At 45.5% G+C, this 144,179-nt stretch overlaps 1 protein-coding gene across 1 annotated transcript; it reads left to right on the top strand.

Moving 5' to 3' along the window:
• Positions 1-24,213: 24,213 nt before the first annotated feature.
• Positions 24,214-141,635, top strand: LOC139259667 (cysteine-rich secretory protein LCCL domain-containing 1-like). Its single transcript, XM_070875225.1, has 14 exons — positions 24,214-24,552; positions 60,415-60,533; positions 60,633-60,765; positions 66,173-66,288; positions 70,952-71,052; positions 91,431-91,598; positions 92,939-92,999; positions 93,358-93,424; positions 101,545-101,675; positions 104,098-104,141; positions 104,234-104,306; positions 113,221-113,296; positions 135,082-135,215; positions 141,584-141,635. Exons 1-14 carry the CDS (start codon positions 24,214-24,216, stop codon positions 141,633-141,635), a joined length of 1,614 nt encoding a protein of 537 aa, XP_070731326.1.
• Positions 141,636-144,179: the final 2,544 nt, after the last annotated feature.

The following is a 144,179-nucleotide window of genomic DNA, read 5'->3' as shown; positions in this document are numbered from 1 at the left end:
AGACATCTTTAAAGGGTCAATTTTGCAAGTAAGTGCTTCCAATCTATTAAACGTACTTTAGACAAACTTTCTGCATTAAATCTGTGCCGTTCTGCTCAGTTGTTTAAGAACATAAGAACTTAAGAAATAGGAGCAGGAGTAGGCCTCACGGCCCCTCGGGCCTGCTCCGCCATTCAATACAATCATGGCTGATCCGATCATGGGCTCAGGTCCACTTCCCTGCCTGCTCCTCATAACCCCGTATTCCCTTATCGGTTAAGAAACTGTCCATCTCTGTCTTAAATTTATTCAATGTCCCAGCTTCTACAGCTCTCTGAGGCAGCAAATTCCACAGATTTACAACCCTCTGAGAGAAGAAATTCCTCCTCATCTCTGTTTTAAATGGACGACCCCTTATTCTAAGATTATGCCCCCTAGTTCTAGTCTCCCCCATCAGTGGAAACATCCTCTCTGCATCCACCTTGTACAGCCCCCTCATAATCTTATACATTTTGATAAGATCACCTCTCATTCTTCTGAATTCCAATGAGTAGAGGCCCAACCTTCTCAAGATTTACTCATAAGTCAACCTCCTCATCTGCGGAAACAAGTCAACCCCCTGGACTCAATATCAACTTCCCATGATGGACAAGAGAGAGTTAAAAGTAAAAAAATCATGAATCATAGAATGGTTAAATCATAGAATGGGTACAACACAGAAAGAGGCCATTTAACCCGTCGAGCCTGTGCCGGTTCTCTGCAAGAGCGCTTCAGTTAATCCCACTCCCCCGCCCTTTCCCTGTAGCTCTGCATTTTTTTTTCCTTCAGGTATTATACAACTCCCTTTTGAAAGCCACACTTGAGTCTGCCTCCACTACCCTTTCAGACAGTGCATTCCAGATCCTAACCACTTGCTGCGTAAAAAAGTTTTTCCTCATGTCGTCTTTGGTTCTTTTGCCAATCACCTTAAATCTGTGTCTGCTGGTTCTCAAACCTACCACCAATGGGAACAGTTCCTCTCTATCTACTCTGTCTAGACCCCTCATGAGTTTGAACACCTCTATCAAATCTCCTCTCAACCTTCTCTGCTTTCAGGAGAATAACCCCAGCTTCTCCAGTCTTTCAGTGCAACTGAAGTCCCTCATTCCTGGAATCATTCTGGTAAATCTTTTCTACACCTTCACAAAGGCCTTCACATTCTTCCTAAAGTGCGGTGCCCAGAATTGGATGCGATACTCCAGTTGAGGCCAAATCAGTGTTTTATAAAGGTTCGTCATAACTTCCTTTCTTTTGTACTCTCTGCCTCTATCCCGTATGCTTTTACAACCGCTTTCTCAACCTGCCCTGCAACCTTCAACAATTTGTGTACATATACCCCCAGGTCTCTCTGTTCATGCACCCCCTTTAGGATCGTACCCTTCAGTTTATATTTCCTCTTCTTGTTCTTCCTACCAAAATGTATCACTCCACACTTTTCTGCGTTAAATTTCATCTGCACGTGTCCGCTCATTTCACCAGACAGCCTGTCTGTCTTCTTGAAGTCTATCAGTATCCTCCTCACTGTTCACTAAATTTCCAAGTTTTGTGTCATCTGCTAATTTTGAAATTGTGCCCTGTACACCCAAGTCCAAGTCATTAATATATATCAAGTAAAAACAATGGTACCGACCCCTGGGAGATGACCGCTGTATACCTTCTTCCAGTCCGGAAAACAACCATTTCCCACTGCTCTCTGTGCCACAGAATGCTGTCCAAGGGAGGGTGGGGGGAAGAGCAAAATAGAAATGTGGTAGTGATAGGGGACTCAACAATTGGAGGAATAGATAGAATCCTCTGCAGCCAAGAACGAGAATCCCGAAGGATGTGTTGCCTACCCGGTGCCAGGGTAAGGGATATCTCTTGGCGGCTGGACAGGAACCTGGAAAGGGTTGTCGTGGTCCATGCTGGAATAAAAGACATAGGTAGGAACAGGGGGGAGGTCCTGCTAAAACAGTATCAGGAGTTAAGGCTCTAAATTAAAAAGGATAACCTCGAGGATAATAATCTCTGGATTATTGCCCGAGACACGTGCAAATTGGTATAGAAGTAAACAGATCAGGAGAACTAACACGTGACTAAAAGGTTGGTGTGGGAAAGAAGGGTTCCTTTTCATGGGACACTGGCACCAGTTCTGGGACAGGAAGGAGCTGTACCGATGAGACCAGCTCCAACTGAACTGGGTCATAGTGGAAAGGGTAAATAGAGAGATCGCAAAGGCTTTAAACTAATAAGATGGGGGGAGGGATCTACAAGAAACGTAACCAGCCTAAATATAAAAAAAAACAGGAAAAGAGAGCATAGGAAAGAATAAAGTAAGGGAGGACATTGAAAGAGTTATAGAACAGGGGCCCAAAATCACAATGGGGCGGATAATTTCAATTACGTGATGATTCTCTGCCCAAATCGATGGAGCGAAGAATTGAGCAAAATTGCCCTTTTAAAAAAAAAAAATGATCGGGCAGCGTTTAGGGCGGCTGCTGGGCGGAAGTGCGGCAAGAGCTGGGCTGAAGGCAGCCAAGTTGCGCTGAAGTGTAGCAACATCCCTCCCCTTCACTTAAAGGGGAGGGCCGCTGCGAGCTCTGCAGCCACTTTAGTGGCTCCCACTGGGCCTCTAGGGAGGGCTTCGATCAGGCCACTGACAGCTTCCTGGGGCAATTTCCATCATGGGGCGGAAAGGCATCACCACCGGGCATTAAGGGGATGGCACTTGCCCGACAAGCCGGGAACAGGGGGTGTGGCAGAAATCTGTTTCTGGCGGCTGAAACAGGTTTCTCTTAGAGGCAGTAATGGACCTTAAAGAGGGGGGCAATTTCGACCCCCAGGAGTTTAAAAAGATGGTTAAACATAAAATGAGAGGAAATCCTATTAAAATGAGTTAAACAATCTGTACAGCAATGTACACAGTATCCGTAATTAAACAGGGGAGCTGGAGGTAAACATGCGTTGCGAGGAACCAGACATAGTAGGAATTACTGAGACATGGCTACAAGAAAATCAGGGCAGGGAATGAAATTAGGGATAGTGTTAAATCCAAGGAAGAGGCATATAAATTGGCCAGAAAAAGCAGCAAACCTGAGGACTGGGAGAAATTTAGAATTCAGCAGAGGAGGACAAAGTTCTAATTAGGAGGGGGAAAATAGAGTATGAGTGGAAGCTTGCAGGGAACATAAAAACTAACTGCAAAAGCTTCTATAGATATGTGAAGAGAAAAAGATTAGTGAAATCCAACGTAGTCCTTTGCAATCAGAATCAGGTGAATTTATAATGGGGAACAAAGAAATGGCAGAGCAATTGAATACATACTTTGGATCTGTCGTCACTAAGGAAGGTGCAAATAGCCTTCCAGAAATACTAGGGATTCGAGGGTCTAGCGAAAAGGAGGAACTGAAGGAAATCCTTATTAGTCAGGAAATTGTGTTAGGGAAATTGATGGCATTAAAGGCCGATAAATCCCAGGGCCTGATAGATTGCATCCTAGAGTACTTAAGGAAGCGGCCCTAGAAATAGTGGATGCATTGGTCATCATTTTCCAACATTCTATTGACTCTGAATCAGTTCCTATGGACTGGAGGGTAGCTAATGTAACACCACTTTTTAAAAAAGGAGGGAGAGAGAAAACAGGGAATTATAGACTGGTTAGCCTGACATCGGTGGTGGGGAAAATGTTGGAATCAATTATTAAAGATGAAATAGCAGCGCATTTGGAAAGCAGTGACAGGATCGGTACAAGTCAGCATGGATTTATGAAAGGGAAATCATGCTTGACAAATCTTCTAGAATTTTTTGAGGATGTAACTAGTAGAGTGGACAAGGGAGAACCAGTGGATGTGGTGTATTTAGACTTTCAAAAGGCTTTTGACAAGATCCCACACAAAAGATTAGAGTGCAAAATTAAAGCACATGATATTGGGGGTAATGTGTTGACATGGATAGAAAACTGGTTGGCAGACAGGAAGCAGAGAGTCGGAATAAACGGGTCCTTTTCAGAATGGCAGGCAGTGACCAGTGGGGTGCCGCAGGGTTCCGTGCTGGGACCCCAGCTAGTTAAAATATACATCAATGATTTAGATGAAGGAATTGAATGTAATATCTCCAAGTTTGCTGATGACACTAAGCTGGGTGGCAGTGTGAGCTATGAGGAGGATGCTAAGAGGCTGCAGGGTGATTTGGACAGGTTAGGTGAGTGGGCAAATGCATGGCAGAAGCAGTATAATGTGGATAAATGTGAGGTTATCCACTTTGGTGGCAAAAACAGGAAAGCAGAATATTATCTGAATGGTGGCAGATTAGGAAAAGGGGAGGTGCAACGAGACCTGGGTGTCATGGCACATCAGTCATTGAAAGTTGGCATGTAGGTACAGCAGGCGGTGAAGAAGGCAAATGGCATGTTGGCCTTCATAGTGAGAGGATTTGAGTATAGGAGCAGGGAGGACTTACTGCAGTTGTACAGGGCCTTGGTGAAGCCACACCTTGAGTATTGTGTTCAGTTTTGGTCTCCTAATCTGAGGAAGGACATTCTTGCTATTGAGGGAGTGCAGCGAAGGTTCACCAGACTGATTCCCGGGATGGCAGGACTGACATATGAAGAAAGACTGGATCGACTAGGCTTATATTCACTGGATTTAGAAGAATGAGAGGGAATCTCATAGAATCATATAAAATTCTGACAGGATTGGACAGGTTAGATGCAGGAAGAATGTTCCCGATGTTGGGGAAGTCCAGAACCAGGGGTCACAGTCTAAGGATAAGGGATAAACCATTTCGGACTGAGATGAGAAGAAACTTCTTCATTCAGAGAATTGTGAACCTGTGGAATTCTCTACCACAGAAAGCTGTTGAGACTAGTTCGTTAGATCTATTCAAAAGGGAGTTAGATGTGGCCCTTACGGCTAAAAGAATCGAGGGGTATGGAGAGAAAGCAGGAATGTAGTACTGAAGTTGCATGATCATATTAATCATGATCATATTGAATGGTGGTGCAGGCTCGAAGGGCCGAATGGCCTACTCCTGCACCTAATTTCTATGTCTCTATGTTTCTATGTTTATCAGGGAGGCTTTAAGGGTGTCCTTGTAACATTGCTCTGTCCACCTTTGGCTTGTTTGCCATGAAGGAGTTCTGAGTAGAGCGCTTGCTTTGGGAGTCTCGTGTCTGGCATGTGGACAATGTGGCCTGCCCAGCGGAGCTGATCAAGTGTGGTCAGTGCATCAATGCTGGGGATGTTGGCCTAGTCGAGGATGCTAATGTTGGTGCGTCTCTCCTTCCAGGGGATTTGTAGGATCTTGCGGAGGCATCATTGGTGGTATTTCTCCAGCGAGTTGTCTACTGTACATGGTGCATGTCTCTGAGACATACAGGAGGGCGGGTATTACTGCAGCCCTGTTGACCATGAGCTTGGTGGTAGATTTGAGGGCCTGGTCTTCAAACACTTTGTTCCTCAGGCGGCCGCAGGCTGTGCTGGCGCACTGGAGGCGGTATTGAATCTCCTCATCAATGTCTGCTTTTGTTGATAAGAGGCTCCCGAGGTATGGGAAATGGTCCACGTTGTCCAGAACCGCGCCGTGGATCTTGATCATCTTTAAAAAATGGGACAAGTCTGATTGCGGCAACTACAGAAGAATCTCCCTGCTATCAGCCACTGGGAAAGTTGTCGCTAGAGTCCTCCTCAACTGTCTTCTCCCTGTGGCCAAGGAGCTCCTCTCGGAGTCACAGTGCGGATTTCGTTCACTGCGGGGCACAACGGACATGATCTTTGCAGCGCGATATCTGCAGGAAAAATGCAGGGAGCAGCGCCAGCCCTTATACATGGCCATCTTCGACCTTACAAAGGCCTTTGACACTGTCAACCGTGAGGGTCTGTGGAGCATCCTCCTCTGTTTCGGATGCCCCCAAAAGTTCGTCAACATCCTCCGCCTGCTCCACGATGACATGCAGGCCGTGATCCTTACCAATGGATCCATTACAGACCCACTTTTATATACTGCCATTATGTTATCCCTAATAAGTACAGTTGCTCCATCTCCCCTTTTACGCTCTCTATCTTTTCCAAATATGTTATACCTTGCAATGTTTCATAGAAACATAGAAACATAGAAATTAGCTGCAGGAACAGGCCATTCGGCCCTTCGAGCCTGCACCGCCATTCAATAAGATCAGTACCCCTTTCCTGCTTTCTCTCCATACCCCTTAATGCCTTTGGCCGTAAGGGCCATATCTAACTCCCTTTTGAATATATCTAATGAACTGGCCTCAACAACTTTCTGCGGTAGAGAATTCCACAGGTTAACAACTCTCTGAGTGAAGAAGTTTCTCCTCATCTCGGTCTTAAATGGCCTATCCCTTATTCTTAGATTGTGACCCCTGGTTCTGGAACTCCCCAGCAACGGGAACATTCTTCCTGCTTCTAACCTGTCCAATCCCGTCAGAATTTTATATGTTTCGATGAGATCCCCTCTCATTCTTCTAAACTCCAGTGGATCCAAGCCCAGTTGATCCAGTCTCTCCTCATATGTCAGTCCTGCCATCCCGGGAATCAATCTGGTGAACCTTTGCTGTCCTCCCTTAATAGCAAGAACGTCCTTCCTCGGATTAGGAGACCAAAACTGAACACAATATTCCAGGTGTGGCCTCACCAAGGCCCTGGTACAACTGCAGTAAGACCTCCCTGCTTCTATACTCAAATCCTCTAGCTATGAAAGCCAACATGCCAATTGCCTTCTTCACCGCGTGCTGTACCTGCATGCCAAACTTCAGTGACTGATGTACCATCACATCCAGGTCTCGTTGCACCTCCCCTTTTCCTAATCTGTCACCATTCAGATAATATTCTGTCTTCAAGTTTTTGCCATCAAAGTGGATAACCTCACATTTATCCACATTTATGCATTTGCCATGCATTTGCCCACTCACTTAACCTGTCCAAGTCACCCTGCAGCCTCTTAGCATCCTCTTCACAGCTCACACCGCCGCCCAGCTTAGTGTCATCTGCAAACTTGGAGATATTACATTCAATTCCTTCATCTAAATCATTGATGTATATTTTAACTAGCTGGGGTCCCAGCACTGAACCCTGCGGCACCCCACTGGTCACTGAATGCCATTCTGAAAAGGACCCGTTTATTCCAACTCTCTGCTTCCTGTCTGCCAACCTGTTCTCTATACACGTCAACACATTACCCCCAATATCATGTGCTTTAATTTTGCCCACTAATCTCTTGTGTGGGACCTTGTCAAAAGTCTTTTGAAAGTCCAAATATACCACATCCACTGGTTCTCCCTTGTCCACTCTCCAAGTTACATCCTCAAAAAATTCTAGGAGATTTGTCAAGCATGATTTCCCTTTCATATATCCATGTTGACTTGTACCGATCCTGTCACTGCTTTCCAAATGCGCTGCTATTTCATCTTTAATAATTGATTCCAACATTTTCCCCACCACCGATGTCAGACTAACCGGTCTATAATTCCCTGTTTTCTCTCTCCCTCCTTTTTTAAAAAGTGGTGTAACATTAGCTACCCTCCAGTCCTACGAAATGATCCAGAGTCAATATAACATTGGAAAGTGATGACCAATGCATCCACTATTTCTAGGACCAGTTCCTTAAGTACTCTGGATGCAGCCTACCAGGCCCTGGGGATTTATCAGCCTTCAATCCTATCAATTTCCCTAACACAATTTCCTGACTAATAAGGATTTCCTTCAGTTCCTCCTTTTCGCTAAACCCTCGAACCCTTAGTATTTCCGGAAGTTTATTTGTGTCTTCTTAGTGAAGACAGATCCAAAGTACATGTTCAATTGGTTTGCTATTTCTTTGTTCCCCATTATAAATTCACCTGATTCTGACTGCAAGGGACCTATGTTTGTCTTCACTAATCTTTTTCTCTTCACATATCTATAGAAGCTTTTGCAGTCAGTTTTTATGTTCCTTGCAAGCTTTCTCTCATACTCGATTTTCCCCCTCCTAATTAAAGCCTTTGTCCTCCTCTGCTGAATTCTAAATTTCTCCCAGTCCTCAGCTTTGCTGCTTTTTCTGGCCAATTTATATGCCTCTTCCTTGGATGTAACACTATCCCTAATTTCCCTTGTTAGCCACGGTTGAGCAACCTTCCCTGTTTTATTTTTACTCCAGACAGGGATGTACTTACCCTCTATGCACCATTTTTGTACACTGGAAACGGCGCTGGAAAAAAATGGCCCCATCTTAGCCGTTCTGAAGAGTCTGGAGTGCCCTGGCGCAGTGCAGATTAAACAGTGGGGGACGGAGCTACAGCACTGCACCGAAATCAGTGTCGGCAGCGTTGCGCATGCACAGTGGCATCGGGTCCGGTGTTTGCGCATGTGCAGTAGCGCCGGAACTGGCAGCAGTGTTCTGCCTGTACACAAATTAAGATGCTGCGTTCGGTCGCCCCCCCCCACCCCCCACCGATATGAAGGCCAACTAGCAGTTCTCTCTCTCCCCTCCTCCCACCCCACCGATGACGCGTTCGGTCGCTCTGCTTCGCACGCCGCCACAACCCCTCCCCACCCCCCCAGCCCTGGTCGAAGGGCTTGCCGGTATGTGCCGAGCCCAGCCAGCCCAGCCTCTCTTCCCCCTCCCTTCCTTCAGCCTCCCGATGCGTCTTTGTCGGCCGCCCCTTTCCCAGTCCAAATGGCCTCCCGTACAGGCCGGCCCGCTGCCTTCCCCGGCCGAGTTCAAGTCAAGGTAGAATTTACTACAATTCTTTATTTGTTATTCAATTGTTTACCTGAGTTCTTTATATGTAATGAGTTATTTAAACTTTTATTTGCAATGTTTGGTGCTTGTGTGCAAGTCCTTACTTACTTACCTGCGCCAATTTCTTAATTGCCTGTTCAGTTTAAGATAGGATTTGATGCAGTACTTTTATTTGTTACTTTAATTATCTACTTCACTTCTTTATTTTTTATTGAAGTGTTATTACTCCTTGTGCTTTCTTTGGTGCTTGGTGGTGCTTGAAATGTTGTTTAGGTGCAGGGTTTCTTCTATTTTTTTATTTTTTATTTATTGATTGCTTATTACTTTGGTCTTGGTGCTTTCGGGGCAGGGTTACTTCTATTTTATTTGTTAATTAATTGCTTATTACTTTTTGTGCTTTGTTTGGTGCTTGGTGGTGCTTTAAATGTAGTTACTTGCACTGATTCCTTAACTGTAAGTAAGGTCTTTCTATGCGGACAAAAGTGACACATACGCTGCCCTAAATTAGTTTAGTACAACTTTTTTCTGGACAAATTGGCATAAATGGTGTAAGTGGCTGGGAATGCCCCCTTTTGAAAAAAAACTGACCTAACCAAAAACCGAACTAACTCACTTACACTGGCGCAAATTAAATGGCCATATTTGCAACTTTTAAGATAAACCAGAAAACTCAAGTTACACCCAAATAAACGGTGCAACTCATGCAGAAATTTGGGCCCTTTGAAATTAAATTATCAAGGAACATAAAACAAAATAGTAAAATATTTTACAGGCACATCAATAAAAAAGGAAGGTTAGGATGGGAATAGGGCCATTAAGGGATAGACAGGATAATACCAAAGGTAACGATAAAGAGATGGCAGAAATATTAAATAATTATTTTGCTTCAATATTTACCAGGGCGATAGAAGAGGTGGACATTACATTGAATGATGAGATTAGTAATGAGATAAATACATTTAAAATAAAAAGAGGGGATATATTAAATAAACTAACCAAACTCAAAGAGGATGAAACCCCTGGTCTGGATGGATTGAATCCATGCATTTTAAAAGAATCTAGGGAAGAGATAGCAGAGGCCTTGCGACACATATTTAATAATTCATTAGAAGAAGGTGTCGTGTCAGAGGACTGACGATAGCTAACGTAATGCCTATATTTAAGAAGGGGGATAGAACATGTCCAGGGAAATATAGACCAGTCGGATTAACATCGGTGATAGGAAAAATAATAGAATCCCTACTAAAGGAGAAAATAGAAGAACATCTAGAAACCAAAAATATAATAACGAATAGTCGGCATGGATTTCAAAAGTGAAAGTCTTGCTTGACCAACCTCATTGAATATTTTGAAGAGGTAACAGAGGGAGTAGACAATGGTAATGCAGTAGATATAATTTATCTAGATTTTCAAAAGGCCTTCGATAAGGTACCCCATAATAAACTGATGAACAAGGTCAGTGAATCTGGAGACAGAGGACAAGTAGCAGAATGGATAGCTAGCTGGCTTCAAGACAGAAAGCAGAGAGTAGGAGTAAAAGATAGCTAGTCACAGTGGCAGAAGGTGGGTAGTGGTGTTTCACAAGGATCAGTGTTGGGACCATTTTTGTTCACAATTTATATTAACGATTTAGATTTTGGAATCAAAGGGGCCGAATTTGGTCAAGACCTCCACCCGCCCAAGTGCAGCCTAAAGTGCCGCCGATGGCCGCCGAGGTACCGGACGGTACTTTCGGCAGGGTTTTCATTGCCGACGTCCTTCGAAGGTCGGCGGGCGGCAAATCAACGACGGACGCCGCCATTCTGGGTGGCAGCAGGCGGGAGGTCTCATTCTTGGGGCAGAGGCACTTGCTGCCCAAGTGCTGTCGAGGATGGAGTCGGGCCCACGGAAGGTCGAAGAGGTAAAAAATAAAAATCATCAACAAAAAAAATCATCTGAGGACCTTCAGGGGAACCCATCCAGGTAATACCTGTAAATAAATAATTTAAAAACATTCCACTTACCTTTTTTTACAGTTTGTTGACACTCATCATTCAGGACAGAGCAGCCTCCACACAGCGGTCCACCACCGTCCTGCCGCCAACTCCAGCCGACTCCCGCCCGCACCAATCTGGCATCTCAGTGGGCAGGAGTGTACTTACGTGCATCGGCCATCTGCTGATGTCAGCGGGTGTTTCCCAGTGGCTCTCCCCTCCCGCCCGCTCCAGACCATGTCGAAAGTGGCAGTGGGCAGTTCGACCAGAGGAATGTCGGCAGCAGTGGGCAGCAGTGGGGGGTAAGTTCATCAAAATCGACCCCAAAAACACCTTTTCTAAATTTGCAAATGATACCAAATTGAGGGCGACAGTCAATACTGAAGAGGACTGCAACAAATTACAAGAGGACATTAATCAACTTGCAGAATGGGCATATCATTGGCAAATGAAGTTCAACACAGATAAATGTGAGGTATTACATTTTGATAGGAAGAATAGGGAGGTTACTTATTACTTGGAGGGTGTGAGTCTAGGTGGGGGTCGAGGAACAAAGGGATCTCGGAGTACAAATACACAACTCATTAAAAGTTGCAACACAGGTTAGCAATTCAATTAAAAAATGAAAACCAAGCACAAGGATTTATTTCTAGAGGTATAGAATTGAAAAGTAGGGAAGTTATGCTAAACCTGTATCAAACCTTGGTTAGACCACACTGCGTACAGTTCTGGTCACCATATTATTAAAAGGAGAGAGGCACTGGAGGGGGTGCAGAGAAGATTTACAAGGATGATACCATAAATGCAAGGATATACATATCAGGAAGGGTACTTGGGCCCCAGCTATTCACAATATATAGAAATGATTTGGATGAGGGAACCAAATGTAATATTTCCAAGTTTGCTGACGACACAAAACTAGGTGGGATTGTGAGTTGTGAGGAGGATGCAAAGACGCTGCAAGGTGATTTAGATAGTGAGTGAGCAAACATATGGCAGATCCAGTATAACGTCGATAAGTGTGAAGTTATCCACTTTTGTAGGAAAAACATGAGGCAAATTATTATTTAAATGGTGATGGCTTGGGAAATGTCGATGTACAGAGGGACCTGGGTGTCCTTGTACACCAGTCATTGAAAGCAAACATGCAGGTGAAGCAAGAAGTTAGTAAGGCAAATGATATGTTGGCCTTCATTGCAAGAGGATTTGAGTACAGGAGCAAGGATGTCTTACTACAGTTATGCAGGGTCTTGGTGAAATGACACCTGGAGTATTGTGTGCAGTTTTGGTCTCCTTACCTAAGAAAGGATATACTTGCCATAGAGGGAGTGCAGCGAAGGTTCACCAGACTGATTCCTGGGATGGCAGGACTGTTGTATGAGGAGAGATTGGGTCGACTAGGCCTGCATTCACTAGAGTTTAGAAGAATGAGAGGGGATCTCATTGAAACATATAAAATTCTGACTGTGTTGGATAGACTGGATGCGGGGAGGATGTGGGAAGTCAAGAACAAGGGGTCACGGTCTCAGGATACGAGGTAAGAAATTTAGGACCGAGATGAGGAGAAATGTTTTCACTCAGAGGGTGGTGAACCTGTGGAATTCTCTACCACAGAAGGCTGTGGAGGCCAAATCATTGAATATATTTAAGAGGGAGATAGATATATTTCTAGAAACAAAAGACATCAAGGGGTATGGGAAAAAAGTGGGAATATGGTGCTGAAATAGAGGATCAGCCATGATCATATTGAATGGCGGTGCAGACTCGAAGAACTGAATGTCCTACTACTGCTCCTATTTTCTATATTTTCTATGTTTTTTATGAACAGGCTGGGTCTCTTTTCTCTTGAAAAAAGAAGGCTAAAAGAGGTCTTTAAAATTCTGAAAGGTTTTGATAGATTGGATACCGAGGGAATGTTCCCATTTGTGGGGAAGAGCATAACTAGAGGCCATCAATATTATTTAAATGGAGAAAAATTACAAAATGTTGCAGTACAGAGGGACCTGGTGGTCCTGGTGCATGAAACACAAAAGGTTAGTATGCAGTTACAGCAAATGATCAGGAAGGCCAGTGGAATCTTGGCCTTTATTGCAAAGGGGATGGAGTATAAAAGTAGGGAAGGCTTTGTCACAGTTATACAGGGTATTAGTGAGGTCACACCTGGAATACTGCGTACAGTTTTGGTTTCCATATTTAAGAAAGGATATATTTGCATTGGAGCAGTTCAGAGAAGGTTCACTCGGTTGATTCCCGAGGTGAAGGGGTTGACTTATGAAGAAAGGTTGAGCAGGTTGGGCCTGTACTCATTGAAGTTCAGAAGAATGAGAGGTGATCTTATTGAGATATATAAGATAATGATGGGGCTCGATAAGATAGATGCAGAGGGATGTTTCCATTCATGGGGGAATCGAGAACTAGGGATATAGGGCCCAAGTTTCCACATGATTTGCGCCTGATTTTTAGGAGCAACTGGTGGAGAACGGACTATTTTAGAAATCGCAATTCTCCACATTTTTTTTTCCGCAGTTCTAGTCAGGTAGAACAGTTCTAGTTTAGAACAGAATTTTTTCTTCAAAAGGGGGCGTGTCCGGCCACTGACGCCTGATTTGAAAGTTTCCACAGTGAAAATGTACTCCAAACTAAAGTAGAATGGAGCCAGTGAAGATTTTTGTAGAACTGAAAAAACCTGTTCTACACATTAAAAAATCAGGCGCAGGTTACAAATTAGGCGTCCAGAACGAGGTGGGGGGGAAGGGAACTCATTAAATTCGACAATAAATCCTTATTTATACTTCTACAAATATTATACAAATAAATCCAACCTGAATAAACATTTATAAGCCAAGAAACGATTAAATAAACCATCTTCCTATGTGTGTGAAAGTGCTTCAGCCAGAGAGAATTCTGCAGCCGTTCGTGCTGCTGAGCGGGAGGGGGGGAGAGAGAGAGAGAGAGAGAGAGGGAGGGGGAGAGAGAGAGGGAGAGAGAGAGAGGGAGAGAGAGAGAGGGGGGGAGGGAGGGAGAGATAGAGAGGGGGGGAGGGAGGGAGGGAGAGAGAGAGAGAGAGGGGGAGGGAGGGAAGGAGAGAGGGGAGGGAGGGAGGGAGAGAGAGAGGGAGAGGGGAAGGGGAGGGAGGGAGAGAGAGAGGGGGGGAGAGAGAGAGGGGGAGGGAGAGAGAGAGAGGGGAGGGAGGGAGAGAGAGAAAGAGGAGAGAAAGGGGAGGGAGAGAGAGCGGGGCGGGGGGAGAGAGAGAGCGGGGGGGGAGAGAGAGAGAGCGGGGGGGGAGAGAGAGCGGGGGGGAGAGAGAGGGGGGGAGAGGGGGGAGGGAGAGGAGGAAGAGAGAGCGGGGGGTGGGGAGAGAGCGGGGGGGGCGGGGAACAGGAGTGCGGGTCGGGTCAGTCGGGGGGGGGAGCGGGTGTCGTGTCTCGGGTCGGGGCGGGGCGGGGGGGAGCGGGTGTCGGGACGGGGGGGGGAGCGGGTGTCGGGTCTCGGGTCGGGGCGGCCGGGGGGGGGGGGGAGTGTGTGTCGGGGGTCGGGGCTGGGGGGGGGAGCGGGTGTCGGGGCGGGGGGGCGGAGCGGGTGTCGGTTCGGGGCGGGGGGGGGAGCGGGTGTCGGGTCGGGTCGGCAAGGGGGGGGGGCGAGTGTCGGGTCGGATCTGGTCGGCGGGGGGTGGGGGCGGGTGTCGGGTCGGGTCAGGGGGGAGCAGGAGCTGGCCGTGGGAGGAGCCTCATTCACGCAGCCCCAGTGAGGCCATTCAGCCAGGGCTAGGGGCTGCGTGCTTCGGGCCCCTCCCACACAGTTCGGCGCCTGGAGCTACTGCACTTGCGTGCCGACTGTAGCGCGCATGTGCAGAAGTCCCGGCACTGTTTTCAGCGCCGGGACCTGGCTCCGCCCCCCCCACAGCTCGTGCTGGCTGCGCCGAGAGCCAGAGGACCTGTAAGTAGGTGGAGAATACCGAGGATTTTTTTAGGCGCCGTTTTAGGCGTGAAAAACGGGGGCCCAGCTCGGAGGGGCGCCCGTTTTTTTTCTTGTGGAAACTTGGGCCCATTGTTTTAGAATAAGGGGTCACCCATTTAAAACTGAGATGAGGAGGAATTTCTTCTCTCAGAGGGTTGTAAATCTGTGGAATTCTCTGCCCCAGAGAGCTGTGGAGGCTGGGTAATTGAATATATTTAAGGCGGAGGTAGACAGATTTTTGAGCGATAAGGGGATAAAGGGTTATGGGGAGTAGGTAGGGAAGTGGAGCAGGCTTGTGGGGCCAAATGGCCTACTCCTGCTTCTATTTCTTATGTTCGTAGGTTCTTATATAAGATAGCCACCAAGAAATCTAATAGGGAATTCAGAAGAAAATTCTTTACCCAAAGAGTGGTGAGAATGTTGAACTCGCTACCACAGGGAGTGGTTGAGGCATTTAAGGGGAGACTCGATAAGCATATGAGGGAGAAGGGAATAGAGAGTTATGCTGACAGATTTAGATGAGGAACGACGGGAGGAGGCCCAAGTGGAGCATAAATGCCGGCATGGACGGGTTGGGCCCAATGTCCTGTTTCTGTGAAGTATATCTTTTGTAATCTTATGTTTCCTTTCCCTTAGCCAATTTCGTATCCATGCTGCCATTGTCCCTTTTATTCCATAAGCTTCAAATTTGCTGCTCCATCATAAGGACAGAGTGGGGATGTTCGCTCCTGAATGCACAGTGTTCAGTGCCATTCGCAACTCCTCAGATAATGAAGCATTCCATGTCCGCATGCAGCAAGACCTGGACGATATTCAGGCTTGGGCTGATAAATGGCAAGCAACATTCATGCCATACAAGTGCCAGGTAATGACTATCTCCAACAAGCGAGAGTTGAACCACTGCCCCTTGACATTCAATAGCATTGCCATTATTGAATCCCCCACCATCAACATCCTGGAGGTCACCATTGACCAGAAACTTAACTGAACTAGCCACATTAATACTGTGGCAACATGAGTGCGTCAGAGGCTGGGTATTCTGCAGCGAATGTCTCACTTCTTGACTCCACAAAGCCTTTCCACCATCTACAAGTCACAAGTCATGAGTGTGATGGAATACTCTCCACTTGCCTGGATGAGTGCAGCTCCCACAATGCTCAAGAAGCTCGACACCATCCAGGACAAAGCAGCCCGTGTGATTGGCACCTCATCTGCCACCTTAAACATTCACTCCCTCCATCACCGGTGTACCGTGACTGCAGTGTGTACCATCTATAAGATGCACTGTAGCAAGTCGCCAAGGCTTCTTCGGCAGCACCTCCCAAACTTGGGATCCAGAAGAAATTTGACAAGGTGCCACATAAAAGATTGATGCACAAGATAAAAGTTCACGGGGTTGGGGATAATATATTAGCATGGATAGAGGATTGGCTAACTAACAGAAAACAGAGAGACTAGATAAATGGTTCATTCTCGGGTTGGCAATCAGTGACTAGTGGGGTGCCGCAGGGATCAGTGCTGGGACCCCAACTATTTACAATCTATATTAATGACTTGGATGAAGAGACCGAGTGTAACATAGCCAAGTTTGCTGACGATACAAAGATGGGAGGAAAAGCAGTATGTGAGGAGGTCACAAAAAACCTGCATAAGGACATAGACAGGCTAAGTGAGTGGGCAAAGATTTGGCAGATGAAGTATAATGTTGGAAAGTGTGAGGTCATGCACTTTGGCAGAAAAAAATCAAAGAGTGCTCCGCATGGCCCCTCTGGCAAACCTCCTACTGATTGCTGCCCCTCCTCACTGCCGCGATTGGCTGACCCCCTAACCCTCGATCTCAAGCCGTTTGCCTCGCGATCGGCTGTTCCCCCCCCCAACACCCTCCCCCCCCCCGCCCCTTCAATTCCAGAACTCTCCCTCCCTCCCAATTGCTGGGCTTTGAACCCCCACCACCAATCCCCAATCATTCCCAAATTGCCGGGGGCCGTCCCCAAAGGTACAATGTTGTGGCCTCAACTGCTGGCTTTCCCATCTGGCAGGGCCAGTCTGTCAATCTGACCAGCTACCAGGTGGGAAACAGAATCAAAAAATGATAATGAGGTCCTGCTCTTAAATTCGACCGGAGCTTCACATCCCCTGCTCCCTTTAGGTCTCCCCATAAATACCGGGCTCAATTTTCCCCAAAGCATTTTTGAAGAGTTACGTCCAATTTTTTGGGGCCCAAGTATGCCAAAAAAATTTTTTTGTTAGTTTCCCCGTTGGATCTCTTCATTTTGGCGTGGCCTAACCTGACCTTTTTGGGGTGGAGCCTTGATCTGTGCCAAAAAGATTGGGCTGCCATGGTATCCAGGGACACAATGCAAGCTGAGGCTACAAAATGAAGCATACAGTCACCTCCCAACACATTAAAAGAATTGAAAAACACATAGCACCAACTTACCTCTAACCCCACCCGAAGGCTGTCCGGTCTTCTCGGTTGCTGGTTTGGGTCTCTCTCTCTCTCTCTCTGTGAACCAGGGACCGAGATTGGGACCGGACTGTGTGTGTGAACCAGAGATCGAGAATGGGACCGGACTGTGTGTGTGAACCAGGGATCGAGAATGGGACCGGATTGTGTGTGTGAGCCGGGGACCGAGAATGGGAATGGACTGTGTGTGTGAACCGGGGACCGAGAATGGGACCGGACAGCCTTCGGGCGGGGTTAGAGGTACATTGTTGCTATGTGTTTTTCAATTCTTTCAGTGTGTCCGGGCATCTGCTGCGCCGATTTCCTTACCTGCGCCGATTTACTTAACTCTAGGGAAGGTTTTTCAGGACAGGCCACATAGGCTGGTCCAATCAGAACTGGAGTAACTCTCAGCTGGCCAAACTTCCCTAAATGGCAAGAAGTGGTGTAGATGGCTGGTTATGCCCCCTTTGGCTGAAAAAAAAAATTTACTTAAAAAATTCATAACTAACTGAGTTACGCTGGAGCAAGTTGATTGGGGAAACTGGGGATTTTTAAGAAAAAGCAGCCTGCTCCAAAAAAAAAGGCGCAAATACTGGGGAAAATTGAGCCCATAGGGCTTAACTTAGGCCACCTAATTGGATACTAACTTAAATTATTTGAATATACATTTTTATAAATCGATATAGTTCACTTTATTGATGCAAATAGCTGCACTGGAGGTAGTTAAAAAAATATAGGGGGGGCGGTGGGGGTGGAATCATGGCACAGGTCACATTAGCTTGTGTTTTGATGAGATAGAACTTCATGTATTAGTTATACTGTACAAAAAAATGCCACCACAATATTAGACACAACATAGGCCATTCTTGCCAAAAAATGTATAAAAGTGCAAAAGTATTGTTGAAATCTGAAAGGGTCTGTAGAAAATAGATTAGCTTGAAAAGGGCTTCAACAGCTAAGACAACAGGCCGTGAAACCCAACAGCACATGACCGAAGGACACGTAGGAAATATTTTTCATTGTTTGACCAGATGATAGTCCAACTGTTCAACCTACAGGGAAACAAAGAGTACATCTTGACATCAGCTTCCGCTGCTGAATCTGAGAAGTGATGTTGATATGGCTGCTGAATGTTTTGGTCAAAAACAAATATCAGAAATGCCCATATAACCTCTAGTATGCATTCCAACAATAATTTTTTATGTAACCTCCAGTATCATGCCCTGTCTTCTTATTGTTCACTGCATTTGTAATAAATTAATTAACGTGAAGCTCTCTCCTCTTCAACATTTTATTGCTTCCTCCTGCTTCAAAAACAAGTAGTAATTTTAAGGAAGTGGTCACATTTAATCATGACAATAACAGGTATGAAAGAATGAATGAAACACACCACAGCACTGACACAGTGGCTTGGAATTTGCAGTGGGTAATAACAGCTTTCGTTTGCTGTTATTATCCCTTCGGAACTAAGTGCAACTTCAGGATTTAGCGCATGTGCATCCTAACGTGGAAATCCTGAAGTTGCGGTCAGTCATTCACTGCTCCGACACTGGCTGAGCGGTGCTGTGCAACAACCACCCCCCGCAACACAACCAGCAATCAGTGTAATCAAGGAAATCAGTGAAACTGATGAAAACTTCAGCTTTCCCCCACTATTATCACTGTTAAATACCCCATTAAAAGTTAGACACTTTTGGATTAGGTGTAACTGGGGTTTTAACAGCGTATTGACTGCCAAACAAACATTATGGCCCCGACAAACTAATTTTAATTTTTTTGCGTATCAAATTTATCCATTTTAATAAAAATTAAAACATTTTAAGAAACTTTAAAAATGTTTTTACAATTTTTTAAAAGTTTGCTCATTTTTATTTCAGGTTTATCTTTTCCCCATGTGGGAGCCGCAATCTTTGGCTTTCTATAATGTTTTTAAAAAGTTAGAATAAAAGGAGCTTATTCACTTCCTAGTGCCTGGTCTATGAGTATTCAGCATTGTGATTGGCTGCTTGTTGATGTCACAGCAACTCACATTAGGGATTCCCCATTAACTTACACTGATCTCAACTGAATGTCGGAAAAGCCGAACTTCTCACCAGAGTTCGCAAGATCCTTGTGGGAAGCTTACTTCACGGTCAACGATGAATGCTTTTGCTTCGCTGCTGACCACAAATTATGGGCTAGCATCTGGAGATTTGCATAAATGACTGTTGTGGTCAACTGGAAACCTTCTCATTAGAAGGAGCATCAACCACTGTTGATGGGTGCTAACAGATCCATTACACACCAAGAGCATGCTAGAATAGATCATTCACCAGCTTCATGATGGCAGGTAGAATATTGTACGGATACATCCAGTCTGTAGAGGGACATAACAATATTGCAATCCATTATGCAATTTGACTGTCAAGACTGGGGGAGAGGTTGGATCTCCAGTAAAGCTGCTCACAAAACTGAGGTGAATATACCGAGGGAGGCGCCGCTATGTTTATGGTCTTAGCCCTCCAAACCGTGGTCTAGGGTACACGTCGACTATTCAGGCCCGTTCATGGGTAAACTGTTCCTTGTGGTTGTAGACGCATACTCCAAGTGGCTTGAATGTGAGATAATGTCAGCTAGCACATCCGCTGCCACTACTGAAAGCCTGTGGGCTATGTTTGCCACACACGGCCTACCCAATGTCCTGGTGAGCGTTTAAACCAGCGTCCAATGGTAAGGCAGAGAAAGCAGTGCAAACCATCAAGCAAGGCTTGAAGAGGGTAACTGAAGGCTCACTGCAGACTCGTCTATCCCGCGTCCTGCTTAGCTACCGCACGAGACCCCACTCACTCACTGGGATCCCACCTGCTGTACTGCTCATGAAAAGAGCACTTAAGACAAGGCTCTCATTAGTTCACCCTAATCTACATGAACAGGTAGAGAGCGGGCGGCTTCAACAAAGTGCATACCATGATAACGCAAATGTGTCACTCGAGATTGAACTCAATGATCCTGTATTTGTATTAAATTATGGACAAGGTCCCAAGTGGCTTCCCGGCCCTGTCATGGCCAAAGAGGGGAGCAGGGTGTTTCGGGTCAAACTTTCAAGTGGACTCATTCACCAGAAACACTTGGACCAAATCAAACTCAGATTCACGGACTGTCCTGAGCAATGCACCTTGGACCCTACCTTTTTTGATCCCCCAACATACACACCAGTGGCAACCAGCACCATGGTTGACCATGAAGCAGAACCCATCATCCACAGCAGCACAGCAGGGTCCAACACACCAGGCAGCCCAGCAAGGCCAGCTGCACAGCAGCCCAGCGAGGGCCCAACAAATGATTCAACAACACCAGCTTTCACACCGAGATGATCAACCACAGCAAGAAGGGCCTCAGATCTTCATTGTAAATAGGTTACACTATTGACTTTGTGGGCGGGGGGGGTGTTGTTATATATGTACACTTGTATTTACTCTGTACAGCCACCAGAGGGCTCATCCCCTGGAGTTCCAAGGGATCCCATAATCCCTTGGGAGCACAGTTATTTAAGGAGGCTTCACAGGTTGGAGAGACATTCTGGAGACCTGCAATAAAAGACTAAGGTCACACTTTACTTTGAGCTCACAGTGTTCAGTCTGACTCTTTCTCCATACACAACACCGCCCCCAATCAGTGTGAGGGGCAATTTCACCCCCATAGACTTTTACAACAATCCAACAACTTCATGGTCACTTTTACTGATACCAGCTTTTTATTTCCAGATTTAAAAAAAAAATGAATTCAATTACTCAAGCTGCCATAGGTGGAATTATAAACTTACTCTCTCTGGGTTACTAGTCTAGTAACATAACCATAACACTGCCATCTCCTTTTACGCATTAACATTAAATTTTCCCAGATTTTTTTCTCCCTAATTTAGCCTGGGTTTTTATCTGGTTTTTGTCTCTCCCAGGAGATCACATGGCTCCGGTTGGGGTGGTGTGTAGAATATTTCAGTATAAGGGTGCCGCAGTTGTGTGAGGTGGACTGGTTGGGCTGGGTGCTCTTTGCCTTTCCGTCATTTTTCATATGTTTATATGTAACCTTTAAGGCTGCTGACCAAGGGCTGTGTGGCTCTTTGTTGGCCGGCGCGGACACGATGGGCCGAGATGGCCTTCTTCTGCGCTGTGGATTTCTATGTTTCTATGTTAGCTAAGCAAGCTTTATCTTTACTTAAATAACTCCATAACTGGCAATGTTGCTGCACATTTTACCACAAATAGTTGATCAAGACATTTGCTAAGAAATACACTAAGTATGGTGAGCTCATGCTCCCACGGGTTTTACTTGTGGAGCTCTACTTTCAAGATGAGAATATTTTGCATTTTATTTCACGATGTGTTCCAGCTAAACTTGAATGATCCATTTTCAAATTATAGACCAATAAAATATTGCGAGTTCGTAACATGAAAAACTGTTTTGTTTTCAGCATACACTTAACTGATTTTTTTACCTTGATGTTTCAAATAAAAATAGATATTTAACACTTAGATAATTTGATGATTTAAATATTTCAAAACTGTATTTGCTATGGTCCTCATGTATTTGAATATTACAGTCTTGCATGCCAAAAATAATAGGTATCATCACTTCATTAATCAATGTAGCTACTCAGTAAATGACTCAGTCTCTCCGTCCATTACACATACTTGGATCATACCTGATGCTTCTTCAAGCCAAAGGGACACTGACAAGTCAAACTGAATTAACACGGTCTTACAAATACCACACACCTAATTGCCAAGGTTGATGCTGGGAGTTATCCAACATAATGCATCAGAAACATTGCTGGAAAGCATTTCAGCCACATTAATAAAAATATAAGGATCTTTTACAAAACTTGATATTGTAGAGATAAAAAGATAATTAATGCTGAAAATCTGCAAAAAAACTGAAAATATTAGAAATTCATATAACACCAACTAATATTTTATAGATTCTCATTTTAGGTGGGACTGCTGCCGGCTGCTCTGAAAATGCTGATCAGATATTGGACAGTAAAGATAAACTGATTGTAACGGAAGTGGGATCTGCTTAAGGGAAAGACTGGTGATGCTGTTCCCAAAATAATATAGTGTAGTTTCAAAATTTGAAATGCTCTTTTTCTGTATTGTCCCTCTGCTACTTTTTCTCTAGATTAGCCTTTCTCCTACCCCTCTCTCTGGATTGCCTCTCTCCTGCTTCACTCTCTGAATTATTTACTTCTGTGCTCCTTTCTCTGCATTACCCCATGTTCTCTCTCTAGATTGTTCCCTTTCTAGAACCTCTTTATGAAATCCCCCTTTATTCTGGATACTCCCTGCCTTGCTGCTTTTTTGGGGTTGCCTCTTTTTTATATTATCCGTTCTCTGAATTGTCCCTCTTTTCTACATCGATCTCTCTGGATTGCCCGTATCCTGAATTGCCACATCTCTGGATTCCCTCCTTGCTTGGCTTGATCCTCTCTTTTGCAATGCCCCTTTTTCTGCCTGCCTCCTCTCCTGTCCTTCTCTTTGGATTTCCCCTTTTTTGGATTGCCTGTTTTCTGGATTAGTCCTTTCCTGCCAAACTCTCTGGTTGACCCTTTTTTGTCCTTTTCCCAGATTTGTATTGCCTCTTTCTCTGAATTAGCCCCTTTTCCAGATAATAGCTCTCCCCTGTCCCTCTCTGGTTTGCCCCTTTTTCATTGTTAGTCTAGTTAGTTACTCTTTCTAGCATACTCCTTTATTTTGTGTTATCCTTGCTCCTGGATTCTCTTTTTTTCTTGTTCCCTTTCATGTCTCTCTCTCGTTATTGCCCCTCTATTTGCATTGCCTTTTTTTCTGGATTACTGTCTCTCTGGATTATTCTCTTATCCAATTTCCTGGATGACCCCGTTTCTTTATTGTCGCCCTCTCTGGATTGTCACATCTTTCTAGATTGTCCCCTTTCCTAAATTGCACTTTTTTCTAGATTGTCCCTTTGTCTCGATTATCCGATTTTGGGGTTGCCCATCTCTCATGGTGTGCCCTATTTTCTGAATTGCTCTTTTTTCTGGATTTTCCCTAACCTGTCCCTCCCTTCAAACTGCCCCTTCGGGCATGCCCCCTTTTCCTGAATTGCCCCTTTTTTCTGAATTGCCCTTTTTCCTGCATCGGTTCTTTTTTCTGAATTGCAGTACCCTGCTTTGGACTGCCCTACGTGGCTTGTCCCTTTTCCCGGATTGCCCGCTCTCTGGATCGGCATTGCCCCGCGCGCTCGCCCTGCCGCTCCCCGGCGCGCGCCCCTGCGATGCGGTGTGGGGCGCGGGCGGACACGTCACTGGGCTCTGGATAAAGGCGGCTGAAGCGGCCGGAGAGTCCGCTTCATCGGCGCAGCGTACCGCAGGCAGGTAGGCAGGCGAACGCTGCACCGCGCCGCGCCGCGCCGCCACACAACACACCGGCAAGTTCCCCTCTCGGAGCAAAGCTCCCAAGGCGCGCTTTGTTGTTTTCTTGCTAAAAGTTGCAGATTAACATCATAAAAGCCTTTTTGCATTAAATCGAAAGCGAGAGTTGTTGCTGGTGAGAGGAGTGAAGGTAGGTGTCGCCCGAACCGTTCGCCAGTGACCGAATGTGGTAAATTCGTTGTAAAGTTGTCGGTAATTTTGTAACGGAGATGTTTGCTCCCCCTGACCAAGCACTGGGACCGTGTGAGCTGGGCGCGGGCTGCCCCTCAGGCTGGACACTTGCACTAGATCCCCCTGAACTGTATATGCTGAACATGTCTGACATAAATGGATCCTAATTTGATTTGCCCGCTTTCTTGTTAAAACAAAACGCTATTCAAATGCCTGTAGCTCGGGCAGACGATAAATTATCTGTTCATAATATGAACAGATAATTTCATAGTCTTTGCAAGAATGGACGTCTATATTTACTGGCGTCCGAGGCTTTCTCCATGACAACGCAAGCGGCACACTTTCCTCCCAACACAAAATATTTACTTTTGTTATTTAGTAAATTAATACATCGAGTCCTTTAACCTGCAAATAGTGCACTCTTCATCATTGCAGCTTCAGAGTTGGACGGGATTTTGCGTGAAGTGCCTCGGAGTTAATCGCAGAATATCCTGAGGTCATTCATCATGAAGTGTTCAGAGTTGGTGACTGCTTTGCTATTCGTTGCACAAACAGTTGTTGCGATGATGAGCCCCAATGTTACTTCCGAATTGGATGCAATATTGGCAAGATTTATGGAAGACGATGGAGAACTCTTGACAACTGAAACAGCCACTAAAACGAGCAGTAATTTTACTGATGGTTTGGATTCAATCATGGCAAAATATATGGATCAAAATGAACAACAACGGACATCCAGAAGAGCGAAAAGATCTATCACAGATAGTGACAGACAAGTAATCTTGGATCTTCACAATAAACTGAGAGGTCAGATTTCACCAAGTGCCTCTAATATGGAATATATGGTAAGTGCCCACCTTTCTGCTTTAAAGCCTCATAAATGCTTAATTCTAAAAAAAAACACAATGTAAAACATTGTTGCTTAATGTGTCCAGAAATTAGGAGTAAGGGTTCATTATTGTTCAACTTCCATCATAAGGTATCACTGTTACATGCGTAAATAAAACACCACCCTCTGGTAAGACTGGTAATGCCAAGGAGGAAATGCACAGTTAGAGTATTATGCCACCATGTGCGTTTTTGCTTTCTTTTTAAGTAAAATTAAAGTAGCTATTACTTTCCTTTAGAAGGACCATATGACCTTTGTGGCATTTTCAACTTAGTTGCCATTTTTTCAGAGCTGAGCATTCAGAAGGAACAGTCACTGTAACACCTCATGCAGTATCTGATCTGAGCTGTCCTGGATTTCTGCAAAAAAATAGTCATGGTAGGAAATCTACTTACATTTGGAGTTAAATAATATCTACCATATTGCACTGAACACAACAAGATTTGTCCCGTTGTCTTAGATAGTACCAAAATGCTTTATATGAATCAAATCTTATTCTCAGCATCTTATTCTATCTGTTCAAAATTAAGCACTAGACTATTTTGTTCCAGGAACATTGTCACAAAAACCAATTGTTGCATTTCGGTTATGATTGCAGCGGCACTATGTGCTCTTACAATAATTTCTGACTACTTAAAAAAAACATTTTCCCTCATTAAGTGTTAGAGCAAAGTATCAAAACTCTGTTGCTTGTGTGCAGGATATTTATTACACATAGCATTACTTTAATTTTTTTAGATAGACATACAGAGTAGATTAGTAGAGGGAGTGAAACAAGCATAACAATAGGTCCACATGAAATACCTGTTTGCAGTTTAATGAGTTAAATGGGCTAACACATTTGATAAAATATCAGCCGGAGGAGTTTTATCTGAACATGTTAACACATTTGTTGCAAATATCATACAGCACACTTTCATTAGATAAGGCTTCTTCCAGTGTGTTGGAATCACTGTAGGATTTCATTGATGACTAGCATTAAAAAAGGAAACTTTTCTTTATGACATTTGGCAAATTTTAGTGTAGAATTTCCTCGACGTTGGTGGAAATCCTGAGAACACCTATTTGGCAATGTAGTAAATGTATGATGCTTTCTCTTGCAATTGCATGAAAGAAACCCAGAATTTGTAAATTCATCTGTGTCATTTCTGAGTGATACAGCAAAATTCTACCGTGCCGAAGAATGAGAGAGTGGGCAGCAGCAAGAAGGTCTTAATTTACAGTGTTTCTCTCCAGTGCTCTCATATTGACTTTTTAGTGGTGGCATAGGTGACTAGAAGAAACTAAATTGACACGTATGCATTTGAATGAATGTTTGTAAAGTCATGCTATGCTGTCAAATAGAATTTATTTTTTCAGTTTATCACACTGAACTTTACGTCCAATACTAATAGTGATAATACTATTATGCATGTATTTTTAATAAATCAAAATATTCTATGCACTTGCACACTTTTGGATTTATAAAATTGATAGTAGGGCCAGAATTTTCACAGGAAAAAATAGGTGGGTTGGAGGTGGGGCGGAGAAATGAAAGTTGTAAAAGTCTAAATACCGACCACAACCCGCTGCCAGGAGGCGGGTTGGCAATTTACATATTATAATGAGGCCTGAAGCCTCTACTTTACTGCAGGCAGCCTGGGATTTCGGGGCTCGGGATTCCTGGTAGCTGCATTGAGGCAGCCTCAGCCTCGGGGAGCAATCCTTGTGGGCCGGGAGGAGCAGGAGTGCTTCCTCCCGGCCTCCCAAGCATCCCCAACAGCAGCCTGCTTCCCCGGGTTGGGGTTTTGGATCCACCACGGATTTGGACCCTCAACCCCAGTCTTGAAACACCCCCCACTCCCTGGGAACGCGACTTAGCCCCGGGGTTGGGAATCGGAGCCCCCTGGATCGTGACTCAGCCCCGGGGTTGGGGGATCAGAGCCCCGGGGTGGGGGATAGGATCCCCTGGGATCGCGACTTAGCCCCGGAGTTGGGAGATCAGATCTCCCTGGATCATGACTTAGCCTCGGAGTTGGGAATCGGAGCCCCAGGATCGCGACTTAGCCCCGGGGTTGGGGATCAGAGTCCCCGGATCGTGACTTATCCCCGAGGTTGGGAATTGGAGCCCCCTGCATCATGACTCAGACCCGGAGTTGGGGATCGGAGCCCCGGGATTGCGACTTAGCCCCGGGGCTGGGAATCAGAGCCCTCTGGATCGTGACTCAGCCCCGGGGTTGGGGATCGGAGCCCCCTGGATCGTGACTCAGCCCCGGGGTTGGGGATGGGACCCTCTCCACTTTTCTGGGCCCAGTAGCTACCTGGTCCTGCTGGTCCGCGTTCCCTGCCCGCCTGGAAGTCAGCATGACAATCAGGCTGGCTTCTGGGCGGGAAACCCACCCTTTACATCGCACGCATGATGTGGAGTTTGCCGGGAAACCCAAACTTCCGGATTTACCACCATCTCCCGGGTCCCCCCCCCGCCCCCCCCGTCCCCCCCCCCGCGCCATATGCGAGGGAAACAGGAAAATACAGCCCTAGGTCAGGATGTGTTTATTTATTATACCATTATGGAGCCAGCTTGAATGCCTTTTCAAATTATGGATTTTTAATTATACATGTGTTTCTTACAATTTCAAATTACACATTGAACAATCGGCATATAATACTGAACCATCTTAGTATTAGTCCACATTCAATATGTAAGTGACCCAGGTTTCGGTAATTATGTGAATCCTCTTTTTTGCTTGGTGTGGAGTTTGCCAGGAAACCCAAACTTCTGGATTTCCCACCGTCTCCCACGCCCCGTCCCCCCGCCCCGCCCCCACGCCATATGCGAGGGAAACAGGAAAATACACCCACTAGAGGAGAGCAGATTTCCTGATACACAAATCAGGTAAAGCACATTCGCGTGGGAGGTAACCAGTCTTTCTGGCAGCAGTGCTTGCCACCATTCCCTTCAGTTGTGTATTTAAATATGGAGTATATTTCTACGCAGAAAACAAATGTTGAGACTTCTACAAATTTGTTGTGATTTCAGTAATCCAGCAGAGTGCAGGGACAGTCATTCCTTTTATAGGTCTGCTTATTGTCTGTTCAGCCATGTTTTGGCTTATACAATATTCCATAGAAAGATAATTTAATTAATTAAGTTGGAAACTAGATTTTAGTGAAAACAATCAATACTAAGCTACCATACCCTTCTATCTGTTTGTCACTCTCTAATAAAATTAGAGAAGTTACAGATATAACACAAAAAAATTACTTCATTGTAAGTATTGGAATATAATAATATGTGAAATGAAAATGCACCATGTAAATTAACATACAAATTGAAATGGGATGAATTATAACCCCCCAAAACGGGTGGGTTGAGGTCGGGTCAGATGTTAACATTTAAAAAATCTCAAACCCTACTCCAACCAGCCTACTTCTGGGTTTAACGGAGGCGGGACAAGGGGCGGTGACGAGTTGGCAATTTAAATATTTTAACGAGGCTGGCAGGCTTTGATTTAACCTGCTTAGCCGGCAGCTGCAGGTAAGTGAGGACACCTTTGGGGAGAAGGTAAGTGCCTTTACAACACTGTTTGTGGACCAGGAGGAGCGAGAATGCTTTCCACTAGACCCCCCAAGCTCCACCCCCCCCCCCCCCCGCATCAGACCTCCACCACACAAAGACCCCCGGGGTCAGGAGTCGGGACCTGCCAGCTCCCCGCTTGACTAGAAGCCAAGCCTGTCAATCAGGCTGACTTCCAGGCGGGGAACCTTTCGAGAAGAAAGGACACACGCTGTGGAGTTACAACTCTGCAACATGCTGTGAAACCTGCATCGGGTTTCCTAACCAAAACTCCACCCCCTCTGCCTATGCAATCCGCCCTTGTTAACATTCAGGCCAATGTGTTTGTATGAAACTCCTTTCACATTTATTTTAAAATGGGTGTAAAATGGTTCAGGGTACAATTAAAGCTGAATGGCAAAGGAAATAAAATAGATAACGCATGTTATGTAGAATATATAGAGCGTATGACCTGTGTTCAAATATATCTCCGAAGGGGTATTTGTTATACTGTACTTTTGCATCAATATGAAGCAGTTTTGGGTGTGCATCACTTTAAAAGTAACAATATAACTCAGGAGTTAGGGCCCAAATTGATTTCAGCACACACTAAAGCTGTGAGAACCCCTCCATAGGGCTGTTTTAATTGCTTGGGCTTCATGGTTTAAAAAGTATTGGGGCTGTTCTTTGGATCTGCTGGATACTTTTCTGACTTTGTGATAGATGAGGTTCCCTTGGCAGTAGTTTATATTGGAAATTCAGACATAAGCTGTGCATAATTTTCCAACCATTTAAATTGTTAGTTGGAAAATCGTGTACAATCCCAAATTTCTAATGTACACCAAACAGATGATGCTCGGAGATGATGCCATGACAGGAGCTGATAACTGCTGGACGGACCACCTCCTAATCTGATCCATCATTGATATCAACATAGCCCCAAAGCGGAGGGTGCAGCAGAAGCAGTGCTGCAAAAAAGTCAATGCCGGGGCGCTTAAAGACCCAGCTAAGAGAGCACTATACAGTCAGCGCCTCACAGCTAATCTGGAGTGCCTTGATGACCCCGAGATGCAGAATGCCCACAGCGCTTGGTCTGCCCTCCAGGCCTCCATAACCAGTGCCTGCAAAGAGACGTTCAGTCACTCAACCAGGAAACACCAGGACAAGTTTGATGAGAATGACCAGGAGATCCAAGAGTTAATAGATCACAAGCGAAGGGCATTTCTGAGCCTTAAACAACCCAACTCGGGAGCAGCAAGGCAGCATTACAGATGGCTTAAGGCTGAGGTCCAACAAAAAACCCGGGACCTAAAGAACAGATGGTGGATGGAGAAAGCACAGGAGAAACAACAGCTGGCCGACAGCCATGAAGTGCAAGGATTCTTCATCGCAGTCAAGGCCACCTACAGTCCAAACACCCAAGGCCCCACCCCACTGCTGGCCAAGAACGGGGAAACACTCATCAAGGGCACCGAGGCAGTCAGGGCCCGCTGGAAGGAGCACTTCGAAGAACTCCTCAATCGAGACTCTGCCTTTGACTTGAGTGTTCTCACCTCTATCCCGCAGCATGCTACCTGCCACCACCTCAGTAAAACCCCAGCACTGCACAAGGTAGAAAAAGCCATAAGACAGCTTTAGAACAACAAGGCTACGGGAACAGATGGAATCTCCGCTGAGGCACTGAAATATGGCGGAGAGGCACTGTTGGCGCGAATACATGACCTCATCTCTCTCATCTGGAGGGAGGAGAGCATGCCGGGAGATCTCAGAGATGCAGTGATCGTGGCCATCTTTAAAAAAGGGATGTCCGACTGTGGCAAATACAGAAGAATCTCCCTATTATCAGCCACTGGGAAAGTCGTCGCTAGAGTCCTTCTCAGCCGTCTTCACCCTATGGCTGAGGAGCTCCTCCGGAGTCGCAGTGCGGATTTCGTCCTCTACGGGGCACAATGGACGTGATTTTTGCAGCCCTTAGACATGGCCTTCTGCGACCTTACAAATGCTTTTGACACTGTCAACCCTGAGGGTCGATGGAGCTTCCTCCTCCGTTTCGGATGCCCCCAAAAGTTCGTCACCATCCTCTGCCTTCTCCACGACGACATGCAGGCCGTGATTCTTACTAACGGATCCATTACAGACCTAATCCACGTCCAATCTGGGGTCAAACAGGGCTGTGTCATCACCCCAGCCCTCTTCTCAATCTTTCTCACTGCCATGCTCCACCTCACAATCAACAAGCTCCCCGCTGGAGTGGAACTAAACTACAGAACCACTGGGAACCTATTCAACCTTCGCCGTCTTCAGGCCAGGTCCAAGACCACCCCAACCGCTGTCGTCGAGCTACGGTACACGGGCGACACCTGTGTCTGCGCACATACTGAGGCTGAACTCCAATTCATAGTCAATGTATTTACTGAGGCGTACGAAAGCATGGGTCTTGCGCTAAACATCCGTAAGACAAAGGTCCTCCACCAGCCTGTCCTCGCCGCATAGCAATCCCCCCTGCACCCTTCCCGCCTCCCCCCCCCCACCCCATCAAAATCCATGGCACGGCCCTGGACAACATGGACCATTTCCCATACCTCGGGAGCCTCTTATCAACAAGAGCAAACATTTGACGGCGAGATTCAACACTCCAGTCCGCCAGCGCAGCCTTTGGCCGCCTGAGGAAAAGAGTGTTGAAGACCAGGCCCTCAAATCCACCAAGCTCATGGTCTACGGGGCTGTAGTAATACCTTCCCTCCTGTATGGCTGAGAGACATGGACCATATACAGTAGACACCTCAAGTCGCTGGAGAAATACCACCAAAGATGTTCCACAAGATCCTACAAATCCCCTGGGAGGACAGATGCACCATCGTTAGCATCCTCGACCGGGCCAACATTGAAGCACTGACCACACTTGATCAGCTCCGCTGGGCAGGTCACATCGTTTGCATGCCAGACACGAGGCTCCCAAAGCAAGCACTCTACTCGGAAGTCCTTCACGGCAAATGAGTCAAAGGTGGGAAGAGGAAACCTTACCCTCAAAGCCTCCCTGATAAAGTGCGACATCCCCACTGACACCTGGGAGTCCCTGGCCAAAGACTGCCCTAAGTGGAGGAAGTGCATCCGGGAGGGCGCTGAGTACCTCGAGTCTCATCACCGAGAGCATGCAGAAATCAAGTGCAGGCATCGGAAAGGAGGTGCGGCAAACCAGTCCCACCCACCCTTTCTCTCAACGACTGTCTGTCCCACCTGTGACAGGGACTGTGGTTCTCATATTGGACTGTTTAGTCACCTAAGGATTAATTTTTAGAGTGGAAACGAGAGACTGCCTATGATGATGCTAGGAGCATAAAGTCAGAAAATTACCCTTTTTAGTGCTGAATCTTTTTAATGACTCAGAATTTTCTGGAGACATGTGCCATTGGAATAGCACAGCTATAGCATTGGGTTTGTTGTACACCGTAAAAATCCTGGGAAATTATTGTGTGAGTTACGCCATTATTTATACCACGCCAGAATTTAGTAGGATTTTAGAGTCGCTCCACAAATACCCTCGCGGAAACTGCAAAACTGATTATCATTGCTCTGCTCCCTAGTTAAGTCACTGCAAAGTTCCTGGAATTATGCCAGTTTTCTTGCCACAACTAATGGTGATGTATTTAAATTCATGAGTTCAAAATAATTGATTAAAATAAAATAAAATCTTTGCTTTATCTTGATGTTTTTAATTCTTAGCTATAACCATCAAAACAATATATGAGGGTGAAATTCGATGAGGCCTGAAACGGGCATGGGCACTGCAACACGAGATAGGCCCATACCCAGTTAGAAAACACAGGCAGCACGTCAATTTGATGCTGCCTGCTACTTTACATGATTGGAGCGCACAGCCTAACGACTGTCAAGCTGCTGACAGGCTGTGCACTCAGCGGGGAGCCAAGTTTTCATGACCTCAGATGTGTGGTCAAGGTCAGTGAATGCATCTTCTAAAGCCGTCTCCTACAAAGTGCACCACTAGCCTGATACACTGCATAATGCACGACCCACCCCTCCACCTCCATCACTCACCTACCAACATTATTGACCAAACATGAGGCACACCTCACATTACTCGCTTCACCTCACCCCTTGGAGGAGGTGGTGCTGGCCATTCTTGGCAGGGGCATGGCTGAGCTCTTGGCCAGCGGCGGGGCTGAAAGAATACAAGATGCCGGTATCCTCATAGGTTATCTTCCTCACATCCTACTTTCCCTCACCCCATAATCTGTTCTGATTTATAATGTGCACATGGCGTAAGCATGCACCTCTTCCCCCCCACTCCCCTCACCACAACCCTATCCTTGTGCCTTCCTCATTTCAGATACCCAAGAAATCCAGCATGCTCAGCCAATGGTTGACCAAGACAAGAGGTGGGAGAGTGAAGAAGCAAAAGAAGAAACACCATCACTCGATTTGACACTCGCAGCCACCAGCTCTTTGAGGTCATCCTGCACGCCATCTGCAGTGTCCCCCATTGAAAGTCAGCAGCCTTCCACCAGCCATGCTGGAGCCACTGGGGTAGCACTGCGTGACATCACTAGGATAGGCAAAGGCACATGCAAGACAGTCACTAAGGGATTGCACAAGGTGATTAGTTGATTTTTTGATGTAATATTGGATGCATATATGGATAAAGTTAGATTGGAAAACTTGCTTTGTGGTGGCTTTTATTTCAGCACTGTGGCCAAGAGGACACTGTGCTGGTCAGTAACAGAGGAAAAGTAAGGTGTGGTACAAATTCTGAAAGGGGAATTGGGGTTGTGTTCACTGGTACCGCAGGCAGATGATTCAATCCTGGATATCCCAGCCAGAAAGGGGCTGTCTAGATGGCCTCCTTATGCTTCCTCCTCTTCTGCTTCCTATGCTGCTGCTTCTTCCTCTTCCCTCTGCGAGCATTTTGTCCCCTTTGCTGCCTCTGTTTCATCTCCATGTGATGCTGCAGCTCAAGGAGGACTGCAACTAGAGCCCTCAGAACTGTGAGCGAGTGATGTTCTCAGAGGTCTTCCTTTAACATCCAAAGCTTTGCAAGCATTCAGCAGCACTCCCAGCACAATTTAACAATGTTTTAAATGCATTGCATCAAGCCATTATTGACAATAAAAAAAACAGCAAACGCTAAAATCTAAAGTTACGTGAAACATGTGTTGTACCTTTAAGAAGTGCTGGCAGAGTCTCTGTAGTAACACTGCATTAACGCTCTTCTGTGTGTGGTTTGGAGAGGGTGGTATCCAGAGCAACAACATCCGAAATCACAGTTGTGCATCAATTTAGACATTGCATGCCGATTGACGACACAATCTGCATATTCACATGTGAGCATCGAGCGCAGGCAATGACAGCGCTACAACTATTTTAGTTGAAGACAATTAAATCAAGTGCCCCCTGATTAAAGTGGGGGGGGGGGGGGGGGGGAGGGTGCACACTCGAAAAAAAATCTTTTCAAGTGCCCCTTGTTTTTTTGTATGTTTTTTTTGAGGGCAATAAAAACACAAATTATATAAATGCCCCCTGACTAAAAGGGCGGGGGCACTAAAACCGGCACAATAAACAAATTAAACGACAGACAAAAAACATCACATTAAAATTTGGTTGCCGGGGGTGATGATGCATTCCAGTCCCTCTGGCACTCAACAGCTCTACAACTCTTTTGGAGTAAACAAATGTACTAGGGGGAGTGTTTGCTAGTGCTGTTGGGGAGGAGTTAAACTAATATGGCAGGGGGATGGGAACCAATGCAGGGAGACAGAGGGAAACAAAAAGGAGACAAAAGCAAAAGACAGAAAGGAGATGAGGAACAGTGGAGGGCAGAGAAACCCAAGAAAAAGAACAAAAAGGGCCACTGTACAGCAAAATTCTAAAAGGACAAAGGATGTTAAATAAACAAGCCTGAAGGCTTTGTGTCTTAATGCAAGGAGTATCCGTAATAAGGTGGATGAATTAACTGTGCAAATAGATGTTAACAAATATGATGTGATTGGGATTACGGAGACGTGGCTCCAGGATGATCAGGGCTGGGAACTCAACATCCAGGGTATTCAACATTCAGGAAGGATAGAATAAAAGGAAAAGGAGGTGGGGTAGCATTGCTGGTTAAAGAGGAGATTAATGCAATAGTTAGGAAGGACATTAGCTTGGATGATGTGGAATCTATATGGGTAGAGCTGTAGAACACCAAAGGGCAAAAAACATTAGTGGGAGTTGTTACAGACCTCCAAACAGTAGTAGTGATGTTGGGGAGGGCACCAAAGAGGAAATTAGGGGTGCAGCAGTTATAATGGGTGACTTTAATATGCACATAGATTGGGCTAGCCAAACTGGAAGCAATATGGTGGAGGAGGATTTCCTGGAGTGCATAAGGGATGGTTTTCTGGACCAATATGTCGAGGAACCAACTAGGGGGGAGGCCATCTTAGACTGGGTGTTGTGTAATGAGAGAGGATTAATTAGCAATCTCTTTGTGCGAGGCCCCTTGGGGAAGAGTGACCATAATATGGTGGAATTCTGCATTAGGATGGAGAATGAAACAGTAAATTCAGAGACCATGGTCCAGAACTTAAAGAATGATAACTTTAAAGGTATGAGGCGTGAATTGGCTAGGATAGATTGTCGAATGATACTTAAGGGGTTGACTGTGGATGGGCAATGGCAGACATTTAGAGACCGCATGGATGAACTACAACAATTGTACATTCTTGTCTGGCGTAAAAATAAAAAAGGGAAGGTGGCTCAACCGTGGCTATCAAGGGAAATCAGGGATAGTATTAAAGCCAAGGAAATGGCATACAAATTGGCCAGAAATAGCAGCGAACCCGGGGACTGGGAGAAATTTAGAACTCAGCAAAGGAGGACAAAGGGTTTGATTAGGGCAGGGAAAATGGAGTACGAGAAGAAGCGTGCAGGGAACATTAAGATGGATTCCAAAAGTTTCTTTAGATATGTAAAGAGAAAAAGGTTAGTAAAGACAAACGTAGGTTCCCTGCAGTCAGAATCAGGGGAAGTCATAACGGGGAACAAAGAAATGGCAGACCAATTGAACAAGTACTTTGGTTCGGTATTCACTAAGGAGGACACAAACAACCTTCCGGATATAAAAGCGGTCAGAGGGTCTAGTAAGGAGGAGAAACTGATGGAAATCCTTATTAGTCGGGAAATTGTGTTGGGGAAATTGATGGGATTGAAGGCTGATAAATCCCCAGGACCTGATGGACTGCATCCCAGAGTACTTAAGAAGGTGGCCTTGGAAATAGCGGATGCATTGACAGTCATTTTCCAACATTCCATTGAGTCTGGATCAGTTCCTATTGAGTGGAGCGTAGCCAATGTAACCCCAAATTTTAAAAAAGGAGGGAGAGAGAAAACAGGGAATTATAGACCGGTCAGCCTGACCTCAGTAGTGGGTAAAATGATGGAATCAATTATTAAGGATGTCATAGCAGCGCATTTGGAAAGAGGTGACATGATAGGTCCAAGTCAGCATGGATTTGTGAAAGGGAAATCATGCTTGACAAATCTTCTGGAATTGTTTGAGGATGTTTCCAGTAGAGTGGACAAGGGAGAACCAGTTGATGTGGTATATTTGGACTTTCAGAAGTCTTTCGACAAGGTCCCACACAAGAGATTAATGTGCAATGTTAAAGCACATGGGATTGGGGGTAGTGTGCTGACGTGGATTGAGAACTGGTTGTCAGACAGGAAGCAAAGAGTAGGAGTAAATGGGTACTTTTCAGAATGGCAGGCAGTGACTAGTGGGGTACCGCAAGGTTCTGTGCTGGGGCCCCAGCTGTTTACACTGTACATTAATGATTTAGACAAGGGGATTAAATGTAGTATCTCCAAATTTGCGGATGACACTAAGTTGGGTGGCATGTGAGCTGCGAGGAGGATGCTATGAGGCTGCAGAGTGACTTGGATAGGTTAGGTGAGTGGACAAATGCATGGCAGATGAAGTATAATGTGGATAAATGTGAGGTTATCCACTTTGGTGGTAAAAACAGAGAGACAGTCTATTACCTGAATGGTGACAGATTAGGAAAAGGGGAGGTGCAAAGAGACCTGGGTGTCATGGTACATCAGTCATTGAAGGTTGGCATGCAGGTACAGCAGGCGGTTAAGAAAACAAATGGCATATTGGCCTTCATAGCGAGGGGATTTGAGTACAGGGGCAGGGAGGTGTTGCTACAGTTGTACAGGGCCTTGGTGAGGCCACACCTGGAGTATTGTGTACAATTTTGGTCTCCTAACTTGAGGAAGGACATTCTTGCTATTGAGGGAGTGCAGCAAAGGTTCACCAGACTGATTCCCGGGATGATGGGACTGACCTATCAAGAAAGACTGGATCAACTGGGCTTGTATTTACTGGAGTTCAGAAGAATGAGAGGGGACCTCATAGCAACGTTTAAAATTCTGACGGGTTTAGACAGGTTAGATGCAGAAAGATTGTTCCCAATGTTGGGGAAGTCCAGAACCAGGGGTCACAGTCTAAGGATAAGGGGTAAGCCATTTAGGACCGAGATGAGGAGAAACTTCTTCACCCAGAGAGTGGTGAACCTGTGGAATTCTCTACCACAGAAAGTTGTTGAGGCAAATTCACTAAATATATTCAAAAGGGAGTTAGATGAAGTCCTTACTACTAGGGGGATCAAGGGGTATGGCGAGAAAGCAGGAAGGGGGTACTGAAATTGCATGTTCAACCATGAACTCATTGAATGGCGGTGCAGGCTAGAAGGGCCGAATGGCCTACTCCTGCACCTATTTTCTATGTTTTTATGTTTCTAAACAATAAACATTAAATCTTAAACATTAAATCATGCCCCCTGATCTGGGGGACACTCCAAACATTTCCCAAGGCCCTTTTTTTTTGCAAATTTGTAAATTTTTTTTGGTGTTTTTTTTGGGCTCTAAAACCATAATTTACAAGTGCCCCCTATAAAAGGGGAGGGGGACACTAAAAACCCAGCAATTAAAACAAATTAAACTTTAAAACATCTAAAATTAAATTAAAATTTGGTTGCCGGTGGTGACAATGCACTCCAGTCCCTCCGGCGCCCACCTCTCGCGGAAAGCCGCGAGCTTACCGGTGGACACAGCGTGCTCCATCTCCAAGGACAACCTGGCCCGGATGTAGGCGCGGAAGAGAGGCAGGCAATGAACGACCCCCTCGACCGCCCGCTGCCTGGACCGGCTGATGGCACCCTTGGCCGTGCCCAGGAGCAGTCCTACGAGGAGGCCCTCGGACCTACCCGCTCCCCTCAGCACAGGGTGCCCAAAGATCAGGAGTGTAGGACTGAAGTGCAATGACAGTGCTACAGACCTCCCCCAAAATCGCAGCTGCCGCGTTCTGCCCTGGAATCAGGCAACTGCTATTTTTTCAACAAAACCAGCCTTAATGGCCGCATTAGACCTCCTGAATTTTGCAGCCTCTGTCATTGTGTGATAGGTTTAGTGCATACAGTATGCACGGTGTAGGGAACTGAAATGCCTGCACATGCCAATGATGAAAGTGAGAGTGGGGTAGAAACTTGTTTTGGCTCATTTTCAGGCTCAAAACGGTCAATGCATTTGCAGTGCACACCAGAAGCCAGAGGCCTGAGACTCGTTAGAAACTGGATCTTGCGCCTCATCTGAATAATTATGGTGAACTGTGGGTGACTGTCGGGTCTCGTGAGATTGATTGCTAGTTTCCTCTAGGCAAATTTGGGCCAGCTCTGAGTCCAGCAGCGGCCCTCAGATAGGTCCTGGGAGACAGGGGAGAAGAACAGGAAGGGCAAGCAAGAGCGGATTGGCAACAGCCCGCAGTAATGCTGCAGAAGCAGAAGCAGCACTCCTACTTCTCCTGGCTCCCCATTAAGGTAAGTTAACAAGAAAAAAACATACCTTATTGTTGGTGTCCTTCTGCAGTCCCGTCAAGGATCGCTGGTTCGGCTGCAAAATAAACTAGACCTTTTGTGACCAATTTAAGCTTGCGATCCTTAAGCAGACATTAGGCCCCTCATTAGCATAGTCTGTTTAGCACAGCCACCAAAGACCAGTTCCACCCCTCAGAAGGCAGCATGTTTTGCAGCATGCATTATGTGAGAAAGGTCAACTGTGAATATTGATTATCATATCTTCCAAAAAAAGGGGCTTCACTTTAAGTCTTAAATCAGTTATATTTCTGAAAGGAAATTCTCTGTTGTCCGGAAGTCTTACATTGCCACAGCCCCACCAAAAGTGCGAAGGACAATGTGGATATTATATTGGACTCCTGAAGAGACCAACATGTGTTGTGCCAAACCTCAGTTTTGCTGAATGATTTTTTTTTCTTGTAAGATACACGTTGTGTATTGTAGTCAATCATTTATTTTCTATAGTGCCTGGGCATTTTAGAGTTTAATTTGCTTGGAGTTCCAATGTCATTCACTATAGTTTCACTGGGCCCAAGTTTGCCCAGAAGTTGCTCCGTTTTTTTGGGAGCAACTAGATTTTTTTTGAGTATCTTAAAAATCGCAATTCTGCCCATTTAATTTGTTCCAGTGTAAGTGACTTGGTTCGTTTTTTTTTTAGTTTCATTTTTTTTTCAAAAGGGGGCGTTACCAGCCACTTATGCCTGTTTTGGCCATTTAAGCAAGTTTAGACAGCTAAAAGTTACTCCAAACTAACTTAGGCCAGCGTATGTGGCCACTTGTGGCCGCACAGAAAAACCTTGCGGTGAGCTAAGAAATCAGCGCAGGTAAGTACATTTAAAGCACCAAAAATAAATAAAAAATACAAGGAAGCTGAGAGGACCTGCACCTAGCACCAAGACTTACAAATCACTAAACAACTAGATTAAAAATGGATTGGTAAAGTAGCAACTACATTATAGCAAGTCTTGTAAATAAGAGTTTCAGCCAAACTATTTTACAGAATTCCTTTTGAAAGCAGATGAAGAGTAAACTTGAATGTAAATCAAACAAGAATTTAGGACCACATTATCAATAAATAAATAAGTAAACAAATAAAAAATAGAAGTCCTACCTTTAGCAAAGCTTTACTGCAGAAAAACGCTAGCAGCTGGCCGCCGATGAGGGAACCCATTCGGCCAGGGCTTGGGGCGATAAGATGCACACCGGGAGGCTAGGCTCAGCGCGGTATCGGTAAGGGGAGGGCGGGTAGGGGAAATGATGACAAAGGCCCACTCAGGTGGGCTGGTCACCTGATCCCAATGCCTGGTTCGAGACAACCCAAGAAGATATTCTACAATGATTCGAAGCTCGGTAACTGCTCTCATTGTGGTCAGTTCAAAAGATATATGATTTGCCAAAAGACCGATCTTAAAAATGTGGTATCCCAGCTGACACATGGGAGTATGCTGCTTATGACCGGAACATTGATAAAAGATGATTCACTGAGGCACAACAAAGCTTTAAGCAAGTCGTATCCAGCTAGCTGAAGAAAAGAGAAATCAAATCAAAAGAGTAAGATTAGCTAAATGGCAGGGGGGGTGGGGGTGGTGGAGACTGAACGCTGAATGCGACAGGGAAAGCCGATGAGGGAGCCCATTTGGCCAGGGCTAGGGGCAGCGTGCTTTGGGACCCTCCCACACAGCCTGCAGAGATTATAGGATGAGGAGCTACTGCACATGCACACACACTCTAGCGCACATGTGCAGAGGTCCGGCGCTGCAAACAGGACTCCGCCCCCCACTGCTTGTGCTGCACGACACCAAAGGCCTGCAACGTTCCAGCAGCGGGGAGAATACCGAGGTAAGTTTTAGGCACGGTTTTTCTTCTACAAATTCGACGCACTAAGCCGGGGTGGGGGTCGGGGGGGGGGCAAACTTGGGCCCACTATTTCTAAGGAATATGGTTATAATTAGGATTTCAATTAAATATCCTTTATTTCATTGAATAGTTATGCATCACATTTTTCGAACATGATATCAAGTTAACCTTACCTGCAGTGATTGTCTGTGTACTGTGTTTTATTTGTGCGTAATATTGACTGCAGCCTAAGTGGATGTAATTTTCATCAGGAAGTGCACAGGTGAAAAGGTGAAAATTGTATATATAGACTATTGCAGCCATTTTAATCCCCTGCATTTTAATTCTCTTTGTAACTTGTGAAAAAAAAACTGCACTTGATCTTCTTAACTTGCAGAAAGCAGTTTTTTTCAGATTTGTATCTTATGCCATCTAAAGAAAAGCACTGCAAGTTAATACTGCTACAGTTAAAATCCTACTATATTATAACATTTGTTCCCAGCTGATAAAAAAGTGAACCAATTGTGCCTTGTTGGTCTTCCTTGTTTGAGTTGAAAGCCAATTTACACGGTGAGATCAAATTTAATTTGAATCGAGTTGATTTGACGTGAATGTGGTCTCTTGTAGGTGTTTACATCAACCACTGTAACATCCACGCTTTCGGGCTGTCTCGTATCAAGTGTTGCATGTGTTGCTTCATAGGACAGAAAGTTACCGGTGTTTTAATAAAACAGGTTGCACCAGTCTGGTTGAATAACATTAACTTGCAATCAACTTTAACATGCTGTCACAAAAGAGAGAGTATTGTAATCTAGATTAGGATTCATATAAATAACTGCGCAGCAGTAGCATTTTTACTTTGGATCAGCTATAAATCCATAATACATCCCAAATTTCCAACTAAAATATAGGCAGGATTTGTGACATTAATGTTACAGAGTAAGTGGAGTGATATGCTTTGTTTATTGGAAGGGCAGGCTTTCAATCAGGCCAACATCCCCAGCATCGAAGCACTGACCACGCTAGATGAGCTCCATTGGGCGGGCCACATCGTCCACATGCCCGACACGAGACTCCCAAAGCAAGCGCTCTACTCGGAACTCCTACACGTCAAGCGAGCCCCAGGTAGGCAGAGGAAATGTTTCAAGGACACCCTCAAAGCCTCCCTCATAAAATGCAACATCCCCACCGGCACCTGGGAATCCCTGGCCCAAGACCGCCCTAAGTGGAGGAAGGGCATCCTCGAGTCTCATCGCCAAGAGCATGCAGAAACAAAACTCAGGCAGCGGAAGGAGCGTGTGGCAAACCAGACTCCCCACCCACCCTTTCCTTCAACCACTGTCTGTCCCACCTGTGACAGAAACTGTAATTCCTGTATTGGACTGCACAGTCACCTGAGAACTCACTTTTAGAGTGGAAGCAAGTCTTCCTCGATTTCGAGGGTCTGCCTATGATGATGATGATGATGATTGGAAGGGGTAATTTTTGTGCTCACCAAGGTGAAAACAGCCAGTGCTGGGGAGTAAAACATTTTTCCTTAATTTTGCCAGCTTTAATCACTCCTAGCTCAGATGCAGCAAAGCCAGCTGAAGAGTAAAACTCCACCAACAGTACTCTGCATCAAAAGTGATCCTCTCAGTACACACAGTAATGGATGTGAAATAGTTTTCCAGAAAAAACATTTATTATGTTAGTTATCATTTGAAAGAATAGGAGGGTATATTTTCTTCTGTATGGAAAGTTAAAGGATACTAAAATGTTATTGGTTTATAAGAGGCAAATATACTCTATGATTGGAAGTTACAACATGAAGCTAGAGGCAAATGGACAAATACTCTCTTTTGATCAAAGCATGACAACAAAGTTCACTAGTTCTTCAGGTTGGTTATCCCAAAGATAAAAAGAAAAAACATGAATACTGAAAATATGAAATAAAAGCGGAAAATGCTGAAAATACATAGGAGGCATTCTGTATAAATTAGTTATTTAAATGTATACAGAATAATTTGGTATGTGTGCAAATATTCTTATTAATACATACAAGCTACTTGAAACTTTTGTTTAGAGAAATATTTGCTAATGTGTGCATAGGCTAGTCTAAGTCTATGAAAGTTTAGTTATCATAAGAATACAGATAATGTTTCCAGGAGCTGAAAGTGTGGCACAAACACTGGATTGACCTCACTGGTGACTTGGTCTGGGAAAAGTAAGTAGAGCCGAGTGCCTCCATGGATGGAAAATAAACATCTAAATCCCTCGAGGCAGGAAATTGTCGAATGATTGAAATGCAAATGATGTGTGATCATGAATGAGCAGTCTTGGATAGGAAACAGGCTCGGATCACAAAAGAAGGTTTCTTTATTCCATAATTTGGACGATAGCAATTTTGTTGAGTCTAGAAACAGATACCAGTTTGTTTCTCTGCAATTTGATAAGGGCACTACTGTAATTATAGTGTGGTAACACAACCTTTGTTATTAATAATACCACATTTCCTTTATGTTGAAGTTACAACTATTGGTTGCAATTTGTAAAAAAAACATGCATATTAAATTAACAGTAACATTGTTCTAACAGTTGTTCCATTGAGCTCATCAATATAGGTAATGAAATAATAAGGTTGGGACTGTTGTTATCACAGCTGTTAAAATAGATGGTCAGCATTCGGTACATGGATACAGAGCATTATTGTAGCATCGACTTTACAGATAAAAGAGGCAAGGAGAAAGGAAGGAGAAGTCATGTTCGTTTTTGTTTATTTCCTCATGAGAGCATTAGAATGTTCAGGAGCAGGAAACAGCCATTGGTATGACAGATCAGTCCTTTTTTGGTAGATTTCAATCCAAGTAAAAATCTGTCCCTTTGGACAGAATGTGCTCACCAAAGAGAACTGAAAATCCAGGGTGAGAAAATAGAAATTCAGAATATATGATTCTTAATAACACAAGTCCCTTTTTTGTGAAAAGGGAGATGATTACACAGGTGACACTGGGTTGCTGAAAATGAAAAAGTTGGCATGTGACATCACTGAGACTAATAGGGAGAAACTTAGAGGGAGTGAGGTGGTGGGCGCGGGGGGGGGGGGGGGGGGGTGGGGGGGCGGGGGAGTAGGTAGGGAGTGACCAAATTTTTAGTTGAAAAGATGGGTTTTGTAAAGATAGCTTTTAAAGGAAGGGAGAAGTGGAGCAGTCTGGGGAGGGAGAGTTCTGGAGAGTGGGGCTAAATTGGCTGCATGTACTGTACCAGTGGCGGGGTGAAGGGAAGGGGGACTCACAAAGCGCCAGAGCCAGAGGACCAAGATATGCGGAGTGGCGGGGGCGGGGGGAGCGGTAATATAAGGCTGGCTGAGGGTGTAGAGAGAGGGTAGAGTATAGTGGGAGGGATTTGAAGATGGTTTACTGTAGGGGCCAAAAACATTGGGTTTATGATCCTGGTATTAAATTGGAGGAAGCTGTAGCTGTTGCATGACTTAAATTTAGCCAGATAGTCTGACAGCATGGAGGTGGTTGTGGGGTAGAGAGAAAAAGTGGAGAGGAACAGCTGGGTGTCTTCAGCATACGTATGGAGGTTGATTCCGTGCCTGCAGAAAATGTCACCAGGTGGCAGCGTGTGGAAGACGGGTCCAAGGATAGACCCTTGTGATACTCTGGAAGTGACAATGTGGGCCCGAAAGAGAAGCCATTGCTGTAGATGTGTTGGCTGCATTTGGATAGATAGGAGTTGAACCATGCAAGGACAACAAAAGAGAGAAGAAGGAAAATGTGGTATGAGCTGCAGAAACCCTGGAAAAATGGTATAAATGGTGTTTACTCCATTTTTCCAGGGTTTACATAGCTCTTTTGCAAAAGTCATGGTGGAGAAGCGGGAGAAGTGCCGCCGAAACTTCCTGCGGATCATTGCTGATGAAGAAAAATGTGGTGATGATTCTAAAGAAAAAATAACTTTATTACTAGGTGGCCCAAATGCGGGATTACTTTACACCACATTACAGATATAGATTGAGGTTTCAACATATGAAAGCATAGTTTACGTCATAGAAAATTAAACAATATCACACTTTACAAAGTTAGACATAGTTGCACACCTTCATGTACCTTAACTGTAGACCTGGAAATCAGCGTGGTCCCGGCCTGCAAGACCATCAGCAGGCCGGGGCCATTAGAGGGAGCAATATGCGGCAGCATACCACTGCAGGGACCAGTGAGTGCTGCTGCAAGAGGGCGACGGCTGCCAAGCCAGGTCACTGAGTGCAGTGTGGGAAGGCACAGCGGGGGGGGCGAAGGAGTGGCAATGGTTTGTAGAGGGAAGTGACCGAAGCCCAGGAGAGGTGAGAGTTTGGGGCCCAGAAGAAGCGAGGGCCCAAGGGGCAGCATGGGTCAGCCCACACTGCAATATGTGTGTGCACTAGGTCCGTGCAGCAGAGCTGGTCTCCAGTCGTCTTGTGTAATCCTTGCCACTGGACCAAGACCTAGCTCTGTCAAGCCCTTGTGGTGGCTGGTGTGCAACGGCCACCACACGTTAAAAAAATCCTCGCACAGGCATCTGCCACCCTTCAAGATGTAGTTCGGGATCTGGAATATTAGGTCCTTCATTGAAACACCTGTGAACTCATCCCTATTTGGCATGGAAGCAAGTCATCCTCGCTTCGAGGGACCGCCTATGATGATGATGGATGACCCCACTTTTGTTCTTGCAGGTCTCAATTACATAGGCTGTCCCTGTTGTCTGAATACATGGAGTTTGGTTACCAACACTTTCCTTGAACTTGGAGGAGTCTAACATGGATTTTCAGGCTCACTTCCTCGATTTTACTGTGGTTCAGTATATCTCTGCCTGTTGCTTTCTTTGAGCTGCGCTCAGATCTCTATCCCCCTACAGGCTGTTCTTCAGGCTTTGTCTCTGCAGGTACTGTACTTTATTTTCTCTGCTAGACTAGAGTGCTCGGATCAGAGCACTTCTTTACGCCTTTGAATCAGCCAGATCAGGATTTCTGGCAACCGGTGATCTCTGCCTCTTGTACAGTTCTGCATCCACAGGCACTCTGGCTTTCTTGCTCCCGGTGCTCTTTTCTGTTACTCTGGGGGTGAAATTAATCTTCGGTGGTAGTGTAAAATTGGCAATAAGAATCGGCAGCCCATTTTACACACTGCCCAATACTTTGTTCCATTTCCTTCTTGAAAAAGAGTATTGGGTAGTGTAAACGGGCTGCTGATTCACTAATGCCCATTTTGCGCAGTCGCCTAAGATATATTTTAACCCCTTTATAACGTTGTGCCCTGTCCAGTCCAACTTCTCAACCTCTGCTTCCTTAATATACTCATTATCCCTCTGTTACACTTCTGGCCTCAACTCACTTTTCAGTAAAGTCTAAGGGCTAGAACCTCCACTTTTGTGGTTTTTCCGGCGTGAGCAGTAAAAAAGGGTTTTCAGATCGCCGGCTTCTCGCCCATTCTCAAACCACCGAGTCTCCACTTTTGAAAATGGCCGTTAGTTTGAGCGATATAAAATGGGCGGTAGCGTTAAATTTTTTTGACCTGCTGCCGTAAAGTGTGGCCGTCCTTAGCAACGGCATGGCAATGCTCGATTCCCGTGATTCTGGAGGTCAAGGGTCACCATGACATGCGCAGAAGAAGAGTCAGAGAAAGAGGGAGCTCAGAGGGACTGAAGGTGAGGCTGGGTGTGGTGTGGCTGCTTTGGGAGGAAGGAGGGAGACTTTAGAGCTTCACAGCAAGTAGGCAAACAAAAAGTGGCTGTTACCAGCTACATATTTGACCGAATTTGGCCTATAATGGAGAGAGAGGAGGAGGCATCACAGCACGTTGTGGAGACTGACGCTGGAGAGAGTAGTGAGGTGGGAGAGGGGCACATTGGAGGCCGCAAAAGAGCAAGGAGGTTCTCGGACGAGGCAAATGCCTCCCTCCTGCAGGAGGTCAAGTTATGCTGGGGTGATTTGACACAGGGAGGGCGTGGAAAGCCCACCTCAAAGGCATACCAGAAGATATGGATCGAGATAGCAGAGGTGGTCTCATCGGCGACCAACGAGGTGCGTGAGGGCAACCAATGCCGCAAACGATGGAACGACCTTGTTGGATCCGGAAGAGTAAGTATTACATTGATTTACATGTACTTATGTTTTATATAATTTGATTTGTAACAGTCACGAGTGACTATCAGCAGATGTGAGGTCTTGCATTTTTACCGGGAATGTTTTACTCAAGGCCTGCGGTCACGGTTTACGTCTTTAGGTAAGGAGTGATAATAATCGTAATAATCATGATTATATCGGTCAGTTATGTGTTGTATCATTCTCTGTGACAGTACCTAGCAATGATATCATGTAATGATCTCATGCCATGTCGTCCTGTCACCTTTTACAGAAGAAGCTATCAACGATGAGGTCCGTGCAGAGGCGAACGGGTGGGGGGCCACCAGTCCCCAGTGACATCACAGAGATGGAGGAGCGAGTGCTTGCACTCGAGGGGAAGCACCACCGACAGCCACGGATGCAACTGCAGACCCTGAAGTGATGCGACATGAGTAAAGCTTCCACCATTGCATCATGTAACGCCTATAGATGCCACACCCACTCATATCCGAACAATCATGTATGATAGATGATTTCTAAAAGTGTCATAGAAATAATGCTGGCCTAATGAAAATCATTGCAATGTGCAATGTTGATGGTCATGAAATGTGATTTCTGTGATGATTTTGATAAAGGTGGTGCTTTTGTCATGCATATGCTGTGTGTAACGCTGGACTCATAGAAACATAGAAACATAGAAAATAGGTGCAGGAGTAGGCCATTCGACCCTTCGAGCCTGCACCGCCATTCAATAAGATCATGGCTGATCATTCCCTCGGTACCCCTTTCCTACTTTCTCTCCATACCCCTTGATCCCCTCAGCCGTAAGGGCCATATCTAACTCACTCTTGAATATATCCAATGAACTGGCATCAACAACTCTCTGCGGCAGGGAATTCCACAGGTTAACAACTCTCTGAGTGAAGAAGTTTCTCCTCATCTCACTTTGTGACCCTAGCACCCCCTTCTCTAATAATCTCATTTGTGTTTTGCAGCGCGGCCCCATGCAAGACCACAGAGGCCAGAAGGTGGGGGCGCGGGGCCGGAGTCGGCGGACGATCCTACTACATCTGGTGCTGAGGAGCTCCGATTCTCGTCCGTCAATCCGTTGGGTCTGTTCTCCACGGATGAGAGCGCGGACTTTGAAGAACCTGCATTACCACGCTCCAGAAACCATTCCACCCCAAGGCCATCTAATGGTCCTCCGATCATTCCCTCCTCCACTCTGGAGGTACCGGCCCCAAGCACCTCTCCACAGGGCACCCCATTTGTCCCCAGGACGGTGCCGAACCTGCGGAGGCCGCGTGGACGGGGCAGGTCTGGTCCATGAGTGGAGAGATGGTACAGTTGTCCAGGAGGACTGTCGACATTGGTTACCAGCTCATCGAAGCATTGGAGGGGATATCCCGACAGCTGGCCACCATGATCGAGTGCATTCCGCGCATGGCGGAGTCCCTGGATGCGATAGCCAGGAACACTGCTGCCACAGGTCTCCCAGTGGTCCCCGAGCGCGTGACTCCATCCCAAGGTTCCGCACCACCACTGTGAACGACAGATGAGAGCAAGGACCAAGATCCTGCTTCTGCATCAGAGAATGTTGCCCCCTCGGCACCCCCCATACGAGGTGGGACGAAGAAGGAGAAGGGGGAAGGAAAGTGAGTTGTCTCAAGGCATCTCAGCTCGGTGACATAACTCGCCACTTCCTGGCCTTCAGACCTTTTGTAAGTGTAGAACTGGTACCTCACCATCAGAACGCTTTCCTTCGGGTTCAAATGCTCTCGGACCAGTGTGCACAAATCGTCGTACGATTTCTCCGTGGATTTCGCTGGAGTGAGAAGATTCTTCATGAGTCTATACATTAGTGCCCCACAGACAGTGAGGAGGATCGCTCTACTTTTGGCAGCGCTCTCTTCCCCATCTAGCTCGTTGGCCACGAAGTATTGGTCGAGTCGCTCCACAAAAGTTTCCAAATCATCTCCCTCCGAAAATTTCTCCAGGCTGCCCACTGTTCTCTGCATCTTTGGGTTCGCTATCTGTATCTCGTCGCCAGATGTTGTCTATGGACCGAACAATGTGAGCTCAAAGTAAAATGTTACCTTAGTCTTTTATTGCAGGTTTCCAAAGTGCCTCTCCAACCTGTGAAGCCTTAAATACTTGCGCTGACAAGGGATTATGGGATCCCTTGGGAGCCCTCTGGTGGCTGTACAGAGTAAATACAAGTCCACATATATAACAGAAACAAGTGGGAAAAAAGGGTAAAAAAACAAATTTAAAGGCACTTTGTCTAAATGCATGTAGCATATGTAACAAAATAGATGAGTTGACGGCACAAATTGAGACAACTGGATATGATCTGATAGCCAATACAGAGACGTGGTTGGAAGGTGACCAGGACTGAGAATTAAATATTCAGGGATACTTGACAATCCGGAAGGACAGACAGAAAGGAAAAGAAGGTGGGATAGCTCTATTGATAAAGGATGGAATCACTGCAATAGTAAGAAACGATATTGGCTCAAATGATCAGGATGTTGAAACAGTTTGGGTGGAGAAAAGGAACATTGGGCCCAAGTTTCCGCCCCCTGGAAAAACGGCGCACCTCCATAAAGTGCGCCGACTTTCTGGAATAAAAAGGCGCCGAAAAATTACCTTGTGATTCTCCGAGCTCCTCAGAACGTCTTCGGGCTCAGCATAGCACACCACAAGGGGTGGGGGGGCGGAGCCAGGTCCCGGCACTGAAAACAGTACCGGGACCTCTGCACATGCGCGCTAGAGTGTGCGCGCATATGCAGTAGCTCCTCGCCCCCGAATCTCTGCAGGCTAAGTGAAGTTATTGTAATCGTAAGTGTGGTTGAAGTACTATCTGTTATGTGTATAGTTAAGTACTATTGCATGTATACTGTTTGCCTGATCTATGAATGCTTGACCTCAACATTTCAAGAACATTATTGAGTTTTGAAGAATTGATAGAACATCTAATCGTAAATAAATTAAGTGTGTTATACTCAGGATGTTCACCCCTCCCCCACTCCGCGTTCAGTCTCTGTTCACCACCGCCCCCCACGTTCAGCCTCCATTCAGCAGCCCCCCCCACCGGCCCTCCCGTTCAGCCCCTCCCCCCTCCACCTCTGCCCCCACCTTCCCCCTCCAATCTCTCCCTCTTCCTCCTCCCTCCCTCCCCCTCCACCCCTGCCCCCTCCTCCCACCTCCAACCCCTCCCTCCTCCTCCTCCCCCTCCCTCCTCCCTCCAGCCCCTCCTTCCTCCCTCCACCCCCTCTCCCCCCATCCCTCACTGTCAGAAACACAGAGAGACACTTGCAGAGAGAGAGAGAGACACTGACAGAGAGAGAGAGTGAGAGACACTGACAGAGAGAGAGACATGGACCGAAACACAGAGAGGCTGACCTTCCCTTCACATAAAGCTAGGACTTATTTTTTATTTGTTATTGATTGGTTGCTTATTACTTTGGTCTTGGTGCTTTAGGTGCAGGGTTCCTTCTATTTTTTATTTGTTAATTGCTTATTACTTTTTGTGCTTCATTTAGTGCTTGGTGCTTTAAATGTACTTAGACTCCTTTAATGTTGTTGTGAAGGTGTTTAGTGCTTTGGATAATCCTCTAACTTCCGCCCGCCCCGCGCCCCCGACCCCCCATGTTGATGTTGATGTATCTGTCTCAGCCAGGAGCCTACACTTGCTTATTTATAAAAAGAGAAACAACTGTCCTCACTCAGCAGATATAAGACAAAATATAATCGCAAGAGGTTTTAGGCCGTTTTAAGTGATGTGTTTAATGCTATCCACCCCCCATCTCTGGCTGTGCCTGCACTGAACTTAACTCTAGGTAAGGTTTTTCAGAACTTACAAAAGTGGACACTTACTCCATTCTAAGTTAGTTTGGAGTAAGTTTTCGCTGCCTAAACTTGCAAAACAGGCCTAAGTGGCTGGACAAAACCTCCTTTTGAAAAAAAAACTGAACTAAAACAAAACTAAACTAACTCACTAGAACTGGAGCAAACTAAATGCTGAGCATTGCGATTTCTAAGATACTCCAAACTAAAAAAAATTGGAGCAACTCCACCCGAAACTTGTGCCCAATAACGGGAAAAAGTCATGACGGGCGTAGTCTATAGACCACCTAACAGTAGCAACTCTGTTGGTCGGGACATAAACCAGGAAATAGTGGGGGCTTGTAAAAAGGGAACAGCAACAATCATGGGTGATTTTAACCTGCATATTGATTGGACAAATCAAATTGGTCAGGGTAGCCTTGAGGAGGAGTTCATAGAGTGCATAAGGGACGGGTTCCTTGAGCAGTCTGTAACAGAACCAACCAGGAGGCTATCTTAGATCTGGTCCTGTGTAATGAGACAGGATTAATAAACAATCTTCTAGTAAAGGATACCCTCGGAATGAGTGATCATAGCATAATTGAATTTCAAATTCAGATGGAGGGTGAGAAAGTTGGATCTCTAACCAGCGTACTAAGCTTAGATAAAGGAGACTTTGAAGGTATGAGGGCAGAGTTGGGTAAAGTGGACTGGGAAAATAGATTAAAGTGTAGGACAGTTGATGAACAGTGGTGTACATATTTCAGAACTCTCAAGGAAAATATATTTCAACGAGGAGGAAAGGGTGTAAGAGAAAAGATAGCTATCCGTGGCTAACTAAAGAAATAAAGGACGGTATCCAATTAAAAACAAGGGCATACAAAGTGGCCAAAACTAGTGGGAAGACAGATGACTGGGAAGCTTTTAAAAGCCAGCAAAGAACGACTAAAAAAATGATTAAGAAAGGGAAGGTTGACTATGAAAGTAAACTAGCACAAAATATAAAAACAGATAGAAAGAGTTTCTATAGGTATATAAAAAGGAAAAAAGTGACTAAAGTAAATGTTGGTCCTTTAGAGGACGAGACCGGGGAATTAGTAATGGGGAACATGGAGATGGCAGAAACTCTGAACAAATATTTTGTGTCAGTCTTCACGGTAGAGGACACTAACAATACTCTGACAGTGGATAGTCAAGGGGCTATGGGGGGGAAGAAACTTAACACAATCACAATCACTAAGGAGGTGGTACTCAGTAAGATAATGGGACTAAAGGCAAATAAATCCCCTGGACCTGATGGCTTGCATCCTAGGGTCTTAAAAGAAGTAGCGGCAGAGATTGTGGATGCATTGGTTGTAATTTACCAACTTTCCCTGGATTCTGGGGAGGTCCCAACAGATTGGAAAACTGCAAATGTAACGCCCCTATTTAAAAAAGGAGGCAGACAAAAAGCAGGAAACTATCGACCAGCTAGCCTAATATCTGTGATTGGGAAAATGTTGGAGTCCATTATTAAAGAAGCAGTAGCAGGACATTTGGAAAGGTATAATTTGGTCAGGAAGTCAGCATGGATTTATGAAGGGGAAGTCTTGTTTCAAAAATTTGCTGGAGTTCTTTGAGGAGGTAACGAACAGGGTGGATAAAGGGGAACCAGTGGATGTGGTATATTTGGACTTCCAGAAGGCATTTGACAAGGTGCCACATAAAAGATTATTACACAAGATAAAAGGTCACGGGGTTCGGGGTAATATATTAGCATGGGTAGAGGATTGGCTAACGAACAGAAAACAGAAAGTAGGGATAAATGGTTCATTCTCTGGTTGTCAACCAGTAACTAGTGGGGTGCCGCAGGGATCAGCGCTGGGACCCCAACTATTTAATGACTTGGAAGAAGGGACTGAGTGTAACGTAGCCAAGTTTATTGACAATACAAAGATGGGAGGAAAAGCAATACGTGAGGAGGACGCAAAAAATTAGCGAAAGGACATAGACAGGCTAAGTAGTGGGCAAAAATATGGCAGATGGAGTATAATGTTGGAAAGTGTGAGGTCATGCAAAAATCGAAAAGCAAGTTATTATTTAAATGGAGAAAGATTGTAAAGTGCCGCAGTACAGCGGGACCTGGGGTACTTGTGCATGAAACACAAAAGGATAGTATGCAGCTACAGCAAGTAATCAGGAAGGCCAATGGTATCTTGGCCTTTATTGCAAAGGGGATGGATTATAAAAGTAGGGCAGTCTTGCTACAGCTATATAAGGTATTGGTGAGACCACATCTGGAGTATTGCGTGCAGTTTTGGTTTCCATATTTATGAAAGGATATACTTGCTTTGGAGGCAGTTCAGAGAAGGTTCACTAGGTTGATTCCGGGAATGAGGGGGTTGACTTATGAGGAAAGGTTGAGTAGGCTGGGCCTCTACATTGGAATTCAGAAGAATAGGTGATCTTACCAAAATGTATAAGATTATGAGGGGGCTTGACAGGGTGGATGAAGAGAGGATGTTTTCATTGATGGAGGAGACTAGAACTAGAGGACATGATCTTAGAATAAGGGGCTGCCCATTTAAAACTGAGATGAGGAGAAATTTATTCTCACAGGGTTGTAAATCTGTGGAATTCGCTGCCACAGAGAGCTGTGGAAGCTGGGTCATTGAATAAATCTAAGACAGAAATAGACAGTTTCTTAAACGATAAGGGGATAAGGGGTTATGGGGAGCGGGCGGGGAAGTGGAGCTGTGTCTATGATCAGATCAGCCATGATCTTATTGAATGGCGGAGCAGGCTCGAGGGGTCGTATGGCCTACTCCTGTTCCTATTTCTTATGTTCTTACGTTCACACCAATGTTGATATTAAATTTTATTATTGAACATAACCTTGTTGCGCATTGGCTCAGATAGCTGGACCATTGCACACTGGTGATTCCTTACCATGAAAGGGTTAAATATAACAACTTCAATCAACGTAAACTTTAACTGGCACCAAGATGATGGACACCATTGATATCTGAGCTGCACACACAGCAGTGTGTCAGCGTTGTCACTCACATCAGTGCTCTTTCAGGCAAATCTTTCAGATCTCAGCTCCTCACGTAAGAGAGCGATTTAACAAATGCTGCCGTTCGTTCCAGTTAGTTCCACTTTTTGTGAGCGTTTTTTTGAGCGAGCGATATTCTGAACGATATGTGTGTGAGGTGGTGAAATTGACGATGGGCACTCAATCTCCATGGCTGCTAGTTTGGGTAAATATGCTCTTTACAACAAAAAACAGTGGGCGGGTGTTAATGTTGAATCTCGGCGTTATTTCTGTGCGAAAAATAACGGCCGATATTATGGGCGTTGAATTATCCCATTCTGCTGATTCCGCCCAAATAAAGTGGGCGGGCGGTAATATTTTTTCTCACCGTTAAGCACATAGGGAAAGCTAAGCTGAGTGATAAGTTTCCGAAAAATGCCCGCCAGTTTCTATTTTGTACCAAAATGGGCGATATATGGGCGTCATACGTCATTTCTGCGGAAAAATGGACGTTAAGCATGCAAACAAAGTGGAGGTTGTTATGTATGGAGAAAGAGTCAGACTGAACATTGTGAGCTCAAAATAAAGTGTGACCGTAGTCTTTTATTGCAGGTCTCCAGAGTGCTTCACCAACATGTGAGTCCTCCTTAAATACCTGTGCTCCCAAGGGATTATGGGATCCCTTGGGACTCCAGGGGATGAGCCCTCTGGTGGCTGTACAGAGTAAATACAAGTTTACATATGTAACAGCACTACCCCGCCCCCCCCCCCTGCCCCCCCACCCGTCCCTCAAAGTCAATAGTGTAACTATTTACAATGTGAGTCAATCGGGGGCCCTTCTTGCCCTGGTTGATTGTCTCGATGTGAAAGCTGGTATTGTTGAATCATTTGTTGGGCCCTCAGTGGGCTGTTGTGCAGTTGGCCTTGCTGGGCTGCCTGGTGTGTTGGGCCCTGCTGGGCTGCTGTGGATAATGAGTTCTGCTTCGTGGTCAACCGTGGTGCTGGTTGCCACTGGTGTGTATGTTAGGGAATCAAAAAAGGTAGGGTCCAAGGTGCGTTGCTCAGGATAGTCCCGTGAATCTGAGTTTGATTTGGTCCAAGTGTTTCCAGTGAATGAGTCCATTTGAAAGTTTGACCCGAAACACCCTGCTCCCCTCTTTGGCCACGACAGTGCCGGGAAGCCACTTGGGACCTGGTCCATAATTCAATACAAATACAGGATCATTGATTTCAATCTCGCGTGACACATTTGCGCTATTATGGTATGCACTTTGTTGAAGCCGCCTGCTCTCTACCTGTTCATGTAGATCAGGGTGAACTAACGAGAGCCTTGTCTTAAGTACTCTTTTTATGAGCAGTTCAGCAGGTGGGATCCCAGTGAGCAAGTGGGGTCTCGTGCGTTAGCTAAGCAGGACTTTGGATAGGCGAGTCTACAGTGAGCCTTCAGTTACCATCTTCAAGCCTTGTTTGATGGTTTGCATTGTTCTCTCTGCCTGACCATTGGACGCTGGTTTAAATGGGGAAGATGTGACATGTTTGATCCCGTTACGGGTCATGAATTCTTTGAACTCAGCAGTGGTAAAACATGGCCCGTCAGGGCATCGGGTAAGCCGTGAGTGGCAAACAAGGCCGGTAGGCTTTCAGTAGCGGCAGCGGACGTGCTAGCCGATATTATCTCACATTCAATCCACTTGGAATACCCGTCTACAACCACAAGGAGCATTTTACCCAACAACGTGCCTGCATAGTCGATGTCTACCCGAGACCACGGTTTGGAGGGCCAAGCCCATAAACTTAGTGGTGCCTCCTGGGGTACATTGCTTAACTGCGAGCATGTATTACATCTGTGAACGCAGAACTCTTATATCCGCATCGATACCGGCCCACCACACGTGTGATCTGGCTATCGCTTTCATCATTACGATGCCTGGGTGGGTATTGTGGAGGTCATTGATGAAGGTGTCTCTGCACTTCTTGGCGACCACTACACGATTGCCCCACAGAAGGCAGTCTGCCTATATCGACATTTCACATTTGCGCCGCTGGAACGGCTTTATCTCTTCCTGCATTTCCACTGGGACACTGGACCAGCTCCCGTGAAGCACACAGCTTTTGACCAAAGATAATAAGGGGTCCTGGCTTGTCCAGATTTTGATCTGCTGGGCCGTGACAGGTGATTGCTCACTCTGAAATGCTTCCATAACCATGGCTATATCTGCAGGCTGCACCATTTCCACCCCCTTGGTGGGCAGTGGCAGCCTACTGAGAGCATCGGCGTAGTTTTCTGTGCCTGGCCTGTGGCAGATGGCGTAGTTGTATGCGGACAACGTGAGCGCCCATCTCTGGATGCGGGCCGATGCATTGGTATTTATCCATTTAATCTCAGAACACAGGGATATAAGTGCCTTATGGTCAGTTTCCAATTCGAATTTTAGCACAAACAGGTATTGATGCATTTTCTTTACCGTATAGACATACGCTAACGCTTCTTTCTCAATCATGCTGTAGGCTCTCTCAATCTTAGACAGTCTCCTGGCTGCATAAGCAACCAGTTGCAGTTTCCCGAAATCATTAGCTTGTTGCAATACACACCCGACGCCATATGACGATGCATCACATGCTAGTACCAAACGCTTACATGGATCCTACAACACAAGCAATTTGTTTGAGCTGAACAATTTTCTCGCTTTTACAAAGGCATTTTCTTGGCTTTTGCCCCAAACCCATTCGGTAAGACATGCAGTGTTCTAACAGTGTGCTGAGACCCAGTAAGAAGTTACCAAAGTAGTTCAAGAGTCCCAGAAACGACCGCAGCTCCGTCACGTTCTGTGGCCTCGGTGCGTTCTCGATTGCCTCCGTCTTCGCGTTGGTTGGCCTGACGCCATCCGTCGCAATCCTCCTTCCCAAGAACTCCACTTCAAGCGTCAGGAAAATGCACTTTGAGCGTTTTAACCTGAGCCCCATGCGGTTGAGTCGACTAAGAACCTCCTCCAGGTGTTGCAGATGCTCGACTATGTTCCGACCTGTGACCAAGATGTTGTCCTGGAAGACCACGGTGTGCGGGACCGACTTCAGTAAGCTTTCCATGTTTCTCTGGAATATCGCCACCGCTGATCGGATTCCAAAAGGGCATCTGTTATAAACAAAAAGACCTTTGTGCGTGTTGATGCAGGTGAGGGCCTTCGATGATTCCTCCAGTTCTTGCGTCATGTAGGCTGAAGTCAGATCGAGCTTCATGAATGTCTTTCCTCCCGCCAGCATTGCAAAAAGGTCGTCGGCCTTTGGTAGTGGGTATTGGTCCTGCAGGGAGAAATGATTGATAGTTACTTTGTAATCGCCACCGATTCTAATGGTGTCGTCTCCCTTGAGGACTGGGATGATAGGACTGGCCCACTCGTTGAACTCGATCGGTGAAATTATACCCCCTCCTTGAAACCGGTCAAGCTCAATCTCTACCCTTTCATCATGTACGGTACTGCTCTCGCCTTGTGATGGATGGCTTGCGCCCCTGAAATTGGGTGGATCTGCAATTTTGCTCCTTGGAATTTCTTGCTGTCTGGACCGAACAGCAAAGGAAATTTGTTTAAGACCTGGGCACACGAAGTGTCGTCAGCGGGCGATAGCGCTTGGACGTCGTCCCAGTTCCAGGGTATGTTTCCTAGTCAGCTCCTGCTGAGTAGTGTGGGATCATCGCCCAGTACCACCCAAAGTGGTAGCTTGTTCACCGCTCCATCGTAGGAGACATTTATGGTAGCACTGGCGATTACAGGAATCGGTTCTTTTGTGTAAGTTCTTCGTTTCGTGCGAACTGGAGTTAAGGCTGGCATTGAGGCCTTGTTGCACCACAATCTTTCGAAAGTCTTTTTGCCCATGATGGACTGGTTCGCGCCCGTGTCCAGCTCCATTGCCACCAGGAATCCATTTAGCATTATCGGGGGACAATTCGTGGTGAATGAGCGCACCTCATGTACCTCTGCTTCCTCAGTCTGAGGCTCTGGTTTGTCGTGATCCTCCGTGGATCTGTCCTCCTCTGCAACATGGTGGTTTGCAGATTTAACAGGATTTGCAGCTCGCCTGCACATACGTTGGAGGTGTCTCATTGTTCCACAGCCCTTGCAAACGTACCCTTTGAATCGACATGAATGGAAAAGATGATCACCCCCGCAGCGCCAACAAGGTGTTAATGGCCTTGCATTCATCACCTTTGATGGTGGACTCTGAGACATCTGCGGACGTGCAGCTGCAGGTATGTGTGACCTGCCCTGGACGTTACGATTCGAAAACATAATCACTTTGTTCACAGTACTTGTAGCAGTACTTGTGTGCTGAGAGATTTGCTTCGTATTGTCACTGGTGGCAATGAACGCCTGGGCTATCGCTATGGCCTTACTCAAGGTTGGCGTCTCTACAGTCAAAAGCTTGCGAAGTATGGTTTCGTGGCCAATGCCAAGTACGAAAAAGTCTCTGAGCATGTGCTCCAAATGTCCTTCAAATTCGCTATGTCGTGCAAGGCATCTTAGCTTGGCGACAGAATTAGCCACTTCCTGGCCTTCAGACGTTTTGTCGGTGTAGAACCGGTACCTCACCATCAGAACGCTTTCCTTAGGGTTCAAATGCTCTTGGACCAGTGTGCACAATTCGTCGAACGATTTCTCGGTGGGTTTCGCTGGAGTGAGCAGATTCTTCATGAGGCCATATGTTGGTGCCCCACAGACGATGAGGAGGATCGCCCTTCATTTGGCAGCATTCTCTTTCCCATCTAGCTTGTTGGCCACAAATTATTAGTCAAGTCGCTCCAATCATCTCCCTCCGAGAATTTCTCCAGGATGCCCACTGTTCTCTGCATCTTTGGGTTCGCTATCTGTATCTCGTCGTCAGTTGTTATATATGGAGAAAGAGTCAGACTGAATACTGTGAGCTCAAAGTAAAGTGTGACCTTAGTTTTTTATTGCAGGTCTCCAAAGTGCCTCTCCAACCTGTGAGGCCTCCTTAAATGCCTGTGCTCCCAAGGGATTATGGAATCCCTTGGGACTCCAGGAGATGAACCCTCTGGTGGCTGTACAGAGTAAATGCAAGTTTACATATATAACAGAGGTTCTAGCCCTAAGACTCTAGCCTGCCTTGACTCTGTCCCAGGCACTTGCCTACATGTTTGTCTTGCTGTGACTGAATGAGTCTACTATGACAGCTCATGCTTTGCGTTCTGTTCTTGGCCTTCATGTATTTCTGGTTCCTAATCTCCTGCAGTCATGTTCTGTCTCCTCATTACTAGATCCCTGAATTTCCTCTTGTATTTTATTGGTTACGACTCCCTGAACTCACTTCCGCGCTTTACAAATACTAACTATTTTCCTTTAGCATTTGCTACTTCTCATTTATGTTTTTATTTCCCACACCCAATTTTTCTGCACTAACGTTCCTATTCTCAGTGGCTTTTGTAGTGCTGCTTTTCTTTGTGATTCTTTCTGCCTCCTCCACTTTCCTATTCATGTCCTCACCCCAATGGCTACTTAAAAACACATGAGGTAATACTGTAGATCACTTTATAAAGTATTGTTTTATTCATCCAGCTCTCTAGTACCATAAGGGGGTAAGTTCATATCTCCCTTTAAACAACAGTCTCACTGTATCATGGCAATGAGATCACCATTGGTTATTAGCGCATATCTGATATCTAAGGGTGAAGTTATGCTGCTACTTTTGCATACTGTGAAGCAATTTCCAGCAGTAATGTAAAGGTGGCACTATAACTGTGAAGCTGGGTCCCAATGTGACTCTACCCATACTCTTTAAGCATTCAAAATGTATGACTTGGGAGCTAAGTTCTATACATATGTATAAGTAAGCATGCAGAACTTTTTTATATTAGTTCTGTGATGTGGGTGTCGCTGGCAAGGCCAGCATTTATTGCCTATCCCTAATTTCCCTTGAGAAGGTGGTGATGAGCCGCCTTCTTGAACTGCTGCAGTCCTTGTGGTGAAAGTACTACCACAGTGCTATTAGAGAGGGAGTTCCAGGATGTTGCCCCAGCGACGATGAAGGAACGGCGATATATATCCAAATCAGGATGGCATGTAACTTGGAGGGGAACTTGCAGGTGATGGTGCTCCGATGAGTCTGCTGCCCTTGTCCTTCTAAGTGGTAGCGTTCATGATTTTGAGAGGTGCTGCTAAAGAAGCCATGGTGAGTTGCCGCAGTGCATCTTATAGATGGTACACATTGCAGCTACGGTGCGCCAGTGGTGGAAGGAGTGAATGTTGAAGGTGGTGGATGGGGTGCCAATCACGCAGGCTGCTTTGTCCTGGATGGTGTCGAGGTTCTTGAGTGTTGTTGGAGCTGCACTCATCCAGGCAAGTGGAGAGTATTCCATCACACTCCTGACTTGGGTCTTGTAGATGGAGGAAAGACTTTGGGGAGTCAGGAAGTGAGCCATTCGTCGCCGAATACCCAGCCTCTGACCCACTCTCTTTGCCACAGTATTTATGTGGATGGTCCAGTTAAATTTCTGGTCAATGGTGACCCCCAGGATGTTGATGGTGGGGGATTCGGTGATGGTAATGCCGTTGAATATCAAGGGAAGGTGGTTAGGCTCTCGCTTATTGGAGATGGTCATTGCCTGGCACTTAGGTGGTACGATTGTAACTTGCCACAAATCAGCCCAAGCCTGAATGTCATCCAGGTCTTGCTGCATGCAGGCATGGACTGCTTCATTTTCTGAGGAGTTGCGAATGGAACTGAACACTGCAATCATCAGCAAACTTCCTTATTTCTAACCTTAAGATGGAGGGAAGGTCATTGATAAAGCAGCTGAAGATGGTTGGGCCTAGGACACTGCCCTGAAGAACTCCTGGAGCGATATTCTGGGGTTGGGATGATTGACCTCCAACAACCAGAACCATCTTCCTTTGTGCTAGGTATGACTCCAGCCGGTGGAGAGTATTCCTCCTGATTCCCATTGACTTCAGTTTTACCAGGGCTCCTTGATGCCACACTTGGTCAAGTGATGACTTGATGTCAAGGGCAGTCACTCTCATTCTATCTCTTGAATTCTGAGGTGAGGTGAGAGAGAGAGTGAAAACTGAGCATTGGTGAGCAGTTTATTAATGAGTAAGTGCCGCTTTATAGCATTGTCGATGACACCCTCCATCACTTTGCTGATGATTGAGAGTAGACTGATGGGGCAGTAATTGGCCGGATTGAATTTGCCTTACTTTTTGTGCATAAGACTTATCCAGCCGGGATGTTTTTGGGGCCCATAGCCTTTGCTGTATCCAGTGCGCTCAGCCGCTTCCTGATATCATGTGGAGCGAATCGAATTGGCTGAAGACTGGCTTCTGTGATAGCGGGGACCTCAGGAGGAGGCTGATATGGATCATCCACTTGGCACTTCTGGCTGAAGATAGTTGCAAATGCTTCAGCCTTGTCTTTTCCACTTGTAGCTGGATTCTCTTATGCTCTGCTGGTCTGATCAGAAAACAACTGATTATTTTGTGTCAACATTTTTGATTGATTACTTATGTTAGATTTTTTGTTTAAGTAATTCTGCTAGAAAAATCAGTATCATCCAGCAGTATCTCCAAACTATTTTTTCAAACTTCTTTCCATTGCAGACGTGGGATATTGAACTGGAGAGGTCTTCGGAAGCTTGGGCTGCAGACTGCCGATGGGAACATGGACCTGCTTACCTTTTACCTTCTATAGGACAGAATCTGGGTGCACACTGGGGCAGGTATTGTATGCAATACTTGACTGACATAAATTAGATTTTTGAGATATATAAATTTTTGTCTTCAAAGATTACTTCTTGTTTTTATTGTTAAATCCACAGATACCGGCCTCCTACCTTTCATGTTCAAGCATGGTATGATGAGATTAGAGATTACATGTATCCTTATCCTCAAGAATGTAACCCTTGGTGTCCCTTTAGATGTGTTGGACCAGTATGCACACATTATACTCAGGTATGCTTGAGTTTAAACAAAATCTTTGATGTGGTTGCTATTTTTTGTAAATGTTTTCAATGGCAAGTAGTTTTAATTGTAAAAAGGAATGCTTGAGACTGGGTGGCGCAGTTTTTAACATGCTGCCTCATTCACCTCAAGGACTTAATTCAAAATCCAGCCCATGGAATGAAAGACTTCTCTTTCTGCTGTGTAAAATAAACCTACATAATATTAGTTTGGTCACACTCAATTTGGGTTCACAACACAAAACTGACGCTAAATTGGCAATCTCACTATGCTAGGCAGTATGGGAAATGGGAATACCATATTTGTACAGGAGGGAGATTCTCCCCTGAGGCTGGGAGTAAAGAAAGAAATAAATCATTTAATTTATTTAGTACTTTTTACATCCTCAGGGTGTCCCAAAGGATTTACTTTTGAAGTGTAGTCGCTGTTGTAATGTAGGAAACGCAGCAGCCAAATTGCACACAGCAAGGTCCAACAAACAATGTGATAATGACCAGATAATCTGTTTTTGTGATGTTGGTTGAGGGATAAATTTGGCCAGGATTCTGGGGAAAACGCCTCTGATCGTTGACTGGTTCCATGGGATCTTTTACGTCCACCTGAGAGGAAAGCCGGGGCCTCAGTTTAATGTCTCATCTGAAAGTACTGCACTGGAGTGCCAGCATGGATTATGTGCTTAGGTCTCTGGAGTGGACTTGAGCCCACAATCTTCTGACTCAGAGATGAGACTGCTATCAACTGAGACAATTAATCCCAGGGTATTAAAATAGATGACGGAAGATTTAGCAGATGCATTCGTTATAATCTACCAAAATTCTCTGGACTCTGGGGAGGGACCAGCGGATTGGAAAGCAGCTAATGTAACGCCTCTGTTTAAAAAAGGGGGCAGACAAGAGGCAGGTAACTATAGGCCGGTTAGTTTAACATCTGTAGTGGGGAAAATGCTCGAAGCTATCATTAAGGAAGAAATAGCAGGACATCGAGATAGGAATAGTGCAATCAAGCAGACGCAACATGGATTCATGAAGGGGAAATCATGTTTAACTAATTTACTGGAATTCTTTGAGGATATAACGAGCATGGTGGATTGAGGTGTACTGATGGATGTGGTGTATTTAGATTTCCAAAAGGCATTCGATAAGGTGCCACACAAAAGGTTACTGCAGAAAATAGAGGTACGCGGAGTCAGAGGAAATGTATTAGCATGGATCGAGAATTGGCTGGCTAACAGAAAGCAGAGAGTCGGGATAAATGGGTCCTTTTCGGGTTGGAAATCGGTTGTTAGTGGTGTGCCACAGGGATTGGTGCTGGGACCACAACTGTTTACAATATACATAGATGACCTGGAAGAGGGGACAGAGTGTAGTGTAACACAATTTGCAGATGACACAAAGATTAGTGGGAAAGCGGGTTGTGTAGAGGACACAGAGAGGCTGCAAAGAGATTTAGATAGGTTAAGCGAATGGGCTAAGGTTTGGCAGATGGAATACAATGTCGGAAAATGTCAGTTCATCCACCTTGGAAAAAAAAACAGTAAAAGGGAATCTTATTTGAATGGGGAGAAATTACAACATGCTGCGATGTAGAGGGACCTGAGGGTCCTTGTGCATGAAACTCTTTTGAGTCCTTGTGCATGAATCCCAAAAAGTTAGTTTGCAGGTGCAGCAGGTAATCAGGAAGGCGAATGGAATGTTGGCCTTCATTGCAAGAGGGATGGAGTACAAAAGCAGGGAGGTCCTGCTGCAACTGTATAGGGTATTAGTGAGGCCGCACCTGGAGTACTGCGGCAGTTTTGGTCACCTTACTTAAGGAAGGATATACTAGCTTTGGAAGGGGTACAGAGACGATTCACTAGGCTGATTCCGGAGACGAGGGGGTTACCCTATGATGATAGATTGAGTAGACTGGGTCTTTACTCGTTGGAGTTCAGAAGGATGAGGGGTGATCTTATAGAAACATTTAAAATAATGAAAGGGATAGACAAGATAGAGGCAGAGAGATTGTTTCCACTTGTCGGGGAGACTAGAACTAGGGGGCACAGCCTCAAAATACGGGGGAGCCAATTTAAAACCGAGTTGAGAAGGAATTTTTTCTCCCAGAGGGTTGTAAATCTGTGGAATTCTCTGCCCAAGGAAGCAGTTGAGGCTAGCTCATTGAATGTATTCAAATCACAGATAGATAGATTTTTAACCAATAATGGAATTAAGGGTTATGGGGAGCGGGCGGGTAAGTGGAGCTGAGTCCAAGGCCAGATCAGCCATGATCTTGTTGAATCGCGGAGCAGGCTCGAGGGGCTAGATGGCCTACTCCTGTTCCTAATTCTTATGTTCTTATGTCGAAGAGGGAGCTTTATCTTGCATCTGACTGATATATCTGATCTGGTAATGCTTGATGCAAAGTGCCTAAAATAACAAAAATGTTCCGCTACTAGTGCTTAGATATATTAGGCCCAAGTTTCCGCCCTCTGGAAAAACGGCCCATCTCCATAAGGTGCGGCGACTTTCTGGAATAAAAAGGGCGGCGAAAACTTACCTTGTGATTCTCCGGTCTCCTCAGGACATCTTCGTGCTCAGCGTGGCACAGCACAGGAGGTCGGGGGTGGAGCCAGGTCCCGGCGCTGAAAACAGTTCCGCGACCTCTGTACATGTGCGCTAGAGTGTGCGCGCATGTGCAGTAGCTCCTTGCCCCCGAGGCTGCGTGGAAGGGGCCCGACCCTAGCCCTGGATGAATGGGCTTCCCGGGCGAAGATTGGGACTCGGGCCTCCCTCTCATTCAGCTTCCTCTCCCCCCCCCCCCCGCCACCCCTCCCATTTAGCCTTCATCCCCCTCCCCCCCCCTTCTACCCCCCCTTCATACCCCCTCCACCACCATCGGCGGTGGGGCCCGCCCACCCGGCATCTCGCTGGGGGCGGGTCCCGCCCGAAGTGTCGGCGGCGGCCCGGCCCGTTCAGCCTTCCCCCCCCCTCCCTCTTCTCCCCCCTTCTCTCCCCCCCTCATCTCCCCTCCCTCCCCCCTCCTCTCCCTCCCCCGCTCCCCCTTCTCTCCCCCCTCTCCTACCCCCTCCTCCTCTCCCTCCCTCCCCCTCCTCCCTCCTCCCTCCCTCTTCCTCTCCCTCCTCCTTCCCCCCTCCTCTCACCTCTCCCCACTCCTCTCCCCCCTCCCCCTCCTCTCCCCCTCCCTCCCCCTCCTCCCTCCCCCTCCTCCACCCCCTCCCTCCGACCCCCCCACCTCTCTCCCCCCATTCCTCGCTGTCAGAAACACAGAGAGAAACTGTCAGAAAGAGAGAGAGAGAGACACTGGTTGGGCGGGGGGCGCATCCCAGCACGCTGTTGGAAGGCTCCCGGTGCTGCAGTAGGTGAGTAGAAACAATTTTTTATTTATTGATTGATTTTTAATTATTTTTTAAAATTTTAATTTTAATTTTTTTGATTCATTTATTGATTGATTTATTGATTTATTTATCATTTATTATTGATGATGGCTCTTTATTTGTAAAAGTGAAATGTTTAATGTTTGTAAACTCTCTCCCCTCCCCCATCTCTCATTCCCTACGCCTGATTTATAAGTGTAGGCAAGGTTTTTCTGAGCATACAAAAATCTACACTTACTCCATTCTAAGTTAGTTTAGAGTAAGTTTTTGCTGCCTAAACTTGCAAAACAGGCGTAAGTGGCTGGACATGCTCCCTTTTGAAAAAAAAAATCGGTTTGAAAATGAAACTATTCTAACTGACTAGAATTGGAACAAAAATAAATGCCGAGAATTGCAATTTCTCAGATGCTCCATTCTAAACTAGTTGCTCCAAAAAAATAGGAGCAACTCGGGCCGAAACTTGAGCCCATTATCTTGATGAACATACAGAAAAAGAAAAAAAACGTCTCTTGTTTTCTCTGGCATAAAGCAACGTTATTTTTCATAATAGAAAATGCTGAAAATCAGAGCAGCATCTATGGAGAGAAACAGAGTTAATGTTTCAGGTCGATGACCCTTTGTCAGAACTGGCAAAAGTTCGAAAGTAACAGATTCTTAAGGAAGTGCTGGGGCCCTGAAAGGGGGAGGGTAGGAAAGAAAATGAGCTGAAAATCGTGATCTCGCCGGGTTCGTATGAAGTGCGCACGCACCCGGCGAGGCCTCGCAAAAGCCGGTTCTCAGCGCAATGCCAATGCACCAAGAACCGGCTTTTCCCATCTGTCAAGATTTCTTCTGACAGAATCTATGCATCCCTGGGAGAAGGACACCAACACGACAGAGATTATGCTATTTGCCCAACCCATGCCCAGCGAATGTCCATCAAACTTTTATGCCTGGCAAAAGCAGGCGTATAGTCTACTTTTACCAGTGTGACACTTTTAAAACATTAAAATTAAATTTAATCATTCATTTTTATATTAAAAACCCTGTCCATTAAGGTAAGTTTATTTTTAACCCTATTAAAACACATTCAAAAAAAAGTTTCTAAAACATTTAATTTCATTTAATTTTAAATATGTGAGGTGTTTTTTTTAATTTATTATGCTGTGTTTCTTGTTTTAAGAGGGTTTTCTCATTGATAGTAATGGGAACTCGTAAAAACAGATTTCCTATTTTTATCAATGAGAATACTACCTAATGATTGGTGGTCCAGGTCCACGTGACTCCAGCATTTCCGTACGTACGGGGAAGTCATCTTCCCGTACGCTACACAGCGAATGGAGGCCTCCGACTGGAATCCTACGTTCCTTCGGACCACCAAGTATTTTCGTAAAAAAACTTTGGGTCGGAGAAGTTTGTCCGAAGGAAGCCTCCGACCGCAATTTTCCCCCCAATATTATTTTTCATATCCTGTCATTAATTAATGTTCACTTTTGGTTTCATGCAAACCACCAGAAGTGCTAAAATAGAACTTTTTACCGTCTCCAAAAACTCAAAAGGGTCAGTTTCCTTTCCTTTGTAGCTGAGGAAAACTTACCTTCCAGGTGCAAAGCAGCTCCCTTTACATTGCTCAGAGATTTCCTGAGGGGGTAGAGCGATTACACACCATGAAGGCATAGCGATGCAAAGGAAGCAGGAGAAGGTATAGCCACTCTTCCTGCCTCATTTTCCTCACACAAAGCCCATTTTGCAGGCCGCCCAGGTTGGCATTGGATCCTGCACTAAGCTACTCTCAGAATTGATCATCAAAGTTGGCACACTATAAGGAGATGGAGCCTCGAAAATGATAAGTATCTTTTCTTTACAGGTACTAGACACTGTCTTTGGCCCTTGGGGCCTTCTGGCCATTGTTTGTACTGAATAATTGAGGTCATGTGATCCAGTTATTGTAGTTGGTTTGGTATGATTCTGAATACTTCCTGTTAGTACTTCTGTTCATGTGAGGGTATTGTTGGATGCATTACGACTTTTTTTTATATTGTCTTCTAGGTAGTATGGGCAACAAGTAGCAAAATTGGCTGTGCCATTAATTTATGCACAAACATGAACATCTGGGGCCAAGTTTGGCATAAAGCCATTTACTTGGTTTGCAACTATTCTCCTAAGTGAGTAAAGCTGAAAGAACTAGTAAAAGTAAATTTGTATTCTGTTAGTATACTTGAGAGAATTTGCAAAACATTGAATATCTTTTTTAAGGTAGTATATTGTGTCTTTGATCAACTAAATACTAATTATACATTTATATACTGGCTCTAGAATTTCCTGATAATCAAATGTACATTTTTTCTCCAAAGTATTGTACAATTGATGTCACAATTATTAATCCTGCAACATAATTACACGTCAAATATATGAGGCATACAGATAGATAAGAGTCTGCACTGAAAACCACAGCCAGCATGGAAATTGACTCGAAAACTAGATAAAACTATTCAAATGATTCAAAACCATGTATATTGCAAATAATTGGTATCAGGGAGTGAGGTCCATGCTGTAAAGAAAGAAAGAAAGACTTCTATTTATGTAGCTCTTTTCATGACCTCAGGACGTCCCAAAGTGCTTTACAGCCAATTAAGTACTTTTGAAATATAGTGACTGTTGGATGTAGGATACGAGGCAAGCTCCCACAAACACTCTCCTGCTCTTCTTCAAGATAGTGCCATGGGATCTTTTACATCCACTTGTTCGGGCAGATGGGGCCTCAGTTTAATGTCTCATCCAGAAGATGCTGGGGCCGAAATTCATGGTCCATATAAGGCCCGTTTCCACTGTTTTGTGGCGGCCATGTGGTGGAATCAAGTGGCCACCGCGTTGCAGTCCATTGGCTGCCCCGACCCCATTTCAGCTCGGGGATTTTTAGGCCTATCCCCACTTCCGCCCTGCTGCTGTCGACCACCGCAAGCGCGTCATCAAAGTGCGCACCGCCGCTATCCCTCATCTACATTTTAATCCACCCCAAATTTGATTGAAAAAGTCCACTAGCCACTGGACGGTGCCTCCAACAGCTCTTTCTGTCGGTGCACCTTGTCACCTTTTCTGCTCTCTCTCTGTCCTGGCAGTGCGACTGCCATTAAAGGCAAGGGCTGAATGCCGCCGCGGCCATCTTACTTTTTTTGTTGGCCGGACTATTATTCTCCCAAGTTCGGCCAGACCGCCAACAGGCAGACTCGTACCCCCTCTTGGGTGCCAGGCCGCTGGCCCGGCTGAAACCCTCCCTGGTGGCCCAGTGGCCGAAGCTAAGAAAATCCTGATGCTCTCCCCTTTAACAGAGAGGAGAGAGCATTGTGACGCACAAGTAACAGTAGCAGAGACTCAATCCTACCCCAGCTTCCGCCCCTCAGCATGACTTACGGCCGCACTTCTGTCCGCATTGTGACCGACTTTGGGTCCAATGTTAAAAAATCTTCTAAGATCTGAAAATCGATCGGAGAGCCGCATCGCTCCCGCTGGAAAGCACAGGTAAAAAATCATAGGTGCGCCAGCTTTCCGGCGTGCCTGAATTTCAGCCCCACCACCTCCAACAGTGCAGGACTCCTTCAGTACTGCAGTTGAGTGGCAGCCTAGATTTCTGTGCACAAATCTCTGGAGTGGGACTTGAATCCACAACCATTCTGACATAGAGGTGAGTGTGGTACCCACTGAGCCACGGCTGACACTATAATGCAATCTTGAGGTTCAGAGGATAGTTATAACTACCTAAATTACATTTTCTGGGTTTGGATAATAATCTGATCCTTTCAATTACATTACTGTCTTGTAATTTTTCCTTGATATTCTCATTATAATGACTTGAACGACTTCTCATCCTCGGTGATTTCAACCTCCATCTCAGTTCCTCATGCCCTCTCTCCTCTGAATTCACTAGCCTCCTATCCTCCCTTAATCTCTCCCTCCATGTAAACTCCCCAACCCGTATTCATGGCCACCCCCTCGACCTTGCCATCTCTCGTGGCCTCGCTACTTCCATCGTGTCAATCGCAGATAAGACCATCTCTGACCACTTCCTCGTATCGCTCTCCATCCACATCCCCCTTCCACCCCCAACCCCATCTCCTTCCGTGTCTGCCCCTGGAAAAAACTCTCTCCCGACTCTCTTACAACTGCGCTTATGAACTCCCAACTATCCAGCCTTTGGCAATCCATTCATCATGACATTTCTGCTCAATCGCATCCTCACCACCATCTTTGATGCCCTTGTTAAAACAATTACTCTCTCTCATCCTGGCCGTTCCCCCGGTACAGCCCTCATCTTTGCTCCCTTAAGTCTAAGGGATGCAGACTTGAACGGATGTGGCGGACAACTGGTTTAGCCATTCACCACCAGATCTGGCTGGACCACATAAAGCATTATCGTGTCCTGCTCCCGTCTGCCAAAATTGCTCACTATTCCAGAATCATTCTGGAGTGCAAAGATAAACCCCGGCTTCTATTCTCCACTGCTGACCATCTAGTTAAGCCCCTCTCCCCAGCCTCCACCCTCGCCTCCGACAATAAATGTGAGGTGCTCATGGATTTCTTTGTCTCTAAGATTGAGACCATTCGTTCAGCCGCCTCTGCTTCTTCCCTTCCTTCCCCTAGCCAATCCTCTAAGGATCCCTCTGCCCTCGCCCTGACCTCAGATTTTTCTCCAGTTTCTCTCCGATCTCCTCTCATGACCTCTCCGATCTCATCTTGTCCATGAGACCCACTTCCTGCTCTCGTGACTCTATTCCCACCAAATTGTTGACCACGCAACTTCCTTTTCAGGCTTCTATGTTAGCTAACATTGTTCGTGGTTCCTTCTCCTCAGCTACTGTCCCCCCTCTCAAATCTGCTGTCATCGCTCCCCTCCTCAAAAAATCAACCCTTGACCCTTCCGACCTTGCAAACTATAGCCCCCTTTCTTTTCCAAAGTCCTTGAATGTGTTGTCGCCTCTCAAATCCATGCCATCTTTCCTGCAACTCCATGTTTGAATGCCTCCAATCCGGTTTCCGCGTCTGCCACCGTACCAAAATGGCTCTCATCAAAGTCACAAATGACATCCTTTGTGACAAAGGCAAACTATCCCTCCTCGTCCTTCTTGATTTGTCTGCAGCCTTTGACACGGTTGCCCACTCTATCCTTCTCCAACGCCTCTCCACCATCATCCAGCTGGGTGGGAATGTACTCGCCTGGCTCCATTCTTATCTACCTAATTATAGCCAGAAAATCACTTGCAACAGCTGCTCCCGCATCTTTACCTCTGATGTCCCCCAAGGATCTATTCTTGGCCTCCTATTTCTCATCTACATGTTGCCCAGTTTTTTTTTCATTCCGGGATGTGGAAGTCACTGGCAAGGCCAGCATTTATTGCCCATCCCTAATTGCACTTGAGAAGATGGTGATGAGCCGCTTTCTTGAATCGCTGCACTCCTTATGGTGAAGGTACTCCTACAGTGCTGTAAGGGAGGGAGTTCCAGGACTTTGACCCAGCGACGATGCAGGAACGGCGATATATTTCCAAGTCAGGAGATGTGTAACTTGGAGGGGAACTTATAGGTGATGGTGCTCCCATGCACCTGCTTCCCTTGTCCTAGGTGGTAGAGGTCGCCGGTTTGGAAGGTGCTTATGAAGAAGCCATGGCGAGTTGCTGCAGTGCATCCTACAGATGGATACACTGCAGCCACGGTGCATTGGTGATGGAGGGAGTGAATGTTGAAGGTGGTGGATGGGGTGACAATCAAGCGGGTTGCTTTATCCTGGATGGCGTTGAAGTTCTTGAGTGTTGTTGGAGCTGCACTCATCCAGGCAAGTGGAGAGTATTCCAGCACACTCCTGACTTGTGCCTTGTAAATGGAGGAAAGGCTTTGGGGAGTCAGGAGGTGAGACACTCGCTGCAGAATATCCAGCCTCTGACCTGCTCTTGTAGCCACAGTATTTATGTGGCTGGTCCAGCTAAGTTTCTGGTCAGTGGTAACCCCCAGGATGTTGATGTTGGCAGATTAGGCAATGGTAATACCATTGAATAGCAAGGGAAGGTGGTTAGACTCTCGCTTGTTGGAGATAGTCATTGCCTGGCACTTGTGTGGCGCGTATTTTACTTGCCACTTATCAGCCCAAGCCTAAATGTTGTCCAGGTCTTGCTACATGCGGGCATGGACTGCTTCATTTACTGAGGAGTTACGAATGGAACTGAACACTGTGCAATCACCATTTGGTGGCCATGCCTTCTGTTGCCAAGGCTCTAAGCTGTGGAATTCCCTGCCTAAACCTTTCCACTTCTACCTCTCTTTCCTCATTTAAGTGCTCCTTAAAACCTGCCTCTTTGACCAAGCTTTTGGTTACTTGTGCTAATTTCTCCTTATGTAGCTCGCCTTTGGACATTTCACTACGTTAATGGCACTATATAAATACAAGTTGTTGTTGTTGTTATGAAGCGCCTTGGGACGTTTGACTACGTTAAAGGTGCTTTATAAATACAAGTTGTTGTGGTAGTTATAACTTATTAAAACAATGCAATTCAGGCTGCTCCTTATGAGTAAAAAACATCGCTGGAATTTAAATCTGTAACCTTTATCGGTGACTATTTCCCTATTTGATTTGTTATTTGTAAAAATTGATTCTCATAACTGCACCAACTCACTCATTTTATACCTCCAGTCAATGATTGGACGAAAAATAAATTTGAAGAATGAGTGAAAAAAATTGATTTATAGTTGTACCTTTTAATAATCTCTAAGAATACATTGTGTAATGTACTCTATTCCATCTGAAGATGTGACATTTTTCGATATGTATCTTATTTTCAGGGGTAACTGGTGGGGCCATGCACCTTATAAACATGGGTCTCCCTGTTCTGCCTGTCCTCCTAGCTATGGGGGAGGCTGTAAGGATAATCTGTGTTACAAAGGTATGTGCTATTCAGCTTTCTTTGTGAAATAAATCCATGAATTTTGTTTATAAACTATGATATAAATAACCCTTTACACCTAAGCTACACCAGAGTGTATGGATTTCTTAAACACTGACCTTATTGTAAACTCTGCTCCTGACGTTGCCCTATAACCTAAGTGAATGGATATTCAACTGTTCTATTTACATTTGTGTTTGACATGTGAGTGGAATGTGGATTAAAATATCACAAATGTATGGGAAAAATGTTGAGTCTTCTGGGTTTAAGCAAATGCACCAGGAATCGCATGTATCTGTAAAGATAATGGATCGTCGGAGTATGGAATGCTTTGCCACGATAATGTGTTGAGGTGGAGACTGTTGCACCTTTTAAGGGCAACTTGAATAAATACTTGAAACAAAGCTAGATATAGGGCGTAAGACAGTGGAATTAGTTATGGATTGCTTTAGTAAAGAGCCGGCACAAACACAATGGACTATATGGCCTCCAATGTCAAACTTTAAACTTCCATGGATTAGCTTTTAGGCTTGCATGCAGGCCTTTTTATGATACCTAGGGGTAGAATTGGTATGTGTTGCACCTGTTTTCCGGGCGTAATGTGGTTTTCCGAGTGTGAGGAATTCCTGGTATTTGAGGTTTGCAAAGGAAGCATATGGGAGATTTAAAATTTAAGGGCCGCGTAGCATTTTAGACACCATTAAATAAAAAAAAAATTTAAACTTCAACCAGCACCAACATCACATTATGATTTGGCAATCACTCTATCTCAGCCTGAGGTTGCGAATACTGCTGGGGCCGATAATACTGCTGGGAGCCTGCCATAAATATGATGACAATCTATTGGAGTCAGGGTGGAATGAGGCAGGTGGGCTTTATGTCTGCCCCACCTGAACTATCAACAGATTGAAAAATACAGGGTGGCGAAATTGCCCCTTTTTATAGCCCCGTTAGCGCCTCCGGGGCCCAAGACAGTTTTCACCCGGGGGAACAGGTAGCTACCGCCTCCCGGGAAATTGCTTGGACGTTTACAGAGGCGCTGCCATGGGCCACCACGCAACCGGCAATGACATCATGACCCTTCACCGCCCCATACCGATCCCTTACCACCCTGCGAGGGAAATTGCCCCGCTAGCCACGAGGCTGGCACGAGCACATGTCAACGCCAGCTTCGCGGGTCGCGCCGCGCCAAGCACTAAAAGTCTCGGCCCTGGAAGGTTACCACTCCCAACCTGGGCGCAGGGTAATTTTGCCCCCCAGGTCTTTCGTTTTATACATTGAAGTAACAAGTACAAATTGTGCTGTTCCTATTTTAAGTGTATTGGGCAAATTTTGTGAGGTTCCACACAACCAGTGAGGATCTACCACTGCATGGAATTTTTCTTTTTATTAATTCACAGGATGTGGGCATCGCTGGCAAAGCCAGCATTTATTGCCCATCCCTAATTGCCCTTGAGAAGATGGTTGTGAGCCGCCTCCTTGAACTGCTGTAGTTCTGTTATGAAGGTTCTGTTCTGAAGCTGCAAAACAGATACACCGCTTTGAGTGCTGTTGGGGGGGGATGACTCATCAGGGGAGGGCAACAGCAGCCAAATTCATGGCACCGTGGCTGGCTCTGTTACACAGGAGGGCAGGAAAAAGAGTGGGAGAGCGATAGTGATAGGGGATTCAATTGTGAGGGGAATAGATAGGCGTTTCTGCGGCCGCAACCGAGACTCCAGGATGGTATGTTGCCTCCCTGATGCAAGGGTCAAGGATGTCTCGGAGCAGGTGCAGGACATTCTAAAAAGGGAGGGAGAACAGCCAGTTGTCGTGGTGCACATTGGTACCAACGACATAGGTAAAAAAAGGGATGAGGTCCTACGAAACGAATTTAAGGAGCTAGGAGCTAATGCTAAATTAAAAACTAGGACCTCAAAAGTAGTAATCTCGGGGTTGCTACCAGTGCCATGTGCTAGTCAGAGTAGGAATCGCAGGATAGCGCAGATGAATACGTGGCTTGATCAGTGGTGCAGCAGGGAGGGATTCAAATTCCTGGGGCATTGGAACCGGTTCTGGGGGAGGTGGGACCAGTACAAACCGGACGGTCTGCACCTGGGCAGGACCGGAACCAATGTCCTGGGGGAGTGTTTTCTAGTGCTGTTGGGGAGGAGTTAAACTAATATGGCAGGGGGATGGGAACCAATGCAGGGAGACAGATGGAAACAAAAAGGAGGCAAAAGCAAAAGACAGAAAGGAGATGAGGAAAAGTGGAGGGCAGAGAAACCCAAGGCAAAGAACAAAAAAGGCCACTGTACAGCAAAATTCTAAAAGGACAAAGGGTGTTAAAAAAACAAGCCTGAAGGCTTTGTGTCTTAATGCAAGGAGTATCCGCAATAAGGTGGATGAATTAACTGTGCAAATAGATGTTAACAAATATGAAGTGATTGGGATTACGGTGACGTGGCTCCAGGATGATCAGGGCTGGGAACTCAACATCCAGGTGTATTCAACATTCAGGAAGGATAGAATAAAAGGAAAAGGAGGTGGGGTAGCATTGCTGGTTAAAGAGGAGATTAATGCAATAGTTCGGAAAGACATTAGCTTGGATGATGTGGAATCTATATGGGTAGAGCTGCAGAACACCAAAGGGCAAAAAATGTCAGTGGGAGTTGTGTACAGACCTCCAAACAGTAGTAGTGATGTTGGGGAGGGCATCAAACAGGAAATTAGGGGTGCATATAATAAAGGTGCAGCAGTTATAACGGGTGACTTTAATATGCACATAGATTGGGCTAGCCAAACTGGAAGCAATACGGTGGAGGAGGATTTCCTGGAGTGCATAAGGGATGGTTTTCTCGATCAATATGTCGAGGAACCAACTAGTGGGGAGGCCATCTTAGACTGGGTGTTGTGTAATGAGAGAGGATTAATTAGCAATCTCATTGTGCGAGGCCCCTTGGGGAAGAGTGACCATAATATGGTGGAATTCTGCATTAGGATGGAGAATGAAACAGTTAATTCAGAGACCATGGTCCAGAACTTAAAGAAGGGTAACTTTGAAGGTATGAGACGTGAATTGGCTAGGATAGATTGTCGAATGATACTTAAGGGGTTGACTGTGGATGGGCAATGGCAGACATTTAGAGACCGCATGGATGAACTACAACAATTGTACATTCCTGTCTGGCGTAAAAATATAAAAGGGAAGGTGGCTCAACCGTGGCTATCAAGGGAAATCAGGGATAGTATTAAGCCAAGGAAGTGGCATACAAATTGGCCAGAAATAGCAGCGAACCCGGGGACTGGGAGAAATTTAGAACTCAGCAGAGGAGGACAAAGGGTTTGATTAGGGCAGGGAAAATGGAGTACGAGAAGAAGCTTGCAGGGAACATTAAGGCGGATTACAAAAGTTTCTATCGATATGTGAAGAGAAAAGGTTAGTAAAGACAAACGTAGGTCCCCTGCAGTCAGAATCAGGGGAAGTCATAACGGGGAACAAATAAATGGCAGACCAATTGAACAAGTACTTTGGTTCGGTATTCACTAAGGAGGACACAAACAACCTTCCGGATATAAAAGGGGTCAGAGGGTCTAGTAAGGAGGAGGAACTGAGGGAAATCTTTATTAGTCGGGAAATTGTGTTGGGGAAATTGATGGGATTGAAGGCCGATAAATCCCCAGGGCCTGATGGACTGCATCCCAGAGTACTTAAGGAGGTGGCCTTGGAAATAGCGGATGCATTGACAGTCATTTTCCAACATTCCATTGACTCTGGATCAGTTCCTATCGAGTGGAGGGTAGCCAATGTAACACCACTTTTTAAAAAAGGAGGGAGAGAGAAAACAGAGAATTATAGACCGGTCAGCCTGACCTCAGTAGTGGGTAAAATGATGGAATCAATTATTAAGGATGTCATAGCAGCGCATTTGGAAAGAGGTGACATGATAGGTCCAAGTCAGCATGGATTTGTGAAAGGGAAATCATGCTTGACAAATCTTCTGGAATTTTTTGAGGATGTTTCCAGTAAAGTGGACAAGGGAGAACCAGTTGATGTGGTATATTTGGACTTTCAGAAGGCTTTTGACAAGGTCCCACACAAGAGATTAATGTGCAAAGTTAAAGCACATGGGATTGGGGGTAGTGTGCTGGCGTGGATTGAGAACTGGTTGTCAGACAGGAAGCAAAGAGTAGGAGTAAATGGGTACTTTTCAGAATGGCAGGCAGTGACTAGTGGGGTACCGCAAGGTTCTGTGCTGGGGCCCCAGCTGTTTACATTGTACATTAATGATTTAGACGAGGGGATTAAATGTAGTCTCTCCAAATTTGCGGATGACACTAAGTTGGGTGGCAGTGTGAGCTGCGAGGAGGATGCTTTGAGGTTGCAGAGTAACTTGGATAGGTTAGGTGAGTGGGCAAATGCATGGCAGATGAAGTATAATGTGAATAAATGTGAGGTTATCCACTTTGGTGGTAAAAACAGAGAGACAGACTATTATCTGAATGGTGACAGATTAGGAAAAGGGGAGGTGCAACGAGACCTGGGTGTCATGGTACATCAGTCATTGAAGGTTGGCATGCAGGTACAGCAGGCGGTTAAGAAAGCAAATGGCATGTTGGCCTTCATAGCGAGGGGATTTGAGTACAGGGGCAGGGAGGTGTTGCTACAGTGTAAAGGGCCTTGGTGAGGCCACACCTGGAGTATTGTGTACAGTTTTGGTCTCCTAACTTGAGGAAGGACATTCTTGCTATTGAGGGAGTGCAGCGAAGATTCACCAGACTGATTCCCGGGATGGTGGGACTGACCTATCAAGAAAGACTGGATCAACTGGGCTTGTATTCACTGGAGTTCAGAAGAATGAGAGGGGACCTCATAGAAATGTTAAAATTCTGACGGGTTTAGACAGGTTAGATGCAGGAAGAATGTTCCCAATGTTGGGGCAGTCCAGAACCAGGGGTCACAGTCTAAGGATACGGGGTAAGCCATTTAGGACCGTGATGAGGAGAAACTTCTTCACCCAGAGAGTGGTGAACCTGTGGAATTCTCTGCCACAGAAAGTAGTTGCCAATTCACTAAATATATTCAAAAGGGAGTTAGATGAAGTCCTTACTACTAGGGGGATCAAGGGATATGGCGAGAAAGCAGGAAGGGGATACTGAAGTTGCATGTTCAGCCATGAACTCATTGAATGGCATTGCAGGCTAGAAGGGCTGAATGGCCTACCACTGCACCTATTTTCTATGTTTCTATGTTTCTCTGTACTCTCACAGTGCTGTTCGGGAGAGAGTTCCAGGATTTTGACCCAGTGTCGATGGAGGAACTGCAGTATGGTGTGTGACTTGGAGAGGAATTTGAGGTGGTGCTGTTCCCATGCACTTGCTGCTTCTAGGTGGTAGAGGTCATGTATTTGGGAGATGTTGTTGAAGAAGCCTTGGCCAGTTGCTATGGATGGCACACACTGCAGCCTGTTCCCTGTAATTGTTCTTTGTGCGCGGTCCCTTTAACTGGCTGCATGGCCTATTCAAATGTTCGCGCATGTATGATTTCTTCCATGTAAAGGCCAGTGAGCAGCTTGTGTGGGATCTCCATACTGCTGCGCGCGTGCGTGGTCACACAGCTTGGCTGGAACGTTGGTCAGGAGGTGACTCACTCGCCGCAGAATACTCAGTCTCTGACCTGCTTTTGTAGCCACAGTATTTATTTGGCTAGTCCAGTTAAGTTTATGGTCAATGGTCAATGGTCAATGGTGACTCCCAGAATGTTGATGGTGGAATATTCTGCGAGGCTAATTGTTCAATGTCAAGGGAAGGTGGCTAGATTCTCTCTTGTTGAAGATGGTCATTGCCTGGCACTTCTAATAAATTCAGATTTATTCAGATTTCCTCTGTTAGCAGTTTCCAGTTTCAGTAAGTCATTTGGAGAACTTTTTTTCTGGTTTATTTTCCTCTCCAAATGTCCTTATGCATACATATGCTGTTTTGCTGTATTTCATTAAACTGTCACGATCATTGTCAGAGTACCCTCTAAATTAAGTTGTGAGCAGAATCTAACTGTTTACAGATATCTTTCTCCTCCAAAATTCTTCCTGTTTTTGGTTTTAAACTAACTTCTAAAATCTGTGGAAATCCTTCTCTTTTTAATTTATCAAGGTTGGAAATATTATTAGGGTAACCTAATCCATTAAAGCTTTCATTCAAACTATTCATGCACCAGTCAACTTCAGCTCATGTCATTGTCAGCATCAATAGGGTACATTTTGTGAGGCCCGATGTTATCTGTGGTGCCTTGGATGCCGTCAGTACATTTTAGAAAATCACAGTTGTGCTGCCTGCAGTTTTCCATCCACTGAAATAAATAATACGGCATTGCCAAATTTGCATTAATAACTTTAGTGCCAAGAGCGCACAATGAATGGTTGTTATCTGATGAATTCTTGTTCACCAGGGTCAGTAGTTGAAGTTTTTGAAACCTTGTCAGCAAAGTATTTGTAGAGGAATTAACCCAACATTGGCAACAGCTTTGCTGCAAACCAATAATTAGGTTTGTTTTGCTGTCTTAACCTTTTGTTCGATCTGTGAGATTTCTCGTGCTAATTTGTAAGTGGAAGTATATATCAAGTGAAATAAAAACAAAAAATGTCAGAAATATTCAATAGGGTCAGAAAGCATCTGTGGAGAGAGAAACAGTTAATATTTCAGGTTAATAACCTTTCATTAGAACTGGAAAATGTTACAGATGTAACAGGTTTTAAGTAAGTACAGAGGCACGGAAAGGAGGGATGGGATGAAAGAACAAAAGAGAAGGTCTGTGATAGGATGAAAGGCAGGAGAGTTTGAATGACATGAGAACATAAGAACATGAACATAAGAAATAGGAGCAGGAGTAGGCCATACGGCCCCTCAAGCCTGCTCCACCATTTAATACGATCATGGCTGATCCAATCATGGACTCAGGTCCACTTCCCTGCCCGCTCTCCATAACCCCTTATTCCCTTATCGGTTAAGAAACTGTTCATTTCTGTCTTAAATTTATTCAATGACACAGCTTCCGCAACTCTCTGAGGCAGCGAATTTCACAGATTTACAATCCTCTGAGAGAAGAAATTCCTCCTCATCTCAGTTTTAAATGGGCGACCCCTTATTCTAAGATCATGCCCCCTAGTTCTAGTCTCCCCCATCAGTGGAAACATCCTCTTTGCATCCACCTTGTCAAGTCCCCTCATAATCTTATACATTTCGATAAGATCACCTCTCATTCTTCTGAATTCCAATGAGTAGAGACCCAAACTCCTCAACCTTTCCTCATAAGTCAACCCCCTCATCTCCGGAATCAACTGAGTGAACCTTCTCTGAACCGCCTCCAAAGCAAGTATATCCTTTCTTAAATATGGAAACCAAAACTGCATGCAGTATTCCAGGTGTGGCCTCATCAATACCCTGTATAACTGTAGCAAGACTTCCTTGCTTTTATACTCCATCCCCTTTGCAATAAAGGCCAAGATTCCATTGGCCTTCCTGATTACTTGCTGAAATAGGAGCATGAGTCAGCTATTTGACTCCTCGAGCCCGCTCCGCCATTTAATACGATCATGGCTGATCTGATCATGAACTCAGCTCCACCTCCCTACCCACTCCCCTTAACCCTTTATTCCCTTATCATTCAAAAATCTGTCTATCTTCGCCTGAAATATATTCAATGATCCAGCCTCCACAGCTCTCTGGGGCAGAGAATTCCACAGATTTACAACCCTCTGAGAGAAGAAATTCCATCTCATCTCAGTTTTAAATGGGCGGCCGCTTGGACTGAGTTTATGCCCCCTAGTTTAAGGTTCCCCTATGAGTGGAAATATCCTCTCTGTATCCACCTTGACGAGCCCCATCATTATCTTATGTTTCGATAAGATCACCTCTCATTCTTCTGAACTCCAATGAGTATAGGCCCAACCTACTCAACCTATCTTCATAAGTCAACCCCCTCATCTCCGGAATCAACCAAGTCAAAAGGGATGATGATGTAAGGCAAAAGGTAATGGGACAAGGAAAGAAACAAATGATGGGTCTAGAAGAGGTGTAAATACGAATAGCAGAACCACAACATCTGCAAAAAAAATGGGTGCAGAGGTTATGATCTGAAATTGTTCAACTCAATGTTGAATCCGGAAGGCTGTAAAGTGCCTAATCGAAAGATGAGTTGCTGTTCCTCGAGCTTACGTTGAGCTTCATTGGAACAGTGTAGGAGGCCGCGGTCTGGGAGTGGAATGGAGAATTAAAGTGACAGGCGACCGGAAGCTCAGGGTCACACTTGAGGACTGAATGGAGATGCTCCACAAAGTGGTCACCCAATCTGAGTTTGATCTCCTCAATGTAGAGGAGACTGCATCGTAGCAGCGAATAAAGTATAGTAAATTGAAATAAGTGCAAGTTAATCGCTGCTTCACCTGGAAGGAGTGTTTGGGACCCTGGATGTTGGGAAGGGAGGAGTTAAAAGGGCTGATTTTGTATCTCTTGCACTTGCATAGGAAGGTGCCATGGGGGGTGACTGAGCAGTGGACCAGCCTGTCGCAGAGGGAACGGTCCCTTCAGAATGCTGAAAGGGGAGAGGAGGGAAAAATGTGTTTGGTGGTGGATCACACTGGATGTGGCTGAAATGGCGGAGGATGATCCATTGAATGTGGTGGGATGGGAGGGTGAAGGCAGAAGTGCACGAAATAGGACAGACACAGTCGAAGGCTCTGTCAACCCTGGTGGAGGGGAATCCTGGGTTGAGGAAAAAGGAAGACATATCGGAAGCACTGATATGGAAGGTAGCATCGTCAGCACAGATGCGATGGAGATGGAGAAATTGGGAGAATGGAATAGAGTCCTTACAGGAAGTGGGGTGGGAAGAAGTGCAGTCAAAGTAGCTGTGGGAATCAATGGGCTTATAGTGGATATTGGTTGATAGCCTATCCCCAGAAATGGAGACAAAGAAATCGTGGAAATGAAGAGAAGAGTCAGAGATGGACCATGTGATGGCGAGGGAAAGGTGGAAGTTGGAAGAAAAGTTGATGAAATTTTCCAGGAAACAGCACCAATACAGTCATCAATGTATCAGAAAAAGAGGTGAATGAGGGGACCTGAGTAGGACTGGAACAAAGAATGTTCCACATACCACAAAAAGGCAGGAATAGCTAGGACCCATGCGGGTTCCCATCGCAGCACCTTTTATGTGGAGGAAGTAAGTGGAGTCAGAGGAGACGTTGTCCAATGTGAAATCAAGTTCAGCCAGATGGAGGAGGGTGGTGGATGAGGACTGGTTGGGCCTCTGTTCAAGGAAGAAACGGAGCGCCGTCAGACCATCCTGGTGGGGATGGAGGTATAGAGGGATTCGATGTCCATGGTAAAAAGGAGATGGTTTGGGCCATGAAACTGGAAACTGTTAAAGTGGTAGAGGGCGTCGGAAGAGTTGCAGATATAGATAGGAAGGGACTGGACAAGGAGAAAATGTAGAGTTGTGATAGGAAGAAATCAGTTCTGTGGGGCAAGAACAGGCTGAAACGATGGATTTACCAGGGCAATCCTGTTTGTGGATCTCTGGAAGGAGGTAGAAGTGGGCTGTGCAGGGTTGGGGGAATATGAGGTTGGAGGCCGTGGAGGGAAGATCTCCAAAGGAGATGAAGTCAGTGACAGGCTTGGAAACAATTACTTGATGTTCAGTAATGGATCGTTGTCCACGGAGAGGCAGGATAAGATGTGCTTGATGTCCAGCCTCCACAAGGTAGAGGTCCGTTTGCAAAACAACAACAGCGCCACCCTTGACAGTGGGTTTGATGACAATGTTAGGGTTGGATCTGAGAGAGCGGTGTGCTGCAAGTCCAAACGGAAGTAGGTTGGAGTGAGTGAGGGGAGCAGAAAAATTGAAACGGCTGTTACCACATCTGCAGTTCCCAATGAAAATACCTAGGGCCCAAGTTTCCACACGATAAAAAACGGGCGCCCCTCCGAGCTGGGCGCCCATTTTTTGCGCCTAAAACGGCGCCTGAAAATAAACTCGCGATTCTGGAGAGCCCTGCAGCTCCTTGTCTGTTTGGCGCGGCGCCCAGGGGGGCGGAGCCTACACTCGCGCCGATTTTGTAAGTGGGAGGGGGCGGGTACTATTTAAATTAGTTTTTTTCCTGCCGGCAACGCTGCGCGTGCGCGTTGGAGTGTTCACGCACGCGCAGTGTGAAGGAAACATTGGCACTCGGCCATTTTTGTAGTTCTTTGTAGCTGTTTAGTTTTTGAACATTTTTTAATAAAAGCACATTGCCATCAGCACATCAGTACTGAGAAGGCTGCAGGAAGCCTCAGAAAGTTGAGGCAGCCGTTTCCCGACGACCTCCCACTTTTGCCGTCAGGAAATGGCTCCTCAATTTCTGAGGCTTCCTGCAGCCTTCTGTCTCCTTCCCTCCCTCCCTCCCGCCTGCCCGCCGGCCGTGTGGAACGGCTTCCTCCCCCCCCCCCCCCCCCCTTGCGTTCGGTCGGCGGTCGGATCCCTCCCTTCCGCCCGCCCGCCCGCCGTGTGGAACAGCTTCCTCCCCCCCCCGCATTCGGTCGGTGGTCGGTTCCCTCCCTCCCTCTCGCGTTCGAGAACGGCTGCCTCGTTTTGTGAGGCTTGCTGCAGCATTCTTCCTGGCTGAAGCACTTTCACACAGGTAGGAAGATGGTTTATTTAATCTTTTCTTTGCTTATAAATGTTTATTCAGGTTGGATTTATTTGTATAATATTTGTATAAGTATAAATAAGGATTTATTGTAGAATTTAATGACTTCCCTTCCCCCCCCCTCCCCCCCCACCTCGTTCTGGACGCCTAATTTGTAACCTGCGCCTGATTTTTTAATGTGTAGAACAGGTTTTTTCAGTTCTACAAAAATCTTCACTTGCTCCATTCTACTTTAGTTTGGAGTACGTTTTCACTGTGGAAACTTTCAAATCAGGCGTCAGTGGCCGGACACGCCCCCTTTTGAAGAAAAAATTCTGTTCCAAAGTAGAACTGTTCTAATTGACTAGAACTGCAGAAAAAAAAATGTGGAGAATTGCGATTTCTAAGATAGTCCGTTCTCCACCAGTTGCTCCTAAAAATTAGGCGCAAATCATGTGGAAACTTGGGCCCCTAGAGAGGGTAAGAGGCCAGAGGAAGGGTTCCAGTAGAATGAGAATTCTGAAGATGGGAGAAAGGCTCCGCTGTGCGGCGGAAGACTCCTGGCCAAAGAAGTGAGCGCCGAGGCGAAGGTGACGGAATAAGAGCTCAGCATCGTGCCGAGCTCGAAATTCATTGAGATGGGGGCGCTAGGGGATGAAACTCAGGCCTTTGCTGAGAACTGATCATTTGGGGTCAGAGAGGGGAGTGATAGTGAAAACATGGAAGAGGGTGAGATTGGAAGAAGGGATGGGATCAGAGGAAAGTAAAGGAGAAGAAGGTTTCAGAGGGGTGTTGGTGTCCATGACTTGTTGAAGCTTGCGATCCTTGACACCTGAAAGGAAAGAAGAAAGTTTTTTGTGAATGTAATTAGGAATCACAATAATAATAGCAAATAAAGTGAACAAAAACCTGAACACAATGTAATGTTAACAGTTTTCAGTTTTTATGAAGGTGTTTTCACCAAACAATTTTTGATTATGTAGATGTTAAGATCTGTTGCTTTTTTAAAAGAAAGACTGATTACTGGAACTGTTTACCGTTGCAAATGAGATTGAAGAGAATGTTCAAAGTATGAATATTTTGGGGCCGGAATTACCCCTTTTTTGAGCCCTGTTAGCGCCTGAGATTCTGGGGGCGATTTGCCGATAGCACTGCGCCCGCGGTTAGCACCCAGGGCCGGCGTGCAATGGGCGATGAAGTCATGGCCATGCGCGCCGACCCCTTTGCGCCTTGCGCCGACCCCTTTGGGGGAAATTGCACCGCACGCCACAAGGCTGGCGTGGGCCGATGTCAGCGGCAACTTTGCTGACATCCACCTGGGGCGCCCCTTAAAGGGGAGGCCATGTGCTCCCCCTGACCGCCATTTTATTTTGTCCTCCGACTCTTCGGTCGGCCTGACAATGGCAGCCCTCGCTTCGACTGGCCCGCCATCATGCAGCCCGGCACTCCCATTTGGGTGTCGAGTGCATCCTTGGTGGGCCCAGTGGTGGTCCCCTTTAACTGAAGGGAAGGGCTGTTGTAGCGCATTAGCGCTGCGCGGAGCTTCGGAGTAGCACGCTACACTGACGCCCGGGAGCGCCTGTCCAATGAGGCGGAGCGCCTGAGACAGCATTCCACCTTGTTTGATGGGCGCAATGCCCAATTGCATGTCGGGTTGGTAATTCCGGCCCGGGTGGTAAAAGTCCTGGGCCCGGAAGGTTACCGACCCCAAATGGGGTGTGGGGCAATTTCGGCCCCATTAAATCCAGATCACACTACAAAATGCTAAGCAATTGTTTAAATATAAATTTCAAACCCACACTGCAGATTAGTAAGCCAATTAATGGCAGCATCTCTAGTTACACTAGATTCAAACCATAAAATAATGCCGTGCACCATCAGGCTCTTTTGTTAACTTTGTCTCTTTCTTTGTCAGACTGATTTTAATGTATAATGTAATCAGACTATATTTTAAAGATCTATTGGGTATGATTTATATCTTCTTTATAATATATTACCCAGATCAAGGGGTTCCAGCGTTTTGTCACAACGAATCAGACCCATGTACTACAATGGGCTGAATTTTTACTTTGAACAGTGTGTGGGTTTGTGAGTGGGTGGGCAGTCAAAAGTGAAGAAATTGACAGTGCGTCGGGAAGCCGGTTTCAACCCGCCAGCTTCCGACTTTAACTCCGGTGCGCTAGGCAGCACACATAGACCTGCTTGGAAGAGGCGGATGAGCTAATTAAAGCAATTTCGAGATCGTTAAGAGGCTATTAACTGCCTTTTTAACCTGATGCTGCAGCTTTTACTGGGTGTCCATGGGATTCCCAGGTTTGCTGAACCTCGCCAATGAAAACAAGGTGAGAGCACGGCAGCAATTGTGGGAGTTGAACAATTGACAGTAAATAAAAAATCACATGAATATTCACACCTCACACCTGCTTCCTTGCCTGAGGGAAAGTCTCTTGATGACACCATTGGGCTGAGAATTTACTTTCAGGAGTTTGCAGGTGATTTCTACAACTTCGGAAGTTACTCTCACTACATTGGAGGGAAATTTCAGTACATTGGAAGATTGTGCCTCGATCTCCACTTTACTTGGTATCTATCAGCATGGGTGCCACTTATGTTGTTTCACCTTAGACCTCTGATTCAGACCAAGATTAGCCTCAGAAGTAATAACACAAGCAACACCAGCAGGAGAAGCAGCCGCTCCACAGTAGACAGGGAATGACCACAGGGGTTCAGCTCGTAGGAGGCGATACCCCCAACACAGGGTATATAGGCAGAGAATCAGCTTCCTCGACATGACTGAACACTAGTGCCTCAGGGGGCTCAGGCTATTGTGTCAAGTCGTGGTAGACATTTGTAGCTTGCTGGAAGAAGACCTGCTGCAAGTGGATCTACTGGACACGCATTGCCAGCGGCTGTCAAAGTGACCACCCCCCTCAACTTCTTTGCCTCAGGCTCCTTCAAGGGATCTGCAGGCGACATTTGCAGGATCTCGTAGTTGACCACCCACAATTGCATCACCCAGGTGACCAATGCCATGTTTGACTAGTCAGGCACTTATGTACACTTTTCCACTGATGAAGCCAGTCAGAATAAGTAGACGCTCGGCTTTGCGGCTCTGGCTGGTTTCCCACAGGTGCAGGGCAACATTGACTGCACACACGTGCCCATCAAGACATCCCCAGATAACCCAGGAGTGTTCATGAACCATAAGGGCTTCCATTCCTTCGATGTGCAGCTCATCTGCAACCACAAAAAGATCATCATGCATGTGTGTGCCAGGGTGCTGTCATGACTCATTCAACTGCCCCAGTCCACCCTCCCTTAGCTCTTGGCATTTCCGACCAGACTTACTGGCTGGCTGCTTGGAGACAAGGTCTATCCACTGAAGAGGTGGCTGATGTCACCCTTGAGGAGGCCAAGCAATGAGGCCGAAGAGCACTACAATCAAAACCAGATGACAATGAGATGTGTAATAGAGCAAGCTATCGGATGCTGAAGATGCGCTTCAGATGCCTGGACAGATCTGAAGGAGCCCTTCAGTGCACACCAGCCAGGGTCTCCAGAATGACCATTGTGTGCTGCGCTCTGCACAACATAGCACAGCAGCGAGGAGTGGAGCTGTAGGAGGAACAAAGTGCAGAGCACACAATCTCTTCGGAGGAAACATAGAAACATAGACATAGAAAATAGGTGCAGGAGCAGGCCATTCAGCCCTTCTAGCCTGCACCGCCATTCAATGAGTTCATGGCTGAACATGAAACTTCAGTACCCCCTTCCTGCTTTCTCGCCATAACCCTTGATCCCCCGAGTAGTAAGGACTTCATCTAACTCCCTTTTGAATATATTTAGTGAATTGGCCTCAACTACTTTCTGTGGTAGAGAATTCCACAGGTTCACCACTCTCTGGGTGAAGAAGTTTCTCCTCATCTCGGTCCTAAATGGCTTACCCCTTATCCTCAGACTGTGACCCCTGGTTCTGGACTTCCCCAACATTGGGAACATTCTTCCTGCATCTAACCTGTCTAAACCCGTCAGAATTTTAAACGTTTCTATGAGGTCCTCTCTCATTCTTCTGAACTCCAGTGAATACAAGCCCAGTTGATCCAGTCTTTCTTGATAGGTCAGTCCCGCCATCCCGGGAATCAGTCTGGTGAATCTTCGCTGCACTCCCTCAATAGCAAGAATGTCCTTCCTCAAGTTAGGAGACCAAAACTGTACACAATACTCCAGGTATGGCCTCACCAAGGCCCTGTACAACTGTAGCAACACCTCCCTGCCCCTGTATTCAAATCCCCTCGCTATGAAGGCCAACATGCCATTTGCTTTCTTAACCGCCTGCTGTACCTGCATGCTAACCTTCAATGACTGATGTACCATGACACCCAGGTCTCGTTGCACCTTTCCTTTTCCTAATCTGTCACCATTCAGATAATAGTCTGTCTCTCTGTTTTTACCACCAAAGTGGATAACCTCACATTTATCCACATTATACTTCATCTGCCATGCATTTGCCCACTCACCTAACCTATCCAAGTCACTCTGCAGCCTAATAGCATCCTCCTCGCAGCTCACACTGCCACCCAACTTCGTGTCATCCGCAAATTTGGAGATACTGCATTTAATCCCCTCGTCTAAATCATTAATGTACAATGTAAACAGCTGGGGCCCCAGCACAGAACCTTGCGGCACCCCACTAGTCACTGCCTGCCATTCTGAAAAGTACCCGTTTACTCCTACTCTTTGCTTCCTGTCTGACAACCAGTTCTCAATCCACGTCAGCACACTACCCCCAATCCCATGTGCTTTAACTTTGCACATTAATCTCTTGTGTGGGACCTTGTCGAAAGCCTTCTGAAAGTCCAAATATACCACATCAACTGGTTCTCCTTTGTCCACTTTACTGGAAACATCCTCAAAAAATTCCAGAAGATTTGTCAAACATGATTTCCCTTTCACAAATCCATGCTGACTTGGACCTATCATGTCACCATTTTCCAGATGCACTGTTATGACATCCTTAATAATTGATTCCATCATTTTACCCACTACTGAGGTCAGACTGACCGGTCTATAATTCCCGGTTTTCTCTCTCCCTCCTTTTTTAAAAAGTGGGGTTACATTGGCTACCCTCCACTCCATAGGAACTGATCCAGAGTCAATGGAATGTTGGAAAATGACTGTCAATGCATCCACTATTTCCAAGGCCACCTCCTTAAGTACTCTGGGATGCAGTCCATCAGGCCCTGGGGATTTATCGGCCTTCAAACCCATCAATTTCCCCAACATAATTTCCCGACTAATAAAGATTTCCCTCAGTTCCCCCTCCTTACTAGACCCTCTGACCCCTTTTATATCCGGAAGGTTGTTTGTATCCTCCTTAGTGAATACCGAACCAAAGTACTTGTTCAATTGGTCTGCCATTTCTTTGTTCCCCGTTATGACTTCCCCTGATTCTGACTGCAGGGGACCTACGTTTGTCTTGACTAACCTTTTTCTCTTTAGATACCTATAGAAACTTTTGCAATCCACCTTAATGTTCCCTGCAAGCTTCTTCTCGTACTCCATTTTTCCTGCCCTAATCAAACCCTTTGTCCTCCTCTGCTGAGTTCTAAATTTCTCCCAGTCCCCAGGTTCCCTGCTATTTCTGGCCAATTTGTATGCCACTTCCTTGGCTTTAATACTATCCCTCCTAGATAGCCACGGTTGAGCCACCTTCCCTTTTTTATTTTTACACCAGACAGGAATGTACAATTGTTGTAATTCATCCATGCGGTCTTTAAATGTCTGCCATTGCCCATCCACAGTCAACCCCCTAAGTATCATTCGCCAATCTATCCTAGCCAATTCACGCCTCATACCTTCAACGTTACCCTTCTTTAAGTTCTGGACCATGGTCTCTGAATTTACTGTTTCATTCTCCATCCTAATGCAGAAATCCACCATATTATGGTCACTCTTCCCCGAGGGGCCTCGCACAATGAGATTGCTAATTAATCCTCTCTCATTACACAACACCCAGTCTAAGATGGCCTCCCCCCTAGTTGGTTCCTCAACATATTGGTCTAGAAAACCATCCCTTATGCACTCCAGGAAATCCTCCTCCACTGTATTGCTTCCAGTTTGGCTAGCCCAATCTTTGTGCATATTAAAGTCACCCATTATAACTGCTGCACCTTTATTGAATGCACCCCTAATTTCCTGTTTGATGCCCTCCCCAACATCCCTATTACTGTTTGGAGGTCTGTACACAACTCCTACTAACATTTTTTGCCCTTTGGTGTTCTGCAGCTCTACCCATATAGATTCCACATCATCCAAGCTAATGTCTTTCCTATCTATTGCATTAATCTCCTCTTTAACCAACAATGCTACCCCACCTCCTTTTCCTTTTATTCTATCCTTCCTGAATGTTGAATACCCCTGAATGTTGAGTTCCCAGCCCTGCTCATCCTGGAGCCACGTCTCCGTAATCCCAATCACATCATATTTATTAACATCTATTTGCACAATTAATTAATCCACCTTATTGCGGATACTCCTTGCATTAAGACACAAAGCCTTCAGGCTTGTTTTTTTAACACCCTTTGTCCTTTTAGAATTTTGCTGTACAGTGGCCCTTTTTGTTCTTTGCCTTGGGAGGAGGAGCAGGAGGAACACGAGGAAGAGGAGGAGGATCCTGAAGTGGACATTGCACCAGCAGCTGTGCATATTGCTGCCTGGGAGGGCCAGATTGGCCACAGAATGACACAATTTATTTAAGTTGTATCAGTGCACCCATATGGCTCCCAGCTGCTGAACCAACTCCCCCCACCCACCAACAGTACAAAGCTGTCCAGAAATGACCAAACCATTCCTGTCATATGCATACCCATTGCTCAAAGTTAAGTAATGTCTTACCATTCACTCCAACTCCCAAGGCCACTTTCCAGGTAATAGGAAAAATTTTAACCAGACAGCCTAAGCAGGAAGCTGTAGTGGCTTTCTGGCCAGGTGCAGACAGCGGGGAAGAAGATCGGGACCAGAAGAGGTAAGTTTCTTTCCTTTACTTGTTGGGCCAGGAGGAGCTGGAGCGCTCCTCTGAGACACAAGGAAAGCTCAGGGTTAGGCCTCCCCTGCCACGGCCCCGCCCCCACCCTGCCCCTTCCTGATCGTGAGACCCCATGGGATGACCTTGGCAGCTGAGATGAGATTTCAACCCAACCTTCACTCCCTGGAATGGATGGGAATTTGACCAGCGAGAATTAAAAGATGCCTGGACATTAATCTCGAATGGGTGTCATTCTGTCATGGGCGGCGGGAAATTAACCGACCAGCACGGTTTCCTGCCAGATCCAGACCTCAGCCTTTATTTTTTCTCATCCTACTTTTCTTTCCTGTATTCTACTCATGCTACTCACCAGATAAAGATGGTCTGGAGTCCAATTCCAAACCTTTGCTAATGCTGCTCCTACTTGGTGTCCAGGTTTCCCTGTTTTTATAGGGACGAAGTACTCTGTGCTAGATTGATATCATCCACAGCAACATGGTTGAAATAAACTCACGATTTGGGGAATCAGCTTAGCAAACCCAGATCCTGCATTCTGTAGCACAGAGTATTCAAACTCCAATGTGTCACTATTCTAGTGTATATGTGCAGTCTTCTCTAAAGAAAGGAAAACATTTATGTAGCACCTTATTGAATTGCTCAGGAAAGTTTCAATGCATTTCATATACAGTGAATTACTTTGAAGTACAGTGATTGTTATATAGGCAAACACAGCAAATTTTCACAAACTGCAGTGAGGTAAATGATTAGTGTTTGAAGGTATTGATTCATAGAATCATAAAATGGTTACAGGACAGGTGGCCATTCAGCCCGTCGAGCCCATGCCGGCCCTCTGCAAGAGCATTTCAGCTAATCCCACTCCCCGCACTTTCCCCATAGCCCTGCATTTTTTTTTTCTTTTAGGTACTTATCCAACTCCCTTTTGAAAGCAGTGATTGAGACTGCCTTTACCACCCTTTCAGATAGTGCATTCCAGATCCTAACCATTCGTTGTATAAAAAAGCTTTTTCTTGAGGCACGAATGATGGCCAGGTCAGCAGGAGAACATCCTATTCTTCTTTACATAGTGTCAAGGGAATTTTAGTAGAACTGGCAGAGGGTACCTTAGATTAGTGTTTCATCCTAAAGGCAGCATTGCGAATAATGCAGTACAGCACTGCAGTTTCATCTTGGCTTGTGTGCTCAATCCTAGACTAGGTTTTAAATTCATAACTCAGAGACTGGAGTACTGCCAACTGAGCCAAACTAAAACTGGTCTAATATAGGCCCCAAGTTTCCACATGATTTGCTCCTGATTTTTATTATTAAATTCTACAATCAATCCTTAGTTATACTTATACAAATATTATACAAATAAATCCAACCTGAATAAAAATTTATAAGCAAAGAAAAGATTAAATAAACCATGTTCCTACCTGTGTGAAAGTGCTTCAGGCAGGCCTTTCAGGCAGCGGTGTGGCGTCAGTGTCTCGACGGCAGCGGCAGCAAGCTTCGAGCTGAGCTGCAGTGCTTGAGGCAGGCCTTCATTCTCTTCGTGGCTGGCCGCGAAGAAGCAGCACCGGACAGACCCGAGGCCATTCGACCATGAGATATCAGCGGCGTCAGTGGCTGGCCGGCAGCCGAAGAATCAGCGGACGGACGTGAGGCCATTCGGCCATGAGATAGCAGCGGCGTCAGTGGCTGGCCGGCAGCCGAAGATACAGCAGCAGCCTTCGAGCTGTGAGGGGGACTGAGGCCATTTGGACAGGGAGAGGCAGCCACATCGACAGTTTTATATTTAAATTTGCAGAATGGGTGCTGCATTGTCAACACCACGTATTATTGCAAAGTTGAATTGGCACTCTTATTTCTCTAAATACACAGTCCAAATACACAGTCCTTAATTTGCATGCACCAATGCAGCACCGGTTCTGCAAGTTTAGCAGTGAAAAGCTGAACTCACTGATTTCAGCAGGTGATTTATTCAGCAGTGCTGCTAAAAGCACTCCCTCACACACAGAAATATAAAAAAAAATTAAATTACAAGCCTTTGCAGGGTCCAAGAAACAAATCTTCACTTTTTCTGCAGTATTTTTAAAAATGGCCGAGTGCCAATGTTTGTATGAGACTGCGCGTGCGCGCACGCTCCAACACGCACGCGCAGGGTTGCCGACACCACGAAGGCTAATTTAAATTGTACCCGCCCCCTGCTACTTAGAAAATCGGCATGAGTGTTAGGCTCCGCCCCCTGCTGCGAAGAGCGCGCCGCGCCAAGCAGACATCGAGCTCCAAGGAGCTCGAGAATATCGGACTTTTTTTTAGGCACAGTTTTCGGCGCGAAAAACAGGCGCCCAGCTCGGAGGTGCGCCGTTTTCGCCGCGGCACGAAACTTGGGGCCATAATCACTATCTAGAAATAGTTGAAATCAAAGTTAATCCACATTTTTTTTCTTTTCTCATATATTTCATGTTTCTTTGACCAAAAACGATAAGTATTGAATAGTCTAGGCCCACACCAAGGCGTTGTTTGATTAAACCCTGGTTTATGAAAAATGCATTATTGTTTATGGCTTTTTCTGGCTTACATAAAAACTATAGGGAACTCACTCTGTACTATTGCAGGCATTTGCATGGCTCCATGGCCTTTAGAATATAATTTAATAAAACTTCAGGGTTTGTCTATTCATTCCTTTTCATTTCTGTTTCAATTTGAAGCAGATGGCACAGATCGCCATTATTCTCCTTCAGAGCCAGAGGAAGAAACCAATGAGGTTGAGAGACAGAGAACAAAAACACAAGAAACGCATTCAAATTCTCGAACGCGAACAGATTCTTCAAGGACTGAACACCTTGACATGAATGAGGTTATAAATACCCAACAAATGTGTAAGAACAACTTATATATTCTAATACAAAGGCAAAATATTACGGATGCTGTAAATCTGAAATCTAAACAGATAAAGCTGGAAACACTCAGCAGACCAGGCAGCATCTGTGGAGAGAGAAACAGAGTTAACGATTGACCTTTCGTTAGAACTGAAAAATGTTACAGATTTTTTAAATGTTACCGGTTTTAAGCAACTCCAGCGGCAGGGAAAGGAGGGATAGGGGAAAAGAGCAAAAGGTCTGTGATAGGATGGAAGGCAGCAGTGATTAAATGACAAAAGGTCTGTGATAGGATGGAAGGCAGCAGTGATTAAATGACAAAAGGGATGATGGTGCAAGGCAAAAGGGGGCGGTATGGACAAGTGAAGAAACACAAAATGGGTCTAGAGGAGCTGAAAATGGCACCCGCTGTCCAAGAAAATGAGAGCAGTGTTAATGGTCTGAAATTGTTGAACTCTGTGTTGAGTCCGGAAGGCTGTATAGTGCCTAATCAAAAGATGAGGCGCTGTTCCTTGAGTTTCCATTGAGCTTCATTGGAACAGTGTAGGAGTTCAAGGAAAAAAGCTCAGAGTGGAAGTGGGATGGAGAATTAAGATGGCAAACGACCGGAAGCTCAGGGTCACACTTGCAGACTGTTTGGAGGTGTTCAGCAAAGCGATCACCCAATCTATGTTTGGTCTCCCCAATGTAGAGAAGTCTGCATTGTAAGCAGCGAATACAGTATATTAAATTGAAAGAAGGAGAATTAAACCACTGTTTCACCTGGAAGGAGTGTTTGGGGCCCTGGATGTTGGGAAGGGAGGAGGTGAAAGGGCAGGTTTTGCATCTCCTGTGCTCGCATGGGAAGGAGCCGTGGGAAGGGGAGGTGGTATTGGGGTGATTGAGGAGTGGAACAGTGTGTCGTGGAGTAAACAGTGCCTTTGGAATGCTGAAAGGGTAGGGGATAGTGTGTTTGGTGGTGGCATAGCGCTGCTTAATATACCTTTCAACAGGGTTGCATCAAAAGTGCCCATTTTTAGAATTCGTTAATCTTATTTGCCTTTGGTGCTAAAATTGCTACAAAATTACATTTTGCTGCTCTGTGACATGTGGAGGGCTTGGGTAGAGGAACAGATTTATTGGTTGAATATAAATTTTATTTCACTTTTGGCTGCAAAAAAGTGCCTCAGCCCCAAATAAAATCTCACGGTAAAAATAAATCTCCTTAAGAGCACAAGGCTGATTTTGCTGATAATTGATTTCTGTGAGGACCTTGAGATACCGTAACCATTCTGCAAAATATAACAAAATCATGAAACAGATCTAAAAAAATCTCATTCTTGTAATAATCTCTTCTCCAGCTCAGTTGGTGTCTTGTGAAACCAAACTGCGTGACCAGTGCAAGGGGACAACCTGTAATAGGTGAGAAACTGAGGCAATGCCTATATCCTATTCTAGTAAATAATCTAAACTTGATAACTGATCATCCATCTTTCATCAGAATTCACATGTTAATTATCCTAGATATACCTTCTAAGTTAGTTATCTTGATTTCAGTGGCCTAACAAAAAATAACTTGCAAAATAGTGCTTAAAAATTTACTTGATATGTAAAATTTACTTACAGTTTATACTGACCAGCAAGGCTCATATTTAGAAAATTATTTTAATAGAGGTTCTAATGTATCAAGCTGAAACCTTCTGTTCTGGAAATGGTGATAGAATTGGAAACAAGTAGCCAAGGACCCACCTTTTAACCCTGTGCCACTTTCATATTCCAGGTATGAATGCCCGGCTGGTTGCTTGTATAGCAAAGGAAAAGTAATTGGAACTCTGCATTATGAAATGGTGAGTAAATGAAAACGAGGAAAACTCCTCATCATAGCTGCAGGGTGTCATGTATGTACTTTTGGGATCACTAGCCACTAAATGGCGTCACTGTTGGAGGCCATTGGGCTGCACGCATGTGTGTGCAACCCAAGTATAAAAGGCCAACCATTTTGTATATTAGTCACTTTGGGCCTTAATAAAGCAGAGCCAAGATCATAATTCTTGGAGTTAAACAGTACTCAGTCTAATAGTTATAGCATGCACAACATTTGGCGATGAGGCAACAAGAACCTTTGCATGCAAAAATGAGCACAATTGGATTGTTGGAGCGATTCGTTGAAGGAGAAGATTGGGAAGACTTTGTGAGTCTTTTGAGCCAGTTCTTCATAGCCAACAAAATGGAGGAGGTCGGCAACACAGATCGGCGCCGGGCGGTGTTCCTCACGATTTGCGGTCCAAATATTTATGGTCTGATAAAGAATCTACTCCTGCCTGTGAGTCCAACAGAGAAGATGTATGAAAAGTTGTGTACACTGGTACAGGACCACCTTAAGCCAGACGAAGGCATCATCATCTCGAGATACAGATTTTACACGCACGTTCGCTCAGAGGGCCAGAATGCGGCGGAATTCGTTGTCGACCTGAGACATCTAGCGGGACCGTGTCGGCTCGGGGCTGTGTTGGCAGACATGCTGCGGGACTTCTTTGTAATCGGCATCAACCACGAGGTGATCCTGCGTAAACTACTGGTGGTGGAAACGTTGGACTTGAACAGGGCCATCACGATCGCTCAGTCATGCATGACAATGGATAAAAAATCTAAAGCAGATATTAGTGAAAAATCAAAACTCGGCAAGTACTGTAAATATGATTGATTCGGCGTTCGACAGAGCGGCACATGGCAAGGCCTACCCGACTGCGTACACAAAACCTGTGGCTGCCCAAAGTCTGCCAGCGGGATTGCATCTGATTTCTTCGTGTTGGCGTTGTGGGGGAAATCACCGGCACCAGCAGTGCCGATTTAAGCAATATAGTTGTAAAGGCTGTCTGAGAGTGGGGCATCCCCAGCGCAAGTATCCGCAGAAGAGCAAGCGTGCTACGACACACCACATGGAGGATGATGGTCAGACTAGCGTGGATCCGGACACGCAATCCAAGATACCAGAGGAGGAAGTGTATGGACTGTACTTGTTCCTAACAAAGAGCAAACCAATAATGATCAACGTGAAATTTAATGGGATGCCAGTATCGATGGAACTGGACACGGGGACGAGTCATTCAACAATGAGCCAGAGGGCATTTGACAAGCTGTGGGATACTAAGGCTGTGAGGCCCAGGCTGAGTCCAGTCAATGCCAAGTTGTGCACGTACACCAAAGAACTCATAACGGTGATTGGCAGTGCCACAATTAAAGTGTCTTATGACGGTGCGGTTCACGAGTTACCGCTGTGGATTGTCCCAGGCAATGGCCCAACGCTATTCGGCAGGAACTGGCTTGAAAAAATCAGATGCAATTGGCACGACATCAAGGCGTTGTCGTCGGAGAAAGATACATGTGCCCAAGTACTGAGCAAGTTCCCCTCGCTGTTCGAACCAGGCATCGGCAACTTCACGGGAGCCAAGGTGCAGATCCACGTGGACTTGGATGCAAGACCTGTCCATCGTAAAGATTGGGCAGTTCCGCATATGGTGAGGGAGAAGGTCGAAATCAAACTGGACAGACTCCAACATGAAGGGATCATATCACTGGTTGAATTTAATGAATGGGCCAGCCCCATTGTCCCTGTGCTGAAGAGTGATGGCACAGTCATAATCTGTGGAGACTACAAGACTACGATCAACAGGGTTTCGAAACAGGATCAGTATCCGTTACTGAAGGCTGATGACTTGTTTGCAACGCTAGCCGGGGGAAGTCGTTCACCAAACTGGACTTGACATCGGCCTACATGACACAGTAGTTGGTCGAGACGTCAAAGAGACTTACGTGCATTAACACGCCGAAAGGACTGTTTATTTATCACAGGTACCCTTTTGGAATTCGCTCGGCTGCAGCAATATTTCAGAGGAACATAGAAAGTCTATTGAAGTCTGTTCTCAGAACTGTCGTGTTCCAAGATGTCATCCTGGTCACAGGTCATGACTCCGAGGAACATCTGAACAACCTGGAAGAGGTTCTACATCGTCTGGGTAAAGTGGGACTCAGACTGAAATGCTCGAAGTGAGTCTTCATGGCACCAGAGGTCAAATTCCTGGGGAAGAAAATTGCTGCTGACGGCATCAGGCCCACGGACGCGAAAACCAAGGCCATCAAGAATGCACCCAAGCCACAGAATGTGACGGAGCTGCGTTCGTTTCTGGGTCTACTCAATTACTTCGGTAACTTCCTACCTAAATTGAGCACCTTATTAGAACCACTGCACATGCTGCTAAGAAAGGGCGACAGCTGGGTGTGGGGTGCGTCTCAAGACAGAGCTTTTGAGAAAGCCACTAATCTGCTTTGTTCTAACAAGCTGCTGCTACATTATGACCCATGTAAATGTTTAGTATTGGCCTGTGATGCTTCGTCATATGGAATTGGTTGCATACTCCAACAAGCTAATGAGTCGGGTAAACTTCAACCAGTCACGTTTGCTTCAAAAAGTTTGTCTAAAGCGGAAAGAGCCTACAGCATGGTAGAGAAAGAAGCACTAGCCTGTGTGTATGGGGTTAAAAAGATACATCAGTACCTGTTTGGACTTCAGTTTGAACTGGAGACAGATCACAAGCTGCTCATTTCACTGTTCTCTGAAAACAAAGGTATCAATACCAATGCTTCATCCCGCATCCAGAGGTGGGCGCTGACATTATCCGCTTATGATTATGTCATTCGCCATAGACTTGGCACCGAGAATTGTGCCGATGCTTTGAGTCATCTGCCATTGCCACAACCGGCGGAACTATTGTTAGTTATGGATGCTTTTGAGAGTAAAGGAACCCCTGTCACGGCTCAACAAGTTAAGACCTGGACCTGCCAGGACCTGATTTTATCGGTGGTGAGGAGTTGCATCCTCAAATGTGATTGGTCTGCTATACCCAATGTGCGAGGAGACCAAACCTTACATTCATCGCAAAGACGAGCTGTCCATTCAGTCGGATTGTATACGGTGGGGCAATTGTGTTGTTATACCCAAGAAATGGAGAGAGAAATTTGTACGTGAGCTACATAGCACACATCGCAGCATTGTAATGATGAAAGCCATCGCCAGGTCTCATGTATGATGGCCGGGAATTGACTCTGAGCTGGGATCATGTGTGCATCAGTGCAATACTTGCATGCAGCTAAGCAAAGCACCAGTGGAATTACCGCTGAGTCTGTGGTCGTGGCCGTCCAAACCATGGTCCAGGATCCACATAGACTTTGCAGATCCCTTCCTGGGGAAGATGTTTTTAGTTGTGATGGATGCATATTTGAAGTGGATAGAGTGTATAATCATGTCATCCACAGCTACCATTAAGAATCTCAGTGTCATGTTCACGATGCATGATCTGCCTGATATCGTTGTTAGCGACAACGGATCGTGCTTCACCAGTCAGGAGTTTCAAGAGTGCATGAAACTCAATGGTATCAAACATGTAAGGTCAGCACCGTTCAAACCAACATCAAATGGGCAATCAGAACGTGCTGTCCAAATCATAAAGCAGACTATAAAGCGAGTAACCCAAGGGTCACTGCAGACCTGCCTGTCATGCGTACTGCTTAGTTACAGGACAAGACCACACACTCTTATCGGGGTCTCATCTGCTGAACTAATGATGAAGAGAGGTCTTAAGACCAAGCTATCTCTTGTACACCCTGACTTGAATAATCATGTTGAATATAGAAGACAAAATCAGCAAGGGTATCACGATCGCGCAGCTGTGTCACGCGATATTTCTGTAAATGATCCTGTATATGTTCTGAATTATGGTCAGGGTACCAAGTTGGTACTGTCATGGCCAAGGAGGGCAAGAGAGTATTTATTGTCAAGCTCACAAATGGGCAAACATGCAGGAAACATATGGATCAGACAAAGCTGCGGCACACAGACGATCCGGAACAGTCCGAGGAAGAGACAATCGACGACCAACCAACCTACCCCCAGTCATCAGAGGACTCAGTCGTTATCAGTGAATCGGGACCTTCAATCGCTGACATGTTCAATGAAAATGGAATTTCAATCCCTGACATGGCCACTGTCACTCCCATCAGGTCAGCCACCCAGCCACCAGTCACAACAGACTCTGAACACTCACCCAAGGCTGGAGTTGAACTGAGACAGTCAACACGGGAGCATATAACACCGGACCGTCTCAACTTGTAAAAGTCTGTATTAATATCTCAGAGGGGGGTATTGTCATGTATGTACTTTTGCGATCACTAGCCACTAGATGGTGTCACTGTTGGAGGCCATTGGGCTGCACGCATGTTTGTGCAGCCCAAGTATAATTTTGTATATTAGTCACTTTGGGCCTTAATAAAGCAGAGCCAAGGTCATACCGCTTGGAGTTAAACAGTACTCAGTCTAACAGTTATTGCATACACCACACAGGGTTTCTTAATTGTGTAGCTACAAATTTTGAAAGTTATTCAATTTTTCTGCATAAAAACATGTATTAATAATGTGGTAAATTAATAATTTATGCAGAATACACACCTGAAATGTCATAACCTGTCTTTTCTATTGACAAATGCTGACTGACCTGCTGTGTATTTCCAGCAAATTTTATTTTTATTTAAGATTTACAGCATTTATTTTGATAAATAACTTGCATTTCTATTTGACAAATTATTATTATTGTAGTTTCTTAATATTGAAAGTTATTGAGGGAGAAATTCAACTCGTGGCTGCACGTTTTCTGTCATAAAATTGCCATTAGATATCATAGAAACAGAAAATAGGTGCAGGAGTAGGCCATTCGGCCCTTCGAGCCTGCACCAGCATTCAATATGATCATGGCTGATCATTTTTGCAACTTTAGTACCCCATTCCTGCTATCTCTCCATACCCCTTGATCCCTTTAGCTGTAAGAGCCACATCGAACTCCCTTTTGAATATATCTAACAAACTGGCCTCGACAACTTTATGTGGTAGAGAATTCCACAGGTTCACAATTCTCTGAGTGAAGAAATTTCTCATCTCGGTCCTAAATGGTTTACCCCTTAACCTTAGACTGTGACCCCTGGTTCTGGACTTCCCCAACATCGGGAACAATCTTCCTACATCTAAGCTGTCTAATCCCGTCAGAATGTTGTATGTTTCCATGAGATCCCCTCTCATTCTTCTAAATTCCGTTGAATATAAGCCTATTCGATCCAGTCTTTCTTCATATGTCAGTCCTGCCATCCCGGGAATCAGTCTGGTGAACCTTTGCTGCACTCCCTCAATAACAAGAATGTCCTTCCTTAGATTAGAAGACCAAAACTGTACACAATATTCAAGGTGTGGCCTTACCAAGGCCCTGTACAACTGCAGTAAGACCTCTCTGTTCCTATACTCAAATCCTCTCGCTATAAAGGCCAACATGCCATTTGCCTTCTTCACCGCCTGCTGTACCTGCATGCCAACTTTCAATGAGATGTACCATGACCCCCAGGTCTCGTTGCACCTCCCCTTTTCCTAATCTATCACCATTCAGATAATATGCTGCCTTTCTGTTTTTGCCACCAAAGTGGATAACCGCACATTTTGTGCTGTAATCTGCCATGCCCAAACTGCGTCGGACGCCATATTGACTTGGGTGACTAGTGGAGTGAGATGTTTTGGTTCAGTTTTATATATTGAAAAACTTCATTTTTAATCATGATCACCAGTATCTACTCTCCCCACACAACAACACCAAAAATGAACAATTAGTGAACTCTTCCTTTTCTGCAACGTAGCTCTTTAAATGTGATGGATTGGGAAAGACAAGAAGAGAAGGACAAGGGATAGCTGTTAGTGGCAAGGGTTTGCAGAGACAGATGAGTGGCAGCTCAAAGCAGCACCACTTTATCATGCAGACTGTGTGAGGGAAAGAGTTTAGTGAGAAGGGAAAAGGAGGATAAGATGACCAAGTACCCTGTGGAGCATATCCTCTAGCCAGGCTAATTGCACCATCCTTGATGTGCCCTCTGCTCAGTCGTCCTTTCAATGGACATAAGACTTGTAGGTATGTCCAAGATAGGACAAAGGGTTTAATTAGGCGGGGGGAAATAGAGTATGAGAGGAAGCTTGCTGGGAACATAAAAACTGACCTCAAAAGTTTCTATAGATATGTGAAGAGAAAAAGATTAGTGAAGACAAATGTAGGTTCCTTGCAGTCAGATTCAGGTGAATTTATAATGGGGAACAATGAAATGGCAGACCAGTTGAACAAATACTTTGGTTCTGTCTTCACGAAGGAAGACACAAATAACCTTCCGGAAATACTAGGGGACTGAGGGTCTAGTGAGAAGGAGGAACTGAACAAAGTCAGGAAATTGTGTTAGTGAAATTGATGGGATTGAAGGCCGATAAATCCCCAGGGCCTGATAGACTACATCCCAGAGTACTTAAGGAAGTGGCCCTAGAAATAGTGGATGCATTGGTGATAATTTTCCAACAGTCTATCAACTCTGGATCAGTTCCTATGGACTGGAGGGTAGCTAATGTAACACCACTTTTTTAAAAAGGAGGGAGAAAGAAAATGGGTAATTCTAGACGGGTAATTATTATTAGCCTGACATCAGTAGTGGGGAAAATGTTGGAATCAGTTATTAAAGATGAAATGGCAGCGCATTTGGAAAGCAGTGACAGGATCGGTCCAAGTCAGCATGGATTTATGAAAGAGAAATCCTGCTTGACAAATCTTCTGGAATTTTTTGAGGATGTAACTAGTAGAGTGAACAAGGGAGAACCATTGGATGTCGTGTATTTGGAATTTCAAAATGCTTTTGACAAGGTCCCACACAAGAGATTGGTGTGCAAAATTCAAGCACATGGTACTGGGGGTAATGTACTGACGTGGATAGAAAACGAGTTGGCAGACAGGAAGCAGAGAGTCGGGATAAACCGTCCTTTCCAGAATGGCAGGCAGTGACTAGTGAGGTGCTGCAGGGCTCAGTGCTGGGACCCCAGCTATTTACAATATACATTAATGATTTAGATGAAGGAATTGAGTGTAATATCTCCAAGTTTGCAGATGACACTAAGCTGGGTGGTGGTGTGAGCTGTAAGGAGGATGCTAAGAGGCTGCAGAGGGACTTGGACAGGTTAGGTGAGTGGGTAAATGCATGGCAGATGCAGTATAATGTGGATAAATGTGAGGTTATCCACTTTGGTGGCAAAAACACGAAGGCAGAATATCATCTGAATGGCGGCAGATTAGGAAAAGGGGAGGTGCAACGAGACCTGGGTGTCATGGTACATCAGTCATTGAAAGTTGGCATGCAGGTACAGCAGGTGGTGAAGAAGGCAAATGGTATATTGGCCTTCATAGCTCGGGGATTTGAGTATCGGAACAGGGAGGTCTTACTGCAGTTGTACAGGGCATTGATAAGGCCTCACCTAGAATATTATGTTTAGTTTGGTCTCCTAATCTGAGGAAGGACGTTCTTGCTATTGAGGGAGTGCAGCGAAGGTTCACCAGACTAATTCCCAGGATGGCAGGACTGACATATGAGAAGAGCCTGGATCGACTGGGCCTGTATTCACTGGAGTTTAGAAGGATGAGAGGGGATCTCATAGAAACATGTACAATTCTGACAGGACTGGACAGGTTAGATGCAGGAAGAATGTTCCCAATGTAAGGGAAGTCCAGAACCAGGGGACACAGTCTAAGGATAAGGGGTAAGCCATTTAGGACTGTGATGAGGAGAAACTTCTTCACTCAGAGAGTTGTTAACCTGTGGAATTCTCTACCGCAGAGAGTTGTTGATGCCAGTTCGTTGGATATATTCAAGAGGAAGTTAGATATGGCCATTACAGCTAAAGGGATCAAGGGGTATGGAGAGAAAGCAAGAAAGGGATACTGAGGTGAATGATCAACCATGATCTTATTGAATGGTGGTGCAGGCTCGAAGGGCCGAATGGCCTACTCCTGCACCTATTTTCTATGTTTCTATGTTTATTATATTCTTAATCTCATGTGCATTTTTTCAGCAATCAAGCATTTGTAGAGCTGCAATGCATTATGGAGTGGTGGACAATGAAGGTGGCTGGGTCGATGTTACCAGACAAGGAAAGAAACCTTTCTTTATAAAAGCCAATAGAAATGGGGTTCAATCGATTGGGTGAGTATTGGTGACTCCAATTGCAAACCATTTGTAAACCACAAAAAGAAGGCAGAGAAGTCGAGCTGCAGTTCCACACTGGGAGTGCAGTAGTGCTGAATTTTCATATAAATTGCAATCATTGTAATGTTGTTACAGATATTTGTTCTATATAAAAAAAAATAGTCGCCCTGAAAATGCATGGGCAGTGATCGTGTCAGTCCTGCATTAATCGAGCATGCTGGTACCCTCCATCACTGACTCTGCTGGAGATTGGAGGGGGTAAGGTGCATGAGACATTTAAAGGGGTCTGGAAGATGCCAGTACCATTATGGGCGCATCTTGTGAAACTCCAGAGCCTGCTGCCACAGGGGGAATTGCGCAAGCCCTCCCAGCCCCCCATCCCCTGAAGCCCCATGCAGTCTCACCACCCTCCTGCAGAAGTAGTGCAGGCCCACCCACTCAGCTTTCTACTTCTAGGAGCCAAATCCAAAATTTAAAAAACAATTTCTGTACCTTCAGGGGTCCAGGCTACTTCCTGAGCTTGGAAACCCCTCCCCCCTTGGGGCCAATTTCTGCCTTTTTGAAGCTGGTACACCTCATTACACGAGGCGCTCCAGTCTTACACAGGGTCTTTTAAAGGCTGGTGAATCAGGGAATCTCAGTACAGGGAGCTTTGGCTCCAACCCACTCCCTCACCCCCCCCCCCGACTCCCCTCACTCCTCCCCCACCCTCCACCCCACCAGTAACATACCATTATACATGTCTGCCATTCGAATAGTATTCTTTTCCCCACAGCATTTTAAAGCTCGTTAGTTGATCTTCTGTGGGGTTGCATAAGACAAAGGGCCCGTTATAGTTTGGCAGCGTTAATTGAATGAAGGCAGGGAAGGGGAATGGAGGTAGATGGGAGGGGGAGGAAGGAGAGGGAGAGAAGGCGGGAGAATGGTGGAGAGGTTGAGGTGGGGATGTGACTAATGACTGGACAAGAGGGAGATGAAACTGGAGGTGTTGAAAGGGAGTGAGGAGATGATGGCATGGAGGGAGAAGAGTGAAGAGGAGAAGTCGGGGGGGTGAAAGAGTGGAGAGGAAGGACAGGGATGAGGAGGGTAGGGGAAGAGAGAAATGGGAGAGGAGCGGAGGTGCAGGCAGAGAGGATAGAGATGGGGAGAGACAAAGTAGGAAGAGGAGAATGGGGAAGGGAGGAGGGCAGGAGGAGATAGGCAGGGAGGAGAGGGGATAAGAAAGAAAAAATGGGGAGAAAGAATGAAGGCAGACAGAGGTAAAGGAGAAGGAGGGGCGGTAAGGTGTAAAGCAAGAAGGGAGATGCTGAGGAAAGGGAGGGGGAAGAGATGGTGGGGTTTTAGAAGAGGAAGGGGGGTCAGTGATGGGACAGTAATTGGAGAGGATTGATGGGTTAATAGTCAGTTTTTTGAGGAGGAGTGGATGATAGCGGTTTTAAAGGTAGTCTGACAGTGCCCGTGGAAAGTAGCTTAGAAATATGGGACATCCACTGCAGCACCAGAGGAGAGAAGGCCACTGTTAAAGGAGGCAGAAGCATGTGAAAATCAGGAACATAATTGAAGTTTAAGCCTCGGACTGAAGCAAGGCCTAACAAGTTGGCCTCGAAATTCCATGGAGTGTTCCACTTGTCCCCTGCTGTAGCTTCAGTAGGAGACTGGCAGAATCCCTAAGGATATGGGGAGACCCAATTAATGTTGGATCTGTGTCCTTCCTGCCACAACTTCCCTACCCCCACTTACAGGCAAATAACGGGCAGGGATGGTGCCATCCTAAGTCGGGAGTTCCCGCTGCTAGGCTTCAGTCAGGACCTGTTGTTTCAGTGGTGCTACTACACTGAGATAGATGAGGCATGCTTGCCTTCACAAGGGTGCATGTAGGCCTCACCGATGGAGTCCTGGCCTGGTAAGTGACAGGACAGTGAGGGGGCAGACAGCAGCCTTCTCTACTGGGGTGAAGGGTTGAATATCTCGGTTGGGACAAGGCTGCAGCTGTAGTCTTCCCTGTCCAATGTTGCTTGATATCCCTCCATTATACCACTCAAGTATTGTTCCTTTTGCAACTGTGAAACACATTTGTTAACAAACATAAAAGTATGGAAAGTATTGAATCCCACTGTTCAATGCTTGAAGATCAGTGATGTAAGCCATTAGCCTTGATAATACTACCTCAGCAATATATTCACCACAAAATCAGAATAATCTGTATCTACAAAAAATTAAAGGCAGCTACTCTCTAATCTGTAGTTAACAATATTTAGAATGAAAAACATCTTGCAGTTCAGTGTTTTTTAGTATCACTGAAGTAGTTATTTTATAACTGAATTGCTTCAAAAATTATTCCCTCCAATCCACAAGATTCTAAATTGAATATCTGCATTCCTCGCTAATACAAACTTACACATTTCTTCTTTGGTTTTAGTAAATATAGAGCTGCCAATTCATTTATCGTCTCTAAAGTAACAGGTTAGTTCTTTTAAAGCATATTTTAACCATTTTTATTTAGTTTATTACAGTTATATGTATTTTACTTATTAACTATAACTTTTCTCTGTAAGTCCAATCTGCTAACTGCCAGACAAGAGGACATCAAATATGCACATTCAAAAAACCAACTTCACATTGTCCAAGGTAAATGAGAATGAATGATGTACTGATTCATATGGATTATCATTTTAAAACTGTAATCTGTACTTTGTCCACGTTATTGCTTCCCCAGACCCCCCACCCATCCCCGCCACGCCCCCACCCCGCCTCTCTAATCTTTGATTTTCCATCCTCAGTGCTGTGTCGCCAATTGTGCTTTTCCTGGAGTTGTGCTTCCAGGGTCACTGGATCTGGATTCTGGGAAGTGCACAACAGTGAGGCTGCTGAGTCTGGTATCCAGTTTTCCATTGCTCATTCTGGAAAAGCACCTCACTGTTCAGCATCTCAGTCAGCCAGCTTTTTCAAGATTGATAACTCAAAAAATGGGAATTGAAGAAGAGAATTTACAGGTTAAAATGCAGAATATTAAAACATCAATATGTCTATTACTAAATCATGTGATTTTAAATTGTTCATTTTTGGTGTTGTGTGGGGAGAGTAGATACTGGTGAACATGGTTAAAAATGGAAATTAATGGGTTCAGTTTTTCTATATAGAACCAAAATGTTTCACTTGCCTTCTACATGTTGCTCTGTTTTTGTCACTGTTTAATGGTTAATGATCTTACATTTAGATCCAGACTATTTTTCCTATATTTAGCAATATTACGCTGTTACTTGTATGAATGCTCCAACATTTCTTCATTATCAACCACAGAGATGATTTTAGTATCATCTGCAAACTTTTTAATCATACCCCCTATATTCAAGTCTAGATCATTGATGTATATCACAAAAAGCAAGGGACCTAGCACTGAGCCCTGCAGATCCCCACTGGAAACATCCTTCCAGTTGCAAAAACACTCATTAACCATTAACCTTTGCTTCCTGTCTCTGAGCCAGTTTTGGATCCAACTTGCCACTTTGCCCTTGATCCCATGGGCTTGTACTTTTGTGGCCAGTCTGCCATTTGGGACCATGTCAAAAGCTTTGCTAAAATCCATATACACTGTATCATAAGCTTTGCCTTCATCGACCCTCCTGGCTACCTCCTTGAAAAATTCAATCAAGTTAGTCAGATACGACCTTCCCTTAACAAATCCTTGCTGACTGTCCTTGATTAAAGCGTGTCTTTCTCAGTGAAAATTTATCCTGTCCTTCTGGATTTTTTCCCACTACTGAGGTTAGGCTGACTGGCCTGTAATTGCACAGTCTATCCCTTTCTCCCTTCTTAAACAAAGGTACCACATTAGCAGTCCTCCAGTTCTCTGGCACCATACCTGAAGCCAGAGAGGATTGGAAACAGTCTGGGATATATTTCATCCGGGCCTAGGGACTTATCCACTTTCAATGTTGCTAAACCCCTTAATACCTCCTCTCACAGTATGTTTATTTCATCTAATATTTCACACTCCTGCTCCTCGATAGCAGTGTCTGCGTCACCCCTCTCTTTTGTGAAAACAGACGTGAAGTATTCATTAAGAACCATACCCACATCTTCTGCCTCCACACACAGATTACCCTCATGGTCTCTAATAGGCCCTACCCTTTCTTTAGTTATCCTCTTGCTCTTAAGATATTTATAAAACATCTTTGGGTTTTCCTTGATTTTACTTGTCAAGAATTTTTCATGCTCTCTCTTTGCTTTCCTAATATCCCTGGAATTTCTTTACTCTTTGAGAGATTTTGCAGTATTTAGCCCACAGTATCTGTCATAAGCTTCCCTTTTTTTTTTCTTTATCCTCCCTTGCGTGTCCCTAGACATCCAGGGGGCTCCAGATTTGTTAGTCATACCCTTTTTCTTTAAGGGTACATATTTGGCCTGAACCCTGCTGAATGCCTCCCACTGCTTTGCCACTGATTTATCTTCAAGTAGCTCTTTCCAGTCCACTATGGCTAAATCACCTCTCAGCTCAGCAAAATTAGCTTTTCCCCAAGTTAAAACTTTTATTCCTGGTCTCAGCTTGTCCTTTTCCATAACTACTTTAAATCTAACTAAATTATGGTCACTAGCACCTAAATGCTCTCCCACTGATACACCTTCCACCTGCCCAGCTTCATTCCCGAAAACTAAATCCAGAACCGCCCCCTCCCGTGTTGGGCTTGCTGCATGGTGGCTAAAAAAGTTCTTTTGAATGCATTTTAGGAATTCCGCACCCTCTATGCTCTTCACACTAATGTTGTCATAGTTAATATTAGGATAGTTGAAATCCCCTACTATTACTGCCCGCTGGTTTTTGCACTTCTCAGAAATTTGCCTACTTATTTGCTCTTCTATCTCCCTCTCACTGTTTGGAGGTTTATAGTACATGCCCAGCAGTGTGATCACCCCATTTTTGTATTTCAGTTTGACCCATATGGCCTCATTTGATGATCACGCTAACATATCATCCCTCCTCCCAGCTGTAATAGTTTCTTTAATCAATACCGCGACCCCCCTCCCTTTTTAAACCCCTCTTTATCCCGTCTGAAAATCCTGTAACCAGGAATGTTAAGCTGCCCCTCTTTTAGCCATGTCTCTATAATAGCTATAATATCATACTCCCAAATGTCTACCTGTGCTCTCAGCTCATCTGCCTTATTCATTATACTCTTTGCATTGAAGTATATTCCATTTAGTATAGCCAGACCTCCTTGTTGCCTACTTTCTAGCCCTTGTTTCTTCTGTCTTTCAAATTCACTTTCTACATTATTGCTTTCCACTTCCAGCTTTACTCCCCTCCCCATCCCCCTGCCAAGATAGTTTGAACCCTCCCCAACAGCACTAGCAAACCCTCCCGCTCGGATATTAGTCCCGGCTCTGTGGAGGTGCAACCTGTCTGGCTTGTACAGGTCCCGCCTCCCCTAGAAGCCGTCCCAATGCCTCAGGAATCTAAAGTCCTCCCTCCTGCACCATCTCTTCGGCAACGCGTTAATCTACTCTATCCTCCTATTTCTGCACTAACTAGCTCGTGGCATCGGGAGTAATCCGGAGAGTACTACCTTTGAGACCCTGCTTTTTAATCTCTTTCCTAGCTCCTTAAACTCTGCCTGCAGGACCTCATCCCTCTTTCTACCTATATCATTGGTCCCGATATGGACCATAACCTCTTGCTGTTCACCCACTCACCCCAGAATGCCCTGTAGCCACTCGGTGACATCCTTGACCCTGGCACCAGGGAGGCAACGTACCATCCTGGAGTCACGACTGTGGCCACAGATATGCCTGTCTGCTCCCCGACTATTGAATTCCCTACCATTAAAGCTCTTCCATTCTTCTTCCTCCCCCCTGTGCAGCTGAGCCACCCGTGTTGTCATGGACTTGGCTTTGGCTACACTCCCCAAAGGCATCATCGCCCTTACCGGTACTCAACAGAGAATACCAGTTGGAGAGCGAGATGGACTCAGGGGACTCCTGCACTACCTGCCTAGTCTTCATCTTCTGTCTGCTGGTCACCCACTCCCTCTCTGCCTGCACACTCTTAAGCTGCAAGGTGAGCACCTCTAGAAACGTGCTATCCACGTAGCTCTCAGTCTCGCGGATGTACCGCAGTGACATCCGCGAGACTGATGTCACTGCGGTACATCCGCGAGACTGAGAGCTACGTGCCACCCCTCTAGTTAGACTCGGAACTATCAAACAGAAATAAACTCTAAACCTTAGCAGACCACACCCAGCTGCTACTCAGCAAACAGCTGATTTAATTAATTAGTTTTTTTTAGATAATAAATAGCACTGATCTATTTAATTGCAGCTCCTAACTTACACCAATGCCCAAGGTTTGAAAAAAAAAGAAAGAGAAATACTCACCAATCAACCGGCCAATCGCCTACCTGCTTGGCTGTGATGTCACACTTCGATTTCAATTCTTTTTACTTTTTGTCTCTTACTCTTGTTGCTGCTGCAGATAGCCTCTCCCGATCTCCGGCTTCTCCCGATCTCCAGCTCTCCCGCTGTGCCGCCGCCTTTTAAAGCCCTGCACCCAGTCAGGTCTCGCGATGCTTGCTCTTCCCGATCTCCTGATCTAAATGTTGAATATTTATTTTCTCTATCTCTGGAGAGTTAAAGCTTGGCTCAAAAGGCATAATTATCTATCCTGGTGGCTTAAATGTAAAGAGGGGATTTAACCTCCAAAAAAGGGTGAATTTAAGTTGGGTAGAATGTGAAAATTTTAAATATCTCAAACCCAACTCAACCCACCTCAAACCCGCCCACTTCCACTTTTAATGGCGGTGGAATGGGAGGCGAGCTGGTCATTTAAATATCAATGAGGCTGCGTGCCTCAGATTTTATCTGTCATGCCTGTCGCGGGGGGACACGCCACGGCCCGATCACAACTCCTCTCACCCACTCGGAAACCCAGTCACGATCGCCGCCAAATTCTATTTCTCAGCTATACATTACAGGAAGGTCCCAGGTTGCATTCCGCTCTGTGCTGAATTAACTGATCTTAGTTGGGGTTGCTACAGTTGCCTTAACAAACATATGGGGGTAATTTTAACCTCACCCGCCCGGTGGGAAACTGACAGGATTGGATCGGCTGCTCATTTTTATATCCCGCCCGATTTTAGTTTCTGTAGACTTCATTGGATGGGGTATAAAACGGGCGGCCGATCTGATCCCATCAGTTTTTGCCAGGTGGGTTAGATTAAAATTACTCCCTGGATTAGGAAAAGGAAAATTGGTCAGAGTACGCACTCTTAACAACAATAATTTCCATTTATGTGGCATCTTTTAATGTAAAAAAATCCATCCCAAATGCCTCAAAACAGATGTATGGGAGTGTATGGAAAACAGACACTGAGGGGGGAATTTTGCTGGGGTTCAGCAGGCACAATCGGTGGTGGGTTGCTTGGGAAAGTGTTTTTTTTGACAGTGGGGTGGGACCCTGCTGTCAGTCCTCTGCCACGCACCTTTCCCAGATGTCGGGTCTGTCAGCGCTAAGCAGACCCGACATGCAGCAGCGGGGGAGGCAATTCATGTCATTATGATTTTGTTAACAGAGGATTAAGAACTATTTTCAGCTCACCTTCAGTGATTACCAGGTCGCCCATGGGGTCCACGCTGCTCGGGAATCACATCAGGTAAGCAGGGCGGGAGTTGAATGGCCATGGAATCAGCTCATTACTTGACAGCTGAAAATGTGCTATAAAAGCTCTCATCTCACAGATGTTTACTTTCCAAGTTGTTTACTGCATTTGGAAGAAAAATTGAGCTTTATGCAGGTTGCAAGTGTTTGGAGCAAACTCTATCCGGTGTCATCTCATTGGAACAACCCCTCTCACCATTGACAGATTGCTTCTGTCATTTCAAGTTCACCTGCCATCTATTACATCAGCATCGTTATCCTTGAAACTATCTCACCTTGGTCCTCAGAATCCCATCACGATCAGCCCCAACACTAGCAGTACCAGGCACACCAGCAGCACCAGCAACACCAACCTTCTCCATAATCAACTGATGCTGCACAGGACAGAGGGCATCAGTACCCAACCACATTGCTGCCCGGAGTGCAAGGAATGGCCTCGCTATGGCCAGATTTACTTCACTTGGCGCTGCACACCCTGGCTGCCACATGATGCGCAAGGTTGTCACCACCCCACACCAACACCATAAAGCATATCTATCTACAATGCCCAAGCCATTCCTTTCACACTCGTCATCATTGCGGGGTTACCTTTATGTCTCACCATTCACTGCAACTCACTAAGCCACTTCCAAAGATGCACAGGGATCGGTCCAAGAATGCAAAAAGTTTAAAATAAAGGTCTCAATGTTTGACACCACATTAACAGAAACTCTACATGAACATTGATAGAGGCATCTGGATAGAGTAGATAGAGGGAACACAAAAGCAAAATACTGCGGATGCTGGAATCTGGAATAAAAACAGAAAATGCTGGCAATCTCAGCAGGTCAGGCAGCATCTGTGGAGAGGAAGCAGAGTTAATGTTTCGGGTCGATGACCCGACCTGCTGAAATTTCCAGCATTATCTGTAGATAGAGGGAAACTGTTCCCAATGGTAGAAGGGTCGAGAACCCGAGGACACAGATTTAAGGTGATTGGCAAAAGAACCAAAGGCGACGTAAGAAATTTTTTTTTACACAGCAAGTAGTTAAGATCTGGAATGCACTGCCTGAAAGGGTGGTGCAGGCAGACTCAATCTTATCTTTCAAAATGGAATTGGATAAGTATCTGAAAGAAACAAATTTTCAGGACTCTGGGGAAAGGACAGGGGAGTGGGACTAGCTGAGAGTTGGCACGGGCTCGATGGGCCGAGTGGTTTTCTTCCGTGCCGTAACCATTCTGTGATTCTATGAAATCATCCAAGTGCCTACCCCTGTGTGTTGTTAGTTATATGATTGCACTAGGATGAGACTGAGTGTGAGGGGTGACTAGTGAGATGGAGAAGAGATAATGTAGATCGAGAGGGATGGGTGGAGGCACAAGGTATGTTGGTGTGAGTAAGGATGTGTAGGAGTAGGGTAGGGAAGGCAGAGGGATGGGGATGTGATGAGTGGCACAGCAGGATGAGGTTGAGTGGCTTTGCAGTAACGTTTCGTGATCTATTGAGATCATTGAAAGATTTGCACCACTGCAGCCTGGTCTTCCTGATGACATCCCTGCTTGTGTCCTCCTGTGCAACGTGCAACCAGCATATGGAGGGAGTCATGGGAGCACCTGGGTGCAGCCGTGTACCTCTGTGCTGTGCTCGTCAGTGTTTACAGCACCTGAATGCTGTAGAACACTGGCTGCACAAATTTTCACATGGTCCCTTTAAGGAAACTGGCTGAAGACATGTAATCAATTACATCATCAGACCCGCTTTCTTCACTTGGCCCGCAAACACACTAGGCAAGCTTAACAAGCCCAATCAGAGGAAAATCATTTTGGACAGTGGGCTGGAGCCGGCACCAAGGCCATGACCTGCCCCCGACATCGCCTGCCACGGACCCGCTGAGCTTGATGATATTCAGCCGTGAGACACCGAGACACGAAAGGAGAGATTAGGAGGAGTAATCTAAAGCTTAGCTGATGGGATCACATGTGGAAATATCCAAGATAACCGCCATCTGTGGAATCATACCCCGTAACACTTTCAGGAAAGGAGGGGAGGAGAAAGTTGGAGGAGAAAGTAGCACAACAAAGATGTCAGAAACCTATTACAAAAGCACAACACTGCGCATGCTGGAAATCTGAAATAAAAACAGAAAATGCTGGAAGTACTCAGCAGGTCAGGCAGCATCTGTGCAGAGAGAAACAGAGTTAACGCTTCAGATTGATGACCTTTCATCAGAACTGGAAAAAGTTAGAGATGCAACAGATTTTAAGCAAGTGCAGGGGCAGGGAAAGGGAGGAGGGGATGAAAGAACAAAAGGAAAGGTCTGTGATAGAATGGAAGGCAGCAGTGATTAAGTGACAAAAAGTATCTGTTACATCTGTTACATCTCTAATTTTTTCCAGTTCTGTCGAAAGGTCATTGACCTGAAATGTTAACTCTGTTTCTCTCTCCACAGATGCTGCCTGACCTGCTGAGTATTTCCAGCATTTTCTGCTTTATTTCATATTTTACTTCATATAGGAAACCTTGTTATGAAGATCCTTCTCCATAGCATTGTTTAAATCCAAACTGAATATTTTAGGTTGAGAGGTGTGTAATGTAATAGTGCAAGTGACTACTTCTGAGTGACTATAAGAGTAAACTTGAGGTTTGGATTAGGAATCACCGATGGATGTTTCAAAATCTACAAAGCGCTGAATTTGAGCGTTCCTGTCCTACATCTTTTTCTTCCTGCTTCATAAAAATTTAAACAAGTATTTAAAATAAAGAGCTTTGCTTAGTCTATTCCTTTAGAATGAGATGTGTGAGGAGAGTGATAGGGGAGAGTCCTTGAAAGCATTAAATGGGTCATCTTGGCTCAATGTCAAAAAATGAACAATGTCCCCTTTTAGCTCTGGTGCCTGCAAAGAATGGTTTCTCTTCAAACAATACTGAATGCTGCATGTCTTCTTCACTGTAATGAGAGGTACAAACAAAATAATTAAATTGCCTGGTTTTACACCCACCCACCTCACCCTTCTCCTCCGATCCCTTAAAACCCAAAGTCTAATCAAACCATAAACTTCCCTGGCGCAGTCAACAGGTTCCCCACAAATGAATGAACAATTTGCCGAGCCCTTTTTCCATCTGTAGAAATTTTACAAGCCAGAACCTGAGCTGATTTAAAAGATTACTTCCATAGATAGGTTCCAGAGCTTTGCTTGTGTCACTTTGATGCGCTTTAAATGACAAGAGCTTTCTCCATAAAAGCTGAATGCTTTTGAGCGGGAGGTCGGTAAATTGCTGTAATAAATTCAGCAATTATTCCGTACATGGGCTACATGTTGACTCATTTCTTCCTCGTTTTCCTTAAATGCAAGTGGTAACAAACGTGACCTTCGGCCTCCTGCTCAGCTTAGAGTAGGAAAGAGCGTGTTGCACCCCAAATTCTCCGCACCACTGATGTAAATTAGCAGGCAGCACCAAAATACCAGTGCTGCCTGCACTTTCTCTGCCAGCGGCCGTTAGCCCGGCTGGCGCTGTCACCGGCAGGTTTCCGGCCTACTCGAATTTCTAGGCCAATGAGTATGGCAGCAGATTACTGATTATAAGGAACTAGGACTAGGTCCATAGAAGTTCTAAGACATGAAAAAGAGCATCAAGTGAAGACCATGCCATTACCATGTCTTAATATAAATAGGAAAAACCTATATAGAAATGATTTTAAAAGTAAATTGTTAAGCCTATCACTTAAGTAAAAGCAACACTCATTAGGGTAGAAAATGTCCCAAAACATTTTGTTTAAGGATTTCCTTTTGACAAAATATCTTATTTTGACAGTGAAAATCATATAACAATATCCACATGTCTGCCACTGCTTGATTCAGTTTTACTTAAACCAGAGTATTGAACCTATCTTTTTTGCTCTCTAATTTCAGGATGTATTGTCCACAAAATTGTATGCAGGAAAATCCACAGCTGGCTCGGGTAATTGGAACTCGCTTTTACTCCGATGTAAGTAGCTGGAATGCATCTTGCTAGGGGAATTGTTTCAGTTATTGTTTTAAATTCTCAGTATTGTATCATAGTTAATGCACTTTATATTTAATGGGAATCCAATTAACAGTTTACTATGCACTACATGATAAGCTAGACTCATCTCAGTCTCCTCTGATGGATGTTATGACACTGATTAATTTTTTCACATATGTCAATATCAAATACTTGTTGAATTACAAATTTCACACAAGACATGCACTCTGGATCATCAAAGTTTATTGGATTATCTGTGAGTTTTCACCAAACCAGATAGAAGCACTATTGATTGGAATACAGGCCAGAGATAGGGTAATGACATTGTAATGCTGATTCTCCAATCTATGCTACCTTTGAATGTAGCTCCCTGATAGCAGAGCACGGGTGATAAATTTAGTTTAAATATGCCAAATAATCTAAATGACCACACTGTAAATGGATTTTTAAAAAACCTTATAACTGATTCAATGAACAGCGAAATAGTGAGCGAGGAAACCCAGATAAACCAATAACAATGTAATTTTTGAATTAACCGGTGCTGTCAACTGTCTGCCGTACACAAGATTTTACTTTGCTTGCATCTGACCAATAGTCAAAGTTTTCAAACTCTACCTCGTTGAAAAGAAAAGTAGCAGTTCATTCCCAGGCAAAATGCACTCAAACCATTTGCTGTGGCTTTTGGAAAATTCCAGCTTATGATTTTTTTAAATACTTTGTGATGCCATAAATTGTTCATACAATGTATTCTAGGAAGGATGCCACCACTGGTACCAACTAGTGCTCTGCTTCTGGGCTATAACACTTTCCAGAGAGCTTGGACTCAAAAACCAAACCGATATTTATTTATTATTACTTTTGTTTGCCAAAATTCTGTGGAAAGTTTTACAGTACAGGTACAGAGAACAAGGGAGCCACTGTGATGCCATCCTTTCCAGCATGAATTTAATGAAGGAAAGTAAGTCATATCCATGGGTGGCAAAAACATATACAAGTGGGAGCTCCACATTACAACAGCATGGGTAAGAAATTGAAATTTACTATTAAAAAAAAAACAAAATCGAGGTTAATTTTCACCTTTATTGTTTATTTTTAACCTTTAGTGCTCTTGGTGCAGAGCTTTACCTAATTTGCAGGACTTTATGTCCATTAAAATTGAGCGTGCTCAGATTCTCGATATACATTTGCAGCACATGAAGCTTTGCACCAGAAGAGCAAGAAACAACCACTTACCCCACAACAACACAACAACAACTTGTACAGTAAAGTTTCCCTTTTAAATCTGAGCAGGTATCAATCATACACATATAAAAATACAGTACAATAGTAATGTGAAAAGCAAATAGACATTGATAACATGTAAACTCAATGATTCATCCATTTTTATTCGGTGATATTTATTATAGTAAGCATTCCTATATCTTATGCCAGCTCAGCAGGTCCAAGGATTTTCAAACATTTTATCACCAGATCAGGGACATAAACTACACTTGTAGTTATAGCCCAGAATCTCAAATTCCTTGAAACATTGGCAGTCACATGACATTATTGTCCGTGCTAAAAATCATGATTGCGACTTTTTAACTAACTGCATGTGCAAGATTTACACATAGGCATTTGCTTTAAAATGATGTTAGTGATTTTGAGTAATTGCATATGTGCAAACTTGCACATTAACTGTTTGTCCTGTTGCTCAATTTGCCCCACAGTGTTAACAGGATATTTTTGGCACTGCGTGAGCTCTTATTGTACAAGTGACATTAGACTCTGCAGTATTAAAAACTTCAGACTTTAACTTTCTGGATCATATAAAAACATTTTATTGCTTCAGTAAGCTCTACAGTTGGTTCTTGAATGATGATCTCCTGCTCCTCCTGGCCCCATAAAATTCTACAAATGGGGCTTTTCTTGAATGGCCACAATTTTACTGAGTGAAATTCAAAGGAGAATGATGAATTGAACACAGTGATAATCTGGATTATGTGACCCGTGAAACACTAAACAGTGTAAATGAGTTCATAGCACAGTGATAAAGAAGGGCTATGTAAGGTAGTATGCATTGTTTATACTGGCTTACAAGATGTATCAAAATGCATGTAGATACTAGGAATGACACTGCAGCATATGAAAGTAACTGCACAGTAATGTTTAACATGTTTCTTCTGTTCAATCACTATTGTGTAACTTCGTCAGAAATGTACTAGAATACATGACGAAGTTATGGCAGTACAGCAGCAGAAAGTTTGAAGAAATATACAGCCTATATTTTTGAATTCACTTCTCAGGAGGAAGCCACTGGTAGCAAAATTCGGCTCCATAGCACCCAGTTTTTCGACGCTACGGGTGCCATTTTGGATCCAAAATGGCGTTCACATCATGCGCGCACACTTCTGGAGCGGGCTGTGCCAGACGCCATTTTGGTGAGATCATTAGTACGAGCACTGGGAGAGAACGGCGGAAGTATGTACAGTGCGCAGATCGTGACATCTGTCAGTGTGTAAAACACTGATTTGACACCAGTGTTGCCATTTTCGACCTCAACGCTCTAGCCAGCGCCCTCTCTTAAACACGCAGAGCTGAATATGTGTTCAGCAGCAGGAAGGACGCCGCCCCCCCCCCCCCGTCACCAGTGCTATTTAAAGGGATCATCAATTACTTACAGGTTAATTGCTACTTAATTTTTACTGGTTCTTGGTAAGTTTGTAGAAGTGTTTGGTGGTTTGTTATCTTGTTTGAATTATTGAATTCTCCAGAGAGTGGTGTACCTCAAGGCTTGTGCTCAGACCAGTTGCTCCCAGACATGGCAGGAGTTTTTATCTGCCTTGATCTGCAGCATGACAGGGAAAACGAGCAGAGGCGACACAAAGGAGGAAGAGGGGGAAGAAGAGCTCTGAGCAGGAGGCCATATCCATCCAGGATCTTCAGGGAGCAATTCTCCTACCTCAACCTTAATGAGGAGCAGTGTATGCGAGCATCTCCGCTTCAAAAAGGAGGTGCTTACTGAAACCTGCCAACTGCTGCAAGCAGAACAGCCTCAGAGCAGTGCAAGGACGGCATTGCCAGTGGCTGTTAAAGTGAGCATGGCCATGAATTTTTATGCATTGGGCTCCTTCCAGGTTGGAGCAGGCGATATTTCCACCATCTCCCAGTTTGCCATGCACTGTTGCATAAGGGAGGCTCTGTATGCAAAGAGAGCTGAATATATTTCATTCTCTCTTGCCAAGAGAAGCAGGCAGAGTGTGCACATGACTTCACCAGGATAACAGGCTTCCCCATGGTTCAGAATGCCATTGACTGCACACATATTGCTTTTTGGGTGCCGCATTTCAATTCGGAGATGTACTGCAACCGGAATGGATTCCACTCGCTCAATGTCCAGCTGATGTGCACCCATACTCAGTGCATCATGCGGGTCAATGCTGAGTACCCTGGAATCGGTCATGATGACTTCAATCTGCGGCAGTCCACTGTACCATCCACATTTGAGCCAAGGCAAATCAGAAGGTGGCTACTGGGTGACAAGGGCTATTCACTGACCACCTGGCTCATAATTCCGGTGCGCAACCCAACCGCATGTGGGCGGTATGCACATAACGAAAGCCATGCTGACACATGGAATCTGATTGAACAGACCAGATGCATGCTTAAACAATGCTTCCACTGCCTGGACCACTCTGGAGGAGCCCTTCAATACTCGCCAGAGCACGTCTCAAGTTTCATGGTGGTCTGCTGCATGTTGCACAACATCTCCATCATGAGGGCACAGCTCTTGCAACCAGGTAAATGCCGAAGCGCTGAAGAGCAGGAAGAGGAGGAGGAGGAAGGGAGGAGGCAATAACACAGCCTGTTTCTGGCCGAGCTTCCGTGATCGACTCATCCGACTGTGGTACCAATGAATGCAATCCCAATTCCCCATTCCCACACCTTACCTTCCTTCTGTTACTGACCATCACAGTGACCTCTTGGCTACAATACTCCAATAAAAGCCACCAAAAAACAAACATTCCAAACCAAAATTATAAATCAAACCATTCAATATTACGTACCAAAGTCATCGAATCACCCTTGAGCATTCCCTTAATGCCTGTCTTCCGTGTGCCTTTGCTTGCTCTTGTGCTCCTATGCAATGCTACGCCTGTAGTTGCAGGATGGCTGTCAGAAGGCTGCTGACTCTCTGACCTTGATTTCACCAGCCGTGGTGAGTCCGGCATGGCTGGAGTAGACAACGGCCTCAAACCCCACTCCCATTGTTATGTAATGATGTGTGTATCGTCCCAGTACCTTAAATGTATTGTAAGTACTATGCCACACCACAGAGGGCGCTGCGGTGGGAAACCCTGGTAGTACCTGTAACAAGGGTTATATAAGGCTGACCACCACACCTGGGAGGCACTCTGGAGCTGAACAATAAAGGACGAAGGTCACAGCAGTTAGACTTACACCAGACCGTGTGGAGTCAGTGATTTGTGTGCTACATACACCACATTGGCAACGAGGAAGCGGACGAACTCCACGCAACCATGGCTACTCTGGGCTCGCTAAAGGATTTTACCGTGGGCAATGATTGGGAGGCCTTTACGGAAAGGCTCGAGTGCTACTTCACAGCAATTGACCTGACGAGGACACATACGCAATGAGAGAGAAGCATAAGGCGATATTGCTCTCCAGTTGTGGAGATGACGTTTACTGTCTCGTCAGGGATTTGCTGGCACCTGGGAATGCCAGGGACAAGTCATACGAGGAACTGACTGAACTCATTCGTGACCAGTTGAAACCGAAGGAGACCATCCTCACGGCCAGATACAAATTTTACCATCACTGCAGATCTGAGGGCCAGGATGTCACCAAATATGCTGCGGACCTCAGGAGACTCGCGGTGCCGTGTGATTTTGCAGCACACCTTGACGAGGCTTTGCGGGACGTTTTCGGTATGGGGATTGGCCACGAGGGCCTCCTTCACAAGCTGCTGGCCACGGAACCCACAGTCACTCTGACAAAGGCCATCGCCATCAGCCGGGCATATATGACCTCGACTTGCAGCACCAAGCAAATGATCCACACAGTCTCGAACCCGGCAGGCACTTTCCACAGGATAGCGCCCACCACGGACAAAACTGCAGAACGTGGCTCTGCCCAGGGCAGAAAGCACGGACCTCGGGATCCTGGAGCTCAGAGTCTGCCGAGGGGGGCCAATCAAGCAGCACCATGCTGGCGCTGTGGAGGAAGCCATGGGGCTCACCGGTGCAGGTTTGCGGAGTACACGTGCAATACCTGCCACGTTAAAGGCCACCTTCAGAAGAAATCGGACTCACCGTGTGGCTGGGGAGATGGGGGATGATCCACTGTTCAGCGAGGAGCAGGTAGAAGAAGATGAGGTGCTTGGACTGTATACGTGCACCGACGATTCGCCCCCAGTGACAAGTGAAGTAAAAATCAACGGAGTCCTAGTGAGTATGGAAGTGGACACGGGCTCGGGTCCGTCGTTGATGAGTCGGAGAATTTTTGATAAACTGTGGATTAACCCAGCTGCACGACCCAAACTGGTCCCGGTCACGGCGAAGCTGCGTACCTACACCAGGGAACTGATACCTGTTCTCGGCAGAGCGATGGTGCAGGTATCTCACGGGGATGAGACGCATGCTTTACATTTGTGGGTCATTGCAGGCGATGGGCCGACACTCCTCGGCCGGAGGTGGATGGGGACGGTCCGTAGGAGCTGGGAAGACTTCATTCCTCCACAGGCTGCTGCTCCCCGGGGTGCTGCCGTGCTCCAGGTCCCCAGAGAGCAGTGCCAACCGAGCTGGAGCTGCAGCCTCAATCCACCCACAGGCAAGTCCCAGCCCCAGACCTCACACAGAGACCCTGCAGCCTTAATCCCCACAGGCAAGTCCCAGGCCCGGATCTCACACAGAGACCCTGCAGCCTTAATCCCCACAGGCAAGTCCCAGGCCCGGACCTCACACAGAGACCCTGCAGCCCCAGCCCCCACAGGCAAGCAGCCCTGCACAGAGGGGTCTAGTGGGGGGGGGGGGGGGGAGGCGGTGAGCCGGCGGGGCGCTGCGGGCGGGGTGCTGAGGGATCCAGGGGCCGGCGGTTCGGAAGGGCCCCACAGAGGAAGAGGCCGTTGGGCGGACAGCGCCGAGGAGCTGGTAGCGTCGGGCGGCGGCAGCAGCTGGGGGTCGGCGGCCATGGCAGCCGCAGGGGAGGCCGCGGGGGACGCGGCAAGTGCGGCCGCTGGAGAGGCCACGGCGGCTGCAGGAGAGGCGGCAAGTCAGGTGGCAGCGGAGGGGAGCGGAGTCTGTGACGGTGGAGGGCATTCGGAGCGGCGGAGAAGAAGATGGCGGCGGCATCGTGTCGGAGCTGCAGAGCATCAAAGATGGCAGCGCCCAAGGAGAAGCCTCGTGGAATCCTCCTGCATCAAAGATGGCGCCTTAAAGAGGAAATGCACCCGGGAGTCTCAAAAGGGCCTTACAGAGAGGTGGTCCCCACAAAGGACTTCTGTTTGGCAGAGCGAGTCTAAAATGAGCTATGTTAATGTGAGATAGTGAATTTATAATAAGAATTACTTTTTTTATGCTGAATGGCCACTGTATTTGTGTAAAATAATGGATGAAGTACAATTAATGATAACGGCTAACAAGGAAATCAAGGTTCCGCTACCAGTCAATAACCAGATAAAATGTACCATACTAACGCACTGTCTATGCCCACCTGCCTTCCGTTGGACAAGTGTGATGTTATGTAATGATGTGTGTATCGTTGTCCTGCGTCCAGGTGGGGGGGAGGAAGGTGATGTTATGCAATGATGTGTGTCGTCCCAGTACCTTAAACTGGCCCCACTAGCCAAACTGGAAGCAATACGATGGAGGAGGATTTCCTGGAGTGCATAAGGGATGGTTTTCTAGACCAATATGTTGAGGAACCAACTAGGGGGGAGGCTATCTTAGACTGGGTGTTGTGTAATGAGAGAGGATTAATTAGCAATCTCATTGTGCGAGGCCCCTTGGGGAAGAGTGACCATAATATGGTGGAATTCTGCATTAGGATGGAGAATGAAACAGTAAGTTCAGAGACCATGGTCCAGAACTTAAAGAAGGGTAACTTTGAAGGTATGAGGCATGAATTGGCTAGGATAGATTGGCGAATGATACTTAGGGGGTTGACTGTGGATGGGCAATGGCAGACATTTAGAGACCGCATGGATGAATTACAACAATTGTACATTCCTGTCTGGCGTAAAAATAAAAAAGGGAAGGTGGCTCAACCGTGGCTATCTAGGGAAATCAGGGATAGTATTAAAGCCAAGGAAGTGGCATACAAATTGGCCAGAAATAACAGCGAACCTGGGGACTGGGAGAAATTTAGAACTCAGCAGAGGAGGACAAAGGGTTTGATTAGGGCAGGGAAAATGGAGTACGAGAAGAAGCTTGCAGGGAACATTAAGGTGGATTGCAAAAGTTTCTATAGGTATGTAAAGAGAAAAAGGTTAGTAAAGACAAACGTAGGTCCCCTGCAGTCAGAATCAGGGGAAGTCATAACGGGGAACAAAGAAATGGCAGACCAATTGAACAAGTACTTTGGTTCGGTATTCACTAAGGAGGATACAAACAACCTTCCGGATATAAAAGGGGTCAGAGGGTCTAGTAAGGAGGGGGAACTGAGGGAAATCTTTATTAGTCGGGAAATTGTGTTGGGGAAATTGATGGGATTGAAGGCCGATAAATCCCCAGGGCCTGATGGACTGCATCCCAGAGTACTTAAGGAAGTGGCCTTGGAAATAGCGGATGCATTGACAGTCATTTTCCAACATTCCATTGACTCTGGATCAGTTCCTATGGAGTGGAGGGTAGCCAATGTAACCCCACTTTTTAAAAAAGGAGGGAGAGAGAAAACAGGGAATTATAGACCGGTCAGCCTGACCTCAGTAGTGGGTAAAATGATGGAATCAATTATTAAGGATGTCATAACAGTGCATCTGGAAAATGGTGACATGATAGGTCCAAGTCAGCATGGATTTGTGAAAGGGAAATCATGCTTGACAAATCTTCTGGAATTTTTTGAGGATGTTTCCAGTAAAGTGGACAAAGGAGAACCAGTTGATGTGGTATATTTGGACTTTCAGAAGGCTTTCGACAAGGTCCCACACAAGAGATTAATGTGCAAAGTTAAAGCACATGGGATTGGGGGTAGTGTGCTGACGTGGATTGAGAACTGGTTGTCAGACAGGAAGCAAAGAGTAGGAGTAAACGGGTACTTTTCAGAATGGCAGGCAGTGACTAGTGGGGTGCCGCAAGGTTCTGTGCTGGGGCCCCAGCTGTTTACATTGTACATTAATGATTTAGACGAGGGGATTAAATGCAGTATCTCCAAATTTGCGGATGACACAAAGTTGGGTGGCAGTGTGAGCTGCGAGGAGGATGCTATGAGGCTGCAGAGTGACTTGGATAGGTTAGGTGAGCGGGCAAATGCATGGCAGATGAAGTATAATGTGGATAAATGTGAGGTTATCCACTTTGGTGGTAAAAACAGAGAGACAGACTATTATCTGAATGGTGACAGATTAGGAAAAGGGAAGGTGCAACGAGACCTGGGTGTCATGGTACATCAGTCATTGAAGGTTAGCATGCAGGTGCAGCAGGCGGTTAAGAAAGCAAATGGCATGTTGGCCTTCATAGCGAGGGGATTTGAATACAGGGGCAGGGAGGTGTTGCTACAGTTGTACAGGGCCTTGGTGAGGCCACACCTGGAGTATTGTGTACAGTTTTGGTCTCCTAACTTGAGGAAGGACATTCTTGCTATTGAGGGAGTGCAGCGAAGATTCACCAGACTGATTCCCAGGATGGCGGGACTGACCTATCAAGAAAGACTGGATCAACTGGGCTTGTATTCACTGGAGTTCAGAAGAATGAGAGGCGACCTCATAGAAACGTTTAAAATTCTGACGGGTTTCAACAGGTTAGATGCAGGAAGAATGTTCCCAATGTTGGGGAAGTCCAGAACCAGGGGTCACAGTCTGAGGATAAGGGGTAAGCCATTTAGGACCGAGATGAGGAGAAACTTCTTCACCCAGAGAGTGGTGAACCTGTGGAATTCTCTACCACAGAAAGTAGTTGAGGCCAATTCACTAAATATATTCAAAAGGGAGTTAGATGAAGTCCTTACTACTCGGGGGATCAAGGGTTATGGCGAGAAAGCAGGAAGGGGGTACTGAAGTTTCATGTTCAGCCATGAACTCATTGAATGGCGGTGCAGGCTAGAAGGGCTGAATGGCCTGCTCCTGCACCTATTTTCTATGTTTCTATGTATTGTAAGTACTATGCCACACCACAGAGGGCGCTGCGGTTGGAAACCCTGGTAGTACCTGTAACAAGGGCTATATAAGGCTGACCACCACACCTGGGAGGCACTCTGGAGCTGAACAATAAAGGACGAAGGTCACAGCAGTTAGACTTACACCAGACCGTGTGGAGTCAGTGATTTGTGTGCTACATACACCACACCCATCTTCATCGCGCCTCCTCTAAGTGATTTTGCCCTAATTGGGCTTGTTAAGCCTGCCCTGCGAGGTTCCCGGTCAATTAAAAGGAAATGGGTCTGATGATATTATCTGATGACACGTCATCAGCCGGTTTCTTTCAAGGGACCATGGCCACATATATTTTGACAGTTGTTCTGCCAGTGTTCTACAGCATTGAGGTGCTGCAAACACTGACAAGCACTACGCAAAGGTGCATGGTTACACCCAGGCTCTCCCATGACTCCCTCCATATGCTTATGGGGGGAGTCACAGCACGCAAGGGGGTTCTCTTCCATTGGGCAAAAGAGACCTCCCCAGGATACCAACACTGCCTGGTTGCACAAGCAGGGATGTCATCAGGAGGACCAGGCTGCAGTGGCGCAACCTTTCAATGATCTCAGTAGATCACGAAACATTACTGCAAAGTCACACTCAACCTTATCATCTTGTGCCACTCATCACATCCCCATCACCCTGCCTCCCCTACCCTATTCCTGCACGTCCTTACTCACACTAACTTACCTTACACCTCCATCCAACCCTCTCAATCTACATTATCACTTCCCTATCTCACTAGTCACCACTCACACTCGCCCTCAACCTTGTCCAATCATTCAAACTAACAACACACAAGGGTAGATACTTGGGTACTTTAGTGAATGTTTGTGTAAAGTTTCTGTTAATGTGTTGTCAAGAATGAAATCTTTATTTTCACCACTTTGCCTTCTTGGACCGATTTGTGTGCACTTTTGAAAGTGTCTTAGTGAGTTCCAGTAAATAGTAAGACATAATGCCCACCCCCGCAATGGTGATGAGTGTGAAAGGAATGGCTTGGACATTGTTGGGATGCTTTACGGTAATGGGGGGGTGCCTACCTAGTGTATCATGTGGCAGCCAGGGTGTACAGTGTTAAGTGAAGCAAATCTGGACATGGTGAGTCCATCGCTGGTGTCCCGGGCAGCAATATGCACGGGTGATGATGCCCTATATCCAGTGCAGCATCAGTTGATTGCAGAGAAGGTTGGTGTGGATGTTGGTGCTGCTAGTGTGCCTGGTGATACTAGTGTTGGGGCTGATCGTGTTGGGAATCCGAGGACCAAGGTGAGATTTTTTTTTAAGGGCACCGATGCTGATGGAATAGATGGCAGGTGAACTTGCGATGTCAGAAGCAATCTGTCAATGGTAAGAGAGGTTGTTCCAATGAGGTAACACTGGATAGAGAGTTTTCTCCAAACATTAGCTAGCTGCATAAAGGTCAATCTGTCATCTAAATGCAGTAGGCAACTGCTTCTAACCTTGGAAAATGAAGAGCTATGAAATGGGAGCTTTCATAGACCATTTGTAGCTGTCGGGTTAATGAATCATTCGATGCTGACACAACACCCGACCTACTTACCTGACGTGATAACCGCACTCCGGAAAACTCGTTAAAACGTGGTAAAATGGTAGGTACCTGGTAAAATCTTGCTTAACTACCTTCTAACAAGCTTTTAACCATCTAACTTGGCTGACCCGCCGCTTGGTGTAGGTTATGTTCAGGAATGACAGACCCGACATTTAGGAAACTGACAAGGCGGCAGGTTTACAGCTGGTAACTAATTTACTGGAATTCTTTGAGGATATAACGAGCATGGTGGATAGAGGTGTACTGATGGATGTGGTGTATTTAGATTTCCAAAAGGCATTCGATAAGGTCCCACACAAAAGGTTACTGCAGAAGATAGAGGTACGCGGAGTCAGAGGAAATGTATTAGCATGGATAGAAAATTGGCTGGCGAACAGAAAGCAGAGAGTCGGGATAAATGGGTCCTTTTCGGGTTGGAAATCGGTGGTTAGTGGTGTGCCACAGGGATCGGTGCTGGGACCACAACTGTTTACAATATACATAGATGACCTGGAAGAGGGGACAGAGTGTACTGCAACAAAATTTGCAGATGACTCTAAGATTAGTGGGAAAGCGGGTTGTGTAGAGGACACAGAGAGGCTGCAAAGAGATTTGGATAGGTTAAGCGAATGGGCTAGGATTTGGCAGATGGAATACAATGTTGGAAAGTGAGGTCATCCACCTTGGGGAAAAAAAACAGTAAAAGGGAATATTATTTGAATGGGGAGAAATTACAACATGCTGAGGTGCAGAGGGACCTGAGGGTCCTTGTGCATGAATCCCAAAAAGTTAGTTTGTAGGTGCAGCAGGTAATCAGGAAGGCAAATGGAATGTTGGCCTTCATTACGAGAGGGATGGAGTAGAAAAGCAGGGAGGTCCTGCTGCAACTGTACAGGGTATTGGTGAGGCCGCACCTGGAGTACTGCGTGCAGTTTTGGTCACCTTACTTAAGGAAGGATATACTGGCTTTGGAGTGGGTACAGAGACGATTCACTAGACTGATTCCGGAGATGAGGGGGTTACCTTATGACGATAGATTGAGTAGACTGAGTCTTTACTCGTAGGAGTTCAGAAGGATGAGGGGTGATCTTATAGAAACATTTAAAATCATGAAAGGGATAGACAAGATAGAGGCAGAGAGGTTGTTTCCACTGGTAGGGGAGACTAGAACTAGGGGGCACAGCCTCAAAATACGGGGGAGCCAATTTAAAACCGAGTTGAGAAGGAATTTCTTCTCCCAGAGGGTTGTGAATCTGTGGAATTCTCTGCCCAAGGAAGCAGTTGAGGCTAATTCATTGAATGTATTCAAGTCACAGATAGATAGATTTTTAACCAATAAGGGAATTAATGGTTACGGGGAGCGGGCAGGTAAATGGAGCTGAGTCCACGGCCAGATCAGCCATGATCTTGTTGAATGGCGGAGCAGGCTCGAGGGGCTAGATGGCTTACTCCTGTTCCTAATTCTTATGTTCTTATGTTACCGACCCGCTGTCAATCTTTTTGATTTTGACAGTGGAGCCACCTATAAATTCCAGCCTCTGTGAGGGAGACTGCAGATAGCCTTGGCAACTCTGGGCCTTGTAGGCCCGGCTCCAGACTGCACTACCTCGACATGGGTGTCAGCAGTCTGGGTTGGCTGGCTGACAGGCAACAGTAAGAGCACTGGTAGAGTGGCAGTGGTGGGAATAAGAATGCTGTTACCCTGAGAGAGGACAGCAAATTCATGCTCCACAGAGCCACTGCCATTCCCTCGGGGCAGCACTTCAACAATCCTAATAATCTGTTGGAAGACAGATTGCTGGACTGTTGTGACACCCTTCAAGCCCCGTTCAACACTGGTAACAGCTTGTGTGGCAGGAAGGTGAGCTTGCATGATAATTTGAAGTCTGAGCTTCCACTGCATCATCCACGGTGGCTTCTGCTTGTGCTACAATAGAAGCTGAGACATCAGCCATCAGACACTGTATCATAGATGGGTCCACAAGTGCGCTGATGGAATTGGCTATCACTTTCATGCTGGAAAGGATAGGCTCCAAGCTCTGTGCAAGCCCTGTGCACGGTTGGTGACTCCTCCATACTCCTTGACATTGCACTCAGATCTTCTGGCAGGCCTGCCAATGCACCAAGCATTTCATTGTGCATACCCAACAGGCTTCTTCTGTAGTGCGCCCCATCAAAGTTCTCATCTGAATGCTATGCAGCAGGAATCATGTGCAACCTTGGTGTCGGGGAGATAGCACCTGCACCACACTTGCCTCTTGCTCTGGCTGGAGGCCAGTCATACCTGGTGTCTCACCATGTGCAGATCCCACACCTAAAATGGCTGCGAATGTGAAATCGAATGACGGTGCTGTGTCTTCAGCATCACTTCCTTCTTCCTCTTTTAGTCTTGCTCCTCCACCACTGCTTGGCCAGGTTTCAATTCTTGGCTATCTGAAAGGAGAAAGGCAAAAGGATAGTGTTGCAGTGAGGGGAGTGGAGGAAAGCAAGAGATGTATGCTTACAACATCTGTAGCTTGTAACTTAGAAGAGATTGTGGGATGAGGGGGTAGTGGGATATGAGAGGGAGGACTAGGTATGAGGATATTCTCATCTTCAATTGTTTCAATCCTGCTGCTGACCACAGGCTCAGTGATGGCCGCTCCAATAATCTCCAGCACCATCTCCTCCATGGGGGTTAGGTCATGCAGGCGCGCCTGTCTCACTGCACGTAGCCCTTGCTGTTTCCAGTTATGAGCCACCTTGTCCTGCAAGAGAGAGGGAAATGTGTCAGTGAGTGTGGTGCAATATGTTTGGGTGATGTGCCTTTCATGGTTGAATAGCTGGCAATGTGTGTAAGCTGTGTGATGTGGGTTTGAGGCTTGTAGCAGTGGTAAGTGTATGAGGGTGAGGTGAAACTATGAATGTGAGGTATGAGTCGTGATTGATAAAGATTGTTGGTAGGTGAGTGAAGGGGGCTGGTGAATTGAGCAGTGTCTTGAGCCGAGTGGTTCAGTTGTAAGGATATGGCATTTGAAGATGAATTCACTAATCTTGACCACTCATGTGAGGTCATTAAACTTCTTGCAGCACTGCATCCTGATCCTCGGGGGCTACACTTCTGGCATTGACCGTGACGGCTATTAGCTCCCATTGCCTTCTCACATTTTGCCTGGAGGGCCTCCTGGCCCCTTGTGGATAGAAAACCTCTCTTCTCTGATCTACCTCCTGCACCAAGGCCTCCAGTACGGCATCTGAGAGCCTTGGAGCATGCTCTCTGCTCTGTTGCACCATAATTCAATGTTTTTCCCCAGCCACTTGCAGAACCTGCTCCAGCCAGAATGCACCTTCCATTTCAGAGATGCAGGCTGGCTTTAAGTAGTGCAGGCTTGCTTTAAGTGGTGCTGGCCTCGCACAAACCTGGCCCCATGTTGAGGCGGCAGGCACTCAATAACAGGATCAATGCTGGGCTGCATGCTACCATTATTTAAATTAGCAGTCAGCACGAAGTTTGCGTGCTGCCTGCATTGATGGGTTAATCACGCATCGCAATCCCTGCACCCATTTTCGAGCCTTGTTTAATTTCTAGGCCTCTCATGGACCTCCAACTACAGGAATGAAAGTGAGTGGTTTCATATGAAATGGCACTGCTCAGAAAGGTAAATTAGGAAATGTTTGAGACAGGATAATTCAGTACCAACCAGCTACTGCTGTACACTTGACCTGTATTAATGGGCTCAAAATTGGCCAGGAGTTTAGGATTTTTTTAGTTTAGTTTTTATTTCAAAAGGGGGCGTTACCAGCCACCTACGCCCGTTTTGGCCATTTAGGCCACTTTGGACAGCTAAAAGTTACTCTAAACTAACTTAGGCGAGTGTATGTGGCCACTTGTGACCGCTTGTGAAAATCCTTGCGGAGAGTTAAGAAATCAGCTCAGGTAGGTACATCGGAGACCATTCGGCCAGAGATAGGGGCGGGAAGGGAAGCGGAGAGGACCTTGCAAAATACTAAACAAAGCACAATAAGTTGTAAGCATTCAAGAAGACATAAAAACATTCATGAAGAAATAAAAAATAAAACTTAAGTCCCACCTTCATATCAAAACTCTAAACAAAGCACAAAAATAAGCATTCAATAACAAATAAAAAATAGAAGTAAGTGGACCCCAGCTATTTACAATATAGATCAATGATTTAGACGAAGGAATCGAGTGCAATATCGCCAAGTTTGCAGATAACATTAAGCTAGGTAGCAGTGTGAACTGTGAGGAGGATGCTAAGAGGCTGCAGGGTGACTTGGACAGGTTTGGTGAGTGGGCAAATGCATGGCAGATGCAGTATAATGTGGATAAATGTGAGGTTATCCACTTTGGTGGCAAAAACGTGATTGCAGAATATTATCTGAATGGCGGCAGATTAGGAAAAGGGGAGGTGCAACGAGACCTGGGTGTCATGGTACATCAATCATTGAAAGTTGGCATGCAGGTACAGCAGATGGTGAAGAAGGCAAATGGCATGTTGGCCTTCATAGCTAGGGGATTTGAGTATAGGAGCAGGGAGGTCCGACTGCATTTGTACAGGGCCTTGGTGAGGCCTCACCAGGAATATTGTATTCAGTTTTGGTCTCCTAATCTGAGGAAGGACGTTCTTGCTATTGAGGGAGTGCAGCGAAGGCTCACCAGACTGATTCCCGGGATAACAGGACTGACATATGAGGAGAGACTGGATCGACTGGGCCTGTATTCACTGGAGTTTAGAAGAATGAGAGGGGATCTCATAGAAACATATAAAATTCTGACAGGACTGGATAGGTTATTTGCAGGAAGAATGTTCCCGATGTTGGGGAAGTCCAGAACCAGGGGTCACAGTCTAAGGTTAAGGGGTAAGCCATTTAGGACTGAGATGAGGAGAAACCTCTTCACTCAGAGAGTTGTGAACCTGTGGAATTCTCTACCGCAGAGAGTTGTTGATGCCATTTCATAGAAACATAGAAAATAGGTGCAGGTGTAGGCCATGCGGCCCTTCGAGTCTGCACCACCATTCAATAAGATCATGGCTGATCATTCACCTCAGTACCCCTTTCCTGCTTTCTCTCCATAACCCCTTGATCCCTTTAACCATAAGGGCCATATCTAACTCTCTCTTGAATATCTAACTGGCATCAACCACTCTCTGCGGTTGGGAATTCCACAGGGTTAACAACTCTCTGAGTGAAAAAGTTTCTCCTCATCTCGGTCCTAAATGGCTTACCCCTTATCCTTAGACTATGTCCCCTGGTTCTGGACTTCCCCAACATTGGGAACATTCTTCCTTCATCTAACCTGTCTAGCCCCGTCAGAATTTTATATGTTTCTATGAAATCCCCTCTCATCCTTCTAAACTCCAGTGAATACAGGCCCAGTCGATCCAGTCTCTCCTCATATGTCAGTCCTGCCATCTCGGGAATCAGTGTGGTGAACCTTCACTGCATTCCCTCAATAGCAAGAACGTCCTTCCTCAGATGAGAAGACCAAAACTGAACACAACATTCCAGGTGAGGCCTCACTAAGGCCCTGTACAACTGCAGTAAGACCTCCCTACTCCTATACTCAAATCCCCTAGCTATGAAGTCCAACATACCATTTGCCTTCTTCACCGTCTGCTGTATCTGCATGCCAACTTTCAATGACTGATGTACCATGACACCCAGGTCTCGTTGCACCTCCGATTTTCCTAATCTGCAGCCATTCAGATAATATTCTGCCTCCGTGTTTTTGCCACCAAAGTGGATAACCTCACATTTATCCACATTTTACTGCATCTGCCATGCATTTGCACACTCACCTAACCTGTCCAATCACCCTGCAGCCTCTTCGCGTCCTCCTCACAGCTCACACCGCCACCCAGCTTAGTGTCATCTGCAAACTCGGAAATATTACACTCAATTCCTTCATCTAAATCATTAATGTATATTGTAAATAGCTGGGGTACCAGCACTGAGCCCTGCGGCACCCCACTAATCACTGCCTGCCATTCTGAAAAGGACCCGTTTATCCCAACTCTCTGTTTCCTGTCTACCAACCAGTTCTCTATCCACATCAGTACATTACCCCCAATACCATGTGCTTTAAATTTGCACAGAAATCTCTTGTGTGGGACCTTGTCAAAAGCCTTTTGAAAGTCCAAATACACTACATCCACTGGTTCTCCCTTGTCCACTCTACCAGTTACATCCTCAAAAAATTCTAGAAGTTTTGTCAAGCATGATTTCCCTTTCATAAATCCATGCTGACTTGGACCGATCCTGTCACTGCGTTCCAAATGCACTGCTATTTCATCTTTAATAATTGATTCCAACATTTTCCCCACTACTGATGTCAGGCTAACCGGTCTACAATTACCCGTTTTCTCTCTCCCTCCTTTCTTAAAAAGTGGTGTTATATTAGCTACCCTCCAGTCCATAGGAACTGATCCAGAGTCGATAGACTGTTGGAAAATGATCACCAATGCATCCACTATTTTGAGGGCCACTTCCTTAAGTACTCTGGGATGCAGACTATCAGGACCCCGGGATTTATCAGCCTTCAATCCCATCAAGTTCGTTAGATATATTCAAGAGGGAGTTAGATATGGCCCTTATGGCTAAAGGGATCAAGGGATATGGAGAGAAAGCAAGAAAGGGGTACTGAGGTGAATAATCAGCCATGATCTTATTCAATGGTGGTGCGGGCTCGAAGGGCCGAATGGCCTACTCCTGCACCTATTTTCTATGTTTCTATGAGATGACGTGCACCTAAAGTTTTTGTTGGGATACTGTAGAGGGAGCTTTACTCTGTATCTAACCCATGCTGCACCTGCCCTAGGAGTGTCTGATGGGACAGTGTAGAGGGGGCTTTACTCTGTATCTAACACCGTGCTGTACTTGCTCTGGGAGTGTGTGATGGTACTGCGTAGTGGGAGCTTTAATCTGTATTTAACCCGTGCTGTACCTGTCCTGGGAGTGATTTGATGGGACAGTGTCGAGGAAGCTTTACTCTGTATCTAACCCCGTGCTGTCCCTGCCCTGGGAATGTTTGATGGGACGTAGAGGGAGATTTATTCTGCATCTAACACATGAAGTACCTGCCCTGGGAGTATTTGATGGGACAGTGTTGAGGGAGCTTCACTCTGTATCTAACCCATGCTGTACCTGCCCTGGTTGTGTTTGATGGGATAGTGTAGAGGGAGGTTGACTCTGCATCTAACCCGTGCTGTACCTGCCCCAGCACAGTACTGAAGTTGCATGATCAGCCATGATCATATTGAATGGTGGTGCAGGCTCGAAGGGCCGAATGACCTACTCCTGCACCTATTTTCTATGGTTCTATGAACCTTGCGGTGCCCCACTAGTCACTGCCTGCCATTCTGAAAAGTACCCATTTACTCCTACTCTTTGCTTCCTGTCTGCCAACCAGTTCTCAATCTGATTCCCGGGATGGCAGGACAGACATATCAAGAAAGACTGGATCAACTGGGCTTGTATTCACTGGAGTTCAGAAGAATGAGAGGGGATCTCATAGAAACGTTTAAAATTCTGACGGGTTTAGACAGGTTAGATGCAGGAAGAATGTTCCCAATGTTGGGGAAGTCCAGAACCAGGGGTCACAGTCTAAGGATAAGGGGTAAGCCATTTAGGACCGAGATGAGGAGAAACTTCTTCATCCAGAGAGTGGTGAACCTGTGGAATTCTCTACCACAGAAAGTTGTTGAGGCCAATTCACTAAATATATTCAAAAAGGAGTTAGATGTAGTCCTTACTACTAGGAGGATCAAGGTGTATGGCGAGAAAGCAGGAATGGAGTACTAAAGTTGCATGTTCAGTCATGAACTCATTGAATGGCGGTGCAGGCTCGAAGGGCCGAATGGCCTACTCCTGCACCTATTTTCTATGTTTCTATGTTTCTAAAGCACCAAGACTTACAAAGCACTAAACAAAGCACAAAATGTAATAAACATTCAATAACAAATAAAAAATACAAGTAAGTCTTACCTTCATCTTAAAACACTTCATCTACACTCACTGATTCCTGGTATTGTATTATTGATGTGCAAAAGTTTAAATAAATGAAAATGCCCTCTGAACAGTACTTACTTACAATTGTTCACATTTACAATGCATTCCACAGCGGCCCGGCTGGTGCGGGAGACCACTCGGCCAGGGATAGGGGCAGCGAGCATTGGGTCCCTCCAACACAAGCTGCAGGATGCACTGGGGGCGAGGAGCTACTGCGCATGTGCGCACACTCTAACATGCATGTACAGATGTCTCGGCATTGTTTTCAGTACCGGGACAAGAGCTCCGCCCCCAATCCACTGGCCACACTGCGCCAAGCCCCAGGAAAAGCAACACAACGGCCAGAATCGGAAGACATTTTTTCGGCACGCTTTTCATCGTACAAAAGCGGCGCAACTCCAGTGAGTGCGCCAAAAATCTGCAGGGGCCAATTTTGAGCCCAATGTTACCAGAGCACTCCCAGTCAGCATCTAATCGAGTAAATGGTGGTGAGCTGCACTGGAGTCAAAGGAACACTCAGCTGTTGATCATATATCTGACAACAACTGAGCAGAAAGAATCTTGTTGAGAGGAGAGACTTGAAATGACAAGTCTCTATGAAAAGGGAAATTAATCTACAAAAAATCTATTAATGAGTCTGATTTTTTAAAATAACTTTTCGCACTAACTTGTTAAGGTTTCAATATTTCATATTGAAAGAACAGCCCCTATACTTTTCTTTTAGTAAACTTCAGAACGTTACGTTATTTGTAGCAGAATGAAATGACTTACGATTCTGTCTTACAAGTTATATGTTAATATTGTAAGTTGAAAGTTGTGCTTAAAATGTTATTATACTGTTGTTTGATAAAGAATGATCTTAGAACCATATGAATTTACAGGACTACAAGAAACTATTGGGGTCCATTTGACTTTTTTTCAAAAAAAGAGTTCTTTTTAGTCCTTTTTATTGATAGTCATCGAACATTACGATTAAACTTTTTTGACCAAAATCAATGCTGATTGGACACTGGCCTTTCACTTCTAGTACCTCTGTACAAATCCAGCTCCAACTGATGAGATGAAAGTCTCTTTTGTCTGCTGGCTGTAAGGATCTTTTGTGAAATGAGTTTGATCTGTCTCAATCCAGTTCCCAGTGTCCTTGCTTACAGCACAAAACCACCCCTAATTCAACACCAATTGGGAATCTCACTTAGAAACGCCACAGAATGGCTGCTGTGATAAAACGGAAACGTGTCAGATTGTTGCAGTAGGGATCCTCTTCTGTGGTTGGTGCTGAGGCACATTGTTAGTTCAAAGTAAAACTAGCCTTACTCTACATGCGGCTGTACTATACCTAACCTGAGAGTTGATATTAAAACAGGGTATCTAAAATGGGAATAGTTTTATTCCCCAGCACCTTGATACCATCTTTTTAAAACAATACCAAAGATATTGGCCCAGAAATTGCGATCGGAGGCTTTCCGCGGGCAGATGCCTCTGACCTGAAACATTTCTACTAATCTATCTGGTGGTACAGGAGTTGCGGATACATCTGGTCCTGGGCCTCTACACAAAAGCCTGAGTAGAGGCCCACATATCCCAGGGACTTAAGCACTTAGTACGTGTCTCTGGGATCATGTGGGCTAGCCCAACCAATTCAAGTAGGGGTAATCCCATTCATACTTATGATGAATCCAGAATCCCCATAAGTATGAGTGGGAATACCCCCCAAAATGCACAAACACTTAAAATATATATTTTTTAAACATCACATATTTAAAATTTATCAAAATGGAATGTAATTAATTATTTAAAACAAAAATTTAATTTTTGGAAAAATTAACATGCATATTTTAAAGGGTCAAAAATAAACTTACCTTATTTAATATGATTTTAAATGTTTAAACTATTGAAAAAACAATTTTTTTCTGTCCTTTAAAAGTCTTACACTGATAAAAGCTGACCTTACACCTGCTTTTATCAGTCGTAAGAATTTCAAGGGCATTTGCTGGGCAGAAGTTGATCAAATAGCCCAACTCTCCACCCGCTGAGGCCCTTTACTTCCGGATACGTGCAATCTGTCAAGAGGATTCTCGTACGCACCTGTAGAGGCCACAAATTCAGGCCTATTGCATACTTTGTTATGGTCGTTAATAAAATGTGACGAGTAGGTAAAGCAATATTAGTGTTACTCCTTTGGGCTGTTTATAGGTTATTAGCGTCTATGGCTTTTCATGACAGATTATTTAAATAGAGTTCATTAAGACCAAAGATTTATTATTTGTATAGATGTATTTCATTGTATATTAATTGCTAAAGCTGCTTCCAAAAAGTTTATTTTCTTCTGTCATAATAGAAACTTATTTTACCCTCTATCTATAGCCCAAATCTCTTAAGGCTTGAATGTTGCTACTGTATCTGTAGTCTTTTTTTAACACCTCTCACTCCTGCATAAGATGAGTTAATCACTATCACCTAATAAATTATTTATATTCCATGTTGTAACCGTACTTGTTCCTGTATCTACTTTATTGATATTAGTGTGGCCAGTGCTCCTCCGGACGTTCCTCATTTACCTTCCAAGCTGAAAATATACTGTCCTAAGCTCTTCATTCTCTTTACGTCCTCACTGTTTTGGTATGAAGACTCACTGCACATATTCTTATACTTTTACTTATTTTGCACAATAAAGTTAAGATACCAAAAGCAAGCAGCAGTTCCACTTTCAAATATGTTGATTTGTTTTGGCTGTCTAACATAATTTCAAATCCTCAGTGCTTTGTGTTTCTTGATGCTTGTGATTGAGGGATGAAACCGCACAGAGACAAATTTATTTCCTATATTAATTATTTTTAACATTTAATTTCCCTCCAGAGATCCAGTATTTGCAGAGCAGCAGTACATGCCGGGGTCATCCATAATCATGATGGAGGTTACATTGACATAATGCCAATTGACAAGAAGAAACATTATGTTGGCTCATACCAGAATGGAATATTCTCCGAAAGGTTGGAACAGTAATCTAAAGCAGCAGACTTAGTCAGATGCCAAAGTTAATTTTCAAACAGCAGAGCTTATTGAACTTATTGGCTGGAGAGAAAAATATAAACAGGCTGAAACAGTCTGTCCCATCCCAATGCTATGCAAAGTAATTAATGAATTCAGTGGAGGGTATGGTATGCAGAACTGCCTGGCTCCTCTAAGCTGATAAAACATATCCCCCTAAAAGCTGCTTACTAATACAGCATCACAACAAATATTGCTTTTTATAACTGTTGTGTCTTTACTTCATAGACGAAGAGCAAATACTGTGGGATGAATTTTGGGATTTATTAATTATTGAGTTTCTTAATATCAACTTTGGAATCATCCTGAATGTTACTACTTTTTTTAATCCACAGGAATTAAATTCTGATAAGGATTCCAAAACCTATTGCACATAAATGTACACCACATATCTATGTACAAGGATCTTAAAAAATGATTTCTATGAACATTCTAAAAGTATGTCCACTGTAAATAATGCACTAAGAGAGGGAGAAATACTACTCAGCAATAAAGAAAACAAGTTTAAAAACAATCAAACTTAACTGTATCTACATGAATGTTCTTATATTAAATAACTACATTGCTAATATTAATGCAAATGACACCAGTAATAAGGTCTTCACCACAGTCAATCCTGTAGATCACCATCCAGGCAGTTTTGGATACTGAGCAGGAGGTTTTTTGGTGGGGAAGGGGAGAGAGGGGAGAGTGAGGAAATGCTGCTGGAAATACAATTGCCCATTTCCAGGTAAAAGTCTTTAAATTTTTTTGTTTTAGTATAGCTGGCAGAGGTAGTTCATTTTGAAATTACTCCCTCCTTGAGAAATATATGCTTTAAGTACAAACTACAGTCCACAAAGTTTGTATTGAAGCTCTGCCCAAGCCTTCATAGCACAAGAAGCTAAGCTGTTATTATTATCTGGCATTAAGAACTCGGGGCCGAAATTGCCCTTCAAGGCCTGTGGTTGCCTGAATGCGGCAGTCACGGTGCGGCGCGGAATGGCTGCCGACTCACAGCAGACTGGCCGCCATTTTGTAAATTGCCCTTTTGTAAATTGCCATTTTGTAAATTGCCCTTCATTGGGGGCAGAGCAGTATAGGGGACCACTCCGCCTGTTTTCCCGCAGCGGCGTACACGCGCCGACCCCTTACCGACTAACAGCAACCCCTGCCGAAATTGCCCCGTGGAAAATATCCCTTTTGCGGAATTGCCCCGCGGGAGCGGTGCTGCTGCCGGCCGGTGCCCCCGGCAGCTTTTTGTGTCGGTGCACTCCTTGTTGGTCGGCGTAGCGGCTGCATTTAAAGGGGAGATGGCGCTACTAGCGATGCCATGTTATTTTTATTTTGTCAGCCAATGCCAGGTCGGCCCGACAATTATGCCCCCAGGTTCAGCTGGGCGGCCAACAGACAGCCTGGCACCCCCTCTCTTGGGTGCCAGGCCGCTGGCCCGGTCAAAACCATTCCTGGTGGCCCAGTGGACCTAAGTTAAAAATATACAGAGCTCGCAGCAGCTCTCCCCTTTAACTGAAGGGGAGAGGCGTTGTGTCGCTGCATGTCCGTGTCGCGCAGACGTGTTAGCACGGCACTGATGAGTGATCAGGGCGGCCGACCCGGTGCAAGAGCCCTTCCACCCCTCAGCCGCCACAACATCCGCCCCAGCCAAACAAAACTTCCAAGTGCCGAATATCGATGGCAGCTCTGCCACATGGCTTCAAAAAACAGAAGGTGTGCCCCGTTTCAGGCAGAGGTAAATTTCTACCCCCTAGTGTCTGACAATGGCCTAGCTACACCTTGTTCAAAATTCATATTAGTGCTATAGACATAATGTAAAGTCCTGACCCTGCAATACAGACTGACACGAGGCACATGCTGAAGTCAAGGTCACTCTGGACCTGTATCTTTATTTCACAGCTCTCGAGTCCCACACTTGCCTGAGACTTGCCTGTATATACCTGTGTGGAACAGGTATGCAGTGTCTCCTGCAAGTGCACCCCTGATGATAAAGTATGCTTGTGGTTACAGGTCATATCTAGTTACAGTCATGTATAGCATGGTAAGATACAGTTATATACAATAGTGTGAGATTCATGACATCACCCTCCCCCAAGGTCTTATTGTCTTTATAGGTTCAGTCTCTCAGGTGGTCTACGCTCTCGCGTGGAGCGTCATAGTTGTGGTTCAGTTGTTTGCCTTGGTGCCTGTTTTTCGTTCAGTGTGATTGCTGGTATCTCGCCTGGGCTGTCTGTTTCGTTCTGTATGATTGCTAGTATCTCGCCTGGGCTGTCTGTTGAGACTGCCCATTCCTCAGGTTGTTCCCTCTGTCCACCAGGTGTGGTGAATTCCACATTGTAGTCTGCCTCTGGTTCTGCAGTGTTGTTGGTGAATCTACTTTTTACTTCATCTACATGCCTCCGGCAGGTTTGGCCATTGTCCATTTATACAACTAGTAGTCTGTTTCCTTCCTTGCCTGTTACAGTCCCTGCAAGCCATTTGGGATCCCTGCCATAGTTTAGCACAAACACTTTGTCCCTTATCTCATTCCACCTCCCCCTCGAATTTCGGTCATGGTACTCATTTAGCTTCCGACGCTTTGCCTCAACAATTTCATGTCTGGGAGGATTAACGAGAGCCTAGTTTTTAAGGTCCATTTCATCAATAGTTGCGCGGGGGGAACCTCAGTCAACGAATGCAGACGAGATCTGTATGCCAGCAGCAGTCGCGACAGGCGGCTCTGCAGCGTGGGACCTTGGATTATTAGCATGCCTTGTTTAACGATTTGCACTGCTCGCTCCGCCTGGCCATTGGAGGCCGGCTTGAACGTTACAGTCTTAACGTGATTTATGCCGTGGTCAACTATAAAATCTTGGAATTCTACGCTGGTGAAGCCGTTATCACTGACCAATATGTCAGGAATGCCGTGCGTTACAAACATGGTTCTAAGGCTCTCCACAGTGGTGGAGATGGTGCTCGAGTTTATAATGGTGCACTTGATCCACTTTGAGAATGCATCGACGACTACGAGGAACATTTTGCCCATGAATGGGCCCGCATAGTCTACATGCACCCGCGACCACGGTTTGGTGGGCCAGGGCCAGAGGCTTAGGGGGGCCTCCCTGAGGGCATTACTGAGTTGGGCACAAATGGTGCACCGCCGGACGCAAAGCTCCAAGTCCGCGTCAACGCCAGGCCACCAGACGCGGGATCTGGCTGTGGTCTTCATAAGGACGATTCCCGGGTGCTCGCGATGGAGCTCCCGACAAACGCCTCGCAAGGGCATAACTACTCGGCTGCCCCACATCAGGCAGTCTGCCTGTAGTGAGAGTTCATGCAAGCGCCTATGGAAAGGTTTGATCTCCTCGGGGCAGGCATCACGGGCCTCTGCCCAGTCACCAGTTAAAACACATCTTTTGTCTAAGGATAACGTGGAGCCGCTGGTCATCCAGGCTCTGATTTGGCGAGCCGTCATGGGCGAACCTGTGGATTCAAAGGCATTGATTGCCATGACCATCTCACAGTCCTGTTCGTCGGACCCTTCTGTGGTCGCCAGGGGTAGCCTGCTAAGCGCGTCGGCACAGTTGTCTGTGCCTGGTCTGTGCCTTATTGTGTAGTCGTAAGATGCCAGCATGAGTGCCACCACTGAATGCGCGCTGAGGCTTTGGCATTTATTGCCGTGCACTCGGATAGCAGGGACGTGAGCGGTTTGTGGTCAGTTTCCAACGCGAATTTGGCCCCGAAAAGGTATTGGTGCATTTTTTTGACGCCGTACACGCATGCGAGCGCCTCCTTCTCAACCATACCGTACCCATGCTCCGCCCGCAAAAGTGACCTGGAGGCATAAGCAATGGGTTGTAATTTACCCGCATCATTGACATGCTGTAAAACGCACCCGACCCCGTACGCTGACACATCACATGTAAGAACTAGCTTTTTACCTGGGTCAAAAAAGACTAAAACACTGTTGGAACACAGAAGGTTGCGTGCCTTATTGAAGGCGCGTTCATGGGCGTCCCCCAAAACCAATCGCACCCCTTTCTGAGTAGCACGTGGAGAGGCTCCAGCAGCGTGCTCAAGTTCTGCATAAAGTTCCCAAAGTAATTGAGTAGCCCGAGAAAGGCGCGCAGTTCCGAGACATTCCGGGGCCTGAGTGCCAGACGAATATCTTCGGTTTTTGATTCTGTTGGGCGGATTCCATCAGGCTTCATGATGGGGACGTTGGGACTTGCCCAGTCGCTAAATTCCATGGGTGAGATAATGCCTTCCCGCAGAAGCCGGTCCAGTTCATGTTCAATGTTTTCCCTCGTCATATAAGGCACAGCTCTAGCCTTGTGATGGACCGGTCTGGCATCCTGTGTGATGTAGATTTTAACTTTAGCCCCTTTGAAGGTGCCCACACCTGGCTGAAAGAGATGTTCAAAATGGCTTAGAACTGTTGAGCAGGAGGTCCCTTCCTCTGACGGCATGGCGTGAACATCATCCCATTTCCAATTTAGTTTTGCCAGCCAGCTTCTCCCCAACAGTGGTGGGAGATCTCCGGGGACAATCCACAGGGGAAGTCGGTTCACCGTCCCTTTGTGTGTGACTGAGAGCATGGCGCTGCCAAGTACTGGGACGATTTCTTTGGTATAAGTCCTTAGTTTGGTGTCGACCCTTGTGAGTTTTGGTCTGTTGCTTTTGTGTGGCCACAGCTGTTCAAATTGTTGGACGCTCATGAGAGATTGACTAACTCCCATGTCCAGTTTCATGTTGACGGGTATCCCGTTGAGTAGGACCTTCATCATTATTGAAGGCGTCTTGTTGTAAGAACAGTGGACATTGATCGTGTTGACCCGCTGTACCCCGGCATCCCGGGCACTGTCCCTACCATCTTCTGGTCCGCTTTCCGACCCTTCCGATTCATATACCAGCCGAGCTGCTGTTTTTCTGCACATGCGGGCCAGATGCCCTGTATAGTTGCAGTTTCTGCAAACAGCATGCTGAAATCGACACCCCCTTGTTGAGTGCCTTCCCCCACATCTCCAGCACAGACCGCTTCCATTGTTTCTGAAGGATGAGCTGCGTCTGGCTGATCTCTCTTGAGCTTCTCTCAGTCTGTAGTTGATTGCTCACATTGTGGGTTGATGAGGTGTTCATGTGGCCCTTGATAGCTTCTGGCGCCACTGCCAGCTGTTGAGGGCCTGCTCTCCTGCCTTTGTCTGTGTGTGGGGGTAGCGGCTCGCTTCACCCCTTATTCCGATGTTTCGTTAGTTGTCGTACCCGCAGTATAGATCAACCTCGTTTCTTCTTCTCCTGCCAAGAATGTCTGTGTGACCAGTGCTGCTGCCTCTAGGGTCAAGTTCTTGGTCTCTATAAGCTTTCGGAATATGCCTGCGTGGCCTATTCCTTCAATAAAAAAGTCTCTCAGTACTTCTCTCCTTAGTTCATCGGAGAACTCACATAAACTAGCCAGCCTCCGAAGTTCCGCCACAAAGTCGGGTATGCTCTGGCCCATACAGCGTCTGTAGTTGTAGAACCTGTGTCTGGCCATGTGTAGGCTGCTCGCTGGCTTCAGGTGGTCTCTCAACCAGTGTGCTCAACTCCTCAAACGACTTGCTTGCTGGTTTCTCGGGTGCCAGCAGGTCCTTCATTAAGGCGTATGTTTTCGAGCCACAGCTGGTCAAGAGATGGGCTCTTCTCTAGTCTGCCTTATCGTCGCCCAACCAGTCTTTGGTTACAAAGCTTTACTGGAGCCTTTCTATAAAGTCCTCCCAATTGTCTCCAGCATTGTATTTCTCATCTGAGCCGTTGGTAGCCATTCTGTGGATTCTGTGATCCCGTAACTCATCGCCACTGTAAAGTCCTGACCCTGTACGAGGCACATGCTGAAGTCAAGGTCACTCTGGACCTGCACCTTTATTTCACAGCTCTCGAGTCCCACACTTGCCTGAGACTTGCCTTTGTATACCTGTGTGGAACAGGTATGCAGTGTCTCCTGCAAGTGCACCCCTGGTGGTAAAGTATGCTTGTGGTTACAGGTCATATCTAGTTACAGTCATGTATAGCATGGTAAGATACAGTTATATACAGTAGTGTGAGATATATGACACATAATATGACATCAGACATGTAAATATCCTCCTTACAATATTTTTAAAAGTTGATGCATTTGTTGCATGGTAGATTAGTTGCACAAAGATTTTTTTTAAGTTTGAACCTTTTTGATAAATGGACAGATACTTTTGGAGTACAAAATTGGATTATTTACTGCAAGAAATAAGATGTTGTATCTTTAGAATCAATTATTGAAAGATGACTTAATATTTAACTGATGTTTTTTTCTCTTTTCTTTTAGCCTTAAAAATCCACCTGGAGCTAAAGCATTCAGAATATTTGCGGTCATTTGATTCCAGTGAGAGAAGAATACGTTAGTGCAGGATTTGGAAGAAGCAAAGGAAAATGTTTATACTATTTCCTGTGCTTTTTGCTGAGTTGTGATATTGGCAGAAACAGTTTAATCCACTGTGAACCAAAAATTTCTGATCCATATATTGAAAAAGAGTATCGCTGAACTTCAGAAACACAGATAAGAGGTACTTAGTCAGTTAATAATAAAACTGCCCCATTTTTAATTATACTTAATACATTTACACTTCTAAAATTACTGTTATCTAACAGAATGCTGCTAACTCAATGACACAAACAAAAAAAACAAAAAAATATAAATGAATGTTCAAACTGAAAACCAAGATTAGGTAGAATTAACCTAATGCTTTGAGAACCTGGCAGTTACTCCTGCAGGCCAGGAAGTAAATTATTATAATACTGTATTATTGGTAGAAATGATCAGCTTGTAGAGACAATGGGGGAGATAGTGGAACTCAGTGCACTTGTTTTTTGGGTGAAAAAAGAGCATTGGGGAGACAAATTTTGTAGCATGATCTCTTGCACCCGATCTCCCCTGGAAGTGCGCAAACTGGATACAGGTGAAGTGGTGACCACTTGAAGCAGGCGTTTGGTGCTTTGAATATGCAAATTATGTTTCTAATACCTGTTTTAGGACTCCATACCAAATTTGTTATCAACTGAGCAGAGCCTCTCCTCGCATGCTCTACCCAGTTGATCTGGGTCTTCAGCAACCTAATTAGTGGTCCTTAAAGAGACCATTGGAGGTCCTCACAAAAAAGTAAGTGAACTTTTTATAGTTTCATAGTCTGGGACCAGGTGTATTAGGAGTACTCCTCCTGTGTCCACAAAAATACTGTGGGCCATTGCCAGATCGGGTTCGCCCTATCCGCCCCCCACCCCCCCACCCTTCTGGTTTGCCTCCCCCTCCTTCTCAGGATCTGCCTGTAGGCCAGCTTGACGTTGGAGCTGGCTGAATTTCCTGAGGGCCCAACCTGCGAGCTGCATTGTGATGCTCAATTGGCATCTGCAGCAGATGAGATCTGAGACCCAATTTTGAGCGGACCTCAGGCAATGTCTTTGGGCGCATGTTCACTTCACCCATTTCGCACTATTCCAATATTCATGACACCAGTTATCGGCACTATTCCAATTTTTTTGGCCAACATGGTAAAATCCAGTAGATAAATCACACTTTCACATCAGCATTTTTAAAGTCATTCAATAAAATTCCTGGCAAAATTAGTGTAGTTTATGCACAGGTGGGACATATAAACTAGATTATAAAGTACTACTTTGGAAAATAAGCGAGAACATTTACATTCCATGTTTTGGTATGTGAAACATGGTATAAAGGCGATGGTTTCTATAAAAAAACTATATTGCTTACAGACCACAAAGCTGTTGAAAATTATTTATGTTATTTTATTATCATGGTAAAATTGCCTTTTGTACTCATACCTTTTAAACATTTTATGGAATCTGTCTTTCAAATAATGCTGTCTGCCATTATGTATCTTTACCACCTCAAATACTATACTTGGTTGTAGTGTATGTACTTACACAAACTTTTTTCAAATCTGAAAATGCATCCTCTCAAATATTTTGGGGTTGAAATTCGGTCCCGTTTTTGAGGTGGTGTCACCGGCTGAGTGCTGATCTTAATGCCAGGCAGTAGGTGCCACCTCAAACTGCAAAATTCAGTTTTTGCCGACCAAAGATGAGAGAGCAGCACTAAAAGTGGCGTTGCACACTCATCCAATGGAGTAGCAGCTCAGGAGGCTTACTGAATTTCCTGACAATAGGCTGCCTGCATGCGAGTTTTAAAAAAATGAAAAAAAAAGTTTCCCACACTTTCACCCACACCCACACTTCCTCACTGATCCCATTAATACCTAATTGCTAAAAAAAAAAGCATAAACACTTACCTTGATCCCTGGACGCTACCGCCCCAGGATCCCCGATGTCCCACCACCTTTCCCAGGCTGTACGGATGCCTGCCGGTAAGGCCACCGTACTCAGCTAATTTACCAGCGGCGGCAGCTCAATTTCGTTACCACGTGGGTGGCGGACGAGCGCGCAGTGGTACATCTTGTCGCCGCCCCCACTGCCCAACTAAATTTCCCGACAGACCAGGTACCCAGTCGCCTCCAACGGTAAGTACTTAGCCGCCCCGCTCCGACGGTAATGGGCGGCATAAGAAACCGAATTTCGCCCCCTTCGAATTAAAGACCCTGTAAACAGTAAAATGTTGCACTGTTGTTGTTCTGTTTGTCTTCCATTATTTGTACACAGGAAATGATCTTTTGAGTCTCCAGAGGCAGTTTTGTTTGCCCATAATCCATATTTTTGAGAAAAATAAAACGAATTAGTTGAATAACAAATTTTTTAGACTATTTCAAACTACTATTTTAGTAAATCTGCCATTTTAAATATTTCTGGTTATAAATTATTTTTGGTGAGATCTGCATGGGCTTTCCAGCTGTGTGTCACTGTGTCTGTCTGTAACTCTTGGATAACAGTTGTAATTATCTTCTACATTAATA

The sequence above is a fragment of the Pristiophorus japonicus genome, chromosome 1, assembly GCF_044704955.1.
Source record: "Pristiophorus japonicus isolate sPriJap1 chromosome 1, sPriJap1.hap1, whole genome shotgun sequence".
Taxonomy (NCBI): Eukaryota; Metazoa; Chordata; class Chondrichthyes; family Pristiophoridae; genus Pristiophorus; species Pristiophorus japonicus.
Note: the sequence above shows the minus strand (reverse complement) of the source record. Positions and strands in the feature narration are given on the sequence as shown.

What these genes read in the sequence shown, in the direction of transcription:
- LOC139259667 (XM_070875225.1), top strand. Translation starts at nt 24,214, where the DNA reads ATGAAGTGTTCAGAGTTGGTGACTGCTTTGCTATTCGTTGCACAAACA. An exon ending in CTGGGTGCACACTGGGGCAG is followed by an intron (nt 60,534 to 60,632) that starts GTATTGTATGCA and finishes TTAAATCCACAG; the next exon opens with ATACCGGCCTCCTACCTTTC. An exon ending in TATAAATACCCAACAAATGT is followed by an intron (nt 91,599 to 92,938) that starts GTAAGAACAACT and finishes TCTCTTCTCCAG; the next exon opens with CTCAGTTGGTGTCTTGTGAA.